A 141456-nucleotide genomic window follows, 5' to 3' on the forward strand; every position below is an offset into this window, starting at 1 on the left:
GAAAAGCCAGGTTTACAGAGTGGTACGCACAAAAGTTTCTAATAAATTACTAAAAATTTGACATGTATAAAACGTCATGACAGCTGCAGTCCAAATATGGAGAGAAGTTATAAAAGTTCAATTGACATCTTCCATCAAAGGCATAGAATTGAGGACAAAATCAAATGGTTTGAGGGTTTAAAAATATTAAATCTATTTGACAGTTCTATTAGACGTTTCTCTAATACCAGAGGATGTCAAATCATGACACATCTTTTTTAAATTGACCAGATGTCATGGCAAACAGACTGGACTTCTAAGCCTGCTTTCATCCTAAAAAACATACCGATCTTTAAATATCTATTGCCTTTTAAGGGCTAATCTTTCTAGTAATATCTATTCTGTCATTAACACCACCTTCACTTACAGCTACCAGCTGCATAGACTGGCACATCCTCCTGTTATACATCATAATATATATTAATGCATATCTGAATTTAATGTATTTTTTTAACTAAAACTTTTTTCATGCACACATCTATTCATTTACAGTTTGATAAATGAGTCTCGATGTTGGTAATGCAGGTCATGCATGTTGTTAGGAAATCCTTAGTCGTAAAAATAGTGACCGGATGTTTAACTTTTATGAATTAAGTCATCATTGTGTATTCTGCCTCAAAACAGTGGAGGAAGTCATCATTTTCCCTGCACATCCATTTTCTGATAGCTGGGAAGTTGTCCTGTACATAGGACACTAAAAGTAGAATTAGTAAAACTGTCAGAATAAAGGATTTCTCCTTCCCAGGTGTGAGACCCTTCCCCATCAATAAATACCACATTAATGATATCAGTGGTGCATCGCTATTTGATATTATGGAAGCAATGCAAAGTAAAGATAAGGCAAGATGCTAATCTACACTCTCGAAACGTTAAAGCCCCGTGAAATGGGCTTTGTTCTCTTACATCATCAAGTATTTATCTACTGGTTTTACAGCCTCGGGTGCACAGCTGATGAAAGACGTTTGTCAGAAATGCTGTGTACCAATAAGGACTTGCATACTTTACTAAACTATTACTACATCAGTAATAAATGATATCTTATTATTAATGAAAAAATTATAATAAAACCTCAATTAATGAATGTTTCTTCTACGATGAGTTGCCAACAATTGCACATTTGAATTGAGGAAAATATAAGCTATCTTTCCCTTTACAAGTCTCTCTTTGCATTTAAGTTAATAGGAATAAGAAATAAGGAATAAGAAAAAGAAGAAGGTGCAAAATCTTTTACATGAGGAAAACATTTTGACTAAAGACTTTCTTAAATGTGAAAAATATTGAAATATCTTTACAGGCATCCTTGCCATATCAGTGAGTTTTTAAGGGTTTTATCCCAACATACAAGCTGATGATCTGTGATCTAATGATCTGTAATTATATAAATTGTCATTTAAGTTGACATTAAGGCAAATATAAGTGCAGTAAGACACCTTGAATGAAAGACAGGTGGGCAAATTCAAAACAAGGGACAATATCGGGGTCAAGAACAAGCTTAGGTTGGTATTGGACAAACAGGACATAGTAGCCAAGGCAGAACATGTAATCCAGGGAGAGAAAAAATCTCAGTCACAGCAGAATATTAACACCAGACTAAAAATGGTGGCTGGTGAATGAAAGAACTCAGCATTTACTTCATAAAAACTCTTGGTGGACGAGTGTGTGTGTGTGTGTGTGTGTGTGTGTGTGTGTGTGTGTGTGTGTGTGTGTGTGTGTGTGGGATTGTGAGCAGGTGTGTTTTTTTAAACATTCTCAGAGTTCTTCAACTTTTTATCAGTTGACCTGATAAAATGTGTAAGAAAGAGCAGATAAAGCTGTGATTGGAATTACACCCAACATTATTGTCAAGATGTTGTTACAGGAAGTAATACCAGTATACTGTATACCCACGGTTTAAACATACAGTACACAGCACAACACTGCATATCAGTATGTTATTAGTGTCCCGACTGTTAAAAAAAAACATAAAATCAAACTGAAACTTTCAGACAAGTGTCATATACTGGTAGCATTATGTTTCTTGACATAAGCCACAGTTACCATCACTGATCTCCCACATTTGCCCTTTGCATATCTTTATCCTCCCACTCCCTCTCTCTCCATCTCTGCTTCTTCTTCTCTTTCTTACTATGACTCTTCTTGTATCTTTCAGGGCAGTCTCTATAGCGATTGTTTCTACGGCTGCTGTTGTTATCCTCTGTCCTGGTGCCAGATCTCCAGAGAGATTAAGCGGAGAGCAGCTGCACTGTCCAATGCTCACTCTTCCTCACGCTCTTCATCCTCATCTAAAAGATGGCGTGTGCCACTGGTTCATTTGTCTAATGCTCACCTTGTGTAGAAGACAAGCACACACAAATACTCACACACACACACACACACACACACACACACACACACACACACACACACACACACACAGAGACTTCTTTCATTACAGTAAATGACAGCATGCTCTAAACGATTATCGTATAATAACAGCAGAGATTAAGAAGCTGGTGAATGGATAGTGTGTTTTTGTAAATCTGCTGACTGATACGTGGTCTATCCAGTTATCCAAAAAGAAAATGTGTCACTTAAGCACCCAAGATGGGTTTGACTGATTGGGCTTGACAGTCAAAAAATGTGGCATGACACAATTTATTCACTAGTCGTGAACTTTTCCCTACTGAATTACTGAAGAATACAAGCTTTCTATGTATGACAGTCTTATGAATGTGCACTGTTAACTTATGGTGTGTGGACATGTATGTATACATGTGTTATATCTGTGATCTGTTCCTGTTTAAAGACTGTTCCAGTTACTCCTCCTTTGTATTTGTTGTATGTCTATAAATATTTGATATTGATATTTCAAATCCAGACTCCAAGCTGAAACTACTGGGCCCTTGAGAAAGTCCTATAACAATAAATTGCTCAATTGTATAAATTAGATAAATTGTAATCCGCTCTGGATAAGAGCGCTGCCAAATGCCATAAATGTAAATGTAAATGTTTTGTTTGTTCGCTGACATCCGGTGATCTTTCATGTCTAAATAAAATGTAGTGGCACAACTTAAAGGCTTTTACAATTGAGATTCCACCAGTATTCCTTAAGTATTTTTAAGTATTTTCACCTTACATGATTATCAGCGCTAATATTATAGAAGGTTTATGACAAATTTTGACAAATCAGTTTCCAAAATTCAGCTTGCACTCACTTTGGACTTTATTAGAAATGCATGTACACCAACATATCAATGCAGTTAACCAGTCAAAAAATTAGTAACGAATGAAATCACACAGATTCAAGGACAAAGAGGGAGTGGTAGCTCAGTGGTTAAGGTGGTTGGATTACTGAGCGGAAGGTTGGGGGTTCAAGCAGCGGTATGATCAAGTTGCCACTCTTGGGCCCTGGAGCAAGGCCTGAAACTCTCTGTGCTCCAGAGGCGCTGAATCTTGCCTGACCACAGCTTCCAAACAAAGCTGGGGGTTATGTGCAGAAAATAATTTCACTGTGCTTAATGTATGTGGCAGTGCTTTGATTACTGTTTATGTCAGAATGGGGAATCACTGTGGCTGGTGCCAGATGGGCTGTTTTTTCACATCTCTAGAGTTGATACAGTACAATGTAAAAATGCATTAATGGTTTTGCAAATAGAAATACTTTATTGATGAGATAGGTCAGAGAAGACTGGCCAGAATGGTTTGAGCTGACAGGAAGATCACTTTAAGTGAAATAAACATTCTTTACAACCACAGTGAGCCAAAAATCATTTGAGAACATGCTGAAACTTAAAGCAGATGGACTACGGCAGCGGAAAAATCAGTTTCCACTAACGTCAGCATAGGCTACATTGTGCACAGTCCTAAACCAACCAGACCAGGAACCTGCCTGGTGTTCACATTTACATAGTAATCTATATGGTATTAATAAAGAGAGATGTATTGTGGTAGGGTTTGTATATTATAAAGCCAATAATAAAAAAGAAATGTAATCATGAAAAAGCTATTTTAGATTATATATGTTCAAAAACTGAAAATTCCTGAAAATTCATCATCAAGAATATTTTTATGAACCACAGAGAATTGTGTCAATGTATGCTTTAACTTGGTTAAAAATAACCTAATCTAATTTTACATCATACATTGCATTTACACAACATTCTCACCTGACTGGCTAAACCAGTAGCACAAACACTGAGGCATGAACGTAGCCTTTGCCTTTTCATCACTCTGAAGTCTCAAAGTGAAGACAGTTTTTCAGTGTGTCCAGCAGTCACGTTTTGACCCTGCAGCACTTCACACAGGTGAGTGGCTACATGAGCTACGTGCTTGGTTACTTGCAATCAATTAACTCTTAGAAAAACATACTCTTCTTTGAATAGTTAAATCAGCCTTTAAGAATTCACCTAGAGGGCAACCTAAGAACGCTTTAGGGTTTCACTGTTTATTCTTTTGTTTCCAAATATATTCTTGGGGATGTCTTGTTTGATCAGGACACAGCTTTAGAAAAAAATTATCTAAAACTTGTTTTCTTTGCCTTTTTTTAATATCCACAGTTATAAGTTGCATATAATATTTGTCAGTGAAATAATCATGATTAATGAATGCTAAAATATTATGTTATATATATATTATGTGGATTAGGTTTGATAGACAGTGGTGTATAAAGTTAGATCTTAACTTGATAATTACAGGATTACGACTTTGTCCTACAAACATTACAAGTAAGATGCTGTTGATGAATTGGTTAACTTTTACAAAATTACTTTCAAAACTGTACTTTTTATGCAATGAGGCTTTATCTAGTTAAAAATGCATGAATTTGCATCTGTAATAAATCCTAATGATATTAGACTTTAAATATTCATGTCAAGGTGAACATATTTATCAGAAAACAAAAACGGAATACTGGAATTTATTATTGAATCTATATAATACCATGGACTAGTGTATAAAATAGTAACAAAGATTTCATGGATATTAACAAATCATTTTAATTATAACTTAATTAATAATACATAAAAAAAAATCAGTGACAACTTGTTAGGAAACAAAGTTTTTGAGGGATTTATATATACACTAATTATGCTTAAAGGTGCCCAAGTTTAATGTTACATCATGGTTATAAGTAATAAAAAAAAAAAAAGTAAATTAAACAAATTATTCGTAATTCAGACAATTTCATTACTACAATGTAAAAGTATATATGCTTGTTATATAGATTCAATTCAGTTGTAGTTTCTTGCTTAGAGATTCACAGAAAAGCTTACAGATTAAACTGTCAATGTGTGTGTGTGTGTGTGTGTGTGTGTGTGTGTGTGTGTGTGTGTGTGTGTGTGTGCGTGTGCGCGTGTGCACAGGGATCATGGCAAGGATGGTCGTGCAGCAACCTCAGTCTGTCGTGATAATGAACACATCACAATCCAATCAGTGGAGTTCAGGAATCTGTGACTGCTGTGAAAACATAGCAGACTGTAAGTCAGCCATTTCATTTGCATTGTAATGATGCAGAAAACAAAATAAGCACCTGCATTGTCTAGCCCTGTATGACATTTACAGGGTTACTTACCTGCACACCTACAACCATATAGTTATGCATGACACATGAAGGACATTAGAGCAAGAAACAACAAACTGCATTTTTTTCTGTCAGAGAAAAACCAGAGACAACCTTCTTTTATACACAATATTTTGATGACTGACCTTGTTCTCTCCCCATCATAGTGACACTATATACATCTTTCTTTCCACTGAAAAATAAAAGGATTAGATCATATTTCTATTACAGGCTGAACAGGATGGGGTCATACCAGCTACAGGACGTGTACAAAAGTACATTTCTGTGTCTTTGTCTTTCTTCTTTTACCCACCAGATGTCGCCAGTGTGTTTCTTTAAACGCCCCTAATAACTAAATGTCTCCACCTGTGATCACTCTCAGTAAATATGGTTCCTTTATGTGTTCGACTTCTTTGCTCAGTTCTTAACGTTATGTGGATTCAAACAGTTTAAGTTAATCTCTGTAGTTGGATCTACCATACAGTCTACAAACCTAGTAAGCTCAGCCTGCCTTACTAGAAGCTTAGATGGATTTCTCACCACATCTGTAATCTTCATAAGTTTACCCTTTTTCACTGATCAAACCATTTATTTACCTGAATAATTGCCACATTGTCAAATGATTGTATCCCTGAATTTTGATGTCAGAATGAACACTGCCTAGAGGACAGGGTAAATCTGTTTTCTTATTAGTCTGTTAGTTACGTTCATATTCCATAGATTTAGTAAGATTACAATTTTCAAGAAATTATGTTTTATTTCAGTTATTTTCATTACTTTATTAGAGAATATAATCTTATACTAATGGTATAAATGTACAAAACATATACACACACTCAACTGTGTTACTGAACTGTACATCCTGAACTCATCACACACTTATTACTCATCTCAATCCATTCCACCACCCATATTATATTTATACTGAATCATATTATACCGTTTACATGTTTTGCACTTGCACAAATACACTCTTGTTTATAGTCCTCTTTTGGACATTACTGTATAATCATATTTTACAGAAGGTTTACTGGTCGGCGCTGTTTTGTGTTTTGTTTATCTGTCCCACACTGTCTTGTGTTTTGTTTGTCTGCAGTTTTTTCTCTGCACTGTTTGCACTCGGTTGCACACGATGCACATTATGTGGCGAGGACACTTACTTTAGTTGTTCCTCTGTGTTCTGTTATGTAGCTCTATATTGTGTGATGTTGCTCTATGTTGTTTAATGTAGCACAAGGGTTCTCAAGGAATGTTATCTCAGTTCACTCTGTACTGCATCAGCTATATATGGTAGAAATGACAATTAAAGCTTCTTGACTTGACTTTACTTGATGATGTAAAACACTATTTTTTATACAAGCTGCAAGTGATTTGATTTTCCTACACTGGTCATAACTGAAATTGCTTATATTTCTCTGGTCTGCTTGTCAACAGGTTGTTTCGCATTTTGGTGCTTCCCCTGTTTTGCCTGCTGCACTGCGAAGAAGTTTGGCGAGTGTTTGTGCTTACCGATGCTCGATGGTTATGGCTTGATTCCACCAGTAACCCTGGCTATGAGGTCAACCATGCGCCAGCGTTATGGAATTGAGGTAAGAGTAGAAAAGAAAACAAGAAAAGGAGGACTGAAGGATTTATTGCCACGTACTGGACTCATGAGTCATTCAGTAAAAGTTTCCACTAAAAATACCATTACAAACCAGCAGCTTTTAACTTATACCACCATTACCAAATAGTTTCCATTACACATTGTGTTTGTGTACATCATTATATCATGTGCAAACCAAAGTAATCATTGAAGAAACTTATTGGAGTCTGGATGCTTAATTGATGACCAGTAACTCCAATACTTTGTTTAATTGTTTAAATATATAATGCTCTAGAATTGTCTTTTCTGACTGTTTTCTGACCCAAACTTTTTTTCGGCTTCTCCCATTAGGGGTCGCCACAGCATTTTTGTATAAAAATAAAGTCTATAGAATTTTTTTTTTATTTATATGAATGTTACATATGTTAAAACTTATTCCTAAAATATATAATGGTGAAATTTATAATTTTAATATACAAATCAAGGCATATAAACCAAAAAGCTCATTATTAGTCTCCTCATTCTGCCGTTTAATCATGTCCAAGCTCAGTTTGCATTCATAACTTCTAAACTACTTTAAATGTTACTTATGAATCTTTCTTCTTCTCTCTGTCTTTGTCTCTACCCTTTTCTCTTTCTCCTCAGGGATCGATATGCAATGACTGCATCTATTCATTTTTCTGCCTTTCCTGCGTTTGGTGCCAGATGTCACGAGAGATGAAGGCACGTGAACACTCGGTTATGTTAGTTGATTCTCGATCAAGGTGAAGACTTGATGGCGCCATTGTCCAAAGAACACTCACGGTTACATTAACAATATTGATTCTGTATATGCAGTCTGTTGCTCAGTCCATGCTGTATTTACCTGATTTAACCACATGAGGGAGGTGTTTCCATTCTAATGCAGCTTACGCTAAACTTAGCATGGCCTTGCTGTTTTAATGCCAATCAAGAGAAAATGTTGGAGAACACTTTACTAAATATTTGTGCTGTTAAAATAGGGATTCAGGGTTAAACAGTTTCTAGTGACAAATTGATGTGCTCTATCTTTATATATACATATGAGTGAAGTATACACGCAGGCCTTTTTTACACTTCTTCACACTTGGGGAATTTACTGTAATCAGTCCTTCTACTAGCATGTATTTGAAAAAGATAAATTGACAGACAGACAAACAAAATCATAATAATATTTTACATAGCATAAAATCATACTTTTGCTCAAAATCAACTTTTGTTTATTTGCTCATACAGTGGTGTAAATCCTAGAGTATGGTTTTACAGAGAACAACTGATTTTGCATGGTAACTTTTGCATACATTCTCCACAAGCACAGTGAAATGATTATACATGATTTATACGTCCTAAAAAGACAGGGAGTCTCCTGTATAGAATTCAATTGTTATTAATAAAATCTTACCGATTTCATTTTGTGTATGATTGAGTATACCGTATATAAGATACACACAGAAGAAGACATAAATAGCATTAGCTGTCACAATGGCACCAATCACACACACACACACAAACACACACAAACAAACACACTCACACACACACACACACACACACACACACACACACACACACACACACACATATATATATATATATATATATATATATATATATATATATATATATATATATATACACACACACACACACACATCAGAGGTGGCAAAAGTACAAACATCCTTTACTTAAGTAGAAGTACAGATACTCATGTTTTAAAATACTTAGGTAAAAGTTGAACTACTGATTATACTTTTTTACTCAAGTGAAAGTAAAGATGTTTTGGCTCGGACATGTACTTAAGTAAAAAGTAGTTTTTACTACTTCCTGTTTTAGTGTCACACTGGTAACTGAACCTCACATCATATTAATATTTGGGCTGTCAATCAAATTACATATTTAATCACAACTTTATAGCACATTTCTATCTGTTCTAAATGTACCATATATTAATAATTCATGTTTTTAATACTTTAAGCAACATGGACATTGAGAAATATGGATGCAACATACAGCATGAAGACAAAAAATTCTTGTAAATGTTTTAAAGTAATAATGGTGGTTTAAATGACGTAAATCAGGACACCAAACGGAACCTTTGCTATGTTTCCACACGGACAGTTAATGAGGTGATACCGTAAATAAATATATGCTGTGCTGAAGGTTTTAATTTCGGCTCTTTTATTTATGTATTTATATTTTTTTATAAAAATGGTAAAAACAGAAATGTGCGCTGAATTGATAGCGCGTTAATAAAATTGTGCTGTTTTAAAATAATTTGCGTTTGAATTTTGACAGCCTTATATATATATATATATATATATATATATATATATATATATATATATATATATATATATATATATATATATATATATATATATATATATATATATATATATATATATATATATATATATATATATATATATATATATATATATATATATATATATATATATATATATATATATATATATATATATATATATATATATATATATATATATATATATATATATATATATATATATATATATATATATATATATATATATATATATATTAATACAAAACTAATTAACAATGTTGTTACCTAATGAATGTGTCCAGGCTTAAGATCCACATATAGAACACAAGCAGAGAAAAGATGATGATGATGATGATGATGATGATGATGATGATCAGGAATGTCTCTGTTCTCAGTAATGTTTACATCACTGACTCCCTCTGTCTCATCCACGTTAGTTTTACTTCTTGTTGCTTTCTGCCTGCTGATTCTCAACTTCATAAACTAGTCTACATCTGTGGTGAGTGAGAGACAGGACTTTATACACCAGTGGACTGAAAAAGATGGAAAATCGGTTGTTCGGCTGAAATCGGCGCCCAGTGAATATAAAAAATAATAATAATTCACCAAATCAATTGATTAAAACTAAAGTAACGAGCCGGTTTTGAAAATGTAAGAAGTAAAAAGTACAGATGTGTAAAAATGTAATGAGTAAAATAAAAAAAGTTGTCTGAAAAATAAATAGTGGAGTAAAGCACTGATACCAAAAAAATCTACTTAAGTATTTATACCTCATTATTTCCCACCTCTGATACACATATATTTAGAAATAAGTTTATTAGAGGGACAGTGCATGTAGGACGTTTTGGAGACAAGATGAGGGAGGAGAGATTGAGATGGTTTGGACATGTGCAGAGGAGGGACATGGGGTATATCGGTAGGAGAATGCTGAGGATGGAGCTACCGGGAAGGAGGAAAAGAGGAAGACCAAGGAGGAGGTTTATGGATGTGGTGAAGGAAGACATGCAGGTAGTTGTTTTAAAAGAGGCAGTTGTCGAGGACAGGGGGTATGGAAATGGATGATCGGCATTGGCAGAAGAAGAAGCAGAAGAAGATCCAGACCTTAGACAATTCAGTTGTTTGTCTCTAGGGGAACTACACAATATCAGGCAGGTGGTTTGAGTGTTATGGCTGACTGTTCTATGTATATAAGCATGGATACATTTGGGTTTTTTGGTTGTTGTTGTTGTTGTTGTTGTTGTTTTTATTTTTGGTGTCAGGAATTGGTAGATAAGTTGGATGGAAGTGAAGATTATTCATTGGAGATGATAAGGCTAAAACAGACAAAACAGTGAAAACAAGAACCAGTAACATAATGTATAGTTATAAATCATGGGACACAGCTATACTCAGGTACACATGACAACAAGTACAACAGCAGCATGTGAGATGTCAGACACTGAAATACTAGAATTAGTACAGTAGAACTAGTTAGTGGTAATAATAAGGCATAAGGACAAACAGGTGACAGTGATTAGGCATGTAGCATGCTGGGGCTGATGAGTAGTGTTGTTCTGCTTGTTCTAATACGCGCTACTATGACATTTGTTTTTTACATGTTAAATAATGTTAAATATTAGCTGACCATATCCAACTGTTCATGTAGAAAATCGAATTAGACAATTCAATTAAAATGCTCTCTTTTGAGCATTTTATATCAATATTCAATACACAAAATGTCCCTTTATTTCCTTTACACTTTTCATTTAACGGACAATGCTGATTTTCATAGAAACATATTACTGAAATAAATCGTCTACTTCTTGCAATTCTGTAGTCCAAATTGTCCTAATCTCACCTGTTGCATGCCATACCTTCTATATCCACTAGGTGGAGCCTTACAATCTACGTTTGAAAAATCCAAATAAATCTATTCCGCCCCCATACACATATGCACAAAATGTTCTATTTCTTTTAGTTCATGCCTTTTATTATCACAGCAGATGGTAAAGCTTTAACTATGAGCTTAATAAAATATATTTTTTTGTTATTATTATTATTATTTTAACTCTTAGACAATCCCAATTTAAACTACAGCATGCAATACCAAATATATCCACAAAGAGGCGCCTCATTCACAATACATGTGTTAAAATTATGATAACGTCTGTAATAGAAAATAAGTAATCGTGAAATTACTACATTTATTTAAGCAGTCTTTTACCCAGGACGGGCATTCAAATCCGTTATCTATAATAAAGACGTGTGATGTGTGAAATGTGTAGTAATAAGTTTATTACCACATTAAGACATCAATCATAATTGTCAAGTTTGTCCAAACAAATGATGATCCAAATATCCAAATGTTTAAATAAAGATGCAGACTCTTTTTGCAGTTATTCAATGTTAAATAACAAATGATATGTCTCCAATCATGTATATGACTTTAATCTACTTGAAAGGTTCAACTGAAATTGCTTAAATTGAATTGAAAATTTATTTTATTTTTTAATAAATCTCAATCTTTACATTCCTTTTATCTCACAAAATTATGCCATAGCATTACAAAGAATCCTTTTTTTAAATAGTTGTATTTTTTATTTGTATTTTTTTCTAATAAACAGTATGCCATACCTTATATATCCACTAAGTGGCGCCTCCTTCACTCCACGTGTTTAAATTACGATAATGTCAATGAAGTTACTGGAACTGGCATTATTAAATACAAAGGTTTATATTACAAACATTCAAGACCTTCATCTTAATCGTTTTCAGAAAACTCAGATCCAAATATACAAATGTTTGTGCAAAAATTGAAGACTTTGATATTGAATGCAACCTATTTACTGTGAAGAGTCCTAGTTTATAGTTAAAAGTACAATAGTAATTTTTTTGGTAATGTATCTGACTTGGACCTATTATTTTTGAAGGAGAATTCAGACAATGCAGCTGAAATTGTGATAATTTTATATATCGCAGTCTGTGCAAAAGTACAGTAAATGTACCTAAAAAATAGAAATGTTGATAGTTTATTTTTTTATTCATTTTTTTGTTAATTAACAAACTGGAAAGTATTGTAACCCTAGATCTTCTGTGGATATAGGCTGCCTAAAATCCTTCTGTCTCTTCACGTAATTTCACTCTATGATGTTGAGATCAAGACTCTGTGGGACCCAAAACTATTACTTCCAGCACTCCTTATTCTTCTCTACACTGAAGATAGTTCTGAATAATGTTTGGGGTTGTTGTCCTGCTGCAGAATAAATGTGGGGCTAATCAGACGCCTCCCTGCTGGTATTGCAGGATGGATGAGTATATGAGTGTAATTCTTATCATTGGGAAAACCATTAATCCGGAGCAAATCTCCAGCTCAATTTGCAGAAATGCAGTCCAGTCTGCAGAAAACCTCCACCATGCTTCATTGTTGCCTGCAGACATTCATTATTGTACCGCTCTCCAGCCCTTTGGCAAACAACTTGTTTTTTTCTACAGCCAAATATTTCGGATTTTGACTCAGAGCACCTGTTGCAATTTTTCTGCACCTCAGTTCATTTCTTTTCGTGGATAGTTGAGTCACTTAGCTTTGATTCCATGTCAGAGGTACACCTTCATGTCCCCAATTTTACCATTAAGACCATTTTTGGCAAGACTTCTCTAGATAAGTATACCTGGTTCCCTCTGTTTTAGGCCTGCTCTTTTCTGCAGGAAATCTTCCGATGTTGAGGGGAAGTAAGCATGATGTGCCTTACATCTGCTACATTAAGTGTTTTTGGCCGACCACTGCATTTATGGTCCTGGACATTTCCTGTTTCTTTGTGCTTTTTTAAAACACATCTTAAAAACCCCACTACTTTGAAATCTTTGCATTGGAGAGACCTTGCTGATGCAGTATAACTACCTTGTGTCTTTGTGTGTTGCTGTGCTCTGTTTTGCTATGGTGTATGACCTATGACATAAAACTGTCTTCCACAAACTCACCCTAGTTGCAGAGTTTGGATGTTTTTTATCCAGATTGAAGCCTCCTACACAATTTGTGTGTGTTTCAGTTATTGACTGTGTTTCAACCTACATATCAAATTGATTATCATTAGTAGCTGATTGGTATCATTGAGTGATCACACGTGCGAAAGTAAAAATTGATAGCCAATGGGTGGTCCAAATCAAATACTGTTTTGAGTTTCTTTCTGTTCATTTACTTTCTTTGTTGTTAGTAGATAAAAAATAAATTATTAGCACTTTTATATTTGAAAGTATTCTCAGTTTACAGCACTTTACACTTTTACTAAATAAAACTGCAAGTACAGTATATGCAAGATATCCCTTTCCTTTTAGTTTAAAGCTTTCATTTCCTCGTGAGATGATGTCATAGTTTAGGTAAAAGCGTGCTATTGGATGAACATAACTTACAAATGAAACTACAGCATCTTCATTCACCAACAGGAGCCTCCTTCATTATGTGTGTTTACATTACGAGAATGTCTGTCGAAAAATAAATGGTTGTTAAGTAGTTGTGATGTTCTTTTTTTTATATTTATTTTTAACACATTTAATATTTATGTTAATTAAACAATCTGTCAATATTCAGGACTGACTTTCAAATCTGTAATAAAAACGAGTGATCATTAATATTGTTAATTTCTTTTGACTTCTCCCATTAGGGGTCGCCACAGCGGACCATCCGCATGTTTGATTTGGCACATGATTTTACGCTGGATGCCCTTTCTAACGCAACCCTCCCCATTTATCCGGGCTTGGGACCGGCACCAAGGCTTGTGCAACACTAATGGCTGGGGTTGGTTCCCTGACCGGGGAGCGAACCAGGGCCAATATTGTTAATAATGTATTAATATTGTTTGATATTGAGCTTAGCAACTTAATAACTTAGCCTTAATGATACTTATTTTCATGTCTATCCAAACACATGTTTAAGAGATGTATAAATGTTTATAAAAATGCAGATTCTTCTTCTAAATACAGATTACATTCTTCTGAATGTGTAGAGTTTGTTGTTGAAGTTATTACACATAAAATACTGTTATATTCTTCTGCTCACCTATCCTGCGTTAATATATTAATAAAGAAGGAAAATTGGGACAATTCAACTGAACTCATGATCATTTCCATATCAAAACTCAATTTAATTCAATACGCATACACAGATACATAAAATGTTATATTCCTATAAGTTCACAATGGTTGTGTAAATGCATTGCTCTGTGGTATAGGAAGAAAATGTGTGACTTTAACAGCTCTCTTGAATGCAGTTAGCTTTTCTTAACAGCAAAGGTTAAGAGATGAGGCAGAGCTGAACTCAAAGACCTAACTGTTATCTACAGCATGCATACATAACTTACAGCGTGCAATACGTAGCTTAAACCGGAAGCCTCTTTACCTACTTAAGAAATGCATGGTTTTGAAGTTTATTCTACATATTTCGTGAGACATCAAAATACATAGTGAGGTGGTGGTTAAAAGTAGTAAGTATATTTAAAAATGTTATAAATACTGTACATACATACATACATACATACATACAAACATACATATACATACATACATACATACATACATACATACATATACATACATACATACATACATATACATACATACATACATACATACATACATACATACATAAACAACAAACAAACAAATGCAACAGTCACAGTAATTGTTGAACAATTAATGATAATTCCTGTGAATGTATTAGAAAATGCAAGTAACGATTTAAGAGAGCCTAAACAAGGCTCTGTTAAAATGAACATAAATTATATAATTATATATAATATAATATAATTATAATTATATAAATATAACAAACATTATGACTAATTGAGTCATTTTTACACTTTTCATTCACAGCTAAATAAAAAGTATTAATACATTTTTAGGCAGGTATATTTACAAAATACACTTAAGTGAGAATCACATCTATAGACACATAACCCTAACCCTAGATACTTGGTATTGATGTTTGCTGGTTTATTGGTTTATTGATTTATTCATGAGTTGTATATCACCCTGGGCTACACTTATTATGTCCAATCAAATTAGGATGTCAGAGAAACATGCACACATCTCCACATCTGCTGATAAAAGTTTTAGGGTATGCACTCATCCAACCTGTTCTGGTACAAAAGAAAAACATTTTGATGCTAATCTTGTGAGAACACATGTTGTAATAGTCTAGGTTAAACGTATGCACGCAGGTGTACGTGTGTGTGTGTCATATAAAACCATGCAGATCATCTTAAAGGTTTCACTTGTTTTCATCTCTGTCTGACTGAACTGTCTCGTCCAGCTCGACACATCACTAAGGTAAGACAAACGACTGCTACATTTAGCTGCTACAAATTAGCTGATTTTTGTTGACTTTATACAAATTGCCTTAAATCATTAATGATTTATTTATTTATTTATTTTTAAATGACAGTTAAGCCATGGCGACCAAAATGGTCATTGATCAGCCCAAGCCAGTTATAATGAGTCCAGCTGTGGAACAGTGGTCCAGTGGGATTTGTGAATGTGACAGCATCTGTGACTGTAAGTGAAAGTTTTCATTTATATATAGTTCAATGTAGATAGAAAAGAAATCTCAAAGAATATGCTTTATGATTAGAACTTAAATAATAAGCCAGAAGTCATTTGCTTTACACAGCATGGAATTAATTTGTGTGATTATGTGGTCATGTTTGGGAAGAATGATCAGCTAAACAGTAAAAAGCTACGTGTTTTGTGTCTGTGCAGGTTGCATGGCAGCTTGGTGTTACCCTGTCTTTAACTGCATCACTTCTAAGGACCATGGCGAGTGTCTGTGTCTGCCTCTGTTAGAGTGTTGGGGATTCGTCCCACCCATTACCATGGCAATGAGAGTGTCCACCAGACTCACATATGGAATCGAGGTAAAACATTTTTCAGACATGCTGCAGTTATTTATTCCACTGTTTAAGTACAGATCATTCTTCATCCAAATAATAGTGCAAATAATCAGACATAATCATCAATGACTTAATAAAATTTTAATATGTACAATGATTAAATAATGAGTGAAATCATTAATCATTATAATAGTTTATTATATATATTTTTTTAATCTCCATGCTTTGCTGTTTTATTAGGACACCATTTGTAACGACTGCGTGTATGCCTGCTGCTGTGGCCCTTGCTCCTGGTGCCAGATAAGACGTGAGATGAAGGCCCGTCACCATCCTGTCACAAGCTTTCTGAGGAAGAAATAACATTGCCATCATGATCATCATCCTCACCGTCACCGTCATCATCATCATCATCATCATCATCATAATCCTACATCAGATGAATATTAATGCTATCAGAATCATCAAAGTGACAACAGAGACACTTTTGTGCATCCTTTGTTAATTCACTGTTTGGGGCCTCAGGTCTGATATGTGTCAAAATGCTCATGTATGAAGACGTATAGTTTCTTACAAAAAATAACAATACTGTAAAATGTTCAGTGGCCCGTTTATTTTATTTATAATGATGCCTGTATAATATTTACTTAATTATCACTTGTGTTAATTGTGCTGATTCTTAAACACTTAAAAACTTTTTTTTAAGTTTTAAAAAGAGTTTTTGTCTAAATATATAAACAAACATGAATAAAATATTGTCAAAAATGATTCCTCTTCTTTTGTGTCTACTTTTCACTATATTTCATTCTAAATTATACAAATCCAAATCTATACCAGTAATCAGAAAAGAAGTGCTCTAAAACCTCAGAATCTATGAATGGTCTAATAAAAAAAAATAATGGTTGAAAAAAATTAAATGTTGCAGTACATTTACATCATTTGGCAGATCCCCCTTATCCATAGCAACTTTCAATGATCTTATTTATACAACCAAGCACTTGAGGTTTCAATGGCTTTGTTTAACAGGGGCAATTTGGTGGTGTTGGGATTTAAACTCATGACCTTTCAATTAAAAGTCTAACATCTAACTACTGAGCTACCCCTACCCCAAGATAAGCCTCTACAACAGATATATCAGCAGTCTTTCATGTTACCCAGATACTGTCCTGAGGCAACGCTGTGCTAGCTCTTGTACGTGATAACTTGAACGGGTGTATAGTCATATGAGTGGTTTGGGACACTGTGCTATGGACTGCCTGGGGTGATAATCAGCTTAGATTTTTTTAGTATTTGGCCCCAAGGTCTCACATTCTTACAGAGAGAGCGAAAGCTTCTAACTGGAGCTCTCTTTGTCCAAAAGAACAAAATTCTTCTTGATGATTTTCGAGGTTAGAAAATGTCATTTGTGCGTAGTGGTTACAGTACATGCACTTTTAAACTAATTATGTCATCTGCTGTGTGCTTTAACCATCACATTTAGGTCACGCATCTATACATGAAGGACATGCAATATACTTTGTGATAATATAAGCAAAAATAAAGGCAATAATGATTGTATAAATTACTAAAATATGATAAATATAATTCAGAAAGTTTGAGTCTTATACAAGAGGCGTCTTAAGTATATATACATCACATGGTTTATTTGCTATGTAAATGTTTTGTACATTGTTTTTGCAGCAGTGTACTGCATTACAAGTGTTCCAGACAATTACAAAGAACCAAGTAACAACACAGAGGGTTATTGAAAATGTAGCAAGCCTGGAAATGTGTGCTCTTTTAAAAATATCCATCTCCACAAAATGTACTAAATAATCAAGATAACATACTGAATGTTCTAACAGCTCTACTGTCTGATTGTGCTTTACTTGTAATGCAAAAGATTTCTTAAAAATATGTAATCAGTGTCTCTTCATCTTGATCAATGTGATAAACAGTTTCACAAAATGGTTCATCTGCTTCATAGTATTTGTTGGGTGCTAGAGATATTTCTTGTTAACCTGAATGACAAAAACAAAACTAGCAATGAAATTATCCCATTCTGTATAAAATGCAATAAATATTTACTATATACTCTTTTGAAGCCAAAACTTTAGCATAAGGTTACATTGACATTCTATTGAAGAAGTACCTTGCAAACTTGCAAAGGTATCTTAACAGTTTCTCATAAGTATCGTAACTGTGCTTAACAGTCTCAGGGATGTACAACATGACCTACTAAATCTATCGATCTGGCATTTTTCAGTATTTGCATCACAACTCTGCACCTGTCTGGCTGAACCAGTCACACAAAAAATGTTTGGCTGATAAGCATCCTGGAGGACGTGCGTATGTGTAGGTGTTCGTGTCAGGTTGTTCTCACGTCTGTGTGGCTCTGCGTTGACCCCTTTGCGTGAAAAAGGAAATTGCATCACGGCATTCCTCGACACCGCCCTTTCTGCGTAAATAAAGTGACCAGTCTAAAATCATCAGCATTCATTCCTCTCCTGGGATTCGTCTCGCAGGTAAGTCTACAGAAGCCTGTAAACCTGAACAGTTAGAGAGAAGTGTTAGGGTAATAGACCTTTGTGTATTTTTACTATACTTCTTAGAGATTGCTACAATGCATACAATTTATTGTACCATTACTATTAATAATAAAAATAATAATGAAAAGAAGAGGAAATAGAACTGTTATTATTATTATTATATATATAATTCCTTTATTTCTTTTTTGCAACTGAATAGACTTTAAAAAAATAATATTATTGCAAAAAAATATGAATTCATACATTTACAATTGATTATAAACAGTTGATGTGGTTCTAAAGCATACACATTATCAGCTCCTGCAGCATAATGTTATGTCTTTTGTGTCTATTGCAGTCTAAGTCTTAAAAAATGGCTACCAAGTTGGTTATCCAGCAGCCAAGGCCAATTGTAGTGGCAGCTAGTACAGATCAGTGGACCACCAGCATCTGCGAATGTGATAGCGTCAATGAATGTAAGTTTTATTAGACTGAACTTGCTTGAGACTCATAAATATATAGCATTTGATTTTGTCTTATCTTTTTCAACATTTGTTTCTATTCTAATCAAAAATGTAATACAGATTTAAGTAATTCATTGATGTACTGTGAATGTCATATGCTGTAGATTTCACCCTTAAAGACATTCATGATCATTTAGAACTGTTAATTATACATCATGAATTTATAATGTGTTTGTCCCCAGGCTGTTTTTCGGTGTGGTGCTTTCCTTGCTTTGCCTGCATCACAGCTCGAGACCATGGTCAATGTCTCTGCCTCCCACTGCTGGATGCATGTGGCCTCATCCCACCCGCCACACTGTCTATGAGGGTGGCAACACGCAAACGCTATGGCATTTCGGTAAATACAGTTTAGAAACATTTTCATTTCATTTTTAAAGCATTGTTTTTATTGCCTTAAAGAAATCATTTGAAGAGTGTTACCAATAATAATAATCAACGAATACACTTTTACTAACCTTTGGGAAATTTCTAATCTCTCCTCAGGACACTATTTGCAACGACTGTGTGTACTCTTTCTTCTGCGGCCCATGCAGCTGGTGTCAGATCAGGCGGGAAATGAAATACAGACTTCATCCTGTTACACTGTTGAACAACAGACCAATGGGCTAAAGACCTGCATCATCAACATGATCATAATCATTTATCATCATCATCATCATCATTATTTTTACAGCCATCTTACCATCAACAGCATGTGATGTCTGCATCTTTATCTAGCACAACTAATTTACAATGCGTGTGAAATATCCTGGTGAAACCTTGAGTTTCGATCATCGCTTCTTCCCTTACACACTGAACCCAAAGCTGTTTTCAGTCAGATGGAGGAGTGGCATGCTGTCTAATCACTGTTTGGGCATCAGCTCGAGAAGTGGTAAAGAATGCTGCTCACTTATGAAGACTGATCAGACAACATTTGTAATCGTGTTTAGAAATGTAACATTCAAAAGCATTAATTCATAGTGTATTATTTATAAAAGCTATTACAAAATTCATTTTAAAACTAATTTAATGTGTTGCATTTTACTTGAATTTTTAAATGTAATGATTGCTAACCTTCTATTGGACTGTACTGTTATCACATGCACTTATACTTAATAGCATGTCTGCTTCACTCTCATCATTACAATCACGTGTATAATGGAATTTTGCTTTAATAATGTGAATGTGTGCTTTTACGTAATTGTCAATAAACTCCTCTAAAAATAAAAACAAGTCAAGTAGGCTTTTTTGTCATTTTAACCATATACAGTACACAGTGAATTGAAACAATGTGCTACATCAAATAACAAATTACAGACCAACAGAACAACACAGAACTCTAAACTACCATGTGCAACATTTAGTGTAAAAAACAATAGACAATATGAGAGAGGGAGACATTATACACAGTTATTGTCAAAAACATTGGACCCAGTCAGTACAGGACCGAAGGTTGTGCAAGTGGATTGTTTGTTTGCTACTGTAAAGATTGCTCAAATGGATTGCAATTTGTTAGATTAATCAAATTTTTTTAGCTTGAATCTGACTCCAATTCGTAGTAAAGATTTTACTTTAATATATATAATTAAAGTTGATCACCTTATTGGTTGTATTTCTTCTTTAATTTTAATAGATTATTCCAAACAATCCGTCTTTTCAATTAATCATCCATTATGGACCCGAAGTCGCTAAGCGCCTTGTGCTTGGCTAACTATACCTACTCACGGAGGCAAATTGGCCAGTCCGAATCTTAGTCAGAGGATATAACTGTAAACTAATATTCTTTAATTAGGCCCATCAATGCTTGCTCATACATAAAAATTAGTTGATTTAGCCACCTTGTTATAGCTTGCTTAGTCAGTATAGTCAGAAATCAGAAGGTCTCAGATGTTGTGCTCTATGCTGTTAATCGATTCAATCAAAGATTTTACATTTATTTGCCAGGCAATAATCAATAAACAAATGTCAAGCCTAGAACAAATAATAGTGGAAAGGTACACATGATCAGCATGAAATCAAATAATTTAGCAACGCAGTTTACAAAAGAATTGTTAAAGAGTCACTGTGTGGGAAGTTCTGACTAAAGAATGCTTCCTTTAGTGTTTTGCCAAATCCCCTTAAATACCCAAACCATCATAAACACTCGTAATTCAAAGTAATAAAAGCTTTGCAAACCCTTTGTTGGGACAGGATGTGACCTAAAACCAAATACCACCTAGGGTAAAAATCAACACCTGGTAAAGATCTTTTCCAGGACAACCCTTACATCAGTAGGGCAGATGTTTCCCAAAACCTGTGATCTTTATTTTTGGTCCGTTTTACTGATATGGGACTGAGATCATATTTCCAATTGTACTGAGAACTTTAAAAGGTAAAATTTATACATTTCTACAATGTAATAATGACAGTATGCAAGTATAGTATATATCTGCTGTAGGATCTGAGATGGTGCAATTCCCAAACTTTTGATGCAGCTGTTCAAGATGCTCTCGATAGTCCCTCTGTAGAAGGTTGTAAGGATGTGTGATGGAAGTTGTGACTTCCTCAGCTTTCTCAGAAAGTAAAGACGCTGCTGGGCTTTCCTTGTTAAGGAGCTGGTGTGAATACTTTGACCTACTTTTTAAAGTCTAGTATCTAACAAAAGTGAGTACACCACTCACATTTCAGTAACCATTTTATTATATGTTCTCAAGAGACAGTGCTATACTTTAGAGTAGTCATTGTGCAGCTTGTATAGCAGTACATATTTACTGTCCTCTGAAAATAACAGAAAATACAGCCATTATTGTCAAAATGACTTACAACAAAAGTGAGTGCACCTAAGTGAACATCAAAAGTGTGTCCAATGTGTAAATATTTTGTGTGAGTACCATTGTTATCAAGCCCTGCCTTAATCCTTCTGACCATGGAATTTACCAGAGATGCATAGGTTGTTGTTGGGATTTTCACTCCTTCATAATGACTTCACAGAGCTGCCCTCCACTTGAGGATGCCCCACAGGTGCTCAATAGGGTTCAGGTCTGAAGACATACTTGGCCACTCCATTACCTTTAGCCTCCTCAGCAAGCTAGTTGACATCTTGGCGGTGTGTTTGGGGTCGTTATTATGTCGGAAAACTGCCGTTTGGCCCAGTTTCTGCCGTCTGGCCCAGTTTCCAGTTTCATGCTCTTGGACAGGTCGTCTTCAGCAAACAGTTTGCAGGCTTGCTTGTAAGTCAGCTTCAAAAGAGTCTTCCATCTGGGATGAGGGCCATGCAAACCGAATTGGTGCAGTGTGCGGCGTGTGGTCTGAGCACTGACAAGCGGACCTTCCGCTTCTGCAACCTCTCAAGCAATACTGGCAGCACTCATGTGTCTGTTTTTTGAAGCCATCTTCTGCACCTGATGCCCAGCACAAGGACTCAACTTCTTTGATCGACCCTTGCAAGGCCTGTTCCGAGTGGAGCTCATCTTGGTAAACCTCTGTATGAAAATGGCCACTGAAACTCAGATTCAGGGTGGTACCAATCTTCTTATAGCCTCGGCCATCTTTGTGGAGCACAGCAATTCTAATATTCAAATCCTCAGAGAGTTCTTTCCCATGAGCTGACATGTACATCCATTGGCCAGTGTGAGAGAATTGCACTCAAACCACCAAAATTTAACTACTTTAATACAAGAGACATATTTGTATGGCCCTGTCAAGCAGAACAAAACATGAACATGAGGAATAGGCCATGTTGAAATGATGTACAACTGTTATAACTTAGGGTGCACACACTTTTGTTGCCAGCTTTTTTGACAATAATGTGGAGTAATGTTGTTATGTTGAGTTATTTTTAGAGGACAGTAAATCTATACTGCTATAGAAGCTGCACATTGACTTCTCTAAAAGATATTCAAGTTTCATTTCTATAGTATTAAAAAGATATACTAAAATGGTTTCTGAAATGTGGGGGTGTACTCACTTTTGTGAGATACTGTATGAATGTAATGTGTTTTTAGGTCATATTGATTCTTCTCTCAGTCTACAACTATTTATTCATTCCAGTCACAGAGACTAGAAACACCATAGATGGAACGAAATGTACTTTTCTCTACACACTCTTTTATATCAGAGGGTGATGAAGGGCAGACAATCCACCAACCTGCGTGTTTTTGTAAGGTGGAAGGAAATTGTATTCTTAAAAGTAAAAAGAAGTTTCCGCCCGAGTGGCGCCTGATCACAGAGTCAGATCACAATAATAAGTTCAGAACTTGATGATCCACGTTTGAGATATGAAAAAGAAAAACTGTGCTTTCAGGTACAGAGAGATAAAATCCTCTTTCTCTCATGTCATTCACAGGGACAGCAGCCAACCGACGGCATCTATAGACTCATGCATGCAAAATAGGATAGACAGTACTTTCCTCCAAAGATATTACACTGCCTTGTGATGAGCATGAGCAACAGTTTCAAAATGTAAAATGTAAAATGCTTTATGTGTCTTGGTAATTGACAAGACCCAAGTAGGAAGAAAAAACTTAAATATAGTGCTGTTTGTCCATCTGGGGAAGCCTAAAATGTTCTTTTGTGAAACCCTTCAGCAAAGTTTGAATACATTTCATTCAAGCCATCAAATAATTAAAATAGCTGTTTTTTTACATTTTAAAATATAAGTTGAAATCAGCCTTTCAACAATAATTATTATGATTTTTTCATTACTGTACAAAGTGTTGTGCTTTGTAACATAACTGTACCACACACACTAAATTCCTGCCATGGTTGACACTCAGTGGTTTGCATGGTGCTTAGGTCTTTTTGTCTGTAACACGGTGTACGACTTTGGGGAATGCTTTTGTCTGCTTATGTCAGACTATCCTAATCCTAAAGCTCAGTGCAAAATCTTACATTTGCACTAGCAAACGCAGAGCAACAAAACACTATACAGTTTCTCTGTACATGCCCCAACAAAAAGTAAAATTTATATTGTATAGCATATATAACACTTTCATTTAAGCCCACAAGCAAGTAACATAACTGTATGCACCTAGAAACATACAAAACCAGAAATAAAATCCATAATTAAAAAAAATAAAATAAAATAATAATAATAATAATAATAATAATAATAATAATAATAATAATAATAATATAAAGACACAGTAGTATAAATATTGTTTATTTCTTTTTTGGTATTTAACATTGGAATTCTTGGTCAACATCTCAACTTTAAAATTATGATAATGTGCAAAGGCAGTATCTTAAATTTATTTTCACTAACAATTAAAAGCACTGCTTGCTTTCCTCTCTGCAGGGTGATCTAGCCACTGATTGCCTGCACTCTTGGTGCCAGATAGTCCGGGAGATAATAAGACGTTGTGTTCCTTGCACTATTGTCAATGCCCAGTCACCATACATTAGATCTCCTTCTGAGGTCATGCCACTGTCTTGACTGTTTTGCCATCTACCATTACCTGTAATCACCAACCATGTGTATTGAAGCGTGGGGTAAAGAATGAACTTTAAAATGTTACTAACCAAACAATGTAAACAATGCGTTTTTATAATAGTGTGTGCACCTATTGTTAATGCCATTACTGATTGTGCAAAGATATCAGGAATTGCTATAGAAAAAGCCAGTAGTTGGGTTCAGTGAGTGAAACAGTGACTATATTCATTGCAGTTTAAAATACATGTTAAAAGATGCTTGTTTAACTTTAGAGCATTGAAAATATTATTTTAAAAGAACCATAAATGAATGTCCAAACAAATTCTATATTACTATAAATCATAGGCAATGCACAAATTAGATATTTACATCAAACATTCATTTTTAACTGTGCAGATCAATATTTCAACTACATTATTTTTCATCTTGTTTGTAAATCAGCTTATAAAGATGTTATTTGTGTTATTGAAACAGGGTAATAATTATACAGAAGTTATATCCTTTGCTCAATAGAAGTTCTAACTATAACTAAGCTCTCACTGCATTTCATTGGCTCTGTACATGTACCTTGCACAATGACAATAAAGTTAAATCTAATCTAACTTAACTTAAAGGCTGTTCAACTTTATAAACAACAATTGTGAAATTGCATGACTGCTATATCCTTGTATTTGTTTTTCAATATAATATTTTAATTTAACACGCAATTTAACATTTCTGCTCTCATACACTATTCTTTTTCATGTGGTTGGAAGCACACAATTGTACAGAATGTATTTTTCTATTCACTTGAACCAGGAAACCCAAACTTGCTCCAGCATAACAATGCCCCTGTGCACAAAGCCAGTTCTGACCTCAGGGCTCTGACCTCAACCTTAGTAAACACCTTTGGGATGATTTGAAATGCTGACTGCACCCCAGGGCTCCTCACAAACATCAGTGCCTAAAGTCCTTGTGACTAAATGAGCACAAATGTCCACAAGCACACTCCAAAATATAGTGGAATGTCTTCCAGGAAGAGTGGAGGATATTAAAACAGCAAATCATAAAATAAACGTAAAATGGGATTTTCAAATGTTCACGTGTCTACAAACATTTGTCCATATAGTGCGTGTTTAACATGTAATTCCTTAATGTTATTTTATTTGATAACAGTTTGGTATATACTCTACATATAAACTGATAATAATTATTTTGTGTATTTTCATGTAAAATAGTAAGACATTACCTTGCAAATTATATTATGATTTCTTTTTATGCAAAAAAATATTCCTTAATCCTTAAATGTTTGATGTGGGCATGGCACTACCACCATGTCTTTGGAATACTTCAAACCATTAGGAGCCACAATAGTATAATCCTTAGGGATATCCAGCTCTCCTACTGACCTGTATTCCACATGTGCAGGAAATTGTTGTACCTGCTTGATATGAGTAGCAAAGAGTAATACAGAGAGTGGGAGAGGAAGCTGGAGCTCAGTGATAAGGCCCAAGGACTGACTCATACATTGGCTTTATAATCACTATTAAACCAGCTTTTGTTTTTCTTTTGGCTCCTCTTCTTTGGTTCCATACTTCTCACCATGGCAATAAAATAGCAATAAAGAAGAAGCACACACACACACACACACACACACACACACACACACACACACACACACGAATACACATATAAACACTCACATTTACACATAAACACACACACACACACACACACACACACACACACACACACATGCATGCATGCATACATACCATAATGGCTCTCTAGCTGAAAACCATGTGTGAAACTCCACATTCTTCATAGTGAACTTTCTATGAACTTTTATCTCTCCATTTCTCTACTGGTGACAAAGCTTCCACTCCCACCAGCTCCTCCCTGACTCCTCTGATCTATTCAACTCCAACCCAAGAGTCCTTAGTCTGGGAACCTGGCTGTCTTGTGCAGAGCAGCAGCCACCAGAACTTGGAGTTCCCAGTGTTCCCTTTGACATTTTCACAAACATTATCCATGTCATCATGTTTTATTTTAACACTGCTCTGTAGTAAACAGGGGTAGGTTTTTTTTATTTGAAAAAGGCCTGAGAGTGTAACATGAATCATACCTCTGCCTATGGCTAAGCACTGTTAGTGTTTATTTCTTTTTAATTTTTTGGACATTGCCCATAATGAGTTATAATAAACTATAACTATGTTGGCTGGATTTCAAACAACAGACTGCATTTAGATTTTCTTCTTTATTCTTCTGCTTGTGGGCCACTAGCTTCATTCTTGTATTGTATTTAAGTGGTTCATACTGCATACTTCCTTGTGGTCAGCCACAAAGTTGTTACAGTATAAAGTTTGGTCTAATGGAAAGACCAACAAGCTGTGCTGCACTAGCTTATTAATTAAGCTTGTGAGGCCAATGTCTGTGATTCCTGGAAGCTGAGATTGAACAACAACCACTTGGCATGTGTAATGCTGGCTCAAAATTAACCATCGTGGAGAAACAAATAACAATTCGGATGTCCCCTGATTTGACCTTGCAGCAAAGTTGGCACTGGTTTGCACACTAATTTAGAGGTGAATATGAATAAGTGCTGTTCGAGCCTAGAGTCATTCTCTATAAGTACCATAAGTCAAGGATCAAACAGCACCCAACCACAGGCCTTCATCCATAAAGGATGCTAAACAGCTGCAAACATTTCTCACTGGGCAGTGACATCACAGAATGGTGGTTCCTATCACAAAGGTACAAAGTTCCATTTACACTTTCAGCACACAACCTTCTGGGGCTCAGGCGCTTGCCAATTTCAAACCCCATAAAGTTTTGACACTCTGTTCCGAAAAGGCTGTTCCTTTTGGACAGTGGCACAATAGAAACAGTACACTCTGCAGTTTAGGACATAGCGTTCTTTTTATTCAATATGCATACTAGTTCAGAAAAAAGAGTGGTTTCTCTAAGAATTGTGAGAGCTGAATTAGCTTCAACAAGCCCTCCAATTCCTTAAGGGTATCAGATGTTATTCATTCAATGTACCAACACAAGAATTGTTTATGCCAGTAAACCTACGTGATGGATATGTTCATGCTGTTTAAAGGTGCTCTTTTTAAGGTTTGTTTTTCAAGAACAGACATTGCATTGCAACGTGCAACTCTTCTTTTGACATGTTATAGTGCTTAGTGTCATGATGAAAACATAAGAAAGCTCTCTGGTACCAAAGCAGGGCAGACAATTCAAGCAATTTTTTATTAATGCGACCAACCCTGTCACAATAGTCCCTTGATTTAAGGTAGTTCAGAAGTGCAAGACTAGAGGCATAGGTGTATCCTTATCTCGGCAAGGGCGGCGATGAGGAGCAATGACAACGCATTGTGCAATTAGATTGAGATCACCATGGATGTCTTCCTCATTGGCTAAAAGCAGACTGGCCTAATGAGTGCTGTACCTTATTAGGCTGGCCAATTAGCAACCAGACACCTAACACTAATATGACAAGCTGCTGTAAGTTTGACCTCCATGTTTTATCTGTTTCTAATTTTGCCAGCTTGTAGGTACATACAGTAATAAAACAGATATACTGTTTATTAAAGCAGATTATTGCTTACCTACTCATTCTTCTAGACCACTTCTCCCTTCCAGAGGTCAAGCATGACCTAGTCATAGGTCATAACACCCTAACTCATGCATACATAGCAGCATGTACAAACCCGATTCCAAAAATGTTGGGACACTGTACAAATTGTGAATAAAAAAGGAATGCAATAATTTACAAATCTAATAAACTTATATTTTATTCACAATAGAATATAGATAAAATATCAAATGTTGAAAGTAAAACATTTTAAAATGTCATGCCAAATATTGGCTCATTTTGGATTTCATGAGAGCTACACATTCCAAAAAATTTGGGACAGGTAGCAATAAGAGGCCGAAAAAATTACATGTACATATAAGGAACAGCTGGAGGACCAATTTGCAACTTATTAGGTCAATTGGCAACATGATTGGGTATAAAAAAGAGCCTCTCAGTGTGGCAGTGTCTCTTGAAAGTCAAGATGGGCAGAGGATCACCAATTCCCCCAATGCTGCGGCAGAAAATAGTGGACAATATCAGAAAGGAGTTTTTCTTTGAGTTTGAAGTTATCATCATCTACAGTGCATAATATCATCCAAAGATTCAGAGAATCTGGAATCTGTGCATGGGCTCAGGAATACTTCCAGAAAACATTGTCGGTGAACACAATCCAACGTGCCATTCACCATTGCAGAGTAAAACTCTATAGGTCAAAAAAGAAGCCATATTTAAACATGATCCAGAAGCGCAGGCGTTTTCTCTGGGCCAAGGCTCATTTAAAATAGACTGTGGCAAAGTGGAAAACTGTTTCGTGATCAGACAATTCAAAATTTGATGTTATTTTTGGAAAACTGGGACACCATGTCAAGAGGATCAGGACAACCCAAGTTGTTATCAGCACTCAGTTCAGAAGCCTGCATCTCTGATAGTATGGGGTTGTATAAGTGCGTGTGGCATGGGCAGCTTACACATCTCGAAAGCCACCATCAATGCTGAAAGGTATATCCAAGTTCTAGAACAACATATGCTCCCATCCAGACGTCGTCTCTTTCAAAGAAGACCTTGCATTTTCCAACATGACAATGCCAGACCACATACTGCATCAATTACAACATCATGGCTGCGTAGAAGAAGGATCCAGGTACTGAAATGGCCAGCCTGCAGTCCAGATCTTTCATCCATAGAAAACATTTGGCGCATCATAAAGAGGAAGATGCGACAAAGAAGACCTAAGACAGTTAAGCAACTAGAAGCCTGTATTAGATAAGAATGGGACAACATTCCAATTCCTGAACTTGAGAAACTTGTCTCCTCAGTCCCCAGACATTTGCAGACTGTTATAAAAAGAAGAGGGGATGCCACACAGTGATAAACATGTCCTTGTCCCAACTTTTTTAAAATGTGTTGATGCCATGAAATTAAAAATCAACTTATTTTTCCCTTAAAATTATACATTTTCTCAGTTTAAACATTTGATATGTCATCTATATTGTATTCTAAATAAAATATTGAAATTTGAAATTTCCACATCATTGCATTCTATTTTTATTCACAATTTGTACATTGTCCCAACTTTTTCGGAATCAGGTTTGTATTTGAGAAATCTTTTTTTTTTAATTAGGAATAATTTGACAACACTATAATGGGAAGTTCTATAAATTATGAAAAAATTTGGATAAAAAAAATGATATATATAATTATTTTATTATTAATTTTTTTTTTTTTTTTTGCTTACTTTTTCATTGCCTAAATCTCATGATGAGAAATAAGCCTTAAAGTTTAAAATCTGGCACCCACAATCATGTGAGCAGAGTAAATGTTTCCTTGGTCCTAGTCTTCTGCAGTGGGGAAACAGACTTCTTTGTCTTCCACTGCCACTTTCGATTTATCTTTCAATTTCAAGCAGTAAATCACCGGGTATAAATCCATGACTCGAGTCACACGAAGAGGGGAACAAGCCAGAAAAAAGATTCCACATGATAATTTACATTCTGTTTGATTACGACAAGTTTCTTCGTGAGCACATAATCCGGGTCACTTTGATCTCACATTACACAGAGAGCGGAGACTGCTGAGTTGGAAACAGCTTGCCTGCAGTAAGTATGTCTTTAAGACATCAGCCACTGCAAACTTCTGGAGGTTTATGAAGGATAGAGTTGAACATTTTAAAGCTTGTTTGATTAGGTTTGCTACAAACAACTGAAGAATCAAGACTTATCAGTGATACAAAACAGGTATTGCATGAGCATTGCATTCTTTTTATCTCATGTCTTACAAAGTAAAATGCTGTGTTTGAAATGCAGTGCATTTATGAACTCACACTGTTTTGTGCTTTTATGTTAATTCTAATAGCTACTACAGCCAACAACTGTAGATAATGCTGGAAATGTTGTTATTTTGATGTTGTTAGAAATGCTTATTATTATTTCTATCTGAGTCAGTAATACAGTTAAATAATATTGTGTCCTGTGACCTGAACTTTGTTTGCGTTTTAATTTGTCCTAGATATTTTTATCTGGTAGCAATATTAACAAATATGTCAAAATTAATGGAAATTAAAAAGAGTTTGTAAAAATGTGCTCTTATTAACAAAAGATGTCTGTTGAGGACATGAAGATGAAATATGATATAGGTTTAAGGATGTTAAACTCGTATGGAAGGCTTACCCTGTTTCTCTTCATTAAGATATCAGCGTGTTTTTTCAGATCAGAGCGTACCATACCAATAATATGACACCAGTGGTGCACTAGACAGCACAGTTAATGGCAGGTTTCAGGTTGTATGTATTGGACACTATGAGACAGCTAGACAGCTATGAGACTTGTACAAATGTCCTTCTGCACTCTCTGCAATAACTGTAGGATTCTTATAAATGTACTTACTATAAATGGTAGTGTTTTCTAGTATAAGGAAATAAGGAGGAGATTAAATGCTTTTTTAGATGGAAGGTTTATCGTAATTTAAATGAGAACAATTACATGTGACTTGGGTGTTAAACTATGCAGTATTTCCACAGGTGTGAGTTTAGTCTTTATTTAGTGTAACATTTGCTCTTTGTTCCCTGTGTTTTTCTTAGCTTTTTGGAACATGGAAGTGAATGCAAATCAGCTCCTTTGCTTCTCCTGCCTACTTTTTCTGATGGGCTGTTGCAGTGGTGGGAAAATCTTAGTGTTTCCAGAAGATGGCAGCCACTGGGTGAACATGCAAATCATACTGAAGGAATTGCATGCCCATGGCCACAGTCTGACAGTGGTACGCCCTTCCAGAAGCTGGTACATCCAGGACAATTCTCCTCTCTACACGTTGATTAATGTTAACCTCGCTAATGCAGGAGATGCTAACCCAGGGTTATTTGAGGTCTTGTTAGAACGGTCATTAGCGTTACGTAGGATGACACCAATCTTGCGCTTTTTTGAAGAGCAGAAGGATGTGATGACCATACTGAAGTTATTCCATGGTGGAGCCCTTAGTATTATCTCTACGATGTTGGATGATGCAGCACTGATGGAAAAACTGCAGGATGCAAAGTTTGACCTAATGCTCACTGACCCTGCATTCCCTGCTGGGGTTCTCCTGGCCCACTATCTCCATTTACCTATGGTGTATAATGTACGCTGGTTCAATGCAGGCGATGCGCAAATGGCTGTTGCTCCATCAACCCCATCGTATGTTCCCATGTACAACTCGTTGTTCAGTGACAAAATGAACTTCCTGCAGAGGACTGAAAACTTCCTTCGTTACATGGTCAGCCTTCTCCAGGAGCAATTTGTTATCCTGCCTATTTATGATGAATTGCTCAAGAGGCACTTTCCTCCAGGATCAGATCTTCTCACCATGCAGCGTTCAGCAGATATTTGGTTAATGCGTGTTGACTTTATTTTTGAGTACCCGCGCCCCAGCATGCCTAATATAGTCTACATAGGTGGCTTCCAGTGTCGCCCAGCTAAACCTATTCATTCTGAGCTGGAGGAGTTTATGCAGAGTTCTGGGGATCATGGCGTAGTGGTAATGTCCCTGGGAGTCATGGTCACTGCCCTTCCCAAACAAATCACAGAAGCTATTGCGGCTGCCTTTGCTAAACTACCGCAAAAAGTCATATGGAGGTATGTTGGTGAGAGACCATCAACTCTTGGTAACAACACTTTGCTTCTTGAATGGCTTCCACAAAATAATCTTCTAGGGCACCCAAAGACGTGCGCATTTGTGTCTCACGGTGGCACTAATGGCATCTACGAAGCTATCTACCATGGGATTCCTGTGTTGTTTCTGCCACTTCTCTTTGATCAGTTTGACAATGCAATTCGACTGAAAACCCGAGGTGCAGCACGTGTGCTTGAGGTCAGCACCTTGACATCTGAGGAATTCCTTGAAGCCCTCAAGGATGTTATTAAGAATCAGTCTTACCGAAGCAACATACAGAAACTCTCAAAGCTTCACCGTGATCAACCCCTTTCTCCTTTAGACAGTGCCATTTTCTGGATTGAATATGTCATCAGGCACAAAGGAGCTCAGCACTTGTTGTCAGAAGGAAACAGGCTTCCCTGGTACTCTTACCACAATCTAGATGTTTTAGGTTTTCTTTTAGTCATCATTTTAACTGTAATCTGTGTCCCAGTATATTTTGTTAAATGTATGTGTTGTATGACGGGCAGGAAGCAAAAGGTTGAGTGAACTGATTCTGAGCCATCAATAGACCTGCATGTTTTTCTGTTATCTATTTGGGATGTAAACTAACTGTGATAATTGCATTGTAGCCAATCAATACAGATCAAGTCCAGCAGACATTATGTTTAGTACAAAATCTTCATTACAGTCTTATGCAATAAATCTTGGATTTCATTAATGATTGATCAAAAACATTTGTGCTCATTACAATGTGCATGAATCTTATAATCATATTGAAATTAAAGTATTCATCATTTATGTGTAGACCAGGAAATAATTATGCTTTTTGTATTTAAATTAAAATGCACAATAAGTTACAGCAATGTTTAGGTGTGCTCAAACATTATATTAATGGATGGTTAAGGTAATTTTTTATTTTTTTTATTTTTAGAGATAAATTTTTAAAGAAAAATTAAGTTCTGTATTTTCCGAATCAGAAATGATTCTAGACAGTTCACTTATTTTCCCAATGTGAATCATTCACTCTTTGGTACTATGAACCCTGGCAATGGTGCACTTATCAACATTTATTAAAGCCATGCTTTCATCTTCATAATCTACAAAAGATTTTTCTCCATCCTTGAAAACCACCTCATGAAAGAGCTACTGACCCGCAAAGCTGATCTCTTCACATCCTTCTCAGATAAGCCTACAATACAGTGAATAAAGTCCCATTAACCAATAGTAGTGTGTCATGTTTCACCCAGCACTTGGGTTGCCAAGATATGATCAAACAAAAATATTACACTTAGTTGACTCAAAAATGCATTACTTCATGAAATATGTTTATATTAAAATATAATTACTCGATTAAATCAATTAATCAATTAATAAATTAGTTGCCTAAGTTTAGTGCCCAGTTTTGATTTGTGTAAATAATTGCCCATTTCTATAAAATTGGTGATGGCATGTTTTTGGCTACTCTCAGTGGTACTGATCTCATCCTGTAAGGTCGGGGGAGAGGCTTCTTTGTATTAAATTTCACGCTCTAGTTTTGGGCATTAAATTACTAAGTCAAATTCAGTTCACACAGTTCATCAGGGTCTCCCGATATCCACTTCAATTAATACACATTCATTCATGGCCATCTAATCCAGGTCTATTTAAATTTCATGTTACACAGAGATTTAGTGACTGGTTAACCGGAAACAGCATGAAAATATTCATATTCTCTAAACACTTAAATGTGATGCATAATTAAAAGTGATTAAAGCATTGCAGAAAAGCACAGTCAGGTTTAATTATGCATAACATTTAACAGACAAAAGGTTTTGGCCAAGTGTTGCAGGTAATCTCACCTATCTTTAAATGGGGTAATAAAAATAATTAAAGTGATATTAAAAAAGAATAAAGGCAATAAAAGCAGTTCATCAAAGATTGAAATACAGCAAACACATGCTAAAAACAGATGCACTCAAATGTGTTTGAAAGCAAATTTGCTTTAAAATTGGAATTAATAATGGCTTAATGCCTTTTCATTTTAAGTCAAACACAAGCCAAGTAGATTAGTGTGCAGTGTTGCAAAAGTGCAGAAATAGCAATGGTTTTGCTCCTCTAGTCGAAAATTCTTTCGGCATAGACTTAGAAGAAAATCTTTTTGCAGGGGTTTTTTAATATCACTTTAATTTTTTTCCCATTTAATGTTAGGAGAGATTACCTACAACACTTGGCCAAAACTTTTTGTCTGATAAATGTGATGCATAATTAAAAGTGATTGAAGCATTGCAGAAAAGCACAGTCAGGTTTACACTGCTGTGAGGTTGACTCAGACAGGCTGTGTAGAATCCATTTGCGGTTTATTCAGGAACTAGCACAGAAAATCCAAACGTGAGGCTAAAACTTGGTTAATGGGCAGAGCAATAGTCCAGTACACAATAAAAGCAATCCGCAAGGTAAGCGGTGAAGTTGAATTTGGAAAAAGATGAAGCCCAAAGGGCTTGAAGGGGATTCAGTCTTTTTGCCGTTCTTTGTGTACTCTAGGTTTCGATGGTCAGTGATCACTTAAAATGAAAGCTGATCCCACTTTAACCAATGTCTCCACTCCTCCAGTGCCTCCTTAATGGAAAGTAGTTCTTGGTTCCCCACATTATAATTGCTTTCCGCCTGTGTTAATTTCCACATAAAGTACGCACACAGGAAGAGTTTTACTGAGCTGCCATTGATAGAAGTTCACAAAGCCTAGGAACTTTTGAAGTTCCTTAACCGGCTGAGGCCGAGGTGCTGGCTGATCTGGGTGCTTTCAGTGGAATTCCTCAGTCAGATCCACAATGTTGACTGTATTCACCTAGCATTGCTCAGCTGGGCGGTATTCTTCAAGCCAAGTATTTGAATTGTTGTTCAGAGGTGTGCAAGCTTGCTTGAGGAGAGAAACATGAAGGAAAGGTGAAATACTGTGCTGAGTAGGCAGTTGCAAACGGTAAGTAACAGTGTTGATCTGGATCTTGAGTGGGGATTGTTACAACTGCTGAGATGTGATTTGAAGCAGCATCACAAATATGGTCTTAACATACTAGTTTTCTCTAAACTGCTCTCAATTATTTTTTTTCTGTTACATATTAGAATTTAAAACTAGGCTGACAGTAATTAATGATAAATTAGATAAATGGGGAGGGTTGCATTATCCCAAATCAAATATGCGGATAATGAATCAGAATTTCATACCGGATTGGTCGAGGCCCAGGTTACCAATGACCGCCACAGGTATTGTTAGCCAACAGGGTACCGGTGGAAATCGGGTTACTGTTGGCTGAAGGAGAAGAAGGAGAAGAGGAAGATGTCTACAGAGACAGCAGAAAAAGGAGAAGTGTAGGAGAGTGGAGTTTCGGGTTGGTACTTTAAATGTTGGTACTATGACTGGTTAAGGAAGAGAGTTATCTGATATGATGGAGAGGAGAAAGGTAGATATTTTGTGTGTTCAGGAGACCAAGTGGAAATGGAGTAAGGCCAGGAACATAGGAGGTGGCTTTAAACTGTCATGGTGTGGAGAGAGAAATGGTGTAGGGGTGATTCTGAACAAAGAGTACAGTAAGAGTGTAGTGGAGGTGAAGAGAGTTTCTAATAGGGTGATGAAGGTGAAGCTGGAAGTTGAAGGAGTGATGATAAATGTCATCAGTGTCTATGTTCCACAAGTGGGTTGTTAGATGGAGGAGAAGGAAACATTCTGGAGTGAGTTAGATGAAGTGATGGAGATTGTACATAGGAATGAAAGATTGGTGATTGGGGCAGACTTTGAACGGCATGTAGGTGAAGGGAACAGAGGTGATGAGATGGTGATTGTAGGTATGTCCTTAAGGAGAGAAATGTGGAAGGGCAGATGGTGGTAGATTTTGCTAAAAGGATGGAAATGGCAGTGGTGAATAAGTATTTTAAGAAGAAGGAAGAACATAGGATGACATATAAGCATGGAGGAAGGTGCACACAGGTGGACTATATTCCATGTAGTAGATGGATCTGAAGGAGATTGGAGACTGTAAGGTGTTGGCGGGGGACAGTGTAGCTAAACAGCATCAGGTGGTGGTCTGAAGGATGGTTTTGGAGGTGAAGAAGAAGAGGAGGAGAGTGAGGACTGAAATAAGAATAAGATGGTGGAAACTAAAGGAGGAAGACTGTAGTATGAGATTCAGGGAAGAGGTCAGACAGGGGCTCGGTGGTGGTAATGAGGTGCTGGATGATTGGGCAACTACTGCAGAAGTAATTACGGAGACAGCTAGAAAGGATCTTGTTGTGACCTGGAAATAGAAAGGAAGCCAAAGTGACGTGGTGGTGGAATGAGGAAGTGCAGGAAAGCATAAGGAGAAAGAGGTTGTAGAAACAGAATTGGGATCGACAGAATGGTGAGAAAGATTGTGAAGAAGATTGTTACAAAGAGAGTTGCAGATTTGTAATATTATGTTACATTTTTAAACGCACAAACACTATATTCCATGATTACATTTATTTAATTTTAGAAATAATTTAAGTACTGATATCACATGCTTCACTTAATACTTATATGCTTAAGAACAATGTGGAACAAGTCTGTCATATTCAAAATTGTTTGATATATAATACTGTATATGTTTTATGTAAAACCTCATGAACTTTCACATAGGAATGCCACTCCAAAGGGGGACTGGGTGTCACATGGGAAACGAAAGTAGAATGAGGGTGTTTCATTTGTCTCTCAGCAGCCCTTCCGTCAGCATGAACAGTTTGGCCCAAATTGTATCCCTCGTCTGTGTTTTTGTTCTGGAGTAGAAAGGCCTCAGGATGTGGCCACTCAAAGGCAGTAGAATTTGCTTCCTGCTAGGGGAAATGATCAACAAAATCAAGACAAGCCTTTCATGGAAGGATGAATTAGAAACTTTGACTCTCCCAGGTTCTTGCACACTGAGCACAGACTCCCATCATAGGCAGAAGTAACGTAAGGTATTTGGATTATATAAGAAATTAATGTAAGCTGATTATTAAATTTAATAGTTTTGTTTGTCATTGTTTTCCAAGGAGGAACACAATAAATTTACAGACAGATGAGAAAGTTGGTAGTGGCAGAGTGAATACCTAAATGTTCAAATCTTCAAATGTCGTTCACATGGAAAAGCCATAGAAATCATGTTTATGAGTAAGTAATTTCTATGAAATAGCTATGAAACTATATACAGTATGTGATGTTTAGAGTACACATTTGAGCCCAGGTTTTCCTGATTTTCTCCACAGACCTGACAAATGGAAGCTGCCACATTCCACTAGAGACAGATCGGGTTGGACTAACATACATCTACAGCCTTGCCTTCTCTTTGGGTCTACCAGCCAACCTGCTTTCACTGTGGGGACTTTACCAGCTGGGCCGCTCGCACAGAGGTGGCACTCAGCTGGTATATATTCTCAACCTCCTGCTGTCAGATCTTCTTCAGTTGCTCACCTTGCCTCTATGGATCCTTTACCTACAGAGAGATCATCGCTGGCCCTACGGTTCCATCGCCTGCCAGTTGGTGGGCTATGTTTTCTACGTCAACGTCTATGCAAGCATCTTCTTTCTGTGTCTTATTGCACTGGACCGCTGTTTGGCCATTGTATACCCATTAAGCAGCCGCTGTGTAAGAAAGGTACGGCTGTCTGCATTCTCTGGAGTGGCTGTCTGGACTCTTGTATTCCTTTTTTGTCTGATTGGTCTCTACCCATCTGTATTTGAGCCCCAGACGGGCTTGTGTCTGGAGCAGTATCCCGTCACTCCAAGATATGCTTATTTTAACATAGCCACCGTTGTACTGGGTTTCCTGATGCCATGCTCTATACTTGGGTAAGTAAGAAACTTCATTAAAGACTGATTGTGTGTTTAATATGCACAAAAATAAAAATATACAAATAAATCAAGTGCTGTTGAACTCTCAAATAGGATTAGTTAGAAGATGTTGAATGTTATCTCTGGCAACGATACCAACCATAACTGTTAATATTAAAGTTTTTGTTTTGTTATAGTAACACAAAGTAACTTATTCACTTGTAGGGCCTCATATAATCTAAGTCAAAAAAACTATTGTGATGTTTTTTTTAACAAAGAAAAATGTATAATCATTAATTTGCTCAATCTTTCTGCGAAATAAGTTGTGACCAAAACATTTCAGTATGACCTAATATTTAAAGTCTTATTTTGGCAAATATCTGAGGTATAAGAAGAATAAAAACTTTATGCTATTATTGGAAAATATTCAGCTTTGCGTTATTAACAGCAGCTCTGCATCACATCAGGCGATATCACACAATCCTGCTGTTAATATTATTTTTCTATAACAGAATTCCTTATCATATCTATATACCTTGTCAATAAAAATAAAAAACTCCACCTCTACCCCTTTTATTTGACAGCTGCACTTCTGCCAGAATCGGAGTAACACTTCACAACTCTCCCTCCATCTCTGATCACGAGCGCAACAAAATTGTGGGCACCCTCACGGTCATCACCATCATCTTCATCGTGGTCTTTGGCCCTTATCACATGGTCGGTGGTTATAGATTTGTTGCACTGCTGCTTACTGAAGATCAGTGCACACTGGAACGCTCTATCTACCTATACTACAGGATCTGCTATGGACTAACCAGTCTTAATACAATGTTAGATCCCCTCTTTTATATTTTCCTTTGTCAGAATGCTCGCCTTGAGCTCCAGAGGTCTCTCCCCTGCCTCCCGTGCCCAAAGAGACCTGAAGGTCCATGACCTTTAACCCAGAAGATGTGTAGTTGCCAGGGGCAGACTGTTTTCTTTGTGTAGAAAAAAATGCCTGCAGGTTTTTTTTTTTTTATGAAAAAAAGATGCTTAAAAAGCTTATCGGGTATTTTTGAGTGATGACCTGTCAGAGCTCTGATTGCATCTGTGTGTCACTGGGTCTGATGGTATGAGAGACATACAAATCCTACGTGTCGTGTGGTGATATGCATTTCTGAGACGACAACACCTTCAGTACCTTCAACCAAGCATGCAGGCTCTGAAACCAAATGAAAAGTTTCACGTTAGCACGTTTGAGTTGTCTTCTGCGTCATATTCAGTAAGATTTATGCGAAATAATTAGGCAGCATTCTATAAATATTATTCATTTTTTTTAAACATCACAAACAGAACAGTTCCCACACTTGATAGAAGGAAACTGTGCATGTACTTTATGTACTATGGTCATTTTTTAGGATTTTTATTATTTTAAAACTGCACTATTGCTTATAACGTGAAATAAAACTTTCTTCGGTTTTCTCTTTACAATGTGTACCTTCTTAAAATCTGTTTTCTTGGATTTAACCATTGGTGCATGTTTATTTAAATTATTCATCAATTTTGCCATCCAGGTTTTCATCCTGCTCTTATCCACTGACATTGCTGAGCTTGTGTATAACAAGATAGCTTAGTTTTTCTCAAGGACACATTCCTTGAGCTGATTCTCTACACCACTATTACATCTAATTAATTATAAAAACACGTAGCTGTTCTTTTATCCCCTGTCAGGTATTGAGCTGTAATTAGCATGATGTTTGTCCTCACGCCTGAAATTTTGACATTTTCCAAAGAATTTGTTCTTTTTTTTTTTTTTACATGCTAGCAAAGACTCTTCAGTCGTTAAGACCATCAACAAAACTTAAAGTGCTCTGTGTGCTTTTCCCTCTGGTTATATGCTTGGCTAAAACCATAAAGGGACTTAAAAACTGTCTATGAGTTTTCCAGGCATGTTGGAGCAGGAAAATATAAACCTGCCAGAGGTCTCTAAGGTGAGTGAGTCTCCAAGGCTGGACTCAAAACTTCACTGAATATCCAAGTGTGAGATCTGGGTCAAAGACAAGACGTGCCTTTTTTATGTCCAGAGGCTGTTTATGTCAAGAAATGAAACTATTACACATTGTTCCACTGTTCTCTGGAATCTCATGATGATGATACGGGTAGAGCGGATATGACTACATGAGTAATGAATTACAACAACTACAATAAATGCAATATGTGGCATATTTTTAAAAAAATGTCTAAAGGCATAAATGGTATAGTATACTTGCATTGTTTTATTGGTTTTACTTCAGGTTTTAAAATTGCTTTTGGAACATCAAACTAAAGAAATTCATAAGTGTATTATAAGAAGCTGCAGATTGGAAATAAAAATTAGTGTTTGTAAATGTTATACTTATTTTGATTTATCTTTTCATAAAACACAATTTAATGATTCAAATTCTATGTTTTTGAATCATTGAACCATCAAGCACACACACACACACACACACACACACACACACGAACACACAGAATGAAAATCTGACAAAGCATTTTTTTTCTGCTCAGTAGTACAACTTAAGTGTTAAAGGTCACCTTAAAGAAAGTTTATTTACGTCTTCACCTGCTGCTTATGTCACTTTGTGAAAGACCTCTTGAATTTACATCAAGAACATTTTGGCCAACAACGCCACATGCAGTCTATAAATTATCCAAGTGTGTTATACAAGAAGCTCTGTTGCCCTCTGCTGGTTCCAACCAAGATCAGAACACAATTGACAGCTTTGGCAATAAAAAAAAGAAGCTTGAATAAACACCCTGTTGTTTTCCCCTTTTTGGTGGGTGGGTTGACTGTTATTACAGCTGTTATTTGTCTCTTTACCAGCACCTGTTTTGCCTGAAACTGAAAACAAAACATATCCATTTAAATTGTACACAATATTAACATTAGAAATGAGTCAGAATGCGTTCGGAAGAATAAAGCGTTTTGCTGATTTAGTTTATGGTCATGTTAAAATGGCTGTCACTAAAGGCTACAGAACATGTCAGAGAGAGATTGTATCAAATAACCTCAACCAGACCCCCCACTGCTGTCTTCAGCTGTTCCATTGGTGCTTCCTTTTATTGATTTTTTAGTGCTACCTCGGAAAGTTCCACTCACCATTAATGATCTAATTGTAAGCATAACTAAATGTAGATGAAAAAATCTAGGATGGCATTGAAATATATACAAAACAAAGTCACAACAATCTGAAGTTGATGCAAACATGTTTTGGGGAAACTTGGTCACTCATGTGGCTTATTATAGGAGGCCAAGTGTAAAACTCAACATCCTGAATGAAAGTATCTCTTATTCGCTGTAATTTGTTCATCAGTTGGGGAGGAATCTTTCAAAAATCTTATTTGTATATTGATTTTAGCAATGGTTATATCACAAAGTAGCTTTTCGTGTACATTTTAAATGAATAGCTACAGGTGCATCTCAATAAATTAGAATATCTTTAAAAAGTTGAATAATTTTAGTAATTCATAACAAAAAGTGAAACTCGTATATTATATAGATTTGTCACGCACAAATTTATATATATCAAATGTTTATTTCTTTTAATGTTGATGATTATGGCTTACAGCTAATGAAAACCCAAAATTCAGTATCTCAGAAAATTTGAATATTGTAAAAAAGTTCAAAATTAGAGACTCGTGGTTCACACTTTAATCAGCTTATTAAATCCAAACACCTGCAAAGGTTTTCTGAGCCTTTAAATGATGTCTCAGTCTGGTTCAGGCTACACAATCATGGGGGAAGACTGCTGACTTGACAGTTGTCCAGAAGACAATCATTGACACCCTGCACATGGAGAGTAAGACACAAAAGGTCATCGCTAAAGAAGCTGCTTTTCACAGAGTGCTGTATCCAAGCACATTAACGGAAAGTTGAATGGAAGGAAAAAATGTGGTAGAAAAGTAGAAAAATGAAGCCCATTCAAGAATTTGGGGAGACTGCAGCTGGAGTCAGTGCTTTAAGAGCCACCACGCACAAACGTATCCATGGGCTATAACTGACGCATAGCTTGTGTCGAGCCACTCCTGAACCAGAGACAACATCAGAGGTGTCTTACCTGGGCAAAGGACAAAAAGGACTGGACTGTTGCTGTTTGGGCCAAAGTCGTCTTTTCAGATAAATATTTTTATTTCATTTGGAATACAAGGTCCCAGAGTCTGTTAAAAGAGAGGAGAGGCACAGAATCCAAGTTGCTTGAGGTCCAGTGTAAAGTTTGCAGAGTCAGTGGTGGTTTGGGGAAACATGTCATCTGCTGGTGTTGGTCCACTGTGTTTTATCATGTCCAAGATCAGCACAGCCGTCTACCAGGAAGTTTTAGAGCACTTCATGCTTCCCTCTGCTGACCAGCTTTATGGAGATGCTGATTTCATTTTCCAACAGGATTTAGCACCTGCCCACACTGCCAAAAGTGTTTGTGCTATGCTTGACCATAGTGTTTGTGTGCTTGGCTGGCCAGCAAAATCACCAGACCTGAACCTCATAGAGAATCTATAGGGTATTGTCAAGAGGAAAATGAGAAGCAAGAGACCAAACAATTTAAATGATCTGAAGGCCATTGTCAAAGAAACCTGGGCTTCCATACCACCTCAGCAGTGCGACAGACTGATCACCTGATCACCGAATTGAGGCAGTAATTAAAGCAGAATAAGCCCCTACCAAGTAATAAGCACATATACAGTAAATGTGCTTTCCAGAAGGCCAACGATTTACTTAAAACAATTTTTTGATTGGCATTATTAAGTTTTTTTAGACAGTGAATTGGTGGGTTTTTGTTAAATGTGAGCTAAAATCATCAAAATAAACACTTAAATATATCAGCCTGTGTGTGATGAATCTATATAATATACAAGTTTTACTTTTTGTATTGAATTACTAACAAAATTCAACTTTTTAATGATATTCTATTTTGTTAGGATGTACCTGTATGTCCCTAATAAACAAGCCAGAGGCAATACTGGCAAAAACAAAAACAAGTAAAAACACCCTGAGATCACATGAGGCATAAACTCCTTTGCGATTGGATAAAGCCTCACAAATGAGTGGCTAAACATCTTCATGAACATAGTGAAATTCTAGTATATAACACTAAGGGAAGTTTAATGAGTGAGATGGCTAAAAACCTCTATGTACAGCCATAGCTTTACAGTTTTTCTCAGTTGCTTTGGACCATTTCCCAGACCAGAAATGAAATTTCCACAACCATTTGTAAAATTCCACATCACTTGTGCACATCGCAATAGCATTCCTTGTTGCTTTGAACAAATTACAAATGCTTTGCTACATTCTTTTACAGTTTTTCTCAGTTGCTTTGGATAATCTTTCGAATCATCCTTTATATTTGCAACCACTAAGTGCATTCCCAAACAATTGTATAAACAGCAAAATACATTGGATTTCTTGCAAAAGCCTGTACTTTTCCAAAAATCATTAGTTTCATTCCCATCAGAATGAAAAATCCCTTTGTCATGGTTCACAAACAAGATCATCAAAATGTTTAGGCATGTTGTCGGTATGATGGCGTGCGGTTTCAGGATTTCTTGATATAAACTACGGTTTGGATTACAGTGACTGAAAATGCACAGAATTTTAATTCCTTCTGTTTGGCATCTATGAAATTCAGCAGCACAAATGTATTTGTTTGATTGCATATTTGATTTATATTGATTGCAAGAGACCGGACAGAATTCACACTTGTAATGTGCTATACTAGTGTTCGTTCGTTTCTTGGTTGTTCATCCATTTTCAGAATTTATAATTTTATGTTTTGTATACACTTTCCAATTGAGAGTTCACAAGATTCCTTTTTGACCTGTTTTAGAGAACTAGTTGACTATTGGTTGATCTGATGCCATACACTTCCCTTCATTACATGACATTCGAAATTCATCTGCACAATTCAATAATTCAAGAATCATTTACTATAAAAAAAAGTTTATTAGATATTTAAGGTTGACAGATTCTGACAACTGGTTTAAGCATTTTGCATTTAATGAACTGATGCTGAGATGTTTTGGGGGTTAAGACTTTTCAGGTGAAACTGGTATAATATATTTTGTTCAACATGACATAAACAAAGATAATGTAGGAAACAGCTGACAGTTGTACACAATCAATTGAATGAATGTACAAAAGCATTCACAATTTGGTCAAAGCAACAATAATTGTTTTTATGATGTGCGCATGTGACTAAATGACGTGGATGTTAAACAAGTAGTTTTGAGAATTTCATTTCTCAACTGAAAAACGCTTCAAAGCAAATAGTAAAAACTGTAGTTTGTGTACAATTGGTGCTGTTTCCTACAATTTCAATTGTTTATTTAATGTTGATCAAAATATATTATACTGATTCTCACCTGAATACCCGAAACATCTAGGATTTATTTTATTGCATAAGTCAATGAATGCAAAATGGTTAAACCAGTTCAGTCATCATTTATCAAGCTTAAATTTCTACTCACCCTTTTTTTTAATGTATCTTGAATTTTTTAATTGTGCAGATGAATCTTGAATGTCACTAATGAAGGGGTGTGTACAGCATCAGATCAACCAATGATCAACAAATTTTTTTTTACAGTAAAATAGGTTAAAGTTGAATCTTGTGAACCTTCAGTTGGCAAATACAGACAAAGCAAAACACAGAATTACAATTTCTGAAAATAATTGAACAACCAGGAAGTGAACAAACACTAGAACAGTACAGTGAAAGTGTAAATCCTGCCCAGTCTCTTGCAATCAATATCCCACATACAGACTGCACACTGGTGCTGTTGAAATACACAGATGCCAAACGGAAAAATTTACCTTGTGCATTTTCAATCATTGTAATCCAAAACATAGTTCACATCCGGAAATGCACTTGCAAGAAGCCCCACTTGTTGTGCCGTTTATACAATTTTTTTTGCAAAATGGTTTGCAAATATCAAAGATGATTAGAGAAATGTTTCAAGGCAGCTGAGAAAAACTGTAAAACCGCCTGCCTTATGTTGTGTAGGTCTCCCTTGTGCCACCAAGAGAGCTCTGACCCATCAAGGCATGGACTCCACAAAACCTCTGAAGGTGTGCTGTGTGCTGTATTTGGCACCAAGACATTAGCTGCAGTCCAGTGTGTTGTGAGGTGAAGCTTTAATGTATGAAACCTTTTTTGTTTAACACATCCCACCTTGAACTCTTTGACCTGTTTCTTAAATAATTCCTGTACAGTTTTTGGAGTGAGGCAGCGCACATTATTTTGCTGACAATGGCCACTACCATTTAGGAATACTACTGCCATGAAGTTGAGTTACCTGATCTGCTACAATACGTAAGTTTGCCGGATGTGTAAAGTAACAACCACACAAATGCCAGGACTCAAGGTTTCAAGGCAGAACCCAGCATCACACTGCCTTAGCCAGCTTGCATTCTGAGCAGTCTGATTCTAAACCAAACAGACTAGCCTTTACTCCCCATGCACTTTGGTGAACTTCGGGAGCCCATGACCACCTCACAAGTTCACAGTTTTTCCTTCTTTGAAACTCTTTTGCTAGGTACTAACCACTACATACACAAACACCCTCACATGATATGTAGATTATCTGACCCAGTTGTCCGGCAACCACAAGTTGTTGTTTTTTTTTGTCAAAGGCTCTCGTATCTCTATATTTGCCCATTAATTTAGAGAATTTACTGTTCACTTGCTGCCTTATTTGTGCAACCAGTTAAAAGGTGTCATTGTAACAAGATAAATCAGCATTATTCACTTCAGTGCTTCTAATGTTATGCACTGTATAATATTTTTGCACTAATGATGAGTGGAAAAAGTTGACTGCATTATATACCATTTTCATATGGAAGAGCAAGTTATGTGCAAATTGTTCGCAAAATTCACTAGGGCACTTTCTTTTGAGACAGGAATGATTTTTATAATCATAGCCCGGGTTTATTTTATAATTTTAATTCAACAGTACAAATATTGGCAGATATATATTATATTAGAAGCATGGTGTCAGCATTATACTGGCTATCTCACAGCTCCAGTGTTCCTGGGTTGATCCTTATCTGTGATTCTGTCTACACTGTGTAGTTTCTTGTTTCTAGTTTTCTCCAGCTGTCCAAAAACATGCAAGTAGATGATTGCTGTACAAACTTTTTCCTAGGTTTTTGCTTTTTGCATGTGTGTGTGTGTGTGTGTGTGTGTGTGTGTGTGTGTGTGTGTGTGTGTGTGTGCTTGTTTGAATGTGTGTTTGAATGTGTGTGTGTGTGTGTGTGTGTGTGTGTGTGTGTGTGTGTGTGTGTGTGTCCACTGTTTCACTGACATCCCATTCAGGGTTTCAAATGGTAAAATGTGCATATAATATTTACATGCAAAATTGTGATAGATAGATAGATAGATAGATAGATAGATAGATAGATAGATAGATAGATAGATAGATAGATAGATAGACAGACAGACAGACTGTTAGTTAGTTAGTTAGTTAGTTAGTTAGTTGTGGACATGTGTGTACACAAATGGTTTTGTGAATCAGTATGGATCGTGGAACGAGCCGGCTAAATTTAGCCCAGAGAAACTACCACCAATCAGCAGTTCAGGCACTGGGTTTGTGTTGCCCAGCCTCTGCCGTCTCCTCCAAAGGGCAAAGCTGTACATTTTGATTGGCAGGGATTCTGTGCAATCGCCGCGGCCTAAGCGGACTGTGGGCGTGGCCTGTGGTGGCAGGGGTGTGCATTTGGGGGGTCATTCACTGTCGCGGATTTTCACTCGGACGGCGCGCGTGCGAGGGCAGGACGGGCCACCGTGGGGCTGAGAGCGAGTTGCCGGGCGAGCAGCACAGTCTGAAACGAGCTACACGACCCTCCGAGGCAGTTCGTAAATACGCCATAACTCACTCTCACTGTCCCCTACACATAAACAGTAAGACTTACTTGCTGTGTTATTTAGCTAGTAGCCCGGCAACCGATAGAGGAGGTGTTCGCAAGAGCTAATTAGCGACCATTAGCTGTTTGCTAACATCGCCTGAGACATTAGCCGAGAGCCTGCATCCTGACCAGAGCAGCTAGCTGCGTTAGCCGGACCGGCGCGGCTCCTCTGTCCGAACAACACAAGTAAGATCAGTCTCCGGATCAACCTGCGGCTAGCTCTCTAGTGCTAACATTACCGTTACTGAGTTATAACCCGAGCGTAATCAAATACAGGGGGTGTCTAAGGGGAGCTAGCAGGCTAACCACAGACATCTCTTTGCTAACTTATCCAGCCCCTCTCCCTCCACACCGAAACGCTGGAAATCCGCAAGCGGCCGGAGACGGGCGAAGGGCCGGCGAAGCTGGGGCTGTTAGCAGAGCCGCACGGTGGAGGAGTTCCCCCGGAGAGGCAGAGCGGGGCGGACGCAGCGGCCGCCATGGACGGGCTGCCGGTGGAGGTGCGCGGCTCCAACGGGGCCTTCTACAAGGTAACTCCACTGCAGCACACTTCACTGAAACACGCTCACGGTGTCTGAACGCCGAGACAGATCTCAAACGGCTTGTCCTGAGACTCAATGAGGCAGGATGCTGTATCGTCTCACGCATGACACGAGGTTCGCCATCATGTTGTGCAGGAGGCCCTGAGATACCGTGAGCTCGCTTTTTCCAGGGTTCCTGCGCAGCTCCGGTCAACACTGAAGGCGCTCCAGGGAAATGTGGAAAATCCAGCAAGTGATTTAGAAAAATGTGGTGTCAGATTAACGTAGCCGACAGACACTAAGGTTCTGATCCAGCTGTGTTTTGTCAATCCCTTATTAGCTGCTTTAATGCATCATCCCATATGAGCATCACACTTTACCTGCTTTGTGATATCTGATGGCCTTGAGCTAAACATATGAAGTCTGGAATCATATGGGGCAGGCAGCATTAAGACATCTATTTTTCTGAGTTATGAGACACTATGTTGGCCGTTCATTAGGCACATGTCATTAGGCATATATGTCGTTTTACTTAACAGGGTGATACTGTGCCATATGCACAAACATATCATTCTAGTCTTTAAATGATCAGAATAGGATTCCCTTGTTGGTTTAATGGTTTTGGGGGTGATCTAGTTTGATTAGAGTGAAGCCAGTCCAGTGTAGCCAAAACGAGGCAGTTTTTCAGCTGCCTGCCTCATTTGTGTAAACCCCACAGTGATCAACCCACATGTTTTATAATAGTCCCATTTGAAGGTTTGGTGTGTTTTATTACAAAGCAGAGCGTTTTTAATACTGTAAATCCTAGCTCTGTTTTTCTCACAAGGTTCTCAATTGCTGGTAGTAGTATTATTGGCCTCACACATGTTCTATACTGAGCGGTGACATTAGTTGTTTGAAAGTTGGAGTCTGAGGGAGGACAGCAGGTGGAAAAGGAACAGGTGATCTCAGGCCTGACACTCAACACTCTCTCCAACACCCCCCCACGGCTGCTCCGTGCACTCACTGCTCACGGCTTGGCTGAATCCAGTTCCGCTCTGTCGGCATAATTCTAACTCTGATCCGAAGTTAATTTAACTCTGCCTTTTTGCTGTGCTGCCACCTTTCCATTGTTTTCCACTATTGCTTTTTTTTAATTGGTTTTTATAAGCGTCAATAATACTTAATAAACCTTTGTGAAAATCTAAAAATAATTTTACTCGTTATTTCTGCTGTCATTCCTGGGCATTTTTTAGGTTATTGCATTACTGGAAAGATGTTACCGATCGGTCGGTTATATTCAGTTAGTTGCAGTTTATCTGAAGATTGAACTCTTCACTTTTGATATCACGCTTATATAATGGCTACTTCTGTGCTTTCCAGATCTGTGCAGAGATCTGATTACAGTTCCTGGTGCTGCTAAGACATGTGCCAAGGGTTTATTTGCTGTATTGAAAGTGATAGCCTACTGACCAGTTGTTTTTTTCTGCTACATCATAATAAATTAGATGGACATTAGTGGTCACTGCTGATTGGTTTATCAATTAGCCCTCCGATGCAGTCTTTATTGGCACACCCAGAACTTCTCAGACCGAAGAGAGTTTGGCTACGTTCTTACTTGGAAGAGAGGCAAATGTAAGGGACACATTGAATGTTTTTACTCTTCAGGCATGTATCACCACATGGCTACTGTATCATAGTTATGGTCCCTTTTCATGCTATAAACCCACCCTTACATAGGAATTTTCTATCCAAGCTGTCGGTTTTAAAACTGATATTGAATACTGTGTAAGTTAGATCTATGTGTACCTAAATGACCCGATCTCTCATTTTAGATACAAGAACAAGAAGCTGAATAAATTGTATTAAATATTAACGTCATGCAATACACTTATATACGCATACATAACTTAAAACCAGTTAGCCTTTTCCACGGAAGTGCACGTGTCTCCAAGCAGGTGGGATTCCAGAGGTCTTGGTTACTGTCTTTATCTCTTCCATTTATTGCTGCTCCTTATTAGGAAGTGTCACCCTGCCAGCACTGTCAGTCACCCTGTGCTTTGGGTTAGAGGTATGTCTTGATAATAACCGAGTGGTGGCACGATGGATAAAACAGATTTTTAAAAAAGGGGATCTTGCTCTCTGTGTCTCTCAATTTTAGTGGAGATTCAATAATACATATTTCACTTTACCTGTGATGCGAGCCAGACTGCCACTTCACACACACATTTGTCACATACAGTATGTGTGTGTGGGAGGTTGTAGCTCGGTGGATAGGACATTGGACTTTTGATCGGAAGGTCACAAGTTTAAATCCCACCACCACCAAGCTGCCACTGCTGGGCCCTTGAGCAAGGCCCTTAACCCTCCTCTGCTCAGTTGTAAGTCGCTCTGGACATTTAAGTGTGTTTGTCCGTATAAGAAACCTGGTCTTACTTTCAAGAGAACCTGAAAGAACACGTTTCCCTCGAGACCATAGATGTCAGGACTTTATGAATATGGATAGTAAAAGTAGTGTACCGTTGTGTTTGCTTCCCTCCAAAACGACTGTGCTGACATCAAGAAACTTTTACAACAGATATGATGATGATTTATTTTTCCCTTAACAAGCAAAGCTTTTTCCCACCCAGCATCTATTTGAAGCTTAACATGCTCTGTTTCCTTTGTGTCCTTTTAGGCGTTCATCAAAGACGTCCACGAAGACTCCCTCACGATAGTTTTTGAAAACAAGTAAGTTTATGTAACTTTTAATGGGCAAAGCTATTGGAGGACCCCTGTCTCCTCAACCCATATTGACAGGTTAATTGACTACTAAAACTGTGGCCTACAGGAACACACTTGGAAAGCCAGTCATACATTTGATGTTTCAGCAGTAATAAGTGCTGTCAATAACCTAAATTTGCCTGTGTGAATCCCCTTTCTCTCCCTCGGTCTCTTTCTCCCAGCACCTGTGCTACCCCGTCTTTCTGTGTCTCACTCTCTTTTCCATGTCCTGAAACCCTGACACCACCCCCCGCTGTGTCTCAGTTTGTGTTCGCTCTCGAAATTTCTACTCCTTTCCATTCTGTCCGTTGGTTTGAACATTAATGTTGTTAGTTGACCAATTTCCAATCAGCAAGTTGATCAGTATACTTACCTAGGTCATATTTTATCTATATCATACAGCGCTAGCACAGTCCCCTTCGTTCTATCTCTGTCAGTCCTGATGAGGCTGAGACAAATATAGCTCTATGAGATATGTGAACTCTGGTGGGGGTTGATGACGTCTCTGGCATTCTTGGACTGGATACGTTGACCTACCATTAACTACAGCTCTAGCCATTCACCTGTGCATTTAAGTAAATACTTCAGTTTTAGATAATTCTGGATTTAAAATTGGGCTGTGTACTAAGAAGTGGTTGAGTGAAATCAAAAGCAGACATTGGAGTACCTTTTGTCCCCCATTAGGATTTTTTTTAACTATGACTCACTTTACAGATTAGGATGTTTGTTGGATGTGTGTCTTGGTGGCAGTCTTTGTCCCTCACTGTCTCACATATGTACCAAAAAGGTCTGATACAAACAGCATGATGGTATGTGTGAAAATACATTATGTTTAAGCAATTTTGAGTGCAAAAACCAGGGAAGACCAACATGACATTTGTGCTATTACTAACCACAGGTTATTGACAAGATGTTATATGTGTGAACAGAAGCCTATATATTAACAGGATGAAGGATCATGTTTTATTTATGGTGTGTCATGCTGACACGTTCTAAAGTGACAAGTTCAACACGTTAGTACCTTAAAGTGACAGCGAGGGGAGGAGGGTAAATCGTGGCAAAAAAGAACAGGAAATTCCTTTACGTATTTAGGCATTTGTGGTAAAAAGTCTTCAATAATGTGGTATTTGGACTGCATAAACATTTAAGAACTTCTTTCAGATAACATGTGATGTCTTATTTATTAAGAGCTGCATTCTGTGTAATGGGAAATACTGTATGAATGCCACACTAATTTGGTCAGGGTATGCTGCTAATGTTGATGGGTCTGAATGTATAAACGGTAAATAAAACAGATATCACTTATAAGCCAGAACAGGATTCTGTTTAAGATACTAATAAATGCATATATTTATTCTTTATTTTTATTAATAGCTGGCAGCCAGAGAGACAGTTGCCATTCAGTGATGTGAGGTTGCCACCCCCATCCGACTACCACAAGGACATCGGCGAGGGACAGGAGGTGGAGGTAGGGCTGATGTTACCCTAGACACCTATCCTCCAGATCACAACTTAGCACACCCTTGTTAACCATTGCAGTGTGTAAGATCACCTTGCATGTTCCTTTGTTCTCAACATGACAGCTGTTGTGGGCTATTAGCAAACGTGGCTGACCTTTAGAAAATGCTGAACCACATGACCACATAAATGCTCAATCTGCGTTTATCTGCTTTTGCTTTTCTATATGTTGTAGGGTTTTTTTTAGTAAACATGAGTCTTCTTCCCTAAGCTCACTAAATCCAAGCTTTCTCTAAAAGCTTGATATGCACATGTTCATACTTTTGTCAGATGGAAGTCATTCTAATTGGTCAGCATTGCTGTTAGGTCACCATTATAATCAATAAATATAATCAATAATCAATGCTCTCACTCTCCATCCTCACCTTTACATGTTCCCCTGTTTTCATATGCTATGTGCCAGGTCTACTCTCGAGCAAATGAACAGGAACCCTGCGGCTGGTGGCTGGCGAGGGTGAGGATGATGAAGGGCGAGGTAAGTCTGAGACTGGAGCTTCACCACATGTGTGTGTCTGTGTGTACACAAAAGAAGTCTCATTCATTGTTCAGCTGCTGTAGCTAAATGTAGCTGTTTATTCCATCATGAGCAGCATGAAATCTGTGAGCGTCGTACCCAATTCACATTCACATCAGTTCTGTTGTTTTGAAAATATAGCTCAGAGGAGAAAACTGAACAACTGATTATGGATTTATAGACATGGAGGCATCTAAATGATCACGCTTTGGACAGATGCTCATTGTGTATTGCATATTTGAAGTAATTCCTTTTGTGGGTTAATACAGGTTAGTTTGCATTGTGTAAAGGGACACTGTCATTTACATTCACTTTTTGTCAGTATTTTGTTTAATCTTTGTTTATCTTTATCTGTGGTTAGTGCAGTGTTCTCTAATGGGATAAAATGCTGACGCTTTAAACACTATAACATGGATTATCAGTAAAAGCAAAAACACCGGGGACATAAACCCTATAAATTATCTGCCAATGTTCATAAAACAAGAAGCAGTGGAAAAGCCTCTGTGAACATGTGTTCCTTTCACATCTTTGACAATGGGATTGTGATTCTTTGATTGTTGAAGATGAAAGCATTTTTAAAAGTGAGACATTTGTCTGAGGTGGACGCTTGTTTATGTTGAAAATGTATCTTTGACAATAAGATTAACACTTTAGCTATTTGTAGAAATGAGTCCTGCTTCTAGATTTCTAGATTAAACGTCTGCTTTATTTTGTTTTGAGTGTTTAAAAAAAAAAAAAAAAGTGAGACGAATGGGTGAGATCCCATAACACTAAGCTCTATCGATGTTCAAAAAATATTACGATCTTTTGAAGCCGACTAATGTTCTAAGCTAATTTAATTGTAATTAAACGTACATGGTGCTCAGCCATGACGTGTCGAAATTGAGTTTTCATAATGGTCGTATTGTTTATTGCAGTAATTCCAGACGTGATAATTTTTAAATTAGATGGCCAGCGCACAACGCTGCTTAGTCTTAAAGCTGAATCCTGGCGTTCAGGCGTACATCTACCATGAGCTCTTTTTAATTTTACATTTTTTTTTTTTTGTACCCTCAAACTGAGTGTGAATATTGATGGAGGCGTTTCAAGCCCTTCGGGAGCACATTTTAACCTAATAGCACAGATACTTGACCCAATTACCCATAAACGTACCTCTTAGTTATGACTTCGTCATTAAGAAGAGTTGTATAAGCAGTGTCCATGTTGTAGCCTTTTTTTTTTTTTTTTTTTATACCATTGAAGCATGTTTTTATGCTTCACTTAATTTGAGGCTGTGAATGGTTAAAATTGTCCCTAATGCTCAAACAGACCGTACCAAATTGAGTGTGCTTCATTTTAAGACGTTCTGAGGTCCTCATGTTGACCAATTTGGCTTCGAGTCCAATGCTGTTATAATCTCTGCATTTTGTATGGGCACAGTGGTGCATGCTATCATGCTGGAAAGTGGTGGAATGATAGTGGTGGAGTGTGTGCAGCAGCACCCTGGTGAAAATACTGCATAACGCACGATGGTGTTCTCGACACATCTCAACACAAACTGTGGCCTTGTAATTTAGTTAAGACAACACATAATACGCCACATAAAATGTAATATGCCACATTAAAGCATCTTCTGGTTTTTAATATGATGCTAGAATTGCATCTCATCTGCTCCATCACCAGCACAGTAGTACATCAGCACACCTGACTAGGTTATGCAACAGTTCTTTTGATTCTGCCTCTGATTAAAAATGATGTGATTAGGGTAAATGGGTCTGGTCCGGGATCAACACATGAGTGTCTGTCTTGCTGCAGTGTTCCCAAAGATCATTTAAAGCTAGTATGTGCAGTATCTTTTGTCAAAGCTGCTTTATAAATAAAATTGATTTGACGTTATTGACCTGATTCAGAGAAATGGTCTGCCAGTACATTTATCAACACAATCGATGCTTAAACAATATATATATATTTTTTTGCTGCATTTATTACACAACATAAAGCCATCTTTGATCTTTAGCTGGAGGTTAGCTTGCGAGAGAAAGGGCGTTGTTAGTGCATGACTTGTCCGTTATCTTTTTTTGCAAAGAGTTATTTGTCATTACCCGTGGTTTTTAGTTGCAGTTCTTGTACATATTTTTCCAGTTAGATTTGCTGTATATGAATGTTTTAATTTTATACTAGTAGCTTGTTAGCTGGCTTCATGTAGTTTTAATTTACGACATATATTGTTTATATAGAGGCAGATTTATATATATTTCAGTAAATTAGGTCTCATCATTTAGAGTTTTAACCTGTTTGTGTTTTCAGTTCTATGTGATCGAGTATGCTGCGTGTGATGCCACATACAACGAAATCGTCACAGCCGAAAGAATCCGGCCTGTCAACCCCAACAGCCCTTCCACTCGAAACTCCTTCTACAAAACTACCATCGCTGTGCCCGAGGACCTCAGAGAAATGTAAGGATAATGTCCTCATACACACAAAAAATGTCATGACACATGTGATTTTAATTTTCATAATATTCATTTAAAAAGGCAAAAGATTATCTAATTTGAATAATTAGGTGTTGCAGTGTCTTACACCTCATACAGGACTGTTGAAGGCTTCTAGCCAAGTCATTCATTAACCACAGAATAATTAATTAGCTCTGATAGACAGACATGTGTATACAACAAGTGCAGTGTTTTGTGAATGATGTATTCGAAGTGGGCTAAAAGGAGATCGATCGTTTTTTTTTCTTCTTCCCCTTGCTAAAATCTTGCAGCTGTTTAACCGACAACATCCACAAAGACTTCAGGAAAGCAATCGGAGCCAACTGCGTCTTCTACAACACTTCATCACATGAACTGATCGTACTGGTTAGTACTTTTCTCTCTTCCAGCTTCTATCGTTCTCCTTTATTATTCTTTCGTTGTAGTAATTTCTTTGCCTGAGTGCACAGTAATGGAACAGGAATGCTGTCTTTCCACAGTCCACGAACGACTCCACAGTGAAGCGTGCCTCCCTTCTGAGTGACATGCACTTCCGCAGCATTCGCACCAAGCTTATGCTCATGTCCCGCAACGAGGAGGCCACCAAACACCTGGAGGTGCATACGTGCCTATATTTCAAAACATTCAAGCATTTCAACTCCTAACTTCTCATTCAGTGGATCGTTTTTTTTCCGCTGTAGCATTTTTATTCCGTCACAGTGACTAGTTTGGTGGGGTTTTTTGTCTGAAGACCAGATTATTTGTTGAGTAATTGTTAAATATAAGATGTATCAGACAAAAAAAAAGACCAAAATGCAAAGAGTACAAAGTAAGATTAAAAGTAGTACACACACACACACACGCACACACTGTATGGATTATAACTGCTGTCTGGTTAAGCAAGAAAAGAAGCAGAACCCAATGTTTGTCCTGCTGTCTTGTATTTGCTTTAGACGAGTAAACAGCTGGCATCAGCCTATCAGGAGGAGGTACGGGTGCGTGAGGATTTGATGGGTTTGGCCATTGGCTCCCACGGCGCCAACATTCAGCAGGCCCGCAAGGTTCCTGGGGTTACTGCCATCGAGCTCGAGGAGGAGAGCTGCACCTTCAGGATCTATGGAGAGGTGTGTGCTTGAGGGGGAAAAATTAACAGGCAACTGCAGTTGTGATGGTGCTTTAATTTTTGGGAGGTGCTGGTATAACGTATAGTGCCTAAAGCGTTGCTGTAAACGGGGAACCGATCAAACAGTGGTGGCCCTCTAGCAACTTTAAACCAGAGGATATTCAAGTTTAATTTAAATATAAAATTAGCATACCTCGAGGATTAACGGAATTTACAACTTAACTGCTAAACACAGATTATTGCGTGTCCAGCCCCTCATGATAACATGTAATAACATTACAGAACTCTTATGATTACAGAGCTCTGAAACCACCAAAATTAGAATAAAAACAATTTTAAGTGACTGAACACACACTTATTTTTTCCTCTACTGTCTTTCTGCATCAGACGCCAGAAGCTGTGAAACAGGCTCGAGTTTACCTTGAGTTTAAAGAGGACTCCTTCCAGGTACCCAGGAATCTTGTCGGTGAGTTTACCTTGTCGAACAAATTTTTCACATTCCACCTTTAGCATGGACTTTTCAAATCGAACTTGTTCAAAAAGATTTTTGACAGACAGACAGACATTATTTTCCTCAAAATTCTTTAATCAATAACCCCATAATGGCAACATAAAAGAAGTTTGTCTAAAATCTTTATAAATGTATAAATAAAAAGAATAAAAACACAGGGACAAGTATTCAGACACTCAAAATTTAGCTCAGGTGCATTCAGTTTCCACTGATCATCCTTGAGATGTTTCTACAACTTGATTGGAATAAATTCAGTTGATTGGACATGATTTTGAAAGCCACACCTCCCTATATAAGGTCTGCGAGTAAACCGTGCATGTCCGCACAAACCAGGCCATGAAGTTTTAGGAATTGTCTGTAGACCTCCGAGACAGGATTGTATTGAGGCACAGCTCTGTGGAAGGGTACAGAAAAATTTCTGCATCTTTGAAGGTCCCAGTGAGCACAGTGGCCTCCATCATTTGTAAATGGAAAAAGTTTAGAACCACCAGGACTCTTCCTTGTGTGCGCCACCCAGCCAAACTGAGCAATCTAGGGAGAAGAGCCTTAGAACAGGAAGTGACCAAGAACCTGATGGTCACTCTGAAATTGTTCCAGCTTTTCTCTGTGAGGAGAGAAGAACCTTTCAGAAGAACAGCCTTCTCTGCAACACTCCACCAATCAGGCCTGTATTGTAGAGTGGCCAGGTGAAAGCCATTCCTGACATCCCACCTGGAGTTTGCCAAAAGGCACCTGAAGGACTCTTAGACCACGAGAAACCAAGATTGAATTGAATGCAAAGTGTCATGTCTGGAGGAAACCAGGCACCGAATATCACCTGGCTAATACCATCCTTACAGTGAAGCATGGTGGTGGCAGCATCATGCTGTGAGGATGTTTTTTCACCGGCAGGAACTTGGAGACTTGTCAGGATCGAGGGAGAGATGAATGCAGCAGTACAGAGTATCTACAGAGACATCCTTGATGAAAACCTGCTTCAGAGCTTAACTTAATCATGCATTTTATCTGTTCTGAATAAACCTTAAATTAATACTATTCAATATAAAAAACACTAACTCATTGTAACATGTTATAAATATTAATTTCACTCAAATCTGTCAAGCTTCTATCGTTACATGGGTTTTCTTTCTTTGTGTTTTTTTTGTTTTGTTTTGTTTTAATTGCTCTTTAGCCACTCTGCCTTAAGGACCAAATTGGTGGAGGGCTGCAGTTCTTTTAGAATGTTGTCCCATGTCCTCACAGGATCTCTGGAGAATAGTCAGAGTGACTAAAATGTTTGTAGCCTTCCCCAAATCTCTACAAGCAGTTTCTTTATCCCTGTTTTTTTGCTCTGATAGTCCTCCGTATGGACTTTTATAGGCGTGTGAGCCTTTCCAAATCATGTCCAATCCATTTAATTTACCACAGGTGGACTGCCGGCAGGGTGTAAAAACATCTCAGCAATGATCAAGAGAAATGGGAGGCACCTGAGCAAAATTAGCAACAAGTGTTGTTGCTAAGGGTCTGAATATTTATGTAGTAATGTGATATTTTTATTTTATTTTCATATAATAAATATTTATACTCTATAGAATTCAATCTTTACTTTGTCATTGTTGTACTGAGCTTAGTGTAGATTAATGAGGGGGAAAAAATTGTTTGAATGATTAAAGTATCAGGCTCCAACATAAAATAAAAAAAAAAGTGAAGTAGCCATCTGTATTAGGAAATTATTACTGCTATGAGTGCCAGGTTGTTAGACTCTCTAATTAAATTTTTCTTTTTACAATCACTATAGGAGAAAAAATATTAGTTACTTTTAAACCATTCTCTTTTGCTCCCTAGGCAAGGTTATTGGGAAAAGTGGCAAAATCATCCAGGAAATCGTGGACAAGTCTGGTGTGGTGCGTGTTCGAATCGAAGGGGACAACGACAAAAAGCTGCCCAGAGAGGAGGTAAAGCAGATTTTGCACCACCCCACATCAGTAGTTGAGTCTAGACCTCTTGATGCTTTGTCGATATTAATTGTATGTATTCGATTTTACACTATAACTTTTGTATATGTTTGTTTCCTCTTTTGCAGGGTATGGTTCCCTTCATCTTTGTAGGAACCAAAGAAAACATCAGTAATGCCCAGGCTTTGCTGGAGTACCATGTGGCCTACTTGCAGGTTAGCCAACTGCTGGAGTTACCATACGTGTGCCTGACTGAATACTGCTCAGTCATCACGTGACATGGTACAGCATACACCTGTTGTTTTATTCCGGCACTACCAGCACACCATGGAGATGTTTTTAGAGCCGGTTGCTGACTCAGAGCTCGAAATTGTCTTTTTAAACCCCGACTGCTCCAAGTCAATTAAAATACACTGACAACTAGAATAGAAGCTTATAGATTTTGTTTGTTGTCCAGGTTTGATAACATTATTACATTTCTACATCCAATCAGTAGATTATCATCTTTTTGTATGTTATAATATACATACCTCATGACTTATTTAACTTAATTAAAAGGTTGAAAACAGAATAGAATCATTCATGTAGACACATTGTATCTAGCTGTTTTTTTTGTTTTTTTGCTTCTTTGTTCACAAAACCGAGTGGTGAAATGTTCTGTTTAAATGATTTTTTATTCCGTTCATCATTTTCATTATCAGCATTTTTTTACACTTCACACCTGCAAAAATCTGCAAGAAAATGTTATCACCTGTGGCATTATACTAGGCAAAGGGACTATCCAAATTGCTGCCTTTTCATCTTCACCCCGACTTGCTAACAGTCAAAGCGCCACCTCGGTTGAACTCAAACACCTTATGACTACAATGACTTTATAGTGCTTCAAGGTTTTTTTGTTTTGTTTTTTAAGTCTAGGATCAGAAGCTACTTGAGAGATGGAAGGTCAACTTTCAAATGCTATCTAAATTTTTAGAAACGACTACGCAGGCATATGGCTTTAATTATTCGCAGAAATGTTACCATGTTAAGCTCACAGCCACTCTGGAGACGGTGGCTCAATCTAAACTGGTCACCTGACGTACTCCCTCATGGAAAGCTGCTGATCACACCTCTCTTAACCACTACTAGCTAAAGATAGTCATTAGGGCAGGGCCAGGGGGCTTTTTAGGGGTTCAGAGTATGTTGGTGGATGGATTACATGCTATATGGCCCTGTGATTCCCAGAATAGCCTGTCAGCCCTGCACTAGCCCTCAGTGTACCACACTTCAGCTGTTATTTAGTGATACAACTGTCACTGCACCCTCTCACATTTACTTCTTATTATTATAACATACTAACTGCTGCCTTTGTAGTGACCTGTTTTAATTAGCCACCATTGTACATAAATAGATATATATAGGCACAGGTGATGATACCGTGCTTGTGTCTATTAGGTAATAATCAAACCCACTTGTTTTTCCCCCAATGTCAGGAAGTGGAACAGTTGCGTCTGGAGCGGCTACAGATTGATGAACAGCTTCGTCAGATTGGTGTTGGTTATCGTGCCGCCCCAAGCCGCTCCGGTGCACCTGGAGCCGGGGAACGTGAAAGGGGATACCAGACTGATGAAAGTAGCAACTCTCTACAGACCTCCCGTACATACGGTGGGCGAGGCCGTGGCCGCAAGCCCAACAATGCATACTCTGGTTATGGTAAGTTAAAACAAAAGTTATGACGTCAGGAAATAATTAATCATTTTATTGCCTAAACAATGCAAATCAAATGACTAATCTGAATGTATTGCCTTTGCTGAAGAATATTTTAGACAACATGATCAACACTACAATTTATTATAATAAACCTGATGACTTCTAACATTTACCCATGATAGGAACCAACTCTGAGATGTCCAATGCCTCAGAATCTGAGGATCTGGCTGAGCGAGATTCTAGGCCACGGGGAGTGGGGGGTGAGGAGAGAGGCTCCCGGAGAGGAGGCCGTGGCCGAGGATCTAGCACAGGCAGAGGCCGTGGAGGCCCAGGATCCCGCAGCTCGAACACAATCAGCTCAGGTATGAGCTTGTATGATAGCTGAGGCCAGCTGAGGAATGTGTTGTATCAGTGGACTTGATAGCAGTGTGTGTAGTTTTCTGTGTATGTCTAACTTACTATATCTCATACTTTATTTCATTAGTGTTGAAGGACCCTGATAGTAACCCCTACTCTCTGCTGGAGGGTGAAGGCGATCTGGGTGGAGACACGGATGCCAGTGAGAGCATGGGTGGTAATGACCGGCGTAGACGTTCCCGCCGTCGCCGTAATGACCAGGAGCCCAGTGTGATTGATGCTGCCAATGAGTCAGACGGCCAGGCAGCTACTAGTGAGAATGGACTGGGTAAGAAGAGTAATTTGAAGTGCTTTGATAATATGAAAACGCTTCCCTTAAATCAAGCCGTGCTTGATTGTATCATTTCCACACTTTTCAGAAGACGATGGCAAACCACAGAGGCGCAACAGGAGCCGCCGTCGCCGTAACCGAGCCACCCAACCAGAGGGGGGCTCTGCCAGCCGTGACAGACAGCCAGGTGAGGGACATGTTTGTAATAACGAATAAAAGACTATTTAGTTATTTCATGAATGCTGAAATTGTAAATATTTTAAATATTTCAGCTATAATGCGAGTATGCAGTATCTAGATTGGGCTCAGAATTAAGTGTGTATGCACATTAAGAGAATTGCCCAATTACAGCCCTTTTTTTTTTTTTTTTTTTTTTTAAATCATCATTTGCAGTTACCGTGGCCGACTTCATCTCTCGTGCAGAATCTCAGAGCCGACAGAACCTTCCAGTGAAGAAAGAAGAAATGCAGCATGCCTCCCTCCCTAAGGTATATGTCCCCATGACTGAAGACATGCTGAGTTTTTAATGCTGTTGGTTTGGCTTAGAATAACTACTGCTAAGAAGTGTTTTTGGGGTTTTTTTTTTGTGGAAGAAACACTTACATTCTTGATTTTGTAGCTAAAGTACATTAATCCAAATTAAAAGTCCTGCAAATATCTAATATGGGCATTTAACCAATCAACTTGTTGGTTTCTTTAACAGGAGAATGGGACTAGTGTGAATAAGGAAGAGCACACTCCGTCCAAGCGTTCTCCCAGCAATGGCGTGGCATCATCCGGGGAGGCTCTGACCCTGGTGAACGGCGTTTCCTAAATGGAAAACGCAACTCATCAGCTCACCACTCAAGACCATTGTCTAGAGCAAGACACTACAGCGATCTGTCCCTGCTTGCATTTACGTAAACCTTTAAACAGACGAGTGAAAAATCGACTAAAAATCTTGAATTCATATGAGATTGAGGAGAAAAAGATATAAAAAAAAAATGACACAAGCATCTACTTAAACACTTTAACGGTGTATGTTTATCCTATCTATCAGTACTTAGTGCTTATGTAAGAGAAGCTTGCCAAAAAAGAGCTGGTGGATATGCTTCGAAAAAAATCGGACGTAACTGAACACAGGACGTGACGATATGATTTTATTTTCAGACAAACTGTTTTTGTTTTGTTTTTTTGTTTGTCACTGTTGTTGTCGGGTTTTTTTTTTTGTTTTGTTTGTTTGTTTGTTTTTCTTCACTGGTGTGGGATTGGTCACATTCCCAAGCAGATGCATCTCTGAAACAGTGTTAGAGGCGAGGGAAGGAGCTAGCCAAGAGATTGGGGAAGTGGGCGGAGCCTCCGGTGTGGCTGCCAGTTGAGGCTAAGGTACTCTAAGATTAAGGTTGTGTTTGTGTGTGTGTGCGGGGGAAAGGAACGACATTGTGCCTTGAATTTGAAATAAAAACTTGAGCATTTTTGTTTTTGTTCATGGAACAACAGCTACTGTTTCTTATGCATTTTTATTTTTTTTTTCAAGTAAATGAGAATCGAGCTGAGAAAATTATGGCCGAGAGAGAAAGGAAAAAAGGATGTTAGGAGAGGGAAGATGATGAAATTTGATACTAATGCCAAACAGGAATGTAAGAACGTTAACCTGTGGTAGGAGTCATGATCTGGACGAAGTTTATTGTGTGTGCGTGTGTGTGTGTGTGTGTGTGTCTGTGTACGTTTGTACGTGTAGTTAGTATGCAACCGTAGACATAAATTGGGAGAACTGTTACATCGTCTCAGAGCCGACTCTAATGAGAGATGGAGGGAAGCAGCCTTGTGAGTTAAAGAATGGGTGTTCACCTTTCTGAGCTCTGTATTATAGTGGCAAACAGACATGGCTGCATCAGGAACAGCCTCACACACAGACATGGTTAGAGACCTGCCAGACCCTGACAGCTAATTTTACCCAAAACCGATATCCGAACATACATCAGTGCCTCTGACCCCCAAAACACCACTGCTGTTCTGATTGCGTGCAAAAGTGATAATAACTCACCCAGTTGCACTTCTGACACCACAGTAGATGAAGTGGTTTGTACTTGCTGTGCCTGCTGAACACTTGCAAAGGCGATGACGCCTCTGTGGTGCCCTCTACTGGCTGGGCTTGGGTTTTACACAACCTTGTCAAGAATGTATGTTGTGTGGGCAATAGCACAGTGAGAAGTTGAGAGCTACATATACATGCGCACGCGCACACACTTGACAATGTATGTGAATATACAGTACACTTCAGTGTTCTCACTACACACTTTAGACTTCGAGTCTCTCTAGTCAAGAAGGTTTTAATCCACGTTTCTCAAGGGCCAGGCAAGCGTGTTTATTCGGAACAGGATGTCTGTTGCTTTCCTGATTGTCCCAGTAAAAAGACGCAACCGGGGGATTCGTGTGCCCCAACCCCCCCACCCCCTCTGTGGCTCACGTTACTGTCATCTTGTTTTTTGCTCTCAAACCTTTTTTGGTTGTACTTTTCACATCACAAAAAATAAAATGGAAGTGAAACAATATTTCTGGAATGGCCTTTTTATTTTTTTTTATCATTTTATTGTCCAGTGTATTTGTATAGATCATCTTGTGTAACTGTGCTGCTCCTGACAAAAAGGGTGCAATATTGCCACACAAGCAAGATTCATTCTTTACAATCTTCTCTTGAAGTCAGCACAATTAAATTCTACGTCAAAGTGGAAATATGCATGAACAGGTTTTAACAGTAATTCTTCAAGCCACACTTGAAATACACAATGGTTTATCATCAGACCTGGAAGTAGCGTGGCTTGGAGTACCTATGTGCATTAAGGTGAAAAGGGCAGCACAGGATTGTGGGTTCTCCCACACCTTGCTTGCTTGTATGGTTTGGTAATAAATGAAGTTATTTCAGTCCTGTAGAAGTCATTTGTGTTGCTAAGCGTGTTCACGTGTCTACAACATGCCTGGCTAACCAGAAAGAGCATGATCATTTAAATGCATTTACGTGCTCTTTTGTGTATGGCCTACTTTTCCTGGTGAGCGCGTCAGAGAGAACATTTTACGAGGGTGTACTGACCTCTACTGGTGGCAAGAGGGATTAGATGTTTAATTTTAGTTGACTTCAAGCTTTGCTATAGCGCTAATGCTTTTCAGTTTTCTTTCACAAAACACTGCATGTCCACGTGTTTTAAGTATATAGGTGGAGGCCATGCAGAGTTTGCTATTAGCTCAATTTAAGAAGGTCCAAATTGCTGTGAATTCTACCTCTGCCTACTTCAATACTAAATAGATTGATAGAAAGATAGAAAATAAAGTTCTATCTATTGGTCATTGCATTGTACAGGTACACAGCAAAGACATGCAGTTTGGCATCTACCAGAAGTGCAAAATGTAGCAATCGTGCAAAAAGTGCAGATAAATATGTAGCATATTTACAGCATGTGACATATATGTAAGCATATGTACAGTGAATAAATATAAAGTCTATAGCAGTGCAAAGATCTGTGGAGATTCATTAAGAAATACAGACAAATGGTTATATGATTATGGCATTTAAGAAATGTGCAAGTCTACTATACACTGGCGATCAAAATTAGAGAACAATTGATAAACAATTGAACAATTCTGAAATAATGTCATCATCACTGCTCAACAGTTGAAGGAGTTTTTGTCCTGTCTATACCATGCTACCAGAACACCTTTTCCACAAAATAACTAAGGCATTTAAAAAAAAAACATTATTTTGCAGAAAACATGCTGATCAAAATTAGAGAACACTTTCAGATACCTCCCAGTTATTGGTGTTAATCTGGCACCTGGTGCTAATTTCCTTGATTATCTGTCAACCCCTATTTAACTGGCAGTCTAACTTCCAGTTTCACTGACTCTGCAAGATGGTGGGCCGTTCTAAAGTGACTGAAAGCCTCCGGCAGCAGGTTGTCCAGATGAAGGCCAAAGGGATGACCCTATCAGCCATAGCAAGAAAAGTTGGTCGTTCCAAATCTGTGATTTCAAGAATATTGTATCTTTACAACATCACAAATTCATTCAAGTCCACCAAGAAGGCTGGTCGTCCACGGAAGACAAATACAAGAGAGGACAGGACACTGCGGAGGATCTCAATGGGCAGTCGTTTCCGCACTGCAGCTGGAATTGCTCACCAGTTCAGCGCTGAACAGGGTAAGGATCTGTCTCTTCATACAGTGTCTCGACGTTTAAGAGCATTTGGACTGAAAGCCCACTCTGCAGTGACCAAACCTCTCATTAGCAGAAAGAATCAAAAGTCTAGACTAAGCATGTTGTGTGGACAGAGGAGAACTGGCCCAAAGTTCACTTCAGTGATGAAAGCAAGTTTAATTTATTTGGGTCTGATGGGAACATTATGTTCGGCGACAAACTGTTGGGAGGAAGTGTCATGGTTTGGGGCATGTTTTCTGCAGCAGGAGTTGGGCCTCTTATACAGCTACATAGCAGAGTGAATACAAATGTTTATCAGAATCTTCTTTAACAACATATGGTTCCTTCCCTGCGTTCATCACCCAATCAGGCCGCAGTGTTCATGCAGGACAACGCTCCATGTCACACAGCAAAATGGGTAAAGCAGTTCCTTGAAACTGAAAACATTGAAATAATGACATGGCCTGCCCAGAGTCCTGATCTCAACCCAATAGAGAACCTCTGGAAAATCCTTGTCGACAAAGTTATCCCACTACAGAAACCCACTACAGTCACCAAACTGTGGAGGAGACTGGAAGAAGAGTGGACCAAAATCACACCAGAGCAGTGTGAGAGACTAGTGCTGTCCTGTGGCCACAGATGTGCTGAAGTCATTCAGAGCAGAGGCCTGTACACTTCCCTCTAAATGTTGACTGTTGTAACCTTCAGAAAATTTTGTTGTAATCTTTTTCCATGCTACAGTCGTTGTTGTTCTCTAATTTTGATCAGTGTGTTTTCTGCAAAATAATGTTGTTGTTTTTTTTAAATGCCTTAGTTATTTTGTGGAAAAGGTGTTCTGGTAGCATGGTATAGACAGGACAAAAACTCCTTCAACTGTGAATTTTGATTGCCTGTGTGTGTGTGTGTGTGTGTGTGTGTGTGTATATATATATATATATATATATATATATATATATATATATATATATATATATATGAATGTGAAATGTTGGGCAGAATGTACAGTAGGGATATAAAAATACATATAGATAAAAAATAGTGCAGATGTAATGAGAAGTAAAAAAATATATACTATGTAATATGTACATGCATAGTACAGAGGTTATATAGGACCTAAGAATGGCATCTAGGCAGTACCGAAACCATTAACCCCTGACCTTCTAATCAGTAACTCAGAGCCTTAACCATTAAGATACAACTTCGCCTGATTAATCCAATCTATCTGAGTGGTTTTTAAAGTGGACCAGACAACAGTATCATTCCTTACAACTTAATTTATTGTTTATGTAAATAATAGTTACATTTTGATTATCAAGCAATTCTCTTTATAGATTGAATTACGATTCAATAGAATTAAGTTAAATATAATATAATGCTTATATAGAAAGGAAGCCATACATATTTTGCATTTGATGAGATAAAACTTATGAACTTTGCATATGAAACAACTTTGGTCATCGGTCTTATCCGAGTGGAGCAAGAGTTTGCATACAGCAGGAAGCTTTATAGAATAGGTATAGCGGAGAGGATGTTGTTTGGTCCTAACAGGTTGCACCAGTTCTGCACATTTATATCGCAGTCTGTCTTGGAGCGACATGCAGGGGAATTTGCATTAGAGGGGAAAATGCTCATTCAAATTAAATGGCTTGGTTTTGATATGCCAGGCATATGGGCCCAAGAGAACGCTAGGGGGCCCCCCAATCATCAATTAAAACTTTTCCAATTAGTTTTTTTTTTAATCGTACATACACACATATATTTTAAATAATAACACTGTGGTGAAATAAAATTAATTCCCTGTAAATTCCCTGTAAACATTTAAAACATTGTATATATATATATATATATATATATATATATATATATATATATATATATATATATATATATATAGTACAGACCAAAAGTTTGGACACACCTTCTCATTCAAAGAGTTTTCTTTATTTTCATGACTATGAAAATTGTAGATTCACACTGAAGGCATCAAAACTATGAATTAACACATGTGGAATTATATATGGAATTATATACATAACAAAAAAGTGTGAAACAACTGAAAAATGTCATATTCTAGGTTCTTCAAAGTAGCCACCTTTTGCTTTGATTACTGCTTTGCACACTCTTGGCATTCTCTTGATGAGCTTCAAGAGGTAGTCACCTGAAATGGTCTTCCAACAGTCTTGAAGGAGTTCCCGAGAGATGCTTGGCACTTGTTGGCCCTTTTGCCTTCACTCTGCGGTCCAGCTCACCCCTAAACCATCTCGATTGGGTTCAGGTCCGGTGACTGTGGAGGCCAGGTCATCTGGCGCAGCACCCCATCACTCTCCTTCTTGGTCAAATAGCCCTTGATGCCTTCAGTGTGACTCTACAATTTTCATAGTCATGAAAATAAAGAAGACTCTTTGAATGAGAAGGTGTGTCCAAACTTTTGGTCTATATATATATATATATATATATATATATATATATATATATATATATATATATATATATGGGGGGCCCAAAATTCTGTCTTGCATACCCCCCTTAAAACTGTTAATTGCATCCCTGAAATCATGTATTCTTCTATGTACAGTATATTCATGCAAAGTTTGAGAACACATTCATAGCAATCTGTGGAACTCTCAGTTTAACTTGGGTAAAGCAGGAATGGAAGCCTGAACTAATAAACTTGGTGAAAACTATATTTGTTTAAACACATTCATATGCATATAGTATGTGTCTGTGTTGCTTTAACAGTTGGATTTTCCTTTGAGATTAATAAAGTGATCTATCAGTCCAATTCATCCCTCCTTTTCAGTGCTAAACACCTGAATAAAAGTCTGGATACCAGTAAAGAGTTGTACAGAACACAATGTGTTGCTTAGAAGCTCATAGGGATAAACTCTAGAGCCAGAAGGCAAGCATTAAAATTGTCCAAGGTGTACACCAAAAACCATAATTGGAAACTTCTGGAAAAGAAAGTCCTTCTATTGTAGCTTTTACCTTACAAATCAGTACATCATACATTACTTACTTCAAATCTTTGATACAAGTTCACTCTTGTATTATTGCTTCACAAGCTTCCAGTTCAGTACAGGATTGATTTTAAGTGTTTGTTTGTTTAATGCAGTGCACATACTCCAGCTGTGTATTACAATGCAAATCTTCTAAGAGATTGGTTTCATTTAGGACTGATTATCTACACTGAAATCAGAACTGAAGAATTGAGGGAATCTTAAGTATGAGATGCTTTATTCCGCTAGTGAGCAGACATTATGCAAATGATATGTTTGTTGAAGTTTGTTCATGTCTGTCTGTTTGTTAGTGGTGTTTGTGGTTTAACCATTTTTTTCTTTTTTTTTTTTCTTTTTTTTTTTTTTACACTTTCTGAATTTGAAGGACTTTGGTCCACACTGTTGTAGGTAAATGTGCTGTGGACATAATACTGGATTTTTCTTTTTTGATCTATTAATATTTGAGGCTACAGCCTTTAATTGAACTTGCATTAGACCTGGTGCAGAGGTTTCTTGGCTGACACTTGAAAACACTTGTGCAACATACTGAAATAAAGGCATTTTATAGACAGAGAAGGGCATAGAGGAGAGTTTGAGACAGAGAGAGAGAGAGAGAGAGAGAGAGAGATAGAGATGGAGAGATGATAGTGACGCTTTAACCACATGGTGAGAACTGACGAACCCTACAGAAGGGCTGAGCTGTTAAACAGTCACAAGTTGCAGAGTTTTTAAAGTTACTCAATTTTCCTGAAGGATAAGAGCAGGTAAGAAAACGAAACTTATACTGAATCTTTTTCTTCGGAAGTCTCCACCTTGAGTTCATGTATCAAAACACAACTAACCCAGTTGTTAATCATAAACGAGACAATTCAGTTTTATTACTATTATTACTGGCACAAGAGCACATTTAATCACCTTATAACTATCTGAATTGTTTTCGGCTAAAAGCAAAAACCCCAGCAACACCAGCTTTCAACAAGTTCACAAACGTTATTTTTATCTAAAGTTATTGGTGATTAGAAAAGATTTATTGCAAATGATTAAAGATTCATGAAAATTCCGGATCTTTTCAGTGAGTCGGTTCATCATTTGAATTGGTTAAACAGTAAGAGCCGACTTTTTTTTTTATCTTCCTGATAATTGATTGTTAATTAATTGATAGTTCATTGTTTTATTCCCTTTAAAATCTGAGCTTTCTAAAAAAAAAAGATTTTTAAAGGTGAGTCGGTTCAGCTAGTTCACATCTGAGAGTCGGTATCTAGAATCGACTTATCTTTATCTTAAATAATTTATCTTAAACAATCTTAAATACATATACAATATATTAACTCTTACTTTTTAAGGCTCCCCTAGTTTAAAGCAAGACACGGTATGTGTATTATCCTTCGTGTGTTTTTAGGAAAAAGGGTACTGAAGAACTCCTGATGTTTTAAGAACCCTGTTCTTTTCCATACCACAGGGTTGCAATTCTCCAGAGTACAACCTTATGTACATCATATAGTGTGCATATGTTTGTAATTGTTCCTGATACACAACTAAACCACAAGGACTGGTTCTGAGTCAGTTTCTTTATAGTATTTTACCTTTACCTATATTTTAGAGCCATACATTAAATGGACACAACATGACGTTTCCGTGGACGCACAAACACTAAAGCTACAAAATATGTACCCTTGAGGGCATCACCACAGCAACAAGGAAAGCTGGGCGTAGATCACCTTTCTTCTGAGAGAAGTGTGAAGAGTACGAGTATGGATTAACTAGTTAAATGTGTGCTACTACTAATTATCTTAGTCTTATAGAGAGCCGGATACCTATAACCTGTCAGGTGTTTTTATTCTTTTCCATTTGTTTGCTGTAAGAAATCAAAATAAAAAAAAAAACAGATGGACTGTGGATAATGAATAATAATTTACACCCAAAACTGCTCTGGGAACTCTTTCTGCTATGGCCAACCAACCATAAATTGAATTTGTTTACATTCTTCTTCAGATTGCATATATAAGTTACATGTATGTTGTCAAAAAAGAGCTTGTGGTCTACCAGAGCATCCTGCTATGTTGCCATTTCCGCCATCTTTTTTTTCTCTGGGGTGTTTTGTTTTTAAAGATTGAGTTATCCAAATCTGACTTATTTGCAAGCATCCACACGTTGTTCAGGAAAGTGGAGTAAATGTCATCTCTTTATGTCAAAATGTTATTTATCTGGCCATATAAACTTAAAAAAATCAGGTGCAGCAATTTTTTTGGTGGACTTTAGTAAGGACAATGATAATGAACTAATAATTAATAGGATAATAATGATTTGCCTTTTTTTCAACATATTGTTGCCAAAACAAACAGCAGTATATAAGAAGGAAGTGTGGGTGTGTCTTTCTGTCCTTCCTTGCAATTCTCTCGCCGTTTCACACGCATACACGTAGAAGAGAAAGTCCACCTGCTGTTTTGGCTTCACATCTCACATCTCAATTTCCAGCAGGTACGACGAGTATTTCTTTGTTTCCTGTTGAAATGTAATTATTGTTATTTCATGTTATTAATTAGGGTTTTTCTTCTTGGATTAACTGTTTAATCATTCAAAGCTATAATTCTTTAAATGACTGTAGTATAATTGCAGTGGTATGGGTAAACATGTTAAAAGCCTTAGTCATGGATTTGTAATGAACATTGCACTGAAGATCTTATATTTCCAGTATTTCAGATCAGGTTTAATGTGCTTGACAACCTGTCATACATTCAGAGCGTCACTCTTTGGAGAGACATGAAGCGCCATGATGTTTATTTTGCTCTCTAATGCTTTGTGGATTTACAGGGTTTTGCATTATCCCCCAGTTTCTAATTGTATACTTCAACAAAGCTTGAATAAGACTTTTGAAATCCCAGCCTGTATTTTGACGCTCGGGAAAGGAAGTGTATTTGTTCCTCTTAATTAGCATAATAATGGATGTCTACATTAACAGGTGAACAAATGGACATTGTTCTGTAATAACACAGGTGTATTAATGAATGTAAAATCCAAGTAAGCAGCAAAAACCCTTTAAATAAAAAAGAGGCGCAAACAGAAAGAAAATAATTACGTGGAATTGAGTGAAAGTGGATCTCATTTGCCTGCGGTTTCATGAATGCATGTTTGCAAGTAAAATGTTAGGATAAAATGGAAAGAACTACTCATCACCTGAGCTTCTCAAATGTCATTGTGTGTGCCTCATTCCTCTTAGTGATGAATACAGGTGAAGATGACTGTTGTTGTTTAACTATGGTACTGTTATAATCTTGGGAAGAACTGGTCTTACCAGATAGACTTTCATAGACTTTGTTGCCAGTGTGAATAAGGAGATCGGGTGTCAAAAAAATCAATGCCTCAAAACAAAGGTTTAAAGGCTGAATTTGTAAAGAATAACCAACTAATACAGAGGCCATTATGTTACCAAAAAATTGGATTTTATTCAGAACACGAAGTATTCATTACACAAAAGTCACATATGCTGTAGTTTGAACCATCTCATATAGTAAGACAGGAGTTCTAAAGAAATTGTGCTAAAATGTGTGTGAGAGTAAACCACAAAATAGCTGTTATGTGGAAATGAGACCAGATTTTTTTCCTTACAGAGAATTTAAAATGTTACTCAAACCTCAGCTTCCTTAAATAACAAAAAGTGCTCTGGGGCACAGCAACGACAGAATTGTTGGTACCCTTTATAGAAATGAGCCACTCTTCCATGCAGATTGGCTTATTTACATTCTTAGACCTGTTCACGTCTCATTTTGTCCTTAATACAGAACACAGATTTGTTGTTGATTAGGAGGTATGTTTGGGCTCCAAAACGTCCTCTTGTGTTGATGCTGATATCATGCTGATATCTGACAAATCTAACATCTTTCTGAGCCCACGGTTTGGTGAAATGTTGTTTTTGGAGCCTGTGATAGGCTCACAGATCTGATCTCTGGTCGCTTGAAAATAGTAGCCTGGTCAAATGAACCCTAGGGAGTTGTGCTTCAGGTGTAGAAGCACTCAGCAGTGCATGCCGTGAAATGACTAGTCACTGCCATGTTACTATCTACTTTTATAATTTGTGACACTTAAGACGTGTTTATACTGATATTTTAGACTTTTACCGCTTATATTTGTCTCACGATTGTGAATTTAGTGGCTAAAAATCTATAGCTCAGTAGTTAGTTTGTTAAGGCCAATATTTCTCACCATATTATTATTGGTAGCACAGGAAACTAATCGAAAACTGAACTTAATGCATACTATTATGCAACTGAGAAAAATATGACCTGTGCAATTTTCAACCAATCCTCTATTCTATGTGAAGAAATGTTCTTTGGCAAACACAAAATGCTTCTGATTCAAGAGTTCAGATTCAAAGCCCTACACCTCCTAGCTAGCTACAGAGGAATGAATAGTTTTATGTAGCAAAAGGGTTGTGGAGGCAAGTTGTCTCATTTCACTGTATACTGTGTCAGCTATATATGGTAGAAATGACAAAAAAAATACTTGACTTCACTTGACCTCCTAAAACTTGTGTGTTTTTGTGTGTTTCACTTTCATCATCATTCTCATTATGTGGTTGGGGCATTCTTTTGGTTTGTGTGTGTGTTTTCTTTTAGATTTGTAGTTATAAGATTAAGATTCATAATTCCGTATTAAAGAGTACTTTACCTGGGGCAGTACAGTGGGCAGTGTTGCAGCGTCACAGCTCCAGTGTTACACATCTTCACGGTTATTTTGGGATCCTGAGCTTGAATCTTTGCTTAAGTCTATGTGATTGTCCTCCAGGTTTATTGGTTGACCTTAAAAAAAAATGCTGGTTGCTGGATTTGCTCCGCTTAAAATGTTTGGCATTTGGATGGCATAAAAGAAAAGAGTACAAATGAACCAAATTAGTAGTATTTTCAAATCATTTATAAAATAGAATTGCTTAATCAGTAATCTCGCTGACTATTAACGAAAATATTACCTCAAGAAAATAGCTTTTTGGTTTTAAAGGTAAATCTTGAGTATAAAAATGACTCAAATGACATACAGATTTTACCATGTAATGTACCAAAACACATTAAATTATAGATAATTATTATGAAAAACGTAATATCTTTTCATCACTCAAAACGTTCACTCTTTCTGCTTACCTTTTATCTTTGTTTAAAAAAGTTATACAAAATAGAGGAAATGCTTGCAGTCAATGTTCCTATACCACATGGGGAACTGGAGCCTTCCAAACTATTTCATACATTTAATTGGAAAGGACACAATTTTCTGTATAATAATAATAAATAAGATTACCTTGACAAAATATGTTCTTCTTAAAAACACATAACTATAAAATAGATATATGAAGTAAGTAAGTAGTTACAGTAGTTACGCTTCCTTTAATATATACAAAAGTTCCGATGCCATATTTGACATCATAGTTATTTTTTTCTCTCAGAAATCACTGTAAATACTTTCTACAACTAAATCTTTATTGCTAGCATAAAGTTCTAACCCAGATGTGTAGTTCATATGTAGCTGAGTAGCCAAAACATTTAATAGTAGATCTTTGCTTCGTGAGCTTGTCTTTGGAGCAGCAACAAGTAAGTAAAGCTAATATTTGATAACTTCAGGTTGTGTAAACATACCTGCCTTTTTCATCAAACATGGTCAAACCATGAAGAGGTTTGAATAAATGTTGAAGACGCTTGCTTATGTGATAACGAAAGATGAAAACTTGATAAAAGTAACTTCATAGATTTAAATCTACAGTTTGCAGAAAACTCAATTACGCGAATGTCAGATGCTGAACATGTACTGTAAGTTGCTTGAGTAAAAGTTCCAGCACAATGATTGGCATGTGTTCTCCGCATGTCTGTGTGCTTTCCTTTTGAGGCCTCTTGTTTCCTGTCACATTGTAAAAACACAATATTGCCAAAAATGGTCTATTATTCCCCTGTAATAGACTATCAAAAACTCTATCCTTACACTGACCGATCATAGGATAGACTCCAGACGCTCCCTAAATACTAAAGATGAATGACATTTTTTTTTCTTAAAGATCATTTTGAAAAATGTGTAAATAAGGCCGGTGCTGGTGGAACCAGCATGGTAATAAGATACACAACCTTCTGCACAAAATCTAGTTTCCACACATGAATTTGGCTTTGTGTTTATCTGTGACGTTATCACTAAGCCATCACACCACTCTTAGATTTTTCTGAATTCATATCTACCATATTCTTGATGACTTGCCAGTTTTTATCTGCATGTTAATGACAAACATCCGGCCTGATATGAGCCCAATATTAAAATTTATTTACTTACTTTTACGTAGGACCAGGTTTTTGATCACTGTAAAAGTCATTATGTTGACATCTGTGTTTCTGATTAATGTGTTTGTGTGTGTGTGTGTGTGTGTGTGTGTGTGTGTGTGTGTGTGTGTGTGTGTGTGTTTTCTTCAGGTTTTTCAATAATGACTACAATCAGTGTGCAGCCAGGGATGACAATGGCAGCTGGCACCAAGATTAGCACATGGAGCAGTGGCCTCTGTGACTGCTGCGAGGACATGAGCACCTGTAAGTATATGCATATAATTGGTGAATTGGTGTGATTAATTTTTTTTTTATTCTATTATTTACATGATGCATTTATTCGTAATGCAACATGAGTATCATGTATCGAAGACATGGTGGCTGGCTTTCCTTTGTCTTTTAAGAAAGCTTTCACCCATAAATCAGCTGGCAGATCATTTCAACTCAAGTGTTCATGAGTTATGGTGTCAATTAAATCAAATACAAACAATTTGGGAAAATATGAACTAAATGTTCTAATTTATTAAAACAGCAATTTATCAAAGACATGTCATGCTTAAGTTATTCTATATGTGTGTTTGAATCTATACTAGAAAAATTTCTTTCTTTCTTTCACACCGAAACAAATTGGCAAATAAAAATAAAAAATAAAGAATAGAAGATAACAGATAACATGGGAGGCTGAGGCTGGATACACAGGGTGAACTATATACATTTTTTATTTATTATTTAAATTTACTTGGGTTTGTATTTAGGCAAAATATTTTATTCATGTGTCTGTACAGGTTGTTTTGGTTTCTGGTGCCCCTGTTGTTTGATGTGTACTACAAGCCAAGAGTTTGGAGAATGTCTTTGTCTCCCTCTGCTGGATATGTGCTTTGGGCCCATCATACCACCCGCTGCTTATTCATTAAGAAGTGCCATGAGAGAGAGATACCGCATCCAGGTACTTGCTGCTTTGCTCTATTAGTTAACTGCAGATTAACAATTTGCTCCAAATTTCATATGTACTCAAATATAGATATGCAGTGTTTTCTATTAAATTGTTTTATTTTATTTGACTGTCTGATTGACGTAATGTTCTGTAAATCTGTATCCCACAAGGGCACAATGTGTGATGACTGTTGCGTAGTGACCTGCTGTGGAATCTGCTCCTGGTGTCAGATGGCCAGAGAGCTGAAGCTTCGCAGGCAGCCCCAAGTGTTTGTGAACCCTCCAGTGAACGTGACCTACACAGCACCGGTGAGCGCATCTTACCAGCCAGTGGTGAATCCGTCCTACCAGTCACCTCCGATGAATCCGGCCTACCAGCCTCAGAGTGGGGGAATGTATCCAGCTGTATAAATTACATATAATCTACAGATTTCTATAACATCACAGTCTATTTTATGTAGAATCTTAGTTTATCTATTTTTATAGTAAAAAAAATAGTGTAATTGCACTTCAATGCGCATGTTTAAAAGAATCAATATTAATGTACAAAGTCTATTTTTGTGTGAAAGTATGTGCCTTTTTTTCTTGGAGGCATCATTAAAGCATAATCTTTATAATATTATTACTTTAGCGGGCTTTAATGGAGATATAGAATAGTGAAATCTGGTGTTTAGAAATGTTTGTATTTGCTTACATTTGGTTACATTTCAGTCACATATTTACATTTATATTACATTTACATTCCTAACTTGTATATCTCTGTAAAGCTGCTTTTTGACAATGTACATTGTTAAAGGAATAAATAAAGCTGCATTTAATTGAACTTGATGTTACAGCAAAAATCCTGCAATGACTGAAGATAATAACAGCAGAAACCTTTATATTCTATAGATAAGTGAATCAAATCTAATTAACAAATAAAGCACATGTTCTTCATGATCGGAAATCATTTACAATATCAAGCTCATAATTCAAAGACAGTCAGTGGCTGTTAAATCTTCAGGCCAATGTTGGGAAATGGTGTGTGTTTTTATGTGTGTCTGAGTACACCAATAAGGCTTTGTGCTGTGGTAATAAATGCTATCTTAGCGTTATTGGATTGCACTCTGCATGTTTCTGGGTCATCCACAATAAAGTCGGCTAAATATTTCCACACTCGTCAAAAAACTGACACCGTGTTAATTATTTATCACTAGAGTATCATGTCTACAAGTGTGTTGAAAGCTAAAAATTTGTTCTGAATCTAATGAAGAGTGCACTGACTCTAAATAGGTAAAGACACCTGCATTGTGACTTTTCGCAGAGTGTTAGAACAGAGAAAACCGGCTAAGAGGGGTAAGGAGGACAAATATACACAAACCAAAAATAAGCTGATAGAAAGCATGGCAGCACACAAAACCAGTAGAAACATCTCTTCATACAAAACAAACAACTATACCAATAAAACGAAATACAATAAACACTATCATTACTGGCAGCCATATAGTGGCCTGTGACAGTCTGGTGTGAATTCCCACCAGGATTAAGTATTTGCTGAATAAGAATGAAACGAAGCATAAACAAATTCAACTTAAGATATTATTGAAACATTAAATATAGGGACCTATGCCAACGATTTAAAAGTTCTAGGGCCCAAATAATATTTTAGCCATATGTTGAAGCCTTTTCACCCATAGAACCCCCTTCTTTATAACCTTTTTTTTTTTCCCCATTGACAATATTCCAAAACATTTGTAATGTTAGATTATGATTTTCATTTTATCTCATAGTAATGAAATAAATAATGAGGTCCCCCTGAGATCTATGGCTTTATAGATGAACAAGGAGAACTCATTGTTCTCTATAATCTACAGACTTCCAAAGCGAGTGGCATTATTTAGCACTCGGTTCACTGTAGATACAGGTTGTGTTATTAACAGGTTGTTATTAAACTTGCAGACCTTAATAAAGTTATTGGAACTAAATGTTTCTGCAGTTCTCCTTACTGTACACCATAACTGGATGAACGTTTAACCACATTTAAACAATGAAGTGCTTCCTTAGAAACTAGAAATTATATTTAAGCCTGCAATTGAAAAAAGACAGATTGGACTAGTGATGGCACTATTAAAACTTTCCCATTCCCATTTCAGAGGTAACCTTATGGTCCTGTGTAAGGGTGCTAAGGTCTGGGGTTTCCAACCTTTTTGAAACAGAGCTATTTCTTGGGAACCAATTAATGTGAAGGGCTACCAGTTTGATACACACAAGTTGAAATAATACACAAGTTCTGAAATAACAAATTTGCTCAATTTACCTTTAATTGTATGTTATTAATAATAATTAATGATATTCATCTATATCTAGTCATCTATATTTTAATATTGTCTTCCGAAGCATTCGGGCCGCCACAACAAGACTGTGCAACAGTTTCTTTCCTCAAGCCATCAGGCTTCTCAATACACAGAACTAAATCGGAACACACACACACACACACACACACACTCAAATGTGTGTTACCAAACTGTACAACCTGGACTTAACACTTAATACACACTCATCATTCATCTCAACTTATTCCACCACCATTTATTTATTTATTATTTATTATACTCGACCGTACTACACCCTTTAACTGCTGTTTTTTGCACATTTATCACTGTATTATACTGTTAACATCCTGTTTACATGCTGTCTTTTGCACCTCTTGACTGCTGCTGTTTTTTTTGCACTACATTGTTCTGTCTATATTCTCTCAGTACTGTATAGTCAAAGTATACAGTAGGTTTACTGGTCGGCGCTATATTGGGTTTTGTGTCTTGTCTTGTGTTTTCTTGTGTTGTGTTGTCTGTCTGCACTGTCTGTCTGTACTGTTTTTTGTCTGCACTGTTTGCACTAGGTTGCACTCGATGCACTTTATGTGGTTTTGTTTTGTGTTGTAGCTCTATGTTGTTGTTTAGTGTAGCACCAGGGTTGTCTCGTTTTTACTGTGTACTGTGTACCACTGTGTATAGTAGAAATGACAATAAAAGCCTCTTGACTTGACTTGACTTGACTTTTGGCATTTTCAAATTCACACCAATGCAAGTGTGAATAAAAAAAGAATAGCAACAAAATAAATTTGATGCAGCTCACTAGCAAGTGGCACTATGGTGAGCTATTTTTAGAAAAAGCCTATGAGAGACTCATGTGGGTCTTGTGGGCGAGGGCACCATGTTGGTGACCCCTGCCTTATACCTTGTGATATTTATTTAAGTTTATTCATCTCTAGTATCTTTATCCTGATCAGGTTGTGGTGGATATAATGCAACAGTGAACATGTGAGCGGGGATGCACTCTGCAAGTAGGGACTACTGGAAACTGAAAACTGGAGAACCCAAAGGTTCATTCATTTTTATTTTGATGGGTGATGTGCACACATCATCTTTTACACATTTGAATAAATAAAACCCACTTAAAAAAAAAAAAGTCTATTAAAACCAGCTGACATTTCTGCTATTATTATATCTCAAATAATTCAAATATCATATAAATAATTTCCTACAGAGATTATTTAGGTTAAAAAGACATTTGTTTTGTCCGGTTTAGTGTAAATCAGGTGTTGAGAGTGCTATAACAAAAAATGTCACTCAGAAAAGCAGTCAGTTTCCTCAGTGATTCAGCTTCACCATGAGCTTAACTTCTAACAAACCCTTAAGTTAAGTGACATTAAAAAACAAGAACAATTATCAGAACGGATGTCTAGGCGCTGCCAAAGTCACATTTACTACCGTTATGTTTACAGTAAATGTGTGTATGCTAGGAAATCAAAGCAGGAAGACAGTAACTGTTTAATCTTTATTTGCAAATGTTTAACCTGGTCTTCCTGTGAATCTTTTTTCCCATCAGTCTCCACCTATACTGATAAGATAAGATACAATTAGATAAGATTTGCGTCATGTGTTTATGACGTGACATAGCAGTAAACCTGATGGACAGGTTTTTGATTTTGTGTGTTTTGAAAGGGCCTCGGGAGATGCGGTTTGACCTCTGAGCTCAGGTCAAGGTGGAGTTTTGCATGTTTACTCCTTGGGCTCACTTCAGGTTCTTGGGAGTTTTCCCATCTACCAAAAACACCTTTAGTATGCTAATTGGTGACTGTAAATTACTTCTGTGTGTAAATAAGTGTCTGAATGCTTGTAGATGTAGCCTATCGATGGTCCCATCCAGAGCATATTCCCGCCCTGTTTTCCTGGGAAAGGCTCCACTATGCCCTGGACCATGATAAAAGTTTTGAAAATGAAGATGTAGCATTTCCTCACTGATTATATTTTACTTTGGTTTAGCAGCTGATTTAAAATCTGTAATGGCTGTCCTACAACTTATTTTAAAACATTTAAGGTTGCATATAATCTTGTAGCTTCACCACTCATTATGACTGGGTGGCTGACTAAGTGCTTTCTGCTGTGGATTGTTGAGTAACAGTCTAGGACCATGTCCGCTTTAATGTCATTGTCACAGTGCTATAGCCAGTTAATAGCCTCGACTACCCAGATATGACCTAATGTTTACTTCAAATGCAATTCGTCTCCTATCACTCAATGTAACCCGAACCAAAATAATATACTGAATACATGAAATATTCAAGAAACTATTTCTCACCCTTCCTTTTACAGTAGTCCACACAATATCTTGTCATGTGAACATGTTACCTTTACATTCTCCACTAGCTTTACAAGCCACACATTGCCACACTTGCTAGTAGATGGTTTTCTATATTGCAGAATGAAAATCGAGAAAGTTTTCAACACTGCTTTATTTGTACAAAACAGTTTTTATGCTTCAGTTTTAAAGGTGTTAATTAACATTTATTTAAAAAAACATCCTTCTTTGTCTATTTCACATTTTCGTTTAAAGGATGGCATGCTAACCTATAGTTTGGCATGGCCCATCTAACACCATTTATATGTGCATACGTAATAAATGCATGGTAGTTCATCAGTACATCGTTCAATAAAATTAGGTTACTTAAATAATATGTTGTTAAGTGTTTATGACTAGAGAGCGAGAAAGAGAGAGAGAGAAAGAGACAGAGAGAGAGAGAGAGAGAGAGAGACACACACACACACACACACCTGGCACAATGGCATATATAAATATAGTTAGCAATGGCAAAATAATTTTGATAGCTGCTACTACAATGCTGAAATGCTACTTACACTCTAGATAAATATTTTCCAGAAATTTACAGAAAGTATTAATGTAACAGAATAAAAAATGAGTTAAAGCAAGAAAATGTCGAAATTAATAATCAGAAAATAAAAACAGGACATAGGAAACATGGATAAATGAAAACATGCCTGACTTCACACAAAACAAAATGAGGAAATGTCATGTGCTGAATCAACAACCCTATCCTCATCTTTGCATTTAAAATAACGGTGAACTCATCCTAGGTTCCATGAAGATTTTCTCTTGGCTGCTAGATATACAGGTTCTCATCACTTTCCAGTGGCTCTTGACTGACTGGTGCTCCATTCTGATAGCTTCTCAGACCTGTATCCATCACTGCTATTGTGCACGGCAGATCCACACCCATTTCCCTTGAAGGAGAAACGTTCAGCTTTTCAAACAAAACTTCAAAACTGTCCTGAGCCTCACCAGGGTCCTGCCAAATCAGCAACTCATACTTCCCAAATCTGAGCAGGGCCTTTTCCTCCAGATCAACTCTCTCCAAATGGTGCAGCTCATACCCGTTTACCAGAATCTTCCCTTTCTGGCTTATGTTCTGCACCGTGAAGCGCAGGTCTGGGTTACCAGCTTTGCGATATGCCTGGATGGAGAGCTGTTTTCGGGAGACATGGGTGTCGTTGAACAGAAAAGAGCAAACTTGTCCATCTCGGCCCAGCCTAATCGGATCTTCTGCCCAGATCTTTTGAGGTTGGTTTAGGCGAAGAAGGCTGTAGAGAGGATACACAGACTGGTCTGGATGATAAAGCTGAATATGGAGACAGGTGAGGTATTCCTCTGTGGTTATTGTTTGAGAAACAGCCTGCATTGTTCTGGCTCAACCCAAAGACTTCTCGTCCCTTTAGAAAACGAGCTGCAGGATAGGAAGCAAAGTAAAACACTTTTAGTACAGATAAGAATGCTAGTTCAATGACATCATGTTGGGTGTAAAGTTAGATTTTAGATAAATTGTTTGCATCATAAGAACAATAAACAGTGCTACTTTTATTGTTATAGATTAGGATAAGCCTACCTTCTCACATCAAAGCGCAATCCCAAACAATTCCTGCTTGTTTTTCCTGGGAGTGAAACACTCATGGACTGTACAGCCCAATGTTTATCTCATAACTAACGGAGATCTGTTGCTACTGAGCGCACTGAGCGGAAAAGCGTTGCGTCAGCGCCGGTAGACAAACTGCTCCACGTGACACGGAAAGTCCAGAATTGCGCAATACGTGCGCGGCTTGAATACTTTCGCTATTATAAATAAAAAGGGGAATTTATTACAAACACTCACTCATGCAATCTTGGAGATAAAATCTGCAAGAGTGTATTTTTTTGTATTCTTGTTAAACCTTTATTATTTGTTCGGATTTCAGATATACATAGAAAATGAACGAGGTCACGTGGTCACGTGTTTGTCCTGCCTTAGAGCGCATATACAACTTCAGCTCTTTGTACATAAATAGCTGTAAAATGTATTGACGGTGGCGGTCAATACTAAGGTTAATGTTTGAACACATTGATCTACACTTTCTGCTCTTATAACACCATAAACACTGGAGTATTCTCTTTCTCTTTCCACCATGTTTCTTCAGCCCACGCTCGTTTTAACATTCTTTGTAAAATTGCCCTTCCAAATGCCCTTAGGAGGAAAATTCCCGACGCCATCTTGGCCATTACATTCCTTTGTTACAGAGCAGGTTTTAATGCTGAGGCTGGATTCACATTTTTCTGTATACATTCCATTGTCTAACTCAGTCTTTTTGGGATACAACAGCAAACTAGTAAATATTTAAAATCGTCTTCTCTCTAACACCTCCAAATGCTCACGAATCACCCCTGTCCTCCGCTCGCTTCACTGGCTTCCGCTGCGGCTTAGGGTGGAGTATAAGGTCCTGCTGTTCATGTTCAAGGCCATCAATGGTCTGGCCTACCTCGCTGAACTTGTAACAGACTACCAACCAGCCAGAACTCTCCACACTTCTGAACATACCTCTCTGGTCACTCCCAAGTTCAAATATAAAAAGTTTGGAGGCCGGTCATTTGCCGTCCAGGGACCAAAGCTGTGGAACACACTTCCAGCACACCTACGAAGCATCACTGTGCTGAGTGTTTTTAAATCGCAGTTGAAAACACATTTATTTATACAAGCTTTTGACACGTAGCCTCTGTTTCGACTGCTATTTTATTGTGTTGTTATATTTTGTTGTCTTTTGTTGTTTTTACTGGAAAGCGCCTTGTGCTCCTTTTGGCTGTTGTTAGGCGCTCTATAAATAAAATTTGATTGATTGATTGATTACCATGTCATTAGACATGACGTGGAGTTGCTGCTGTCTCTCTTTTGACAATGAGCTCTTTGCTGAGTTTGTTCTCCTGTTGTCCATATACCTGTGTGGGGGTTTTTTTTAGGTTCTGTGATTTTTCTCCAACCTTCCTGAATTCCTGAATATGTATATCAGTGTTACATGGTCAACTGAAATGGTCTGGTGTCCCAATCCAAGCTGCATGCCTCAAGGCCACATTATTCTTTTTTATACTGAAGATAAATGTGATTATACTGAAGTCGACCTTTTGGCATATTTAAGCTTGAATCTAATTTCTATGCGTTAATAACTAAAAGAATGCATTCTTAATTTAATAACTTACAAATGGTAAATGAAATAGGTGGGTTGCTATTTTCAAGGTTATCAACATTTTGAAAATCACAATCTGCCTCAAAGTTCACTGGTCCAGTTTTGAGAACCATGGTCATAAGTCATCCTAGTTCAGAATTTTGAGTTACAAATAAGAAAAAAACACTTTTGAGACTGAGCCTTCGTGCAGGGTTTCTTTAAACACTTATTTATTAGATAGAGACAATAAACAAGGCCATCCAAACTTTTCTTAACTGTATTACAAGTCACATACACATGAAAGGGCTAACTCAAGAGAATAATCTAGTACCACAGTGTGCATGACTCTTGCTTATCTATGGCAAGGCCTAAGGGGGAAAAATGCAGTACACAAACATACAATGAGCTCCAGTACATCTGGAATTAGGGCATCCTAACAGAATCCAGTAACGTCTGTTACACTTTATTGACTTGAACTAAGCTCTTTTAATTGCCTCACATATCCCATGATCCAGTGTATAACCCAGCCTATTTAAAAATAGCGACGGAAAACACCAGGGATATTTTGACTAGAGTTTTTTCTTTTGAGAAATGACTGGAGTAGAATTAGTTCTTTTTTTTTCCCACTATCCATGATTTATTCAATTTTATTTACTGGATTGTTGAATATGGGCACCATTAACATGTATTTGTAACCTAGCCTGTGTATAAGCATTTTATTTCATTTTCCTTGGAACACTAGTTACATTTCTAGGGATAGATGAGGACAAATGTATTTCTGTAAGCAAGGAGTGTTGTCATTTACAGTTTTTTTCAATTGTTTACACGCAATTTTGAAAAAAGTTCTTTTTGTCAAAATATAATCACAATTATCCAAACACCACAATCAATTAGCAAAATTCCTAGATTGTTTGCAAAATGACACACTTCAGTCAAAACATACACACTTCAGTCAAAACATATACACATATTTGTGAAAATGCTATTTGTTTTCATTTAACCAACACAGTCATCAATGATCATACACTATTGCAGCCAGTTTCACACTGCTGTGATAAATAAAAAACACATTTGTAAAAAAAAAAAAAAAATAGATTTTTGGCCAGACATTCTTACTGTATGTAAGAGATAATTTAGGTGACAAAAAAATAGTGAGAAACTCACAACATTATTCATGATTTGTTTTGAGATATAAGGAGAATGTAGACAAATACTGTAGGCCTACTATAACCTTACCAAGCACTCCACAACACTTGATGCTGCAGACTGAATATTTCAAGTATTTATTTCAATACTTACAGTATTTCTTACCATAATCAGTTACAGTAATCAACCAACAATGATATCAATTACTGTAAACAAATAAAATCTATAGACAAATAAAAATTACTGCATGAATTACAGTACATACACTTTGACTCTGAAGAAAAGTAAAGTAAAAGTAAACAGAAATGAAAGAAAACTACTGTAAAAGCAACAAGAATACTGTAACTATCCGTCTCTCCGTCTGGCTGGATCAGGCCATAAGATTTCATCCACATCACAGGCTATGTCTTCATTGGCAAGGCACCGTTGGAAGAATCGCCTTGTGTGACGAATCCACCCTGCACTGAAGCTGCTTCAATAAGATCACATGCCTGTTCCATGGCCTGAATGAGGGCAAACGGTCATAAGGCCGCAGGTCATATACCTTCCACCGCTACGCTGAAAAAAATTCTTCTATAGGATTCAGGAAGGGGGAGTATGGGGGAAGGTATAAAACTTCAAAATCAGGGTGATCATGGAACCAGTTCTGGACCAGAGCAGCCCGATGAAATGAGACATTGTCCCAAACGACAATGTACCGCATCTGGTCCACTTGGTGTAATGCTGTGACAATCTCATGCAATCGGTCAAGAAATGCAAGTATCAGATTTGCATTATAGGGTCCCAGATTTGCATGGTGGTGGAGGACCCCATTTTGTGTGATAGCAGCGCAAAGGGTGATGTTACCCCCTCGCTGCCCTGGACATTGGTGATTGCCCTGTGCCCAATTACATTTCTCCTCTTCTTCTTGTTTATGCAAGGTTAAATCCAGCCTCATCCACATATATAAATTCATGTTGAATTTCAGCAGCATCCATTTGCAAGACTCTCTGAAACACATTAAAGAAAATAGGATGCTATTCAATATCTATAGCACAGTATTTTTTTTGTGACAGAACATTATGAGCAGTGCATGATACCACACCATAGTCAGATGAACAATGCATACCTCCACATACTCATTGCGCAGATGTTTCACTCTCTCTGAATTTCTGTCAAATGGTACCCGATACAGTTGCTTCATGTATATTTGATTTTTCTTTAGGATTCGACCTAATGTTGACAGAGAGACTCGTTGGATGTTATTGAAAATATTGTCATCATTGATGATATTGGCTTGGATTTCTTGTAGCCTGGTACAATTATTGGCCAAAACCATGTTCACAATGGCGGCCTCTTGTGCACGACTAAACATAGGGCCCCTTCCACCTTGGTGTCCTCGACCCTCAATCCTATGTAAGAAAAAAAAGATAAAAATAAATAAATATATATATATATATATATATATATATATATATATATATATATATATATATATATATATATATATATATGCAGCCTACTGTCAAATGTCACAGTAAACAATATTGATTATACAAGCTTCAGTTTCAATGTATACTGTGTGGTTAGCTTACCTGTTTTCTCGATGAAATGTCCGAATTACTGACGCAACAGTATTTCTGCTGAGATTTGGTTGAACTCTTTGTCCAGCTTCCATCAGTGTCAGTCCATGGTTGATAACATGGTCAATAAGTGTTGCACGGATTTCTCGAGTCAAATTTGGTCCTCGTCTTCTTTGTTCAGGTTCTATCACCTCTTCAAGTCCTTCACTACCTCTTCCTCTACCTAGGTGTCTTCCTCTACCTCCTTCTCCTCTTCCTCTACCTTCTTCTCCTCTACCTATGCCTCTTCCTCTACCTTCTTCTCCTCTACCTATGCCTCTTCCTCTACCTTCTTCTCCTCTACCTATGCCTCTTCCTCTACCTTCTTCTCCTCTACCTATGCCTCTTCCTCTACCTCCTTCTCCTCTTCCTCTACCGCCTTCATCTCCTCTTTGAGCTCCCCCTCTCATTCTCACTCTTCTTCTTCTTCTAACTCCTTCCATTTTTGTTGAAGACAGGTGAACTCACCTGCTGCCTTTTATAGCACACCTGAGTGCTGCGTTTTCAAATTAGCACATGTGTGCTTCCACACCTGGTAGATGTGTTTATCCAATTCGTTCATTAGTGTGGTAATTGGCAATCCGGTGCTTTGTAATTACAAGGAAGTAACCTCACAATCCTTATCTGTGTCTAAGGTGTGAAAATGTGTGTAGAGTTTTACAAATCACTGTGTGTAATGTTTTGCAAAAAGGGTGAAGCAGACATTGTGTGTAATGTTGTGCAAATCTGTGGAGGTGTTTTGCTCATTGGAGTAAAATTTTGCTGCATGTATATAATTGCATTATTTTACTGTGTCAAGTTTTTCACTAGTCTAGAGTTTACCAACCCAGACATTAGGGTTGCACAAGCCAGTGCACTCTTAGTGCCGGTCCCAAGCCCGGATAAATGGGGAGGGTTGCGTTAGGAAGGGCATCCAGTGTAAAACATGTGCCAAATCAAATATGCGAATCACGAATCAGAAGAAGAAGAAGAAGAAGAGGAAGAAGAAGAACAGAATTTACCAGTAAGTGATTATCAGGTCAAAAAATATAAACAGCCCACAGGACTTTAACTGCAAGCCCATGACATAGGTAATGTTTTACATGATGTACAATAGAGTAGTAACCTTTCTATATAATTTTGCCCTGTCGGTGGCTAAAGTTAAAATTTTCCCATCCCATTCCAGATCCCATTCCAACTCATCTATTGAAGTGTTACATACAGCTGGTGAGCCTCTTCTCAACATTATTAACTCCTCACTATTGTTAGGTCACGTCCCTAAATCCCTCAAGTTAGCAGTTTTTAAGCCCCTCATTAAAAAACCTAATCTGGATCCAAACATGCTATCGGATTACAGACCAATTTCAAATCTCCCATTTATGTCTAAGATTTTAGAAAAGATTGTCGCTGCCCAGTTATGTTCCCACTTGCAAGAGAACAATATTTTTGAAGAGTTTCAGTCAGGTTTTAGGCCCCATCATAGCACAGAAACTGCCCTAGTTAAATTCACTAATTACCTGTTTTTAGCTTCAGACCAAGGCTACATCTCGCTGTTGGTTTTACTAGATCTTAGTGCTGCATTTGACACTATAGACCATGATCTCCTCCTAGATCGCTTACAGAATTACATCGGCATTCAGGGACAGGCATTAAGCTGGTTTAAATCCTACCTGTCCGATCGTTACCATTTCGTAGACTTAAATGGAGAGTTATCCAGGCTAATAATAGTAAATTATGGCATGCCGCAAGGTTCAATTCTAGGACTTTCTACTACTAAATTCTGATAAGAAGGAGATTTTGCTCATCGGCCCAAAAACCAGTATACAGAAGCTCCAGCATCTCAACCTGCATTAAGATGGATGTTCTGTAATCACTAGTTCAATGGTAAAAGACCTGGGAGTTATTTTAGACACCAACTTGTCTTTTAAAAATCATATCAACCAAGTTACAAAAACAGCCTTCTTTCACCTTAGAAATATTTCTAAGCTAAGAAATATGTTGTCTATATCCGATGCAGAGAAGCTCGTCCATGCGTTTATGACCTCCAGAATAGACTACTGTAATGCGTTACTAGGTGGATGTCCTGCATCATTAATAAACAAGCTTCAGTTAGTTCAGAATGCGGCAGCAAGAGTTCTTACAAGGTCAAGAAAATATGACCATTTAACCCCAATCTTATCATTCCTGCACTGGCTTCCTGTTAAGTTTCGAATAGACTTCAAACTACTGCTTCTTACTTATAAAGCACTTAATGGTTTGGCTCTCATGTATCTCTCCAGTCTTTTAAAACGCTACAATCCGTCACGCTCCCTGAGATCTCAAAACTCTGGACTTCTAGTAGTTCCTAGAATAGCAAAGTCCACTAAAGGCGGTAGATCATTTTCACATTTAGCTCCTAAACTTTGGAATAGTCTTCCTGACAGTGTTCGGGGCTCAAACACTCTCCCAGTTTAAGTGCAGATTAAAAACATATCTTTTTAGCAAAGCCTACACATAACATACGTCTCACATCATAACCTTGTGCTCCAGAACATCTGATCAAATGCACATTATCAACTTGTGCTGTTAATATCATGAACAGCAGCTACGCTAATTTCTCTCCACTGGTTCTCATTCTCTCCCTATCCCGAAGCATCCTGAGGTTGGCCAGCTCCAGTCACGTCCCACCTCATGAAAATTATGGACCTTTGAAGAAGTAGATGCTGAACTCGCAAACATCCCGAACCATCTAGAGACGTACCAGTGCCAATTGGATCCTGCTACATGTGTGGTTTTGACATTGGACCTCCTGGAGTGTTTAAAGGCTCTGGCATGGAGAAGCTGATGCTGGATCTGTGATGATCACAAATGTTGAACTCATAAAACTAGGAGCTTCTAACCATATAGACTGTATAAGACTGTAGAAAGAACATTACTTATAATCTTATACTCCAGTACTCATGCTAGTTCTCACTCTCCAGTGTTCTGTATTGTTGAAAGATTTATGATCACACTCTTGATGTCACCCAAATGAGAAGGGGTTCCCCTTTTGAGTCTGGTTCCTCTCAAGGTTTCTTCCTCATTACATCTAAGGGATTTTTCCTTCAGGGATAAATGCACACAGTTCACCTAGACTGTTGATTTCTGTAAAGCTGCTTTGAGACAATGTCTGTTGTGAAAATCGGTATAGAAATAAACTTGACTTGACTTAATGTTATCTACACTTTTAGAAAAAAAAACCCTTTAGAGGGTTATTTTGTTGTAGGTTTCTTAACAAAACTGTTAAAGGTTATCCAAAAGTATAACTGATAAAATCTTAAGGGTTCTAGATTTTAGTTACTCCCTACCCTTTCAATTGTGCAAAATATAAGAGCTCCTGCAGATTTGAAAAGCTGAAACACAACCTGACTTCTCACCACACCCATCCTCCTCCCTTGCTCACACCATCAGCTTAACTCCCCTGCTGGCCTCCTCCCTCCTCAAGGGATACCTGTCGATTTTCAGGCTTAATTAAGCATTCTGTTAATCAGCTGAGTCTTGCTTCAGAAACATTTTAACAAGTCACTTGGCCTTTAACAGTGTCAAAGAAACAAACATTAGCTATGGACTAAACAGCAACCTAGCTGTATACCGATTGCTCTGGCTTCCTCATTTGACACAGACCCTGAACATCTGAACAGCACAGGATGTTTTAGGTCCACATTAATTATCCCTTAGCTTCAACAGACCAGAATATCTAAGCTTTCTGATCTGGATTCTCTTGTATGTAAATAAACAATTTTCTTCTCTTAGTAATGCAGGAATATCTCCCTTCGGATTTCCTCTCCGAGGGAATTAAAAATGTTCAACCTACTATAATCAGTGTTGTTCTAAAGCTACTTTAGCATATCCACCACACTAAAGGCTTGACTACAGAACATCTTCTGGAAAACAATACAAGGCAATACTACTGGGTACAAGGTCAGTCTCATCCTGCAAGTGACTACAATACTACAAAATAAATACTTGCATATTAAGCTGTTAAGTGTCTAAATTTATACAATTTTAATTTCAGATCTAAATGTGACAATATTTGGTGGCCCATTGTTTTAAATATTAAACATCTGAAAAAAAGGTTGTTAGTAGCTTCCTGTTGTGTTTGTGTCGGCGTTAACATTTTTACAGTTTTGTTTTTTCTCTCTCATCACTTTCCATCAGCTCTGTTTCTCCTCTTTTTTCTTTTGGAAATGGGTTTTATTTCCTGTTTTAAAGCAGTGAGTGGAGGCCATTTCCATCAGAACTACGAACACACACTACAGTAACCACATTAAGGTACCTAATTTCTCTGCTATGGCTATGGTAATTTTATCTGTAAGAAGTGTAAGTTAGTTTGCTCTTTGACGGAGAAGATCCTAGCATTAGAGTAGCGCATCCAGAGTCTAGAAAGAATTAGTGAGTGGGAGAGCTGTCTAGATTCTGCAGGGAAAAGTCTGGATGCCCTAGGTGGAGTTAGCATTGCCTTGACACTGGCATTAGAGCCCTCGCAGCAGGCAAGTGGGTGACGACTTGGCGGCATACACGCAAAGTCAAAGCTAACGCTAAGGCTCGCCCACTGGAGCACCATTCCTCTCCGCTTCACGTGTCCAACAAGTTTGCTCTCCTCAGTGAAGCACCTGCTGAGAAACATGAAAGAGCTCTGGTTATAGGAGACTCTATTCTAAAGCATGTGAAATACTCTAGACCTTTTAGGGTACCAGCAGCGGTCATGTGTATACCGGGAGCCAGGGCGCCGGACATAGCAGGTCAGCGTAGGTTTTTAGGAAAGCATAGGTTCTTCAAGATAGTTTAATTAAATAGGACTGAATGCACATCCAGCACCTCTGATTTAAAGATATAATTGTTAAATATTAGATCTCTCACGTCAAAAGTGCTGACTATAAACTAAATTATTACCGACCAGGAGTTGAGCATAATGTTTGACAGAAACGTGGATTAAACCGATTGAATATATAGCATAAAATAAAGCCAGTCCTCCTGGACATAGTTACATACCCCAGCCCCGACTAAATGGCAGAGGACGTGGAGTCGCAGCTATTTATAATAAGAATCTAAGCATCACACAAAAAACTAAACACAAATGTAAAACATTTAAAGTTCTTTACACCCAAATAAAATATTTAGTGTTTATATTGTTTATAGACCCCTAGGGCTGATTTTCTCATAGAATTTGCAGATTTCATTACAAATTTAGCTACTTCTTTAGACAAAGCATTAATTGTTGGTGACTTTTATATTCATTTTGGTAATCAGGAAGACTCCTTAAGAGCAGCAGTTGTGTCCATTCTAGATTTGGTTGGAATAATTAGAATGTTAAAGGACCCACTCATAATGGTGGACACACTTTTTATTTTATATTAACATTTGGATTCAATATAAAAAATATAATCATAATTCCACAGTCTGAAGCCGTTTTAGATCATTACCTTTTCTCTTTTAAAATCTGACTCGTCAATGCGTTAGTACCTCATCACCTTACCGTGTTAAGCGTACAATACATGTCAAATACAGCAGCGAGATTTATCAATAATCTTCCGGAACTGTCGATATTAATTATATCTCCACCTGACCCCACAGAGCTCGACTAGGCCACTGAATGCCTAGAATCAACGTTCCATTATACTCTGGGGGAAAAAAAAAAGCTGGTGGTATAATAATCATACATGCACCATAAAAAAGAGCCTTCTGAATTTTAGAAAATCTATTAGTGCTGCTAGATCAGCATATTTCTCCACCCTCATAGAAAATAACAAGCATAATCCTAGATTTCTATTCAGCACGGTAGCAAAACGAACAGGAAAATAATCACTGCACCAACATGCACACCATCAACAGGTAGTAATGATTTCATTAACTTTTTTTTTATAATAAAGTTGCAAACATCAGAAAAAAAATCCAGACGATTAATATAAATCCAAACTATTTTACAAATAACCCTGTAGACAGCAGTGTAATTCTAACTGACAATAAATTGCAAAGTTTTACCTCTGTTCAAGAGAATGACAATTTATTTCCTAATGAAAATCCTCAACTTGCATTCTCGATTCCTTGCCTGCAAGTTTCTTCAAACAGACAATTCCAGAAGTAATTGAACCTGTTTTAAAGATAATAAAATCTTCCATCAGCACTCTACCTAAATCCTTAAAACTAGCAGTTATCAACCCTCTAATTAAGAAACCTGACTTAGATCCTTGTCAGCTGTCTAACAATAATATCAAATCAAAAATCTCCATGATTTTAGAAAAGGTTGTAGCACAGCAGTTATGCTCACATCTACTTAGGAATAACATTTTTTAAATATCAGTCAGGATTTAGGCCTCATCATAGCACAGAGACAGCACTAGTTAAAGTGATTAATGATCTGTTATTGGCCTCTGATCAGGGTTTTGTCTCTTTACTTGTTTTGCTCGACCTTAGGGCAGCTTTCGACACCATTGATTACACTATACTGCTTGCTAGACTAGAGAACGTGGTTGGAATAAAGAGAACAGCTCTCTCCTGGCTCAGATATTATTTGACTGATTGCTTGATTTTTAAAAGGTGAGTTCTCCACACTCTCTGAGGTAAAGTTTGGTGTTCCGCAAGGATCTGTCTTAGGCCCACTGCTTTTTTCTTTATATATGCTGCCTCTGGGTGAAATTATACTTTAACACGGTATTCACTTCCATTGTTTTGCTGATGATACACAGCTGTATATTTCAGCAAAGCCAGATGTGAGAGATTTAACAATGTTGAGGAGTGTGTAAAGGACATTAGACAGGGTGTATGACAAAGAAAATTAAGTTTATTCAAAGATAAGATGCTGCACGAGATATTTAGAATGACAGAGAAATATAAACTATTAGGGTTAAAAGATATGGGCAGACACAGCTTTTTCTAGTAATTTTAAATGGGAAACTATTGATTAGACTTTTTTATTGAAAAGTAATTGACATTGAAATTATACACATATTGTGACTATGCAAATGAGCGCATCCTTGCGTTCAATTGAAATTTAAATTCTTTCATTAACCCATACTAACGTACTAAATAGTACAGTATAGTAGGATGCACAATAGTACGGAAATATGTCTTGTGACGCCTGCTTCGCGCTGATTGGCTGAGCGTGTCAAGGGGTGGGGCTTCAAGCAGCAGATTTAAGAAGACAACTGTTCCTGTTTTCTCTCATTGTGGTGTTGAGGAAGTGGTAAGTTGTTTTGAAGTTGTTAGTCAATCGCGGGTGTTAATAATGCGATTATAAACAGTTGGTAATATTTTAGATGTTTTTTTCCGGAAATATGTCGGATTTTCAGTGTGTTTTTTTCAATCAATGTGTTTCAAACCACAGCAGGTTTCTATTTTGTAGCGTTAACTTTCGATATCGCTGCGTTAGCCGGAATGCTAACAATTATTGGTACCTGGTGTAAAATTCAGCGGAACCTCACTAGTTATTTAGTTTGGGTTATTAGATAGCTGCGTACACACCCACCGCTGGAAATGTACGTTTATCCAGTGAAGAGTGAAACAATCTGTGGTTGATCAGCCTTCACGCTGAATCCGGCGCCATTTTGAGGTCCTGCCTCGCGCTTTTCCGCCATTCATTGTACCAACCGTGTAAGCAAGCAAAAGTCCGGAGGCGCACAGAAATCTTACAGATATCATCTGAACTGTAATTATTACCCGTTAAGTCTTTCTTCAGCCTTTCATTATTGAACGTTTAGATCCTCGGTGCGACATTTATTATGAAATGGTGGCCCATTTGGTGAATTCTTATCAGCTTCCGCCAGATAAAGAAGGATCTAGAAGCAGTCGTTAATCCTGCACCAAGTGAGATTCAGCCCAGGGTTTATTACTTCGTTGTGCATTTTGTTTTTTTGCAAGTCCGCATTATTATTATCATTATTATTATACGTCAGTGTTCTATAGTGAATGTGCCTGAGGTCGTCTTAACTGCGTCTTGATGAACTTCTTACCTAACAACTCGTGAACTTCCGCCTAATAGGTCCTATTTGTTGCTACAACAGATTGTGTTCTGTCTGGATTATTTTCCTTCCTGTTAAGACCCTAATCGATTATCTGTTTGGTACAGTGTGTTTCAGGCTCTGCATTTTGACCACCCATACAATGGTGAAGATCTTTGTTGGGAATCTGCCGCCACAGGCAGAGAGCGAAGAAATCAAATCCCTGTTTGCTCAATATGGCACGGTCACCGAGTGTGCCATCATCAAGAACTTTGCCTTTGTCCATATGGACGACCGCAAGAACGCTACAAAGGCCATACGTAGCCTCCATTTGTACAAGCTACACGGCACCCCCATTAACGTCGAGGCCAGCCACGGTAAAAACCAGGGCCCCATCAAGCTGCATGTGGCCAACGTCGAAAAGGGTGTGGAGGACGAGCTCAGGGCTCTGTTTGAAGAATACGGAACAGTAACGGAGTGTTCCATCATCAAGAACTTTGCGTTTGTACACATGAACAACTCCGACGAGGCCATGGATGCCATCAAGGGTTTGGACAACACCGATTTCCAAGGTAAATAATGGTTCCCAGCACCTGGGTTGGTCTCTAGTTCCTGTGAGTATGTAATGAACCCCGGTTAAGTGGTGTTCTGACTTTTTTTTTTTTTTTTTTTTTTTTTTGTAAACGGTTTGGTTTTCTTTACTTTCCAGGCAAACGGATTCACGTCCAGGTCTCCAAAAGCAGACCGCGAGGAGAGGAGGAAGGTTACGGTCCTCCAGAAAGTGGGGGCTATTGGCCACCCCGTTTCCCCGGTGAACATCCGCAGCCGGGCCCTCCTGGGTTTGGCAGAGGCCGCTTTGGTCCTCCAGGTTACCCCCCTGCTCCTCCTCCACCCCCTCCCCCTCCACCACCCAGACGCCCCCCATTTCCTGGTGGTGGCTATGGTGGTGATCGTGATGGCAATGGGGTTGTGGATTATTATGAAAAATATCGAGCTCGCCCTTATGGCATGTCCTCTTACGAGGATCGTCGTATGGGCGGTATTCCACCACCCCCACCGCCCCCTTCAGGCATGATGAGAGAGCGCATGCCCCCTTCCAATATCGACCCGTACGATCGACGCCCTCTCCCACCCCCGCCGTCTTCGTTTTACCGCGATCGTAGTCCCATCGGAAGGGCACCGCCAGCCCCTCCAGCGTCTGCCGGAAATGGCTATTCATATGAGCGCTCCCGTTTATCGCCGCTGTCCATGTCTCGGAACCAAATGTACAATGCGCCTCGATCCAGGGACCCCTACAGTGAAAGGGTGCCTCCGCCACCACCTGCGCGCTATACATACTAAAGTGAATCTCTGCACTTGTGTACCCAAGGTGAGGCCTAAAGGGCTTAAAAGTATTTTCCTAAAGCAGATCCAGTCTTTCACTTAAAACCTGCGTTGCGTGCTGTTGATTGACGCGTAACGCGAGGGGAATGCATAATTTACAGCTGTATCAGTGATGAGTGCTAAAGTGAACTATGGTCTAGCTAAGACGCGTAAAGGTAAACTAAACCTGCGAAAAGGCAATATTGTACATAGACTTAAAAACACAGTGGACTTGATCAGTGCAGTATCATAAATGGCTCTCCTAGGCACTTGACTCATGTGGTTTGCTCTCTTTTCAGGTGTAATTTAATCGGCAAGATCGTCGTCGTTGTCTCCAGGTGCACATGACACGATTCGCCCCTCGTCTGACGGAGCGCGTTTCGTTTGCCTACGCCTCGCTTATCAGAAGAGTTCTAGTGCGGACTTCACGCTTTAAACTAAAATGATTTTTACCCGACTCAATTTCGTCCTTTTGCTCAAATTGTACCTTGCTCATTCTGTGCGGCTTGTTTTTTTTTTTTTTTTTTTTTTTTTTCTTTTTCTTTTTTTTTTTACTGTTTAGAGTTCAGTAGGTTATTGGACTGAAAGCATCAAGCAGATAAGCTAAAGATTATATTTTTTTTTTTAGCTCCTGTCAAGCCGATAACTCTTAAAGCTGTTTTGTTTAAACTTGTGTACATTTTGTGAAGTTTGTGAGATCAAAACGTTTGTTTTATTTGAAAACCTTTTTTGTTTCTTCAACCCTGTAACAGCGTTGGAACAGTGCCACGTCTTTAGACGTAATGGGTACACACGTGCGCCTTGCGATCTAAACTTTTTTTATAGATCAGCAATAACTGCGATTGCTGTTCAGTGGAGGTTTTTCCTTTTTAGATTGAAATTTAGTCAGAATGGCATCCCCTCTAATACGATGTACTCTTTTTAGGGATCGTTTCTTTTTTTAAATAAATGGTCTGACACTAATGCGTCGCTTTGTTTTATTTTTCTCATCCCTTTTTAAAACCACTTAAGTAAAAAAAAAAAAATCAATAATCCAGTGTGTCAGTTTGAAGATAAACGCGTCATTTGAGCGTGCGTGAGAAGCGCAACACCGTTGGAGCTTTCTGCTAGATGTCTAAGCGACGCAACATACTGCAATGGGAAAGACGTGTCAGTAATGACGACTTAAGCGATTCTCGCTGTCAGATTGTGCCCCTCGTATCCCCCCCCCCCTTCTAACACTTAAACCCCACTGTCTCCACATGCCTAACAACCATATCTAACATCGTCCCGTCCAAAGCCTGAAATCTGGTTAACTTCCTCATTGACAAACTTTGTGCACTATAAAGCTATCGGCCCCCTCGAGTAATTAAAAAGAATGTTGACTGGCACAAACTCAGGTAAGTTGAATGTGGTGTTTTTAATGATCTTGCATGTCTTTTAGAAGTTGAAGATATGGTAAGCTGTTGTATAGCGTAGGGTAGAGATTTTCTAAGACGTGTGTTCTTTTTAGAGTGGGTGGGTTTAGCATGATGTAAACTTAATGTATAAACTCTTGACTGTCGAGTAGAAGGTTTGGAAACTTTAACATAGTTCATTCTTTATTACAGTGCTTTTTCAGGGTGGGCTGATATTTTGTAAGTGTATGAACATAATACAACTGGAAAAGCTGGCTGATCAGGAAACTCTAGTTACAGACTAGTATAGACATAAGTACTGAGGAAATAAAAAAAAGGGGACTGTTTTGTCCTTTTTTTTTTTTTTTTTTTTTTTTCTTTAAAACCCCTAAACCCCCTAAAGGTCCCCTGGTGGTCTAGTGGTTAAGATGCAGCGCTCCCACCGCTGCGACCCGGGTTCGATTCGGTCAGGGAACCAACCCCAGCCACTCTCAGTGCGGTCCCAAGCCCGGATAAATTGGGGAGGTTGCGTTAGGAAGGGCATCCAGCGTAAAACATGTGCCAAATCAAACGTGCGGAGGATCCGCTGTGGCGACTAACGGGAGAAGCCGAAAGAAAGTTTTTTTTTTCTTTCTTTAAAACCTGCCTTTTTTAATGTGGGATGGTGTTCTGTAGGTGTAGGGAGCTATGGGGATATTTTGTTTTTCTTATAGAACTGTTTTTTAATAAATGAAATGCATGCAGGTTGCATATTGGAATACATTTTTTTTTTTTTTTTTTTTTTAGACGAGATTCCATTAATGAAATTTCACAATAAAAAATATTTTGCCAAAAGTTCTGCTGTTGTAATTTATTTTGTACAATCTCACACACAGTATACTGACGACGTTGACCATACAATGTGTTTAAAATGTTCAGTCCTTCACTGGGTTTATGGCTCGTTTCCTTTTTTCTTTGTCACTTTGTTTTTCCTTTTTGTTTACATTTCTGGGGGACCGTGAAGTGAAAGGAGTTTCTCTGTAGCAGTTCAGTCAGGACAGTAAGTGCGTCATCAGTTCAGCGGTTTCATATTGATACAAAGTTAAAGCTTTAGTAATTATTGATATGATTAATTTCCGATTTGTTTATTGTTTATATATAAACCGGGTACACGTCGGCGGGTGGATTTTTATTTTATTTTATTTTCCCCCGACGTTTTCCCAACACCTGGCAAAGCCCTGCTCGGCGCGTGCCCGCTACCGGAAGTGCTGTTCCGACTTCCTGTCGACGCCATTTCGTGATTTATTCATTTGGCGGTTGCTTTCGCACTGGTGTCTACGGTAAGAGGAGGATGTCTGAAACGAATTTTGATCTGATAAAACATTGCAAATTACTCAGTGTTTTATACCTGACAGTAATACACAGCAGATTCTCTGCTCTTTTTTTGCTTCCTGATTTATTTACAGCTCTTGGAGAGCTAACTTGGGTAGCTAGCTATCGCTAACTTCATGTTGATAAAAACGGGTTTTCCGCGCCGAACTAAACTTTTATTTTTAATAAAAGAATTATTTAAAAAAAACCCCGTCTGAGGAAAATGATGATTTTAAAATAATGTGTAATACGGCGGCGGTCGGTTTTGACGGATGTTTGACTAACTTTAGTGACTTCCCGAAGGCCGGATATTTACACAGATGCGCGTCGTTGCTCGCGCGCACACAACAATCTCAACACACACGCTCAACAACAACCTCAACACACTCACTCAACAACAATCTCAACACACTCAACAACAACAACAACAACCTCAACACACTCACACAACAACAACAAAACAATCTCAACACACTCAGACTCAACACACTCAACAACAACCTCAACACACTCAACAACAATCTCAACACACTCAACAACAACAACAAAACAATCTCAACACACTCAGACTCAACACACTGCACACAACAATCTCAACACACTGCACACAACCTCAACACACTCAAACAACCTCAACACACTCACACAACAACAATCTCAACACAGACTTAACACAACAACCTCAACACACTCAGACTCAACACACTGCACACAACAACAATCTCAACACAGACTTAACACAACAACAACAACCTCAACACACTCAGACTCAACACATTGCACACAACAATCTAAACACATTTAGACTCAACACACTGCACACAACAATCTCAACACACTCGGACTCAACACACTGCACTCAACAATCTCAACACACTGCACACAACAACAACAGCCTCAACACACTTCACACAACAACAACAATCTTAACACAGACTTAACACACAACAACAACCTCAACACACTCAGACTCAACACGCTGCACACAACAACAACAACAACCTCAACACCCTCAGACTCAACACACTGCACACAACAATCTCAACACACTCGGACTCAACACACTGCACACAACAATCTTAACACACTCGGACTCAACACAATCTGACTCAACACACTGCACACAACAATCTAAACACATTTAGACTCAACACACTGCACACAACAATCTCAACACACTCGGACTCGACACTGGACTCAACACACTGCACACAACAATCTCAACACAGACTCAACACACTGCACACAACAACCTCAACACACTCGGACTCAATGCTCTGCACACAACAATCTCAACACACTCGGACTCAACGCTCTGCACACATTCAATAAACTCAACAATTACAACACACTGCACACATTCAATAAACTCAACACACACAAATACAACACACACTGCACATTCAATAAACTCAACACTCACAAATACAACAAACACTGCACACATTCAATAAACTCAACACTCACAATCTCAACACACTTAGACTCAACACACTGCACACAACAATCTCAACACAGACTCAACACACTGCACACAACAACCTCAACACACTCGGACTCAACACACTGCACACAACAATCTCAACACACTCGGACTCAACGCTGCACACATTCAATAAACTCAACAACAATTACAACACACTGCACACATTCAATAAACTCAACAAACTCAGTACACACTTAAATTCAACACACTCAAATTCAACACACACAACAATCACAACACACTGCACACATTCTATAATCTCACCACATGCACACACAACAATCTCAACACACACGACAATCTCAACACACTCATCACACATTCTATAAACTCAACAAACTCGGTACACACTCAACAAATTCACAAACAAACCACCTCAGCTCCCAGTAAACTCAACACACACTCAACAACCTTAGGACACGCTCACAACAAATTCAACACACACAAATTTAACACACACAGCAACCTCAGCAGTGGGTACTGCGAACATGGCAATAATGCAGGTAATGCAACTTTTCTGTCATGTTGGCCCACTAAGTTTAAACGCTGTCTGTAATGAGTCCTGTTTTGTTTTGTTTGACATTTTTACGTAACTCGTTCGCCGTGAATAAAAACAAACATGGTCGGACAAGACATGCGGCAAACTCTGTGCTCAGTAGAGCCACGTTGAAATGAAGTGTTAGCGAACTAGCTAAGCTCTAGCGCTCAGGGACACTTGTATAACGTGAATCTCGCAACTATACTTTCTACCCAGGAACAGTAGATCGGCGGTAAAGATGGTTAAGATCTTTGTCGGCAACCTTTCCTCGAGTGCGACCAAAGAAGACCTGCGCAGTCTTTTCTCGCAGTATGGCAAAGTCGCGGAGTGCGACGTGCTGAGAAACTTTGGCTTTGTGCACATGGATACGCAAAAGGAAGCCGAGGAGGCTGTGCGTAAACTCCACCACCACGAACTGAACGGCCAGGCCATCAATGTGGAGATGAGTCGAGGGAAGCCCAAAGGAACCACCAAACTGCACGTAGGCAACATTAGCAGTAGCTGCACTAATCAGGAGCTGCGTGAGAAGTTTGCGGAGTTCGGCTCTGTGGTCGAGTGCGACATTGTGAAGGATTATGCCTTCGTGCACATGGAGCGAAGGGAAGATGCGATGGAGGCCATCAGTGCGCTGGACAACGCGACCTTTCAAGGTGAACCCTTTCAGAAAACGAAGGAAGGCAGTGCTATACAGAGATTAAAGTTTCTCTGCTTTAGTAGTTCTAGTTGAATAGGCACATAGATCTACCACCTATCTAAGAAGAAGTGTTAAAACGCTTCCCGGATTGCAGTTAATTATATCGTGAGTAAATATATGGTGAGTAGATTTCTGCAGCTAGCTCCTGAGTAGCCTATGCAGCATCCACAGTGAGAGTGAGTCAGTGCTTTTTTTCGGGTTTTGTTCATGCTCTTGGGTGTGCTGGAAAAAAGCGAATTTTACAATGTCTTGCGTGTCTTCTCTTCCTCTCATAAGGCAAGGTGATAAATGTACAACTGTCCACCAGTCGCCTCCGCACCGTGCCTGGCATGGGAGACATAACCGGCTGTTACGTCTGCGGAGAACCCGGTCACTGGTCCAAAGCCTGCAGGCGCGGTCAGAACGGTAGCTATGGCGGTGGCGGCGGCGGCGGCAGTCCCATGGGGGGAATCCGTGCTACCAGCGGTTTCCCTAGGGCAGGTCCTGCTTATAGCAGTGGAGTCCCTGCAGCATTCCCCAGCCGGAGCTATTCAGCAACACTGCCCCCTATCCCCACAGTGAGCTACACCCCCAGCTACGGGATTTCACGAGATTATACTGCGGAAACACGGTACCTCAGCAAACCGACGGCTGTCTACACCGAGAGATCCATCACATACGAGCGTGATCCGTCACGCTATGCCGCTGAATACTATGAGAAGTTTCGAGCTCAGCCTTTGGGTTCTAGCTATCTCGAGGATAGACGTATCTCCATTCCCCCTCCTCCCCCTCTCTCTTCTTCCTCTCTCTCAAGGATGCGGTTGGCTCCTTCCAGCCTTGACCCGTATGACAGACGCGCTCTGCCGCCGCCGTCCTCCGCGGCCTCGGCGTACTTCTCGCGGGACCGTAGCCCGATCCGAAGAGTCGGCGCCGGCTCTGAGGGCTACTCGTACGAGCGCTCGCGTCTTTCCCCGGTTTCGAGGAGCAGCTCGTACAGCGTGTCGCATTCCAGGGACACCCCCACTGACCGGGCTCGGTATAATTACTAAGCCGTGCGCATGCCAAGGTGAGCGAATGGGAGACGTTCCTCAGCGTGGTTTTGTTCTGATCGCAAGGATATATTGCGCTGCACATTTGACAGACTTTTTTTTTTTTTTTTTTAGAGCAAAGAAATATCCTTAGATAACGCGTCAAGCGTTTGAAGGGAAATAATTTCTTCTCGGGTTGTGTTGCTGTGATGTGTGCGTCGAGAAATTTGTCTCATAAACAACTTGTTTTGTTTTTCCAGGCACTTTGAAACAGCAGGAATTTCTTGTAGCGATCATTCCCTCCCTTCAACAACTTTTGGTCAACAAATGTCTCTGGAGGAGCGATTGGATTCGAAGAAAGCAGGACCGAGAAGACACGCGAACCCGTTATCATTTAACGTCGCTTTCAGCTTACGAACGTGTGAAAAAACATATTACAGCTACGTAGTCTTTTCTGCATTGCCCAGCAACCATTATAATCCTCTCACTTATCATTTTTCTCGCATGTTTGCTTTTCAGTTTTAGCTGATTTTTATTTAATTTCTTTTTCTCTTTTAAAGTTTTCCACACATTAAGAAACAGATTGTTTTTGAGCAGATGTGATTTACCGGTTCACAGCCAGATTCAAGATTTAGTTTCATTTAGCAACATTACATGTCCTGTGATGACAATCTGTTTTAGTTCTTTATGTCCGTTTCAGCATTTTACAAGCTTTATGGAGAAAATTTACCCCAAAAGAAACATTCCTGTTACCTTCATTCTTTATCATTGGCTTGCCATTCGCTCGATGTCAGGGCTTCTCTCAGGAGCAGGGAGCTGAACCATTAACGCCAAACAAACCGAGATGATCAAACAGCGGCAAGGTTCTGGATTTGTGGGGTTTGGAGTTTGACTAGATTTAAAGTAGAGTATATGAATTGTGTATGTGAAATGGCAAATAACGGATTATTTTTTAAATCCACATGCACAAAGGATATTTAGTAAGAGAAAATGCATTGTTGCAAGCTAATTTTTGATTATTTGACAAATCTGGTACTTGTGCAGAGTTTGCCTCATGGCAGTATATGGTAAAAAGTTGATATAGAAATGTATATATCTATAAGAGTAAAAGAAGGTCGAATAAATATAGAAAAGTGACGACCAACTGTTACTCAGGGCTCCGTTTGCCTTTGAGACTACTGGTGTGTGGATTTTCTATATGGGCGCCTTGGTAAGATCTGTTTATACAGACTTTTCGATTTCCTTCAAGAAATCATTTGTGTTTTATAAATTTTTTTTTTTTTTAATAAACCAAGATGTTCTGGTGGAAAAAAAAAGTGCTGTGTGTATTTTATGGATGAAAAGTAAACAATAATGAACCTACACTTTTAATTCTTTCTAGTCTTGTTACACCCACACACACCAAATAAATAACAACCAATAACTAAATGACTCTTTCATACTTTTGCAAACGGAAAATATATTAAATCCAGCGTATTTTCTCATGGCGGTTTGAGCGGTGCAGTATTTCCAGTGCGAAATGACACAAATATAGCAAACAAATTTGTTTAGATTTTAATAAACTCATTCATTCAGCTTTTAGGTAGAAAACACAAACTCATAAACAATATAACTCACTATAATAATATCCTTACAAATATTTCCAATATGATCTTCAGAGAGGAGTCACAGGGAAAAATACATCCTAAAATATGAATTATTATTTATTTACAGATATTTAAGTTCCTGTGGTTATTTACATTATATATACAGCATTTGGCATAAAAGTGTATTGTACTCTCTCTCCCATAAATATCATCATACTGTCTAAAAAACAGATTAAAACCACAGTCTATAAGCATCCTGTTGGTGGAAATTTTAGAAAGCTTCATGGTTCCACACTCCACATCAATACATCAAGGTTTGAGGCACTCAGTGTTAAAGCTCATCCTGATCAGTGGGGTTGAGGTTGGAGATCTGTACAGGAGACCATGTCATTTTGTGCAAGGGGACATTTTAACACTCAAGTATACAGAGGCGTCCTACTGTTTTGTGTTCTACACAACTTTAGGGGAAGAAGCACGTACAGGTGTGATGGTCGGGTGTCCACATACTTTTGGTAACACAGTGGCGCTAAAATGATTTATTGCTGGATGGATGGTTTATAAATCGAATGTAAATCATAGAGTCTTAAATCTTAAAGTGTTTTCTGAAGTTAAAATGGCCATGAGGAGGGGAAAAAACAATGATTTGAGTTCTTGATCGTAGCAGAAAGTGTGAACTGGGGGTGGGCGGTGTGTGTGTGTGTACGTATACATACGTGTATGTGTGTGTGAGAGAGAGAGAGAGTGTGTGTGTCGCCATTTCAGGCCGGCCTCGACGATTTCTGAAGAACCACTACACAGGTAAAGCTCTAACTAACTCATGATCCATGATGTATAAACAGAAGCAGATTACAGGAGTCAGTTTTGATCAGTCACGTGGTTATTAATGATTAAAGCAGTGATGTGGATATTTATGGCCACCGAATTAGCCTTAGCTAGCTATCGCGTTAGCCTCGCTAGCTAGTTCACTAAATTTTGCTAATCTAGTGATCTCTAAACCGGTGTATTTATGGGTTGTGGAAGCAGATAATCTGGTTTAACCGACATTAAGTTGAATTCCAGTTGCTCAGAAATCGGTTCGCATTAGTATTATATCTGGTGTTTAATAAATCTGTAAGTTAGCTCCCGTTTCTTCTTTCACGTTGCATGCTCTATTGTTCTCCACCAGAGAAGCACAGGCGCCAGATGCAGCCCCATGTAACCTCTCCTTCCAGTGAGATTTCTGTACATAATAATCTTCTATAAATGCTTCTGGTGTTGATTAACACCTTGTGGTATATCCTTATTAAAATCAGAATCAGGATTGTTTTGTGTTGCTGTCCTTTTTGACTTTGTGCTTTCTTCACCACACAGGCCCGAGTTGTGACTTCAAACCATCACAATGGTGAAAATCTTTGTAGGCAACCTTTCCCCCAACACCACCACAGACGAGCTGCGGTCCCTCTTCTCCCAGTATGGGAAAATCTCAGAGTGCGACATAGTGAAGAACTTCGGTTTCGTCCACATGGAAAACAAAGCCGAGGCAGAGGAAGCGATTCGCAACCTCCACCACTATATGCTGAACGGCCTGGCCATGAACGTAGAGATGAGTCGAGGGAAACCCAAAGCCTCCACCAAGCTCCATGTGGGCAACATCAGTAGTAGTTGTACCAACCAGGAGCTGCGGGCCAAGTTCGAGGAGTTCGGCCCTGTGGTTGAGTGCGACATAGTGAAGGATTACGCCTTCGTGCACATGGAGCGAGTGGAGGATGCGATGGAGGCCATCCGAGGCCTGGACAACACCGCGTTTCAAGGTGAACCAGCATATACAGCTAGATTGTCTGCCTGTCCATCGAGGGCTTTGATGATGCAAAATTTCTAGCTTTCCAACTGTCAAAATAACGTTTTGTTCCATTTATAGTGTGAAGCAGGTGGGTAAGTACTACATATACACAATGAGAAATTTATGTGGAGTTTTGTCTTCGGGGCCAAAAAAAACCCTTGACCCCCTTTTCATCTCATTCTAAAATTAACTGTTAAACAATAGAGTATACAGTAGTTGCATGCTAACCTAAATCCAGTAAAATTCAGACCATAACCCAGTCTTAAATGAAGTTCTACAGTTCTCAGTTTTTGTCTAGTTTGGATTTGTTGAGAAGCATCGTGGAAATTGTCTTCCGTCTTTCTTTTCCCTTAAGGCAAACTGATGAGCGTGAAGCTTTCGACTAGCCGCCTGCGTACAGCACCGGGAATGGGAGAGAGAACGGGTTGTTATCGGTGTGGGCAAGAGGGCCACTGGTCCAAAGAGTGCCCACTGGATCAGAACGGCTCCTACCGTGAGGGCCAGGGCTCAGAGGGCTATGGCGCTCCCCGGTTCGGTGCGAATGGCGGTGGTGGTCGCGGTTTCCAACAGGCTTTCAGTGGCGAACCGAGCTTTGGCAGCAACTATGGGGCTGTACAAAGCTTCTCCCGTGGTACTGGGTACGGGGGTCCTGGGTATGGCAGGGGCATGGGCATGAGCACGAACACAAGCACAGGCACGGGCTATAATGGTGCGATGAGTTTCGGTGTCGCGGCGGGATACGGCATGAGCGCGACGTACGGCAGCGAGGCGGCGGCGGCGGCGGCAGCTTACAGCAGCGGTGTCAGCTACGGCAGTGCGGTGCCCGCGTTCCCTGCGCGGCGAGCGTCCTACGACGAACGGGATCCGTACGGGGTGGTGGACTACTACGAAAAGTATCGTGCGCGTCCTTATGGAGGCGGTTATTTTGATGACAGACAAGCTGTCCCGATTCCTGGCCCTCCTCCTCCTCCTCCCCCTGCGTCCTCAGCTATAAGCACAGAGCGCATGCCCTCGTCTAGCCTTGATCTCTATGAGCGCAACAGCCTCGCTCCTCCTCAGGCTCCGGGTTCTTCGTACTACGGCCGTGATAGAAGCCCGATTCGAAGGCTCCCTCTCGAGGTGGAAGGATACGCGTATGATCGCGCGCATGTCGCCCCCATCTCTTCGCTTCCTCGGAGCTCTGCGTTCGACATGCCGCGGGATCCTTACACCGACCGGGCACGCTACGCGTATTAAGATAATCTGTGCGCGAGTCATACGTGTCCACACCACAGACTTATTCATTACAGTGAATGTTGATCCATCTGGTGATGTTTCTGGACGAGTGTGCAGATCTCTGTACTAAAAAGTAGTCATGCTATCATGTGAAATATTGTAGTCAAATTTTTTTTTTTTTTTTTTTTTTTTAAATTGGTTTGTTGTTGTTTGAGCTTTCTAACATGGTGCAGTTACAAATCCTGGCAGGAAATCATCCTTGAGTGCTCCAATAATTAACTGGTCGTGATGACTGGTTACTTTTTTTACAGGTATTTTCAACCATGCCTACAGTCATACATTCGTTCAGTCTTCACCTTCCATTAAATACTAGGGTGCTTGAATGGTGGAGCAGATTAAGTTCTTTATTCTAATACATGTATGATGTTTACTGTTACCTGTTTTTTTTTCCACTAACATTTTCAGCCTGGTTTTAGTTGTTTGGCCTTTTTATATATATTTATATATATAAAATTCTGCTTAGGTAGATGGAACATTACACATCTGGAATTCTGTTAACTTTTACATGTACTACAAGGGAAGTTTGCTGTTAGAATTTGAGGAATTCTTATTAGGAAATATCAATCATCTGGGTGGGTTTATATATTAAACAACATTTTGATGTTACATGATTTTTAATGTAGATGCTGACTAATCTGCTTGAAAATGTTGTAATATTAAACCGAGCTTGGAGCAAATCAGTATGTAGTGTGTAATAGATCGGCCGAATCCTGATTTGTATGTAGACTTAAAATCGCACCAGTAAACATCAGCTTTGATTTGAAGTCAGCTTTTTTTTTTTTTCTTTGTGTTGAAACTGTTTTGCGATATTTTTTTCTTTGTATAAATCAAAATCCATCCTATCCAAAAAAAAAAAAAAAAAAAAAAAAAGAGGCTTTAGTTTTTGCTCAGAAAAGTGCTTTTTCTTACATTGTTTTTGTTATCTTTTGTGAGGGAACAGCCAGTGAGTCTAAATTGTTCAGCATGAATAGTTGTCATGAAGGCCGGTCTCTACAGCAGTTCACAGATTGATATGATGTATACATTTAGACTCTAATAGATTAATAGACCCCCTGGTAAGTTTAAAGATCTTCATTACAGTTGGACCAGAACAGTGTGTTGATGTTTTAATTAAAATTAACCTTTTTTTTTTTTTTTTTTTGTGTAATAAAATTCTCACTGGAAAGGTCCTAAGAAGCAGCAGTTGCATAGAAATATCCTTGTGGTATTACAAATTGTATTGCAACTTATTCTTTAATAAAGGCAACGCACGCAGATGTCTGTCTGTATTCTTTCATGGGTTTAAACCTTTTTAATATGTAACTAAACACAGCACCTGAATAAAAAAAATCCATCAGATTGTTTAATAGGGGTTTTGGGGGGGTTCTCACAGTGTGCCTAATTTTGTTTAGTAAAGCGTCACAATCCATTCATTGTTGGAATGCGGTCGGGCATAAAACATGACCGGATGGGCTGTTGGAGAAATGAGTGTGATGTAATGTGTAGCTGTTCTAACGATTTCTGCTCTTCTGCTTGAGTAAAAGTACCAAAGTATTTGCTTTTAAGTACTTATCAAAAATAAAAGGACAGTTTTGTATGTTTGTCCCTCTTTATTTTTAACTGCCACTCTTCTGGGAAGACCTTCCACTGGATTTTAAAATGTGGCTGTGAAGATGTTTTCTCTCTCTCTCTCTCTCTCTCTCTCCCCATATATATATATATATATATATATATATATATATATATATATATATATATATATATATATATATATATATATATATAGGAGAGAGAGAAAGAACATCTAATGTTTTCAGCTGAAGTGAACCATTTTTAATGTTTTGACTTTTTTGCTGAACTTTCATAAAACCTTTAATGAAGGTTTACTCTGAATGTGCACTGACAAACAGTAAACATGAAAATGTAAATACTGTGTTCACAAACAAATGCATTATACTTGCAAGACAGCTTATAATATAGGATATAAAAACTAATTCAATGATCACAAATGACTAGTGGAAGTGACCTTGTAGTGTGTACAGTATATGAGCTGGATGAAGTTGAATTCAGGTAAGAGTGTTTCTGACAATCTAATAACTATACACGTGCACACGTCCCCCTGTGCTACACCCTTCCACACAATAGTGCCCAAGCACAGATCCCTGTTCAAGATACCTTTACACTCCCATATATTAGATCACGCTGTTTGTAAATATTAATTTATTGTTTATTTACAGGGTTTCCACGGGTCATTCGATTTTTGGAACATCATGGAATTTTAAAAGATCTATTTCAGTCATTGAAAGTCACGGAATATGATATTACTTTTGTCCGAGTCATGAAATCGCTGGGATTTTTCTTTGTCGCGTTATATTTTAGTTTCCGTCTATCAAATTGTAATTCTTATAACCCTGATTTTTTTTCTTTTTGTTACATTGTTTCACACATTTTGCCTGTTTTTTACATTTGAAATGTACAGGAAAATGCACATTTCAAGAGATTTGGCTACAAAATGTACCACCTCAAAGACAGTGTTAAAAGTAGATGACAAAAGAGCTAAATGTAAAGTTTGTAGAACTACTATCGAGCTATCAAATATGTGAGAGGGCGCGCCTCACAGCCACTCGAACAGTAAGAAGCTTCTATCCGTATGAAGCTGACAGGAGCATCATTTTCGGCCTAAGTGTCCATCACTACTCTACTGCAGCCTCCCTATAGAGTTTGAAGAAGTCAGCTGATAAAGCCGCTCACACCAGCAGCTTACTAAGTCCCACTGGTCATACAGGTCATCAGAACATAGTGGGATGTAGCTATAACTTTAGCTAGCTAGTTAGAAAGAATAAAAAAATTATTTTTAAAGTGTAGCCTACGTTAGGTCACGGACAGAATAAAAAATTTAGCTAAATAATTTGCGAGCTAATTACTGTTAACTCGACAAATTCTTAGCCTCTGCAACTGGTATTAAAATTGTCTAACTCAGATTTGTGTAAATTAATTATTTACAGTTTTAATCAATGTTGTATTAATGCTGTGGAATAATTGTAAAGATTGACTTGGCTCTTGCAAATGGATGGATTTAATATACTGTCTGTGTCTGGATTTTGTCTGCTCAGTGCTCAGCACAACAGTGGCCTGTTTTTCCGTTCATTACAGGTCATGGAAATTCAGCTGTTTAGTCACTGAAAGTCAGGGAAAAGTCAGAATTTAACATTTGGCTTAGAGCGGAAACCCTATGTTTAATCCCTAGTAGGATCAAGGTGGATCTGGAGTCTAGCTAAGAATCACTGAGAGCAGAAAGGGAATACATGCTGGATGAGGCCCGGTCCATGATTAAACACCATGCACACACACAACCACATGTACTGAGAATTTGCATACTCTTTAAATACCTGCATATTTTTCGGAAGTGGAAGAAAACTCATGGAGAGATGATGGAAAACTCTTTATAGAGAATAACATTTGGATCGAACAGTAGACCAAATGTGAAATCCAAATAAAATGTATTGAACAAAACCAAATAATGACGAGCACACTCAGATGCTGATGTGAAGATTCAAGAATGTGTATATTTAACATACATACTACATACATGTGATGAAGGGAAATGTTTCTTTTTTCCTTATTTCCTCATCTCGCAGATCAACAACCATCCGTTTTTTAAATCTGGTTATGTATTAGACTCTTACAGTGACTTTATTTCAGTTTCCTTAAATATTACTCATATTTCCTGAATAGTCACTTATTACAGCTTCAGTTACTTGGGTTCCCACCGGTATATTCAATCATTGTCAAGGTTATTTCTATAGTGCTTTTCACAACAGACATTGTCTCAAAGCAGCTTTACAGAAATCCTTAGATGTAATGAGGAAGAAACCTTGAGAGGAACCAGACTCAAAAGGTCTTAATGGTTATAAAACTAGGAGCTACTGAGCAACTCATAAAATAGCTCAACATTTGTGATTATCACAGATCCAATACCAGCTTCTCCATGCCAGACTCCATACCGACTTTAAAGCCCAGAAATGCAGATTTGATCTGCTCAGTAATCCGTTTGTGGTTGATGTGGGAAGCGCACCAACCAACCTCCAAATGGAGCTGATTGAACTCCAGTGTAGAGACACGCTCATGACAAAGTACGACTCTGTGTGTGCTGCACAGTATTAATGTTTCCTCCCCGACACACTGCTCCAACTCCGTGCCCAAGCTGCTCAAACACTCTCTGTGTTCACCAGCACATATCTGTGTGAGAAACTGTGAAAACCCAGACATGATGCTCAGCTCAGAGCCTAAACTCAGACATGATGCTCAGCTCAGAGCCTAAACTCAGACATGATGCTCAGCTCAGAGACTAAACCCAGACATGATGCTCAGCCTAGAGACTAAACCCAGACATGATGCTCAGCTCAGAGACTAAACCCAGACATGATGCTCAGCTCAGAGCCTAAACACAGACATGATGCTCAGCTCAGAGCCTAAACCCAGACATGATGCTCAGCTCAGAGCTTAAACCCCAGACATGATGCTCAGCTCAGAGCCTAAACCCAGACATGATGCTTAGCTCAGAGCCTAAACCCCAGACATGATGCACTTAAATATAAGAAGAGATGCAGGAATCTGACTTCAACCAATCAGAGTAAATCAGAGTGTAAAATCTGAGCTTTAATGAATGTTGTCTTAATACACTTTTCATACTCAAAGACATGAACTGTTCATAGTTGAAATAATTTATTTTTTTTTATTGAAGGAAATTATTATTATTGGTTGTTTTGTTGTTGCCCTGTGAAAAAAATTTACATTATAAAGGAATTCGAAAGGCTACAGATAGAGAGAGAGAGAGAGAGAGAGAGAGAGAGAATAAGAAACGAATAGCACTGATGTGTGTTTTATTTCAAATTTAATTTCTCATGTGTTTATAATATTAAACTTTGGTTATTCCAGATTTAATGTTTATGCAAAACTAAAGTTTGTTTCCATATGAAAAAGTCCAACATTACACATCTGGAGAGACAGAAAACATGCACAATTGCAGTCAATTTTTCAATAAATATTGAGTTTGGCCCACTGTGAATTTGAGTTTGACACCCCTGTCTTAAACACTCCAGGAGGTCCAATGTCAAAACTCCACACATGAAGTGGGATCCAATTGGCACTGGTACGTCTCTAGATGGTACAGGATGTTTGCGAATTCGGCATCTACTTCATTAAAGGTCCATAATCTTCATGAGGTGGGACATGTTTGGAGCTGATCAAACCTCAGGATGCCTCGGGATGGGGAGAAAAAGAGAAGCAGGAAGCATTGTGTACATAGAAACAGTATATTGTTATTTTGCAATGGTTTTACCTCAATGATGCACCATAATCTTCTACATCTTGTTGCTTTACTTTGTTTGAACAAAGTCTGTGAACCAGCTGGTCTGTCCATCTATCTATCTATCTATCTATCTATCTATCTATCTATCTATCTATCTATCTATCTGTCTGTCTGTCTGTCTGTCTGTCTGTCTGTCTGTCTGTCTGTCTGTCTGTCTGTCTGTCTGTCTGAATCCGAATTTAATGTCAATAATAAAAATAAACATCACATCAGCCAGCACCTTGAGTAACACCTAGTTTATTTGTGACCACACTCAGGGCTCAGATGTACCAAATAGAGCATTCAAACCCTCTCACACACATTGTTCTACTTCACCAAATCAAACCACATGCACAAAGTATGATATAATGACGTGTGCAATAAGTTGTGATTGAGCACCACAATTCATTTAGTAACGCGCGTGGGTGGGTTCCTTGCTTTGTTCCCCTGATCGGGTATCACCACTGCATTTTAGGAACACCGACAAAGATTTCGGGAGATCAGCATTTAGTTTATTGAGCATAGGAAGGTGAAACTAACCAAAGCGGATTAAACACTGCATTTTGCAACGTGCACTAATAACCTCCGCGGTTACCATGGCTACGAACCAAACAAAGGCTGTTTTTAACAGCGTGTGGCGCTCCAACCTTCACCAAACACAAGAGAAACATTATATGACCAAATGATTCTAAAGTTTCCGCCAAGGAAGTAGTAATATTCCAGACCAGGATCAATCTTTTTCGCTTCTCTCGTGTAGACGCACTCGGTCTCAATCAGATAATTAGACATGCATGTATACCGTACTTCAGGTAAGAGTTTCAGGTTTTGAGTGAGAAGAAGTCATGAGTCGTTCACAAACGTTCATTTTCAATGAGTCTTTAATGTAGTCTGGATGCGCATGTGCAAAGCGTCACAAAATCTATATCGGTTATGTACAGGAAACAGAATTGAGTCGTTCATCTCATGAGTCCATGATGAATACACCATGATGGTGATTAAAGCATTAATTGCACAATATTCTGTCCACATTTTTTTTTAGAGATTCAAAGAACCAAGTCACTAAAATGATCCGATCTTCCCATCACTAATGAAAAGTTCTCGCCTCATTTGTCTGGTTTAAGGGCTCCGGTAAACGCTTAGGGACCAGTCATACGCAGCATCATCTCAATCTCGTCTCATCGTTTGTTATTGATATATAGTATTCTGTTTTCCTGCTCAAACTCTCCTATTTTTATTATATACTATGATTGCGATTATGGACATCTTGCTTCTTTATATACCTCTAAATGTAGGAACAGGTGCATGTATGTTTGCAGATCAGACACGTTCGTATTATAAAAAAAAAAGGAAAACTGCACTTATGACCACCAGAATAATCATTCAGTCCCAACAGAGACGTTTCTGTGATAAATAAGATAAACCATTGTTATACAGTATTTAAGGAAGTTGGGCTGTAACATGGAGTGTAGCGGTGAATAAATGAACCCTTTGTTGGATACAAAGGTAGAGTTTAGATGAGTTTTCTGGGGATTTTATGCATGAGGAAGTGCACTTTGGAGTAAATATGGCTCTCCATGTGAGTGATATTTTTGAGCCCTTGTGCTTATGGATAGTGTTGATTCATCCAATTGCAAAAAAAAGGCGGCGCCACGCGAGTGGAATTTCCATCCAATAAAACTCGACTTCCCGATGATTGACACTCATTCTGACCAATGGCAACGCGTCTAGGTCACCCGCGAACGTTCTTTGTCCACCTCGACGGCGCCATCTTGGCCGACCATACGGTGATACAGGAAGGTTGTGAAGTGTTCAGTGCGTTCCGGTTCCCTGAGAGCACACGGAACAGTCTAATAGTTTTTTAAAGCAGAAGACACTCAGCGGACCAGAGGAAGAGGAAAAAAAAAAAACACACCAGGAAATGGCGACGGGAGCAAACGCAACCCCGCTGGGGAAGCTGCACCCGAGTATCGGCGCTAAGCGGGGCTTCGACTCGGGGCCCGGTGCTGGCTTAATGCCTCCGCCGGGGCCTCCGGCCTCTTTCCCGCTCCAAAACTTTCAACAGATGCCGGGTGCCGCTTTCCCAGGATTTCCCGGGGCTGCTGGTCCATTTCCAAACCCACCCATGTCCGGAGTGCAGTCTCAGTGCGGAGGTAGAGTATCATCTCTGTGGGATGATGAACGATTTACCTCAGACGTAGCTAGGGTGCGCGTGCGGGCGCGCGCTAGCAAGGCCTTCACTCCAGAACCTTCTGTTACTTCGGGGGCGCTGGACGCCATTTTTATTTTAAATTTAAAATGTATATCTTTTAAATAGGAACACACATTCGACTATTTTGCGAATTCGTTGAAAAAGTCAAAGGCGCGTGTTTGCTGTAGTTTTGCTAACATGGGGCTCACAGACCGCAATGCAGCCCCATGCTGTAGCTCCATTTAGCACGACCGGCCCATTTTTCTTTCTATTTATTTATTTTTTTAAGGAGGAAACTTTTTTTCTTTTTCAGAACTTACATTTTTCCCCTTGTACAGTTTATATTGTTCACATATACACCCAGGTTGTCAGACACCATGCTTGCTAACACATTGCTACAGATCATATTGCAGATTTACTCCTTACTGGACCAGATGTTCAATAAACACAACGCTTTTTTTTATGGTCTTTGTTAATTAGGAGGAGGAGGATGATGTGCACACCGGTTAGATGAAGGCTGTTTGTGCAGAGACTCCGCCATTTTGTAATTGCGCAACATGGACAGTGGATGTTTCAGTGATCCAGCTTGTTTTCCTCGTGTGTGATTTTTGTTCTACTGATACAAGAAATCGACTTTTGTGATAATCAGTGCAATTATAACCCTCGAGCAGCATGAGTTTTAGTTATTTTTTTCAGTGTTTACATGTATAACATTTTGGTAGATGCTTTTATTTTGAGCAACTTGATGAAACTGAACAGTGGAGTGGTTAAGGGTTTGCTCAGGGGCCCAGGAGCATAGTGAGGCTGGGATTCGAACTTGTGACCACCTGATCCCAAGACCAATATCTAAGATACCACTCCCTTAGGTAGGAGATAGGACATTCACCTTTTTATTAGTTTAATCTTTTATGAATTCTTAAGCATTTAATAAGTCAATATCTTCAATGGATCGCGATCATATGTACAGATATTTGGTTTGGTAGATGGTTATAGGCACCCTTGCATGGAAGTGTGCGTCACTAGAGCACATGTATCAGCATTACTAGTGGTTTAAAAGCACCAGCATAACTGCTGAGGTGTGACGTTTCTGTGAGCACCATCTCAGCGAACGGGTGAAAGGATGTACATATTCTTTGCAAGTTCACGCCAGCAAGACTGGCATGGGTAAACGGTCCAGTGATCACATGATTTTGTTCAATAGCAACAGACATACAAACAGACTGGTATGTGTTTCACAGATGAATGGCTTCGGTGTAGGTTTAAATTCTGAGTTCATTTTAATGTGTACAAGTTGGTTATAGTGCAATTCATTGATACCCCAACACTCATCCTTGACAGATATGAGTCTAAAGAAGAGGAAAAGGAGTCGTTGGAGCAGTGAGACCCCCGATCAGAAGACGATCATCCCGGGAATGCCCACCGTCATCCCTCCTGGCCTTACTCGCGAACAGGAGAGAGCTTATATAGGTAATTATTGGACTTGATTTTATCTTGAAATGTCTAAATAATCTGTCTTGTTGGTGGACAAATTGCGATGTTTATACTGCTGTCTACATCCCAACAGCTCCTTTTTCAGTTAATTTCTTTTCAGTACAAATGCCCATTGCTTCATAACAATTTGCACATCATTCAGAGGACTTGGTTGTTGAACTGATTTGCTACATGTTGTTCAGACATTAACGGACATGCATGCCCGAGTATCGAAATGCAGTCCAGGTCTGCACATTTGCAGTGATGTTCTGTAATGTCTGGGCATATTTGAAACATGGAAGAGTGTCATGTTAAATATGCTTCAAATTATGGTAGGGGTCTTTGCAAACCACACAAGCTGTGCAGTGTTCTGCACTCAGATTGAGTTGTTTGTATTATTGTTAAAGAACCCACAGTCTCTCTGATGTTGCTGCTTGTTGTGAGTTGTCTGGCTGTAGGATATCATTGCTGCTCATGTTAACCATGGAAAATGTTTTACCCAGAATCTGATTGGCTGCAGAGCAGGCAAAGCAGGGGCTAACATGAATTGCAGTCATCTTCATCGCCAGTGTGTGTTTGTGCTGTGTAATCAGTTCAGTGTCTCCCATTTCTGTCAGGTGCTTGCTCTGGGTTAGCATGTGGTTTAGCTGTATTCCAAACCGCACGTGACTAATTTTTTTTTATTCTGTCCCTTCACAAATGTTTCCTCAAGCCCATTCCACCTGGGTATGTTTAATGCATGGGTTTTTCAGCAAAATACCTCTCTGGGCGGGTTCAATCGTAATTTTATTCCAGGTTAAACATAGATAGAATTTATTATTATTATTATTATTATTATTATTATTTTTACAATAAATACCTTTACTGTATGCAAGCTAAGATGTAATGTATTTGAGTTAGTATTAAGTGTTTAAAATATGGCAGTTGATCCCTCCCAAAGCATACTTCCCAGATTTGGAGAATTAGATATGTTCATGTTTATTACTTTTGGCGCCCATGTTTCTCGTATGCAAAGCATTTCATGTCGTATAGGCTTCATGCAAACAGAACTTTCCATCGCTGCAGGCCTGTAGGTTAGCACATGCGTTCTGTCAGTCATCGCCAATTTCCATCAATGACCCCAGCAATGTTAACGCAGCCTGAGACTTTATCCTGAGCCTAACTTTCTCTCTGTTTGTTTTCTTCTTCTCGGTAACCATGCAAATATGCTGCATTCACAGTAAAACTGGCATGCTTTCAGTGAACTTTGAGTGTTGTGCTGCAGCACAGACCACTAAACTTTAGGAATGGTTATTTGTCAGTTTTCAGAGAAACTATCCTTTACTCTGGCAGACTTCTTCTTCTTCTTATTTTTTATTTTATTTTGTGTGGCACCAAAAATGAATGTAAGGAGCAAAGATAAGGGTTGCATGGGCAGTAACGATATTTAAATAAGAATGGTGGCATTCAGTAGAAGCCTGCCTCAGTAAACATTTTCTCATGAAATGTTTTGTGAAATACTTGTGAATATAAATTGAAACCCTTCCCACAAATGTAAATTAACTGTCCGTTTAATTTTTTTCTTTATTTGTATTTAAGATGTGTCTATACTGCTTCTGCTGCATGTTAAAGAAAAGTTGCTTTCATTACAGGCTCCATAGGAGCGTAGGACTTATGATTCCTAGTGCAAATCTTTGCTCTTTCCAGATATTAGGAAGGGTTTCAGAATGTTTTATAGCATCAAAGGTTTTGATCCTGTATCATGTTAATCATATTGTTTCTTTGATGTTTATTGTGTATTTTATTTTATTTTATTTTATTTTTTTTTAAACAACTTATCAGATTGTACCTCTGAGAAATGAAATGCTCTCTTTGTTTTGGGTGTGTTTTCTGCTAACCACATTTTTCTCCATCCTTGTTTTTTTGTTTTCTTTCCTAACCTGATTTCTTCCAGTCCAACTGCAGATCGAAGACCTGACTCGTAAACTGCGTACAGGAGACCTGGGAATCCCTGTTAATCCTGAGGACAGGTCGGAATAACCATTTAAACCCAACAACAGTAACACATTCTTTACCTCTTTTTATCTGTCATCACTTATGAAGCCATATTCTAAAAGAAAATGGCTCTGTTTAAACACATGATAGGTGTAAGGAAAGTAATTCAGTCATGGCTGTAGTAACATGTAGCCATGTTACTGTTTTCTATTTTGTAATTTTCCAGGTATTAGGGAATATCATGTCTTTGCTTCTCCTATATATATTTTTAAAGTTAACATTTTAATTATAAACGTGTGTGCTTACAGTAGACTTATTTACCCCCCCTCCCCCCACTTCTCAGTTAACCGTTTTATCTGGATAGGTAAAGGCATGATGATCGCTTAGCTCCTAAGGTTAATTAGTTAATCAATTAGTTAATCATTTCCATATTTGTCAAGTCGGTGCTGAGAAAGTGCTATTAGAGATGCACACCTTCCAGTATATAGAATGTTTTAATATGTTGTTTGAACCATCAGGTGTTTAATGCTATATAAAGACAAACATGTAATATTTCTCTATACTGGAAAGTTGGATCATTTATTATTATTATTATTTTTTTTTTTTAATATCAGCAGGGCAAATATGAAAATGCCGGAGGGGTTTTGGTTCACAACCTTTAAGCTAAGCGATTAATATTAAAGTAAAGGAAGCATTTCACTCGCAGCAAATGTACTGCATTCTTTACCTTATTCCTTCTGCGCTCGGGCACCCCGTCACATTAGAATCCTTTTTGTTTAAAATTATTTATTATATATTTTTTTTATTTTAAAGGCAACTGGCCAGTCCCTTCTTCCTTTAGTTTAGTGCATGAGAGTTCAAAAGGCCCTTTTTTTTTTTTCTTCTTCTTTCCTTTCTTTCTCCTTCCCCCTTTAATTAAATAAATAAATATCTCTTGTACGATTTAGCAGGTTGTATTTTTAGCTTTCGCATATCAGAATTTATTACATGCTTCCTTTACTTTAAATAATTCAGGCAAAATAATTTGATTCCAGAGTTGACTATTATTTATTTAGTTAACATTTTAATAGCACGAATTTATCTTTTTCTTTAAAGTAGTACAGTAAGTTTCTTAACATTACATAGGGTAGATAATCTTTATCATATTTATAATACTTTTAGATTATGACAATTTACTGTATTGCTTATTATATATTAAATTTGAGCTGAAGATCTGTCTTAATGGAGCTCTTGATGTCGATGGTGGGCATCTAATATATGTGCTTCCTTTTACATAAAAAAAAAAAAAAAAATCATTTTGGCTGATTCCCACCAGATAAAATTTTTTTTTATAATAGATATATGAAATCTTTGATTTTTGTTGTAACATTTGTGTGTGTATAGTGCAGTTGTATGCATAAAATTATAGATATTTTATTAAAGAATAGTTGAGAGAACTTATTTAAATAAGAAAAAAGAATTAGTTATTATTCAAATTTTTTAGCGGTAGGTTTGAAAATGTAGCGGAATGTTTTTTAAAATACATATTAATTTTTTTGTATTTCAGATCAAACACTCAGCCCCTACTAGAATCCATAGTTTAGTTTAACAGCGTTTTAAACCATCTCCTCTTCAGTTCTAAATTGCTGACTCTTGTGAAGGTCACTAATGATTTTCTATAAGGGAATTACACCATGTTCAGGAATTTTTACAGTATGCCAGACTTCTACCCTGGAACACCTCATGGAGAACAGTCCTTCCTGGTGTAACCATAACCTTAATGACAATGATGGCTTGCACATATTTTGCATAAGCCACTACTCTTAAAGCTAGAAATTTATTGTTGCTCCAGCAAGAGTCTCTCTTTGCTAGCCAGCTATCTCTTCCTGCCATAGTCTCTCCAGCATGATCCTAATCCAAAGTTTCTACAAGGGTTGTTTTGAGAAGATCTGCTCACTCCAGGATTTAGGATCACACCCCCACTTCCGCTACGCAATGAAAAAAATAATTGAGGGTCTTTCAGGTTGCCAGCGCTGGAGTTTGCAAGCAAAAAGGGAGAGACTTTAATTTTTTTATTATTTTTATTTTTTGTTGATTCACTCTTCTTTTTTGCGCTGTCTCTCATGAACCTATTAACGTCGTCTCTCTTTTTTTGAGACCTCTCGAAAAGGTTGACTGTCTAATCATAATTCATTTTCTCTAACCCAAATTCCCCTCTCGTAACCTTTTTCAAACACAGAGCTTCGTAACGCAGCATAACAGGTTTTCAGCAGCATCCAAGGGTAAGGTAACGAATGGAGCCGAAGGTAGAATGCTCTTTTCAGGAGTGTGAAGTCTGCTACAAGCATCCAAAGACTTCCTGTCCCAGAGTGCAACCTGCTCCAATGTGAAGGGGTAGTTCCACTTCTACAGAGAGACACGGGTCCGAAATTGTGTTGATTGCCCCAAAGTTTGTCCAAAGTGGACACTGATTGAATTTTCTGCCCCTGTTGTAGATACATTAAATAAACTGGAGACCTGTCTTGAAGTTTGGTTATTGTAGACACGCTTCATATGCTGCAAAAGCTTAGAGCATCAGTGTATACCTTATATTTCCCAATAAAAAAAATATCCAGCTTTCTCCCTTCTCTGAGTCAAGGTTTACAGTCTTTTTTCCCTCATCACTATGATCTGCTGTGATGAATTCGGGGCATCCTTTTAAAGTGACCTTAAAAATAGGTTTTGTTAGGTATAGGGAAGTGTGTTTTTTGCCATCCCTTTTGAATTCTTATTTCTAAATTGTATGTAAAACTATTTTGTGTATATTCTTGATTTCCCCCAACAGATCCCCTTCTCCTGAGCCGATCTATAACAGCGAGGGAAAGAGGTTGAACACACGTGAGTACCGCACTCGCAAAAAACTGGAAGAAGAGAGACATTCACTCATCACTGAGATGGTTGGGCTGAACCCTGAATTTAAGCCCCCTGCTGACTATAAGTAAGTTGTGTTTTTGTTGTTTTATTTATTTATTTTTATCATTGTTGGTAATAGGAATCAAGCAGTTCTACCGGTCTTAGCGTTTAGGGAATTTTTATGTTAACCAGTACTAATTAATTATTTTACTTATTAATAAATTGGTACCAATAGTAGTCCATCTTTGTTTCAGGCCTCCAGCCACCAGAGTCAGTGATAAAGTGATGATCCCACAGGACGAGTATCCAGAAATCAACTTTGTTGGACTTCTCATTGGACCACGGTATGCTTCGTCTATAAATTAGTGTCCAATTGACGGTTGAGTGTTTGTGTGAAATTAAGTTTTTGGGTTTAATCTATTTATTTATTTATTTATTTTTGAAATCTGAAAGTCTCAGGATGCATGTCGATTAAACTAACTGTTTTTGTTTTATTTTTTTTATGCTCATCTATGGTACACAGTGGCAACACGCTGAAGAACATTGAGAAAGAGTGCTGTGCTAAGATTATGATCCGTGGAAAGGGTTCTGTTAAGGAGGGCAAAGTGGGCCGCAAGGATGGACAGATGCTCCCAGGAGAGGATGAGCCTTTACATGCCCTTGTCACTGCCAACACAATGGAGAACGTCAAGAAGGCTGTAGAGCAGGTTGGTTATGACTGTATGACTCCTTATTTCTTTTGTAGGATCCCCTACAGTGACCTTTTGAACTGTCTATGAAGCTAATGGCTGATTTTTAGTATTTTTTTTTTTATTCTTTGTTTCTCGCTAGATACGTAATATCCTAAAGCAGGGTATTGAGACTCCAGAGGATCAGAATGACCTAAGGAAGATGCAGCTGCGGGAGCTGGCCCGACTGAACGGCACTCTGAGAGAGGACGACAACAGGTAACGGCACTTAAGCTCAATACAAAACAGCTCTGTATTGCCAAGCACAATATCACATTCTTTAAATGCATTTCTCTTAAAAGTGTATGTATAAAACCATATGGCATTTATACAGAATGAGGTTTAGTCTACTTTAAAATGATTTTAAATGGGGGGTGAATGGCAGATGAATAACATTTTAATCTGGTCATAAAATCTTATGCTTTGACCAAAGAATAAATGTCTGCATCATCATAACCTATGCTTCCTTCTCAAGGATTCTGCGGCCGTGGCAAAATTCTGAGCCTCGTAGTATTACCAACACTACCCTGTGCACAAAATGTGGAGGAGCTGGACATATTGCCTCTGACTGCAAGTTCACTAGGTAAAAACCTGTGCTTGACTTTTTCTTGAAGAATTAGTTTGTGTCCACTTTTGAGAATGTTGCGTATTCAACTGAGAATCTCATCCTGCTGTAGTACTTATACCCCGAGGCAAGGTGATCCACCCCAGTCAGCTCAGGATAAGGCCCGTATGGATAAAGAGTATTTGTCTCTGATGGCTGAGCTGGGAGAGGCACCCGTTTCAGCATCTGGTGGTGGACATAACCAGCCCAGTGGCCCCAGAGGATCCGGGCCGAATACCAACCAGCCACCTCCAGTAAGTAGACCAGGGTTCTGCTGCTGCATTTTCCATTTTTATGTAATCAGGGTATGTTTGATTTGTTGGATTTTGGCTCTAAAGGGTAGTAAACCTCAATGAGCAAATCTGCTTCTACTTCAATCATTCCATCCCTTACTCTTTCCTATCTCTTATCCAGAACCGTCCTCCCTGGATGAACTCGGGCCATTCAGATAACAGGAACTACCATGCCATGCATGGTGGTCCTGGTGGTCATGGAGGTCCCCACAACTTTCCCCCTCCCATGCCCAACATGGGTGGACCACCCATGCCTCCTAACCCTAATGGCATGCCCCCACCTTGGATGCAGCCACCCCCTCCACCCATGGGCCAGGGCCCATCTCCTCATGGACACCCAATGGGTGAGTTGCAAATCAGTAAAAAATATACAAAGCAAACAAGAAGGAACAATAGATGATGATGGATATTTTGTTTAACATAATCCACAAGTGAGATTTAGATATGCAAGCTCTCGTTTATTACAGTTGAATGTATTGAGTCATGTTTCTTTTTTTATGTTCCAGGTTTGTTGCCTCCACCTATGGGCATGATGCCGCCTCCTCCACCTCCACCAAACAATCAGCCACCTCCACCACCATCTGGGCCTCTTCCACCATGGCAACAGCAGGCTCCACCCCCTCCACCCACCAGCAGCATGGCAACCAGTGCCCCACTGCCATGGCAGCAGAGTACGTGTTTTCCATAGGCTATTTTAGTGTTTTTGGTTTGGGTTTTTTTTTTTTCCTAACCCAGTCTTCTTAAACTCCTATGTTTACATCTGTTTAATTGTTTTTGCTTTCAGATACCACTACCACTTCCACCCCCTCTACAGGCAACCTGCCACCATGGCAGCAACCTCAGCCAGTAGCAAGCTCTGCTGCTCAGCCCCCTCCTCCAATGGGAAACCCCTCCATGGTGCCCCCTCCTCCTGGAGTTCAGCCCCCGCTGCCACCTGGTGCGCCACCTCCTCCCCCTCCCCCACCCCCAGGCTCAGCGGGCATGATGTATGCACCCCCTCCACCTCCTCCACCCATGGACCCCAACTTTGTTACCATGATGGGAATCCCAGGAATGCCTCCATTCGGGATGCCACCTGCTCCACCTCCCCCACCACCCCAAAATTAAATACCCCCATGTCAACCACATGATAAAAGCTGGAGGACAACATGACTTGGTTCTACTGGATGTATGTTAATGCAAGAGGAAAAAAAGCTGATGTGGTTGAAATGTGTACATTTGCTTAACTTAATTTGTTTCAGATTTTAAATTTGTAATGTTTGCTCAGTAGAGTTTTGTTTTGGTTTTGTGCAGGGGAATGGTTTGTGTTTTCAGGGCCTTCATTTCATTGGTTGGCCCAAATTTTAGTGCTAAATGACATTCCAGACCACAGTAATTGAACAGTTAAAATAAGCATCTTTTTTTATTATTATTCATTCAAAAATCAGATGGTTTCATCTCTAATGAATCAAGAATGTTTTGCATCCAAAAGCTTTCTTTTGTTTATTCATGTGTTGTCTGAGTATTTTTGTAATGCTGACTTCAGCTAAATAAAAGTTGAAATGGCCTCACATTTACATAGTTAATAAGTACAGATGGGCAAATTATTTGATTGTTGTGCTTTTGCAGTTTCAGGTTGGGTTGTTTTTAGTTTTAGGATTTATTTTAGAATGCCTTTAGCATACTGCAGAGTATTTGATGTTCATCAGGAGCTTAACTACATTTGTATTCCTGACTGCTTCCACAAGGAAACGATCCAACTCTTGTGCCCCACTTTTCTTAGTGTAGTGTCCTTTTGGTGAGGATCGACTCAGTTGAAAAATTGGAAGTCAGTCAGCAAATTTGCCTAGATAAAGAAATGATGAGATATAACTGGTGTATGGGTTTTTGTATGAAATTGCACCTTCACAGTGGGTTTCTCCTGCAAAACCGTGGTATTGAAACAGTGATTTATTTGACTAACAGATGTGTGAACCTTGTCCATTGGTTTGTTTGAGGTCTTCTGATCCAGTTGTCTAAACCTATTTTTGTCCCCCCTCTCCCCAGGCTTTATTTGCTTTGTGTGTACAACTGTCAAGTCCTGAAGTGCTCAAGAATTTTTTAATGTATGTACAGTACAAAATGGACAAAGTGAATATATGTTCCGTTCCTGTACACTAAAAAAAAAAATAAAGGGGATTATACATTTCTATAAAAAAAAGGAGATCTTTCTTTTTGAAGGTTAAGAGGGTATTATTGTATTGTAAATATGAGATCGGTGATACACGAGTCTTCGGTAATCTCCAGGGTCCTGCTTTTTGTCACTGATCTGAGCAGGAATGCTCCTTTAATGGTAGCGCTACTATATAAAGCGCTCCAATAGCTCATGTGCTTAGACACATTTGCAAACTGTTTAGACCTCTGTGCTGTTGATTTCTCCAATCTGTCTGTGATGTTTAATTTTATAAACTAGGTTTATATTATACAAGTGTTTTTATTCTAAGGTTGTTTCTATGGTAACAACTGAGCCAGTCTGACAGTCTGCGTAATCCAGTAGTAATTAAAGCTAACAATTTAATGTATTAGGAAAGAAAACGTTTTGTCTTGCAAAGAGAAATGCTTTAATTAAGGATGAGATTTTTCTCTCCTCCTTCCAGGTAGCTGTTGCGTGGAGGGCGTCTGTGCTTTCTAAAGGTTAGATTACTGTCCCAGGAGAGTCTTTAGTAAAGATTTGTGAAGTATTTTTTACAGGTTATCAGTAACATGACACTCTGAAATCATTTATTTCAGTAGAAAAGAAAATCTGGTGTGGGAATGTTGTTCCAAAACATTAGACAAGGTGGAACAAAGCTTAAAGAGTTATTAATTTAAACTTAAATTTGGGAAATTGCTGTAGTGTAAGAGAAATAAACAGGTATACTGCATGCACTGTTCTGGAAAAATCACTTTGGAGTAATGAAAGAAAAAGAAAGAGGCATTTACTTGTCACATTACATTACAGTACAGTTTATTCTTTCTGCATATACCAGCTTGTTAGGAAGTTTGGGTCCGAGCCATGATGCAGCATCCCTGAAACAGAAGTGGCAGCTTGGCAGCACTGGGGCTTGAACCCTCAATCTTTTTGATCAGTAACACACAGCCTTAACCATTCAGCTTCCACTTCTCATATGTACTTCTGTATGGAAATATGCATACTTTTATATTAAGTGTTTGGATATTAAAGTGAATCATTTTAAAGGTGATTAAACAGTATGTGATTTCATTTCTGTTATCTGACAATTTATGGTTATTTTTGATGATGTCAAATCTTTTTAAAGCTTTCTGCCAGGATTGGTCCACTGATTCCAGGATAATCACAAGGACAAAAACAACCTCAGTTTACTATAAACCATCTCTAAACTGTAAATGACCATGAGATCAGGTTTCATTGGCCAGATTTTACTTGCATGTATTATTGTTGTTGGTTCATAGGTATTCCTGTATATTATAAATACGACAAAATGTAGTGGACATAATTTACAAAATAACATGGTGTGTGTTTATACATCACAACAAACCAGTAGGTGCAGTAAACAACAGACAATATTAATCATTTTTGGGCCAATTTTTAGGTGTCTGGGAGGCTGAGAGACTGCCTGTAGAAACAAATGGCCTACAGTTCATTATTATTACCCCTGTCAGGTATATTACTTTTATACATATGATGTGATTTATTATTCATTTAATTACATATTTCATAACAATGTAGATCACTATAATGCAGAATCAGTGTGAGCTTCATTTATCTATTTCTAGAAAAAATAAAGACTAAAACAAGTACAGTAATTAGTCTATATATATATATATATATATATATCACCATGCAGACCGCGAAAGTCAATAAAATAAAAAATAAATGAAAAAACGAAAAGGTATTTATTCTGGTGGTTATTGCACTCTTCCTACAGGGTGGTTCTATATGGCGGACATCATACACTTCCTGTGAGCGAAATAAATACCAGCACAAGGTCACGTATTAAAGGGGAAAGTCGCCCAATCTGGCAACCCCCTCCCCCCCCCCCGCAGTGCAATAACCTAACGGACCCGCACTGCATAGAGCGATGTCAATTCTGGATCTTTTCCAGTGACTCGGATCACCATTTTGACTCAATGGGAGCAGACAGATGATTTTTATCTCCCCAAATGACCAATTTCCTTTCTAAAGCGGAAAAGAAATCGTTTAGGCTATTTTTTCCCTGTGCTTGTTTTTGTTGTGTTGTTATTTCTCAGAAATCTTACTGTGTCTGTTCTAAACGAAAGACTAGCTTTCATTTGCATTAGGTTGCATAAAATCCATGTAAAAAAAAAAAATAAAACAATTGTCAATTTTGCAAGGGTGCTTCTGAATGTGTAAAAATCCTGCCAATCATTTGTTTGCTTTATTAAAAAAAAAAAAAAAAAAAATATTATTATTCGACACATTACATTACATACAATGTGGGGGGAGTCGGTTCTCTTAAAAGAGTCGGTTCAGGGAGCCGAATGCTTCTGCAGCAGCAGCCGAGAGAGAGAGAGAGAGAGAGAGAGAGAGAATAAAAGCGTCGTGTCCTTGCAGCTCGGTGTCTTCTCTGTAATCTAGTCTCTCATCGCGTTGTCAACATGCCTAAGCCTCTGAGCGACCAGGACAGGAGGAAGCAGATCTCGGTGCGCGGCTTGGCTGGGGTGGAAAACGTCGCCGACCTGAAGACCAACTTCAACCGGCACCTGCATTTTACTCTGGTCAAGGACCGCAATGTGGCCACCAAAAGGGATTACTACCTGGCGCTGGCCAACACCGTTCGGGATCACCTGGTGGGCAGGTGGATCAGGACGCAGCAGCACTACTACGAGACCGACCCGAAAGTAAGCGCACGGATCCTCCGCCTTCGATCCCGAAACGCGCACTCGCATACTGCGTAGTACGCGCCATGGTTGCCATGGCAACGCGCATATTACTCCCACTGGTCCCTACTCCTTAGTATGCAAGTGTGCTGGTCGGCACGTAGCCATTTTGCGCAGTGTCTGTTTGAGGACATATTATATATATATATTTACGTGTGTGTGTGTGTGTGTGTGTGTGTGTGTGTGTGTCTCCCGTACATTTAGAGCTTAGTGGCGACCAAATAAGCGTACACAGCTTTGACCTTGTCGTGACATTTAGATAGGATCTTCATAGATCCCATACAGAAAAAACATTAAACATTAGGCTTCTATTTTTAATCTATAAACCTAATATATATGAATTATAACACGATTCAACACCATCAGGATGTTAGTAGAAGCATATTTCAAGGATAGCAAGACTTTTGATTGTGTGTGTGTGTGTGTGTGTGTGTGTGTGTGTGTTGTATTTAATGTCGGGAAAAAAAAAGCATTTATTTAATACCCTTCCGACTACATTTTCATTAAATATCGGCTGTCCCTGTGTTGCCAGATTGAAATCCCGTGTTCAGCAGAGCAAAAACTTCAACTCAAATGTAAAATTTTATTTACCCTGAATTAAAAAAGAATATATATTTTTTTTACATTATTTATAAAGGAATTCTTCTGGAAAAGGTAGATTGGTTATGGAGTATAAATGGGATGGAGATGCTTGGGGGAAAAAAGCCAATCTGGCAACCGGTTACATAAGTACATTATGAGGATTGATGCTTTGCAGTAATGGACTGAAAGGAAGGCCTGAGAGAGAATCAAAGAAATGCATCTCTCACAATAGAACCTAAGCTGGATGGCTGTGGTGTGGCTCGCATCCTAAAACGTCTGACTATTTTTTGCATATTAAAGAAATGGTGTCCACTTTGGTAAAAAAATACCATCTGAAGTCTCTGCCATGTAATGGTGTTCACTATGGTGTGTGTATAGGCGTGGGACTGTTCACGATGAATGTCTGGCCTCTTCACAAAGACAGTAAGACCTTTTACAGAGGCTCACCAATGGAGTTATTTATACACAAGCACAAATGCCAGGTCTCCCCTTCACACACACACACACACACACACACACACACACACACACACACACACACACACACACAGTTGTTCTCACTACTTCATTCCTGACAGTAACAGCGCATGAGTGTAATCTGAGGTGATACAGAGGAAAAAAACCCCTGCTGACAGATTGCAGTGAAGGACTGTGAAGCGCACAGGCCCGACTGACCTACACTGTGCACTCATCACACACACCTCTGTGCGGCAGCAGAGCAGTTAACCCTCGCAGGCCTGATCTTACTGGCAACCTAAGCGTTTTGAAAGCTGTCTGAAGTGAACACAAACCGTTTTCCAATTGCTTGTTGAATTCTTTTGTAAAAAATAAGAGTGAAAATGGTGGCTTATTTAGGATACTGTTAGCCAAAGTGAAAACAGACCAAGATGTTTATGACACCCAGATGTTTACTCTTTTACCATTAGGGAGAGGTGGGAACTCAGTGGTTAAGGCATTGGACCACCATCATCAAGCTGGGCCCTTGAGCAAGGCCCTTAACCTCAGTTGTAAGAAGCTCTGGATAAGGGCGTCTGCCAAATGCCATAAATGTAAATGGCAAAAAAAATGGGAAATTGATAAAAAAAAAAATCTCCATAGCAGATCATCTGTCCCAATATCACTCAGTTCTCTACATCTGTCTCTTTAACCTCCTACGACCTGGGTGTCCACATACGTGGACATTGTGCACAATGGTGTCTTTATTGTTTTCTGTAGATACAGACCGAGTGTCCACATAAGTGACATAATTTTTTTTCCAAGAAGAGCTTCATGTTCAAAGAAAATATATGGTTATTATAATTATTGGTTCTTCCTAACCCCAAATAACTGGAAGGATCTAAAATGCAAGCCAAATCAAAGCTCAGGTCTTAGGAGGTTAAAATCAACCACCTGCATGTCTTTCGTCATCACATCCAAAAACCTGCTTCTTGGCCTTCCTCTTTGTTTCTTCTGCCTGGTGGCTCCATCCTTAGCATTCTTCTACCCATACACTCCACATCCCTACCCTGTACATAACCGAACCATCTCAATTGTGCCTCTTTCATCTTTAAAACGGCCTCTCTTGTATATAATACTAAATACATTCATACTAAATATACACTGTCCGTCTGTCTTGTCTTCAGCGTGTCTACTACCTCTCTCTGGAGTTCTACATGGGCCGCACCCTGCAGAACACCATGGTAAATTTGGCCCTGGAGGGCGCCTGCGACGAGGCCATGTATCAGGTGAGATCTGCAACATAAACTAATAGTTTTTCGCTACTGGAGAGCACTGTGATGCAGGCTTAACCAAATGATGTGTAAAGGGTGTGCCCTTTCGAAAAATGAGAAATAATGGAATTCAGGAAGGATGGTATCTTTGATGTAACTGATTATGCTTCTTTAAATTTATCCTCCCTGTAGTTGGGGCTGGATATGGAGGAGCTGCAGGACATCGAGGAGGATGCAGGTCTGGGTAATGGAGGCCTGGGTCGTTTGGCAGGTTGGATTTCAATATTATTAAATAATATTATCAGGAGCAGTATTATTCAGTTTGTCATGAAACTGCACGAAAAAAAAATTGTCTTCTCTTTTCTGTATATCCTCAATAGCTTGCTTCCTTGACTCTATGGCATCTCTGGGCTTGGCGGCTTATGGTTATGGAATCCGTTACGAGTTTGGCATTTTCAACCAGAAAATTGCCAGTGGTTGGCAGGTCAGTGACTGTGTGAGAGAGACAGGAAGAGCGGGAATAAACAGTAATATACTGTCAAAGGTTATTAGACCTCTGATTTAGCAGTTTCACATTCTTTATTTGATGTCTGACAGGTTGAAGAGGCAGATGATTGGCTGCGTTATGGTAACCCATGGGAGAAAGCCCGCCCCGAGTACATGCGCCCTGTGCACTTTTACGGCCGAGTGGAGCATCACCCTGATGGAGTCAAATGGGTGGACACACAGGTAGCAACATAATCAATACTTGTCCTGTTCTGATCATCAAATATTTCTGTTTGCTTAAAACGTGTCTCATGCTATAACCTCAGTAAAACCATTCACAATCTTTCCCCCTTCCACATAATTAACTCCACACTCTTAAATAGATATATAACTATTTAAATATGAAAACTCTGTTATAAAAACAAGCATTTCATGTTGAAACTACATTTAAACTCATAGTCTTTAAGACACATATTTAAATAAGTATTAGTATTGTTAGGTGAATAAACACTCATGTTTAGTAATGATGCTTTAGTGATAAAATGAATGTCATCAACTCTGAAGAACTGACCGAATTCTTTCAGACCGTGTACACAAGTGTTTACACTCAACTCTCTGAACTCCACACTACACCGTTAGGACGCTGATGGCTTACTAATGCTTTAGTTTTACTGCCAGTAATCATTATGAAGTTCTGCTCCAACATGTACATTCTGTATCTTCCCTGTATAATTATAACTGTATATAATTATTAACTCAGCATATCCTAGATTTGCATATCTGTATGCCATTTGTTTAATCAGTGTATAATTTTTGTACCATTGTACATACAATGTACATATATTGTAAATGTATCTCATACTTCTCCACGTGTCTTACACACATGTTGATCATAGGATATTAAACTATAAATTATTTAAATAAAAATAAAAAAACAAGCAAAATAAATAAATAAATAAATAAATATACATATATATATATATTTTACTGTACAGCTTCTGTACATTTGTTTTACATCGTAGTATTTATATTTATTTGTTGTACATATATGTACATATTTATCTGCACTTGTCAGTTTGCACAGTGCTACTATTTACACTTCTGGTAGATGTGAACCTGCATTTCGATGCTGAGTACCTGTGCTATAAAATAAAAATAAAGTTCTATCTATTTGAACTAACAAAACCAGCACACGTAGGTTCACCTTTAACACAGCTAACTTTAAGATTAAGATGCTAATAAAGCACTTCAGGGCTTTACATTTTTTGCTGCTCTGCAATATTATGTAGCCCAGGTAGGCAAGAACTCAGTGTTTTAGATGTTGGACTTCTGCTCAGAAGGTTATGAATCCCAGCACCACCAAGCTGTGAAATGTCATAAATGCAAATGTAGCAGCACTGTATCTAATTTGTGGAATATATACAGTATATACGGTGCCACCTGACAGACGTTTGATGTTTGGACTCCCTATACAAACTAGTGTTATGCAAAATAAAGTATTTTATAACTAATTACATTCAAAGCCTGTTCTCATGCACAAATGTTGCATTAAATACAGATATTTATATGTATTTACATTGTAATTATATGCAATTATACAATAAAAGACAGTTTATAGCATGTTTATAAGGCATTTCTAGCAGAATGCACTGTAAGCTAATAACAACAATAAAGACAAAGTGTAATGCATGTTTATATATAATTCATAAATTAATATATATAAAAAAAAATTATATATATATATATATATATATATATATATATATATATATATATATATATATATATATATATAAATAAATTTATATCATATATTTTTCATGTATAATTTCTGAATGTACTACAACATTATTTGAATATATTGATAGTTTATTATACCTGTGATGTTTATGGAAAGCTACTAGAATTTTTATTCGACCTCTTTTCACAAATTTGTACGTGTTTTGAAGTGCCATAATCATCATCTTGGATTAATCGACTGGTGTTTGTTCTGCAAGAATCTGCTTTTAAACAATAGACGGTTTGTTTGAACAGGTGGTTCTGGCCCTGCCATATGACACTCCAGTCCCTGGATACAGAAACAACATTGTTAACACCATGAGACTCTGGTCAGCAAAAGCTCCCTGCGAATTTAACCTCAAGGACTGTGAGTCCTTCATCATAAACCACTAAATATATTGTCCATTTATTAAATATCAACACTTCATTTAGATGCTTTTATTCATAAGTATATTTTTAATCATGATATACACATTCTAGTTTGGATAATAGAATCTGAAGGTTATATATTTTTAACACAATAATACACTCCGTGTTTAACAGTTAATGTTGGCGGCTACATCCAGGCTGTTTTAGACAGGAATCTGGCGGAGAATATTTCCCGTGTGCTCTACCCTAATGACAATGTAAGTTCAATGTTTTAATTTAGCAATTCAATTCATAAAAAAAAACAATAAACATGAATATAAAGTAATATATATTCACTGAAGTTCATGCGAATGTTAGTAAATGGTGGCTTTGCTTTTGTTTCCTTTGTGTGTGTGTGTGTGTGTGTGTGTGTGTGTGTGTGTGTGTGTGTTTGGCAGTTCTTTGAGGGGAAGGAGCTCCGTCTTAAACAGGAGTACTTTGTGGTAGCTGCTACTCTCCAGGACATCATCCGCCGTTTCAAGGCGTCTAAGTTCGGCTCGACAGAGTTGGTGCGCACAGATCTGACCAAGTTACCTGAAAAGGTAAGGATTCACCAAATGCTCTGGATGTCAACACGATATGTAAGATAGCAGCAGTTTGAAAAAAAACCAAAAGTGCACCAAAAATACGATGTCACATAATACAGAAGATGGCGGATACAACTGCAGAAATGAGAAAACAAGTAACAAAGCATCAACCAAAACCGTAAAGCAAGAAACATAACTATAAACACTGAATATAAAACAGGCAAAAAACATGCAAGGCTGTGGAACAAGACACATACACAGGACAAACGAGATAAGCTTGACAAAGACATTAAAAAAGCAGAAGTAGGAGTGTGAATTAGTGATAACACAGAATAGGTTTTGGTGATTAGTAATGTGTGAAGGACATGTGACATGGAGGGGGCTGATGTGGTCATAGTCCAAAATCCTGACAAATAGCAAAGAGACTGTAATGATGTTTAGTTGATATTAAATTGAAAATAACTTTCTACATCTGCTGTTTCTGCCATCATTGAACATTTAAAGGCTCTGGCATAGAGAAGTTGGATAATCTAAATGATGGTGTTAAATCCATAATGATCTCAGATGTTGAGCTAATTGATGAGTTGTTCAGGAGCACCTGGTTACACTAAAACTGATTGTGTAAGATTTTAGAAAGGTCATTACTCATAATCACACAATCATGATATTTCTCACTCTCCAGTATTTGTGTTGTTTTAATGATTTATAATCACACTCGTGGTGTCACCCAAATGAGGACAAGTTCTACCTTGAGTCTGGTTCCTCTTAAAGGTTTCTTCCTCATACCATCTCAGAGTTTTTCCTCGATTCAGTCATCCCAGGCTTGCTCATGGGGGATTAATACACGTCATTTAATAATAAATTGAATTGAATTGTTTTTCTGACTGGAAAGTTGTGAGTTCCAATCCCAACACCACCAAGCTGCCATTGTTGCCTCTATCCCTCAGTTGTATAAATGTAGTAATTGTATTTTGCCCTGGATAAAAGTGTTTTTCACATTTATGGATGTAAGCGTTTTTTCCGAAAATGACAATAAATACTATTAGATTTCTATTTCCATTGGTTTTTTCCCCTTGAAGTCATTGAGGCGTAATCAGAAATGCTCATACAGCGTGTTAAAAATTTTCAATATATACTAATAAGAAAACAAACAGGATATCAACACCTAATGACTAATCATGTGTGAATGTGTTATGATTGATAATGGCATTAAAAAATAGAAAGAACAGAACATTTTAATAACACATTGAGTGTAAGGCGTCCTCGTAATTCAGTTCAGTGTAATAAAGCAGTATATTTCTATGGGATTTTCCTTTGTTGAGATATTCTGTCATTCTTTGTTTTGCTGTTTAGGTGGCCATCCAGCTGAATGACACACACCCAGCTCTCGCCATCCCTGAGCTGATGAGGATCCTGCTGGATGAGGAGAAAGTGTCCTGGGATATAGTATGCTGATGTCTAGTACACTGTTTTCTTAATATATTAAATACAATTAAAATTGGTTTTCCAGGGAACTCTTACAAGTTTACAGCTCTGGAAAAAATTAAGAGACCACTACCAAATAATCAGTTTCTCTGGGTTTACTATTTATAGGTAAATAGGTATATTCCAAATAAACATATTGGCATTTAGAGCATTTATTTGCAGAAAATGACTGAGCTGCAGTTTTCAGACCTCAAATAATGCAAAGAGATCAAGTTGATATTTATATTTAAACAATACAACAGTAATGTTTTAACTTTTCAAGAGTTAAAAATCAATATTGATGTTCAAGCACAGCTTCCATGCATCTTGGCATGCTCTCCACCAATCTTTAATGGATAGGTTCACGCAACCCGGCTTTGTTTGATGGCTTGTGACCATTCATCTTCCTCATGCTCACATTCCATAGGTTTTCAATGGGGTTAAGGTTGGGAGATTGGGCAGTTCATGACAGGGCCTTGATGTGGTGGTTCTCCATCCACACCTTGATTGATCTGGCTGTGTGGCATGGTGCATTTTCCTGCTGCAAAATCCAATCTGCAGAGTTGGGTAACATTGTCAGAGCAGAAGAAAGCAAGTGTTCTTCTGTGAACCGTGAATGTTGCTTGATTTATGTGCTCTTTGCAAAGACAAATGTGCCTGATTCCAGCCTTGCTGAAGGACCCCCAGGTCATCATCGATCTTAAACCAAATTTCACAATGGGTTCAAGCCATTTTGGCTTGTAGGTCTCTTCAGGTCTCTGTCTAACCACTAGACATTGAGATGTTGGGCAAAGTTGTACTTATCAGAGAAGATGACCCTACTACAATCCTCTACTAAGGTCCAATCCATATGGTCTTTTGCAAACCTCAGCCTGGCTCCTTCTTGCTTCTCATTAATGAAGGGCTTTTTTTCTAGCTTTTCAAGACTTCAGCCCTGCCCCTAGGAGCCTGTTTCGAACCGTCCTTGCCGTGCACCTCACCCCAGCTGCCATTTGCCATTCTTTTTGAAGGTCACTTGTTGTTGAGTGACATTCGAATGAGTTGGCGTTGATCCCGGTCAGTGGCGATTTGTAGCTTTGTTGTCCCAAATGTCTGCGGCTTGACCTTGTTTTTATGAAAACGCTCTTGTTAAAATTGTAGAGATGAAAGCAACCTGATGCTCTCTGTATTCTTTTGCCAGTAAAACCAGAATTGAATCCTTCTTTTCTTCACTCAAAATGTTTCTTTTCAGCTCTTTTGGCATGTCAGTAGTCATTATTTGATTCCAGTTACTTTTGAGGTACAACTAGCACTGTTTTTGCCATCCAGCTGCTTCTACTGCCGGAGGATAGTCATGACCACAGCAGTGGGTTTATACTTTTCTGTGTTAAATAAGATTTGGTTTAAGTGATCACCTTCGATAGTACTCTAGCAGAATGAGTTGTGTCTGTGTTGGAATATCTGCCATACATGTCAAGATGCTGATTTAAGAAAAATTTGGAGTGGTCTCTTAATTATTTTTCAGATCTATATATTGATTATTTTATATCAAATCTGATTGAGGTTATAAATAAGTTTACGAATCTAATACATTTCTATAGTAATTCACATGGACTCCACTTCATCTAGCCCTGGTTTTACACAAAGAAAAAAACTTGGGTCGTGGAGATTCCACACCAATAAACATAGCTATAAATGGATAAAAAGTATGACATTTTGTTCAAATGCTAGCCTAAATGCAATACTTTATTGTTAATTCTATTTATAACAGCAAACCCCTGTCATGTTTTATACCCAACTTAATACAATACTGCATATTTTTTTTCTTCTCATTTCCTTTTCTTGCAGGCATGGGACATCACTGTGCGTACCTGTGCCTACACTAACCACACAGTCCTTCCAGAAGCTCTGGAGCGTTGGCCTGTCGACCTGTTCCAGAACCTCCTGCCTCGCCACCTGGATATTATCTACGAGATCAACCAGCGCCACCTGGAGGTCAGTTGAGAAATCCTGTTTATTATATTAAATTCTATACTACTGTAAATAAGTATTATCAGAATCATAGGTACATTTGGGGCCTGTTTACACCTGGTATTTCTATGGTTTTGTGGTTTTAGATTTGTATGCCACATTTATACAAATGTGCTGTATGCTGTTTAGATTATGCAGATGGACAGAAACCCTAGCCTCGCTGATGTGAACAAACCCTGTCACAAACAGATAGAAATCCATGGTATTAGTTAGTATACAATGTGTGAATAAAGCAGTTCACATGCTCAATATCAGTTAATAACATTTAAATAGAGACCCAGAAACAGTGCAAGATCTTTTTAATATGAATGTTAAACTTTGAATGTATGGAAAGTTGATGTTCTAAAAGTTTTTGGTTAAATTTGAGTAGCACAAGTTTTTAGTACAGTTTCAGATTTTGGACCCAACTGTACATGTCTTCAATATACACAAAATACCCCGTAATATTAAAGTGAGAGGAAAATCAGTATAGTTACATTCTTCACAAAATTATTTGTAACCCCCAAAGAAGCGTTTGACTGCCATCAGAAGTCACATGATTAGTCAAATGGTTTCACCTGTATGCAAATAAGTGAAGGGGACACCTGTTCCTGGAACACCACAGGAGATTAGAGAGCATACCTTAACAAGAGACTATAAAATGTAACTCTAGGACATGGTTCTGCAAATGTATTGATGAGGGGTCTTGTATTTATATTGTTTATGCACAATAATTTTTTCTGCATCAAATCATTTCTATGGCGTAATTATTTTTTTAAAACTCAGATGGACAATGAATGGTATGACGATGTATTGGCAGTCTTTTTGCTTGTCTAGTGTGTGGTTTGCAGAGATATCTGTATTTACACATCAGTAACATCAATTTTGTGTGTCATTCCACATCACATGGTGCGTTTTGCATTTCCATGTGCATCTGAAAACCCCCATAGCTGGATATAGTCCTGATATTCAAAACATATGGAGCAATAGGGAATAGGGTCTTTTTTCCTCTATAGGCATTGATAAGACGAAATGAACACAGGTCATGCTTGTCAACATCGAAAGTGTAACTTGAGTTTGATCATATAATGTGATTATTAAAATCATGTTTATTCATAAGGAGTTTGTTTGCCAGTGAAATATTATTCAGTTTGATTTTTTTCCATTTTTACGGTAAATCATGGAAATATTGGCATAAAATACACTATATAGACAAAAGTATTGGGACACCTGAATATTTAAGCCATATATGTGTTTTCCCCAAACTGTTACCACTAAGTTTTAATCACAGTTTTATAGGATGTCTTTGGATGCAGTAGCATTTAATTTTTCCTTCATAAAGCTGTGGTATATATGGGTTCGACTGGAATTAGAGCTCTGACTGCCCCTGGGGCTCCTCACCCTGCATCTGTGCCTGACTTTACTAATGTCCTTGTGGCTGAATGAGCACAAATCTCCATAACTACTCTAAGATCTAGTGTATCATCTCCCCTGAAGAATGGAGATAATTGCCACAGAAAATGGGGACTAAATGTGGAATGGGATGTTCAGGAAACACATATGAGTCTTATGGAATCTTATGGACTTTTGTCCATATTGTGTATGTAAAGTATGCACTGAATGAAAGCAGTCAGTAGATATAGTCTATAAATTGCACATAATTTTCAGGGTAGAGTTTTGGTATCGAAAAATTGTTTAAGGTTGATCTTCTTTCGGCGTCTCCCATTACGGGTCGCAACAGCGGATCATCCATCTCCGTACCCGCCAGTTCTCTTTTAAACCAACTACCTGCATGTCTTCCCTCACCACATCCATAAACCTCCTCCTTGGTCTTCCTCTTTTCCTCCTTCCTGGCAGCTCCATCCTCAGCATTCTCCTACCGATATATCCCATGTCCCTCCTCTGCACATGTCCAAACTATCTCAATCTCACCTCCCTCACCTTGTCTCCAAAACGTCCTACATGTGCTGTCCCTCTAATAAACTTTTCTAAGTTTCTAAGTTTCCTTATTCAGAATGTGAATGTGTGTTTAGGATTAACTTCTAGCTGATGCTGAAGGTTGTCCTTTAAATTATTCTTGTAATCCCACTGATTTGAGCAGTAAATCAGTATATCTATCGCTTTAACTGGTCTCTCTCTCTCTCTCATTGTAGAGAATCGCCACTATCTTCCCTGGAGATAGCGACCGTCTGAGGCGCATGTCTCTGATTGAAGAAGGAGGCCTGAAGAAGATCAACATGGCTCATCTGTGCATCGTTGGCGCTCATGCTGTGAACGGCGTGGCTCGAATCCACTCGGAAATCATCAAAAACACAGTGTAAGTGTTAAACACTACATGCAGGATTGGATTTAGCAGCTGTACATGTGTTAAAAAGATTTTAAATTGGTAATGACTTACTAAGGAGCATGCAGGAATCCTGAAATACTTAAATATGAAGCTGAAATTAATAAAGACCTTAATTTGCCTCTACAGTATGCTGGAATATTTGTTATAAAGTATATCTAGTTAAGTATCCAGTCCTTAAAAACAGCGTTTTGTATCCAGGTTCAAAGACTTTTATGAACTGGACCCACAGAAGTTCCAAAACAAGACCAACGGCATTACTCCTCGCCGCTGGTTGGTCATGTGCAACCCTGGGCTGGCGGAAGTCATTGCTGAGGTAAGAGGTGCCAAAAATAAACACATGAATGATCTACATAATGAGTGTGTGACAGATGATACTGCAGAGGATTACAAGAAGAAAACTCTGCCCTACTTTCAGCACAGTGCTTTTATAAGAGGATAAAGCGGTCTGGGAAAATCCATCGGCTAAATTCTAGGTTGAGTTTCTGCCCATTTCTGTCCATAAAAAAAGAAGAAACAAAAAAGAAACATTCATGCAGATGACATGGAATTTCTGGCTATCTTCTTGCAAGGGGGCAGTTTACCAATATAGTGGTTAAAAACAGATAGTCTGCTTAAAGATGTCGAAAACCTTGTTAGCTAATTGCAGTTGGTTTCTACATGATATTGACAAAAGTACTGGGGCATCTGACTCTTCCAGCCATATGTGGTTCTTCCCCAAACTGTTACCACAATGTTGAACAGTCACAGGCACACAATTATGTTGCCTTTCGGTGCACTAGCATTCGATTTTTTACCTTCACTTGAACTAGGAGACCCAAATTTGTTCCAGCATGACAATGCCCCTGTTCACAAAGCCAGATTCATGACGATATAGTTTACATCTGTTGGAGTGGATGATCTTCCTGCTACAGTGCTCTAACCTCAACAATATTGAACACTTTTGGGTTGAAACCTCACCTGACTTTATTAATGCCTTTATGGCTGAATGAGCACAAATCTCCACAAGCCCACTCTAAAATCTAGTGGAACATCTTCCCTTAGGAGTTAAGGATAATATAACAGCAGAGGGAGAATACAAATTGAATGGGATGTTCAAAAATCACATATGAAACTTTTAGTCAGGTGTCCACAAGCCTTTGCATACATGGAGCAAAACAGACATCCTGTTTGGTTTAATTCATTCAGTTTGTAATTAGATACTAAATTATTTAAGATATGAGATTTCAAATTGTCTGTACCACAGTCAAAATAGGAGAAGTGAAATGTGATTTTTCCCCCTCACCTCTGTTGGTACTGTAAATAGTCTAAAACATATTTAAACGTATTTCCATGGTTAAAGCAGAACATTTCACCATGTAAAGAGTGTTCCCATTTTTTGTATAGTGTTTCACAAGATTATTAGATCAGTATCTACAGTATCTTGTAACTGGAATCAGGAGATAAATGCTTGTACAACACTTTAGCGCATCGGTGAGGACTACATTCGTGATCTGGATCAGCTGAAGAAACTCCTGGAGTTTGTGGATGATGACTCCTTCATCCGAGACGTTGCCAAGATCAAACAGGTGAGGAGACGACTCAGGCTCACCCTCTGTATAGTCTGTACTGAGACACAGAAGATGTGGAAAACATTGCCTATCAGCAAATTTTGAATAGTATTTTTTGTGTACGTGCTGGATCCTTCGAATTTTGATGACACTATTTTTCTTTAAATCAGGTTCCTGTATCAGACTAGTCTGGTACAAGAACAAAATTTAATTATCACATACAAGTTAGAGCACAGAGTATTTTTTGCATATTTAAACTTGTTGGAAAGATGGGTCGGACTTCCATGATATGGCATTCTTGAGGCAGATAGGGTTACGTGCCTTGTTTAAGAGCCCAGCAGTGGTGGAATGACCTAGCACAGACCCTCTGTTGAGCCACTATTGGCCTATATAAATGTATAGGTATAGTAAAATTGGGAATTTATACTTCTAGTAGAAAACCCACAGCATTCTTATTAAAATATAGCTTAAATATATTAGCAAAATATAGTCATTAAGTTGCTTTTCTGAGGAACTTTTACCTCACATAGCACTGTTTTAATTATTGGCCTTCTTAATTTTGCAGGAGAACAAAATGAAATTTGCTGCATATCTTGAAGACTATTATAAGGTGAAAATCAACCCAAACTCTATGTTTGATATTCAAGTGAAGAGGATCCACGAGTACAAGAGGCAGCTGATGAACTGCCTGCACATCATCACTTACTACAACCGTAATTACACCATTTCATACAACACATTGTAAAATAATACACAATATGTGTAGACTTACCTCACTGTGACATGACAATATTCCGGAAGAAAATTTGTGAATAATGTTTGCAATATATAAAAATATTAAGCAATTTAATTTAAAGTTTAAGCAAGTATAAGCATTCATTATTCAAATGACCAATGTATGTAAACTAATATGTATATATGTGTGTAACCTTATATTTGTAACCTTACCTTCTCTACTGTAACCAATACTTTAACACCTTATATGTCTTGAGTGTCAATCTAAAGGCCATTTATGAAAAAATGCAGATGTCAATTAATCCACAGTCCTATGTTATATAAGTACAAAGTAGATCTGCCCCTCTATGCCATTTGACAACAAATCTAGCAAATGGAAGACAGTTATGAAATATAAAAATGTATAAAAAAACCTCTCATCAGTCTCAACATCTTCACAAGTTATATAAAGTGAATGTTGATTATTGATCAGCTTCCAACCAAATTATAGAAAAAACGTGTCTTATCTGTTCAACAAAAAGCAAAATCTTTCTCTCACTCTGGTTTATCTGCTCTGTCTGTATTCAGAGTTCTTTCCTGCTTTATACAGTAATCCCTCGCTTTACTGCGAATCTCGATCCCCCCGGTTTATCGCGGAATTGCTTTTGCCACATAACTATTTTGTTTCGCTGATTTTCCCCGTCTCTCACAGATAGCACCATAGACCAAAAAACTGGAGTTTCATGTTGCAAAAATAAAATGTATTAATACAAATAGAATTATTAATTATAAAATGAAGTAAAATGTTAACACTGTACAGTACATGTACTCACTATAAATGTGATACAGTGAACTGAACTTCTACGAATGTACACAAAATTCATCTCGCAATGTTCTTGCAAATGTTTTTTGTGTGTGTTCAAAGTGTGTGGGAGGATGATTTACGGTTTAAACTATAAAAATATACAATTTTTGGGGTGGCGTCGGTTTATGGCAGTTTATCGCGGGTGGTTTTGGAACGTGTGGGGGATAAACGGGGGATTACTGTATTTAATTTTGTATGTGAGGTATGCATACATATTTTCCACCAGACTGTCAGGAACATTATATAAAATATATTATATTTTACTCCATATTTGTATATTTTTCTCCCCATTTAAAAAAAAAATATATATATATATATATTAAACAAGCCTAATAGTGGGTATATTCATTGAGATAAATTAGTTTTGCCTGCATTTCACACCACTAAACATTTTAATCAACTAAACCTTGTTTCAGAGCTTAAATAACACTAATGTGTCACTATGCAGGCATCAGGAAGGAACCCAACAAGGCCTGGACACCCAGGACAAT

At 38.2% G+C, this 141456-nt stretch overlaps 14 protein-coding genes and 1 long non-coding RNA gene across 25 annotated transcripts in view; 13 read left to right on the forward strand and 2 right to left on the reverse strand.

Moving 5' to 3' along the window:
- Nucleotides 1-3079, forward strand: part of LOC124387308 (cornifelin homolog) — a 10815-nt gene extending 7736 nt beyond the window's left edge. For both annotated transcript variants that reach the window (XM_046851577.1, XM_046851578.1), the window contains one exon: nt 2189-3079. In XM_046851577.1, the coding sequence (XP_046707533.1) occupies nt 2189-2374 (186 nt within the window). In that variant the 3' untranslated portion in view covers nt 2375-3079. The remainder of the gene's footprint in view (nt 1-2188) is intronic.
- Nucleotides 3080-4198: 1119 nt separating this feature from the next.
- LOC124386848 (cornifelin homolog B-like) lies at nt 4199-8588 on the forward strand. Its single transcript, XM_046850836.1, has 4 exons — nt 4199-4322; nt 5379-5492; nt 7010-7164; nt 7806-8588. Exons 2-4 carry the CDS (start codon nt 5384-5386, stop codon nt 7926-7928), a joined length of 387 nt encoding a protein of 128 aa, XP_046706792.1. The 5' UTR covers nt 4199-4322; nt 5379-5383; the 3' UTR covers nt 7929-8588.
- Nucleotides 8589-15646: 7058 nt separating this feature from the next.
- LOC124387672 (cornifelin homolog) lies at nt 15647-17112 on the forward strand. Its single transcript, XM_046852168.1, has 4 exons — nt 15647-15786; nt 15902-16011; nt 16216-16370; nt 16587-17112. The coding sequence occupies exons 2-4, from the start codon at nt 15909-15911 to the stop codon at nt 16704-16706; spliced, it is 378 nt and encodes a 125-aa protein (XP_046708124.1). The 5' UTR covers nt 15647-15786; nt 15902-15908; the 3' UTR covers nt 16707-17112.
- A 1609-nt stretch (nt 17113-18721) lies between these two features.
- Nucleotides 18722-20586, forward strand: LOC124387510 (cornifelin homolog B-like). The gene is made up of 4 exons (XM_046851919.1): nt 18722-18847; nt 19209-19326; nt 19557-19711; nt 19858-20586. The coding sequence occupies exons 2-4, from the start codon at nt 19224-19226 to the stop codon at nt 19981-19983; spliced, it is 384 nt and encodes a 127-aa protein (XP_046707875.1). The 5' UTR covers nt 18722-18847; nt 19209-19223; the 3' UTR covers nt 19984-20586.
- A 9577-nt stretch (nt 20587-30163) lies between these two features.
- Nucleotides 30164-33179, forward strand: ugt5g1 (UDP glucuronosyltransferase 5 family, polypeptide G1). Of its 2 annotated transcripts, none has more exons than XM_046852457.1 (2): nt 30164-30556; nt 31399-33179. In XM_046852457.1, the coding sequence occupies exon 2, from the start codon at nt 31410-31412 to the stop codon at nt 32991-32993; it is 1584 nt and encodes a 527-aa protein (XP_046708413.1). In that variant the 5' UTR covers nt 30164-30556; nt 31399-31409; the 3' UTR covers nt 32994-33179. The 2 variants fall into 2 exon arrangements, with proteins under 2 accessions (XP_046708413.1, XP_046708414.1); XM_046852458.1 differs by having other exon boundaries at nt 30164-30418.
- A 3990-nt stretch (nt 33180-37169) lies between these two features.
- si:dkey-165a24.9 (probable G-protein coupled receptor 132) lies at nt 37170-40613 on the forward strand. Of its 3 annotated transcripts, none has more exons than XM_046852460.1 (4): nt 37170-37394; nt 37470-37587; nt 37683-38265; nt 38832-40613. In XM_046852460.1, exons 2-4 carry the CDS (start codon nt 37578-37580, stop codon nt 39178-39180), a joined length of 942 nt encoding a protein of 313 aa, XP_046708416.1. In that variant the 5' UTR covers nt 37170-37394; nt 37470-37577; the 3' UTR covers nt 39181-40613. The 3 variants fall into 3 exon arrangements, with proteins under 3 accessions (XP_046708416.1, XP_046708415.1, XP_046708417.1); XM_046852459.1 differs by having other exon boundaries at nt 37170-37389; XM_046852461.1 differs by having other exon boundaries at nt 37170-37384.
- Nucleotides 40614-46986: 6373 nt separating this feature from the next.
- fxr2 (fragile X mental retardation, autosomal homolog 2) lies at nt 46987-63385 on the forward strand. The gene is made up of 18 exons (XM_046852006.1): nt 46987-47347; nt 47497-47691; nt 50339-50391; nt 51799-51892; nt 52346-52417; nt 54743-54891; nt 55200-55293; nt 55407-55523; nt 55860-56030; nt 56417-56495; nt 58365-58474; nt 58603-58689; nt 59947-60166; nt 60346-60525; nt 60648-60848; nt 60940-61038; nt 61245-61339; nt 61555-63385. The coding sequence occupies exons 2-18, from the start codon at nt 47641-47643 to the stop codon at nt 61663-61665; spliced, it is 1983 nt and encodes a 660-aa protein (XP_046707962.1). The 5' UTR covers nt 46987-47347; nt 47497-47640; the 3' UTR covers nt 61666-63385.
- Nucleotides 63386-68638: 5253 nt separating this feature from the next.
- On the forward strand, nt 68639-76331 carry LOC124388130 (cornifelin homolog A-like). 2 transcript variants are annotated; one of them, XM_046852813.1, is made up of 4 exons: nt 68639-68781; nt 74455-74568; nt 75090-75250; nt 75409-76331. In XM_046852813.1, exons 2-4 carry the CDS (start codon nt 74466-74468, stop codon nt 75646-75648), a joined length of 504 nt encoding a protein of 167 aa, XP_046708769.1. In that variant the 5' UTR covers nt 68639-68781; nt 74455-74465; the 3' UTR covers nt 75649-76331. The 2 variants fall into 2 exon arrangements, with proteins under 2 accessions (XP_046708769.1, XP_046708767.1); XM_046852811.1 differs by lacking the exon at nt 68639-68781 and adding an exon at nt 70348-70495.
- Nucleotides 76332-79992: 3661 nt separating this feature from the next.
- On the reverse strand, nt 79993-81615 carry tifa (TRAF interacting protein with forkhead associated domain). Its single transcript, XM_046851832.1, has 2 exons — nt 81458-81615; nt 79993-81298 (listed from the first exon to the last, which is right to left on the reverse strand). Exon 2 carries the CDS (start codon nt 81251-81253, stop codon nt 80678-80680), a length of 576 nt encoding a protein of 191 aa, XP_046707788.1. The 5' UTR covers nt 81254-81298; nt 81458-81615; the 3' UTR covers nt 79993-80677.
- A 3152-nt stretch (nt 81616-84767) lies between these two features.
- Nucleotides 84768-85941, reverse strand: LOC124387883. Its single transcript, XR_006926260.1, has 3 exons — nt 85760-85941; nt 85294-85576; nt 84768-85174 (listed from the first exon to the last, which is right to left on the reverse strand). It is a non-coding gene; the product is annotated as an uncharacterized LOC124387883 (long non-coding RNA).
- Nucleotides 85942-92888: 6947 nt separating this feature from the next.
- Nucleotides 92889-96045, forward strand: rbm4.3 (RNA binding motif protein 4.3). Its single transcript, XM_046851541.1, is given in 5 exon segments — nt 92889-92966; nt 93849-94292; nt 94430-94899; nt 94901-95089; nt 95382-96045. Coding segments are annotated over 4 exon segments (1074 nt in total). The 5' UTR covers nt 92889-92966; nt 93849-93883; the 3' UTR covers nt 95388-96045.
- A 1399-nt stretch (nt 96046-97444) lies between these two features.
- On the forward strand, nt 97445-102895 carry LOC124387293 (RNA-binding protein 4.1-like). 2 transcript variants are annotated; one of them, XM_046851538.1, is made up of 4 exons: nt 97445-97777; nt 100049-100482; nt 100803-101571; nt 101794-102895. In XM_046851538.1, exons 1-3 carry the CDS (start codon nt 97563-97565, stop codon nt 101552-101554), a joined length of 1401 nt encoding a protein of 466 aa, XP_046707494.1. In that variant the 5' UTR covers nt 97445-97562; the 3' UTR covers nt 101555-101571; nt 101794-102895. The 2 variants fall into 2 exon arrangements, with proteins under 2 accessions (XP_046707494.1, XP_046707495.1); XM_046851539.1 differs by lacking the exon at nt 97445-97777 and having other exon boundaries at nt 99305-100482.
- Nucleotides 102896-103782: 887 nt separating this feature from the next.
- On the forward strand, nt 103783-107469 carry rbm4.1 (RNA binding motif protein 4.1). 5 transcript variants are annotated; one of them, XM_046852491.1, is made up of 4 exons: nt 103783-103917; nt 104470-104909; nt 105017-105026; nt 105294-105422. In XM_046852491.1, the coding sequence occupies exons 2-3, from the start codon at nt 104498-104500 to the stop codon at nt 105019-105021; spliced, it is 417 nt and encodes a 138-aa protein (XP_046708447.1). In that variant the 5' UTR covers nt 103783-103917; nt 104470-104497; the 3' UTR covers nt 105022-105026; nt 105294-105422. The 5 variants fall into 5 exon arrangements, 4 of the variants coding, with proteins under 4 accessions (XP_046708447.1, XP_046708446.1, XP_046708444.1 ...); XM_046852490.1 differs by having other exon boundaries at nt 105017-105030; nt 105294-105413; XR_006926259.1 differs by having other exon boundaries at nt 104470-105030; nt 105294-105427.
- A 5820-nt stretch (nt 107470-113289) lies between these two features.
- On the forward strand, nt 113290-123226 carry sf1 (splicing factor 1). The gene is made up of 12 exons (XM_046851574.1): nt 113290-113692; nt 115069-115197; nt 117134-117209; nt 119978-120130; nt 120300-120389; nt 120569-120752; nt 120877-120992; nt 121249-121356; nt 121451-121631; nt 121792-122014; nt 122177-122341; nt 122455-123226. The coding sequence occupies exons 1-12, from the start codon at nt 113461-113463 to the stop codon at nt 122775-122777; spliced, it is 1980 nt and encodes a 659-aa protein (XP_046707530.1). The 5' UTR covers nt 113290-113460; the 3' UTR covers nt 122778-123226.
- A 2932-nt stretch (nt 123227-126158) lies between these two features.
- Nucleotides 126159-141456, forward strand: part of pygmb (phosphorylase, glycogen, muscle b) — an 18598-nt gene continuing 3300 nt past the window's right edge. Inside the window, exons 1-15 of the mRNA XM_046851990.1 lie at nt 126159-126509; nt 128753-128854; nt 129032-129110; nt 129220-129323; nt 129437-129568; nt 131360-131471; nt 131648-131730; nt 131911-132054; nt 133393-133485; nt 135331-135477; nt 137646-137809; nt 138038-138152; nt 139303-139404; nt 139952-140099; nt 141414-141456. The exon at nt 141414-141456 is cut by the window's right edge and continues 16 nt beyond it. Of these exons, the coding sequence (XP_046707946.1) occupies nt 126267-126509; nt 128753-128854; nt 129032-129110; nt 129220-129323; nt 129437-129568; nt 131360-131471; nt 131648-131730; nt 131911-132054; nt 133393-133485; nt 135331-135477; nt 137646-137809; nt 138038-138152; nt 139303-139404; nt 139952-140099; nt 141414-141456 (1811 nt within the window). The 5' untranslated portion in view covers nt 126159-126266. The remainder of the gene's footprint in view (nt 126510-128752; nt 128855-129031; nt 129111-129219; nt 129324-129436; nt 129569-131359; nt 131472-131647; nt 131731-131910; nt 132055-133392; nt 133486-135330; nt 135478-137645; nt 137810-138037; nt 138153-139302; nt 139405-139951; nt 140100-141413) is intronic.

The sequence above is a fragment of the Silurus meridionalis genome, chromosome 6, assembly GCF_014805685.1.
Source record: "Silurus meridionalis isolate SWU-2019-XX chromosome 6, ASM1480568v1, whole genome shotgun sequence".
NCBI lineage: Eukaryota > Metazoa > Chordata > Actinopteri > Siluriformes > Siluridae > Silurus > Silurus meridionalis.

What these genes read in the sequence shown, in the direction of transcription:
- LOC124386848 (XM_046850836.1), top strand. Translation starts at nt 5,384, where the DNA reads ATGGCAAGGATGGTCGTGCAGCAACCTCAGTCTGTCGTGATAATGAAC. An exon ending in CTGTGAAAACATAGCAGACT is followed by an intron (nt 5,493 to 7,009) that starts GTAAGTCAGCCA and finishes GCTTGTCAACAG; the next exon opens with GTTGTTTCGCATTTTGGTGC. An exon ending in GCCAGCGTTATGGAATTGAG is followed by an intron (nt 7,165 to 7,805) that starts GTAAGAGTAGAA and finishes CTTTCTCCTCAG; the next exon opens with GGATCGATATGCAATGACTG.
- LOC124387672 (XM_046852168.1), top strand. Translation starts at nt 15,909, where the DNA reads ATGGCGACCAAAATGGTCATTGATCAGCCCAAGCCAGTTATAATGAGT. An exon ending in ATGTGACAGCATCTGTGACT is followed by an intron (nt 16,012 to 16,215) that starts GTAAGTGAAAGT and finishes GTGTCTGTGCAG; the next exon opens with GTTGCATGGCAGCTTGGTGT. An exon ending in GACTCACATATGGAATCGAG is followed by an intron (nt 16,371 to 16,586) that starts GTAAAACATTTT and finishes CTGTTTTATTAG; the next exon opens with GACACCATTTGTAACGACTG.
- LOC124387510 (XM_046851919.1), top strand. Translation starts at nt 19,224, where the DNA reads ATGGCTACCAAGTTGGTTATCCAGCAGCCAAGGCCAATTGTAGTGGCA. An exon ending in ATGTGATAGCGTCAATGAAT is followed by an intron (nt 19,327 to 19,556) that starts GTAAGTTTTATT and finishes GTTTGTCCCCAG; the next exon opens with GCTGTTTTTCGGTGTGGTGC. An exon ending in GCAAACGCTATGGCATTTCG is followed by an intron (nt 19,712 to 19,857) that starts GTAAATACAGTT and finishes ATCTCTCCTCAG; the next exon opens with GACACTATTTGCAACGACTG.
- ugt5g1 (XM_046852457.1), top strand. Translation starts at nt 31,410, where the DNA reads ATGGAAGTGAATGCAAATCAGCTCCTTTGCTTCTCCTGCCTACTTTTT.
- si:dkey-165a24.9 (XM_046852460.1), top strand. An exon ending in ATGCCATGCTCTATACTTGG is followed by an intron (nt 38,266 to 38,831) that starts GTAAGTAAGAAA and finishes TTTATTTGACAG; the next exon opens with CTGCACTTCTGCCAGAATCG.
- fxr2 (XM_046852006.1), top strand. Translation starts at nt 47,641, where the DNA reads ATGGACGGGCTGCCGGTGGAGGTGCGCGGCTCCAACGGGGCCTTCTAC. An exon ending in CACATGAACTGATCGTACTG is followed by an intron (nt 55,294 to 55,406) that starts GTTAGTACTTTT and finishes GTCTTTCCACAG; the next exon opens with TCCACGAACGACTCCACAGT. An exon ending in CTCGAACACAATCAGCTCAG is followed by an intron (nt 60,526 to 60,647) that starts GTATGAGCTTGT and finishes TTATTTCATTAG; the next exon opens with TGTTGAAGGACCCTGATAGT.
- LOC124388130 (XM_046852813.1), top strand. Translation starts at nt 74,466, where the DNA reads ATGACTACAATCAGTGTGCAGCCAGGGATGACAATGGCAGCTGGCACC. An exon ending in CTGCGAGGACATGAGCACCT is followed by an intron (nt 74,569 to 75,089) that starts GTAAGTATATGC and finishes GTGTCTGTACAG; the next exon opens with GTTGTTTTGGTTTCTGGTGC. An exon ending in GAGAGAGATACCGCATCCAG is followed by an intron (nt 75,251 to 75,408) that starts GTACTTGCTGCT and finishes GTATCCCACAAG; the next exon opens with GGCACAATGTGTGATGACTG.
- tifa (XM_046851832.1), bottom strand. Translation starts at nt 81,253, where the DNA reads ATGCAGGCTGTTTCTCAAACAATAACCACAGAGGAATACCTCACCTGT.
- LOC124387293 (XM_046851538.1), top strand. Translation starts at nt 97,563, where the DNA reads ATGATTAATTTCCGATTTGTTTATTGTTTATATATAAACCGGGTACAC. An exon ending in CTTTCGCACTGGTGTCTACG is followed by an intron (nt 97,778 to 100,048) that starts GTAAGAGGAGGA and finishes CTTTCTACCCAG; the next exon opens with GAACAGTAGATCGGCGGTAA. An exon ending in GGACAACGCGACCTTTCAAG is followed by an intron (nt 100,483 to 100,802) that starts GTGAACCCTTTC and finishes TCCTCTCATAAG; the next exon opens with GCAAGGTGATAAATGTACAA.
- rbm4.1 (XM_046852488.1), top strand. Translation starts at nt 104,498, where the DNA reads ATGGTGAAAATCTTTGTAGGCAACCTTTCCCCCAACACCACCACAGAC. An exon ending in GGACAACACCGCGTTTCAAG is followed by an intron (nt 104,910 to 105,293) that starts GTGAACCAGCAT and finishes TTTTCCCTTAAG; the next exon opens with GCAAACTGATGAGCGTGAAG.
- sf1 (XM_046851574.1), top strand. Translation starts at nt 113,461, where the DNA reads ATGGCGACGGGAGCAAACGCAACCCCGCTGGGGAAGCTGCACCCGAGT. An exon ending in TCAAGAAGGCTGTAGAGCAG is followed by an intron (nt 120,753 to 120,876) that starts GTTGGTTATGAC and finishes GTTTCTCGCTAG; the next exon opens with ATACGTAATATCCTAAAGCA. An exon ending in TCCTCATGGACACCCAATGG is followed by an intron (nt 122,015 to 122,176) that starts GTGAGTTGCAAA and finishes TTTATGTTCCAG; the next exon opens with GTTTGTTGCCTCCACCTATG.